Genomic DNA, 135,508 nt, shown 5'->3' with positions numbered 1-135,508 from the left:
TGCAACTGGCAAAGGTGAAGAAATGGGAGGCCTGGTGTGAGCTGAAGGGGCTCCGGGTGATTCCGTCTGGCCGAGTGGAGCAGATGGAGAAATGTGAGGCTGAGGAGAGAGACAGAGGCCATGCCACGTGGGGTCTCAATGCCCGGCTGAGGGGCCTGAGCTGTGTCCCAAGGGCTCTAGGAGCCACAGGAGGGCCGCGTGCAAGAGAGGGGCAGGGGCAGCTTGGGGTGGAAAAAGACCCTCTGGGACATGATTGCAGGCAAGCGGGGTAGACTGGAAGCCTGGGGGCTGGGGAGGAGAGGCTGGGGAAGAGGATGAGGCCTCGGGCAGGGCCGTGGGGATGAAGGGGTCCGTGGGCGTCAGAACTCTCAGCGGGGTTGCTCACCCTTCCACTCCAGGTTGCCTCGGCCCCTCTCCAGATGCCCCAGCAGCCGGTGGGGGCAGGAATAGAGCAGGAAGTTCTTCTCCTTGTTGACCGCCTCGGGCTCCTGCATCCACTTGATACTGATCGTCTGGGACTCAGGCCAGTCCCCATCCCAGGTGCCCATCTTGGGGTCAAACATCATGAACTCCTCCCCGTTCAGGGCAAACTTGGCCACAGGCACCGAGACATTGTCAGGGCCCAACTCGCAGCCCAACAGGCCCTGCAGGGTGTAGGGACCTGGGATGCCCAAACACAGATGAGCAGGGCCCAGGAGCAGGGGCCTTGGTCCCCTCCTCCCTCAGACCCAGGATCCAGGCCCCAGCACCGTCCATCCTCACACTCAGGAGTTCCAGTCTCACCTCCTTCCCCTAAAACTTGGAGAGCTTCGAGGAAGAGCTTCTCCTTGTACCTCAGGTCTGTGGTCTCTTTCTCCCAATACCAGGACACCTGGCTTTCCCAGACCCAAGCGCCGTAGGGCTCAGCCTCAGCCCGCAGGTTATTGTAGCTCAGGTACTGCTGTGGCCCCAGCCAGCCCGACACCCAGAAGGCAGGAGTCCCCGAGGCGGGGGCGGACACGGCCGTGAAGTGGTACAGGAGGGAGCGGTGGCTCTCTGCCGGAGACACAGGAGAACAGAGCAGATGGGCCGGGGTACCTAGATGGGAGCAGCAGACACCCCGCGAGAGAAAAGACCCCACCGCAGATAGAGGGGCCGGAACCTGAGAGGAGGGCCAGACCCAGAGAGAGGGACAGAGACCCAGTAAGGGGACAGGTGTTTCCCAGACACACCGCCAGAGGGAGGAGATCGTGAGATACGAAGTCAAATGAGGCAAAGAAGGAAGTGCCCGGCTCGAGTGGGACCTCGGATTTCGCTTCCTTTGCTCTTTTCCCGGTGGGCGGCACCTCCCCCGTCCGCGGCAGCCCCGGCGCCCCCCGGAGCCCCCTCACCTGCACTCAACGTCCCAGGCAGGAGGACGAGCAGCAGACCGAGCCCCCAGGGCTGAGGCCGGCGGACCCGCATCCTGAATGGGAGACCTGGGGCGGGAGGGGGCGCGTGACTCCTCCGGACCCCCACCCCGCCCCTCCCTCCCTCCCCCAGCTCCCGCTCGGCTCCCCGCGGCCACCCCGCGCGCCTGCGACTGCGGGCGGAGGGGTTCGATCCCGGAGGATGACAACAAGGTCCTCCTCCTCGATGAACTTTCACCCCTTAATTGGATCCGAGCTGGTTAATTAGTTACAGAGCCTGGATAGGCTGAGATTCCTTGCTCGGAGTTCGGCCCCGCCTCCTTCTCCTCCCTGAGACCCGCGGGTCCCGACCGCCCCCCTCCGCGCCCCTCCTCCCTCAAACCCCAAAGTCCAGATCCCCGGCTCCCTCCTCCCTGAGACCCTGGAGTCCGGGCGCCCGGCCCTCTCCACCCTCGGTCTTGGGCCCCAGCTCTGCTCACGGCAGCCACGATCCCTTCCCTCCTGCGGCCCCAGCTGGCTCCCGTGACTAGAGACCCCAGTTCCTCTCTCACATCCTGTCCGGAGACGGCTCCTCGACTCCAGGAATATCCAACCCCGCCCCCCAGCTGCAGGGCACACCCCGGGCCCTGGGCCCAGCCTGTCTGAGTATTGGTCTCGGCCTCTCTCTAGAAACTTTTGTCATTTTTTTTTTTCTCTCTCTCTGTTGCTCCCTTATTTTCTTATCTTGAGGGCGTCAGCCACCCAGCAAATTCATGACGACGTTGGGAATCAACGTTATCAGAGTCCCAAACTGGGAGGTCTGTGTGTGTCCCCTTCTTACGTTGCTGTCTGTCCCCACCACCCCCAACGCCCGTCACTAGCTCCTGCTGTGATAAAAGCCCTCCAGATACTTCCACACTTCCTCCTTCCAACCCCTCCCCCAAGGGGCCCCTTAAAGTGCGCCTGCAGTTCTTTAATATCTTCTGATATGGCCTTAATAACGCACAGACCCAGTATACTATATCATGCTTCGGGGCACCCTCCAACCGCCCACCGGCAGCCCACACTCCTGCTATAATGCTCCCATTCATTTGTTTTACTGTGGTAAAGTGCACAAAACAAAGGAGTTACTATTGGTTACATTTAGTGTATTCACAATGTTGTGCAACCATCACCACTATCTAGTTCCAGAACTTTTTCATCACCCCAGAGGGGACCCCAGAGACGTTAAGGGGCCCCTGCTCCCCCCAGCCCCTGGCAACAACAAATTTACGTTCTCTATGGATTTTGCCTATTCAGGACGTTTCAGATTAATGGAATCCTACAATATTGTGGCATTTTGTGTCTGGCTTCTTTCATTTAGCATACTGTTTTTGTTTGTTTGTTTGTTTTTAGTCGCGCTGCACGGCTTGTGGAAGATCTCAGTGAAAGCACGGAGCCCTAACCACTGGACAGCCAGGGAATTCCCCAGCATATTGTTTTCAAGATTTATCCACATGGTAGCCTGTATTAGGACTTCGTTCCTTCTTATGGGCGGATAGTATTTTTTTAATTTTACTTTATTATTATTTTTTTAATATTTATTTATTTATTTATTTATTTATTTATTGGCTGTGTTGGGTCTTCATTTCTGTGCGAGGGCTTTCTCCAGTTGCGGTGAGCAGGGCCCACTCTTCATCGCGGTGCGCGGGCCTCTCACTGTTGCGCCCTCTCCCGTTGCGGAGCACAGGCTCCAGACGCGCAGGCTCAGTAGTTGTGGCTCACGGGCTTAGCCGCTCCGCGGCATGTGGGATTTTCCCAGACCAGGGCTCGAACCCGTGTCCCCTGCATTGGCAGGCAGATTCTCAACCACTGCGCCACCAGGGAAGCCCCCTTTATTTTTTATACAGCAGGTTCTTATTAGTTATCTATTTTATATATATTAGTGTATATATGTCAATCCCAATCTCCCAATTCATCAGGTGGATAGTATTTATTCTATTGTAGGGACTGACCACATTTCATTTATTCATTCATCAACTGACGGGCATTTAGGTTGTTTCCACTTTTTGGCTATTGTGAATAATGCTGCTGTGAACATTTGTGTACAAGTTTTTTGTTTTGTTTTGTTTTTGCATAGCTGTATTCAATTCTTTTGGGTATATACCCAGGAGTAGTGGACTTGCTAGGTCATATGATGTATTAGTCAGGGTTTTCTGGAGGAAGAGAATCAACAGGAGATATATATATATATATATATATATATATATATATATAGAGAGAGAGAGAGAGAGAGAGAGAGAGAGAGAGAGAGGGAGAGAGAGAGAGAGAGAGAGAGAGACTTGGTATAAGGAATTGGCGCACGTGATTGTGGAGACATGATGAGTTCAAAATCTGATAGGGATGGCCGGGAGGCTGGGGACTCTGGAAAGAGTTACATTTCAAGTCTAAAGGCAGGCAGTCTGGAAAACCAAGAAGAGTTCATCTTGCAGATGAAATCCAGAGGCAGTCTGCTCTCAGAGTTCCCCTTTGCTTGTGGGGGGGGGAGGTGAGTTTACCACCTTCAACTGATTGGATGAGGCCCACCCACATTTTGAAGGGTAGTTGGCTTTACTCAGAGTCCGCTGATTTCTGTGTAAATCTCATCCCAAACACCCTCACAGAAACATCCAGAGTAATGTTGGGCCAAACATCCGGGCACTGTGGCCCAGCCAAGTTGACACGTGTTTAATAATGACAGATGGTAAATCTATATTCAACTGAGTGAGGGACCTCTATTCATTTCATTACTCTCCCTGGGTCCTGCTAGAATATCCACTGAGATCCACCCTGATGCTGAAGGATCCCGCTTTCATGTTCCATGAGTCCTAAAATACCTTGGGGGATTTGCCATGCCCAGCCTTCCCCTCTATGTCCCTTGGGATCCAGCTATGTCTCCGGAACACCATTCCAGCCCCTGGGCTCTCATTTTAAAGGCTCTCAGGACCCTACTCTGATGTTCCTTGGACCCTGATAAAAAGTGGTCAATGTCTGTGACAATGTCTCCCAAGACCTTGGTATACTTTTCCTTGAAGCTTAAAAACCATCACACTTGGGCCTCCCTGGTGGCGCAGTGGTTGAGAGTCCGCCTGCCGATGCAGGGGATACGGGTTCGTGCCCCGGTCTGGGAGGATCCCATATGCCGCGGAGCGGCTGGGCCCGTGAGCCATGGCTGCTGAGCCTGCGCATCCGGAGCCTGTGCTCCGCAACGGGAGAGGCCACAACAGTGAGAGGCCCGCGTACCACAAAAAAAAAAAAAAAAAAAAAAAACAAAAAACCATCACACTAGGGTCCCACTTACGTCCTACCTTAAGATGCCCCAGGGACTTCCCTGGCGTTCCAGTGGTTAAGACTCTGCGCTTCCAATGCAGGGGGCGCGGGTTTGATCCCTGTTCGGGGAACTAGGATCCCACATGCTGTGGGGCATGGTCCTCAGAAAAACAAAACCCAAAACAAACAAAACAAAGATGCCCCAGAACTCATCTAAATGCTCTCTGAGCCCAAATGTGATGTTCCTCTAGTCCCACTCTGAGGCCTGTTGGCCCACTAATGGCCTCAAGATCCCACAGCGGGCTTCCCTGGTGGCGCAGTGGTTGAGAGTCCGCCTGCCGATGCAGGGGACACGGACTCGTGCCCCGGTCCAGTAAGATCCCACGTGCCGCGGAGCAGCTGGGCCCGTGAGACATGGCCACTGAGCCTGCATGTCCGGAGCCTGTGCTCTGCAACGGGAGAGGCCACAACAGTGAGAGGCCCGCGTACTGCAAAAACAACAACAAAAAGATCCCACAGCCATGCCAGCACCCTGCTCCACTGCCCATCACACCCTGCACAGCTCTGCTGTAATAACTAGTTTTTTTGTTTTGTTTTGTTTAGCTTTGTGATTTAATTTTTAACTTTTACTTTATTTAGGCTGCACCAGGTCTTGGTTGAGGCATGTGGGATCTAGTTCCCCGACCAGGGATCGAACCCTGGCCCCCTACATTGGGAGCACCGAGTCTTACCCACTGGACCACCAGGGAAGTCCCTAGCTTTTTATTTTATATTGAAGTATAGTTGATTAACAATGTTGTGGTAGTTTCAGGTGTACAGCAAAATGATTCAGTTATACATATACGTGTCTATTCTTTTTCAAATTATTTTCCCATTTAGGTTGTTACATAATATTGAGCAGAGTTCCCTGTGTTATACAGTAGGTCCTTGTTGGTTATCCATTTTATTTATTTATTTATTTATTCATGGCTGCTTTGGTTCTTTGTTGCTGTGTGCAGGCTTTCTCTAGTTGCTTCGAGTGGGAGCTACTCTTACCTGTGGTGCGCTGGCTTCTCACTTCAGTGGCTTCTCTTGTTATGGAGCATGGGCTCTAGGTGCGCGGGCTTTAGTAGTTGTGGCACATGGGCTTAGTTGCTCCGCGGCATGTGGGATCTTCCTGGACCAGAGCACAGGGATTGAACCCGTGTCCCCTGCATTGGCAGGCAGATTCTTAACCACTTCGCCACCAGGGAAGTCCCTGGTTATCCATTTTAAATAAAGCAGTGTGTACATTTCAATCCCACACTCCCTAACTGTCACTTCCCCCCACGCTTCCCCCCTGGTAACCTAAGTCTGTGAGTCTGTTTCTGTTTTGTAAATAAGTTCACTTGTATCATTTATCTTTAGATTCTGCCTGTAAGAGATATCATACCATATTTCTCTTTCTCTTTCTCTGTCTGACTTACTTCACTCATTATGACAATCTCTAGGTCCATCCATGTTGCATTATTTCATTCTTTTTAATGGCTGTGTAATATTCCATTGTATATATGTACCACATCTTCTTTAACCATTCCTCTGTTGATGGACATAACTAATTTTAACACTGGTGTCCCTGGAGTTCTCCTGGACCATCACCAGAGGCCACTACCATGCCCCTGGGTCTCTGGAAATCTCAGCCTCCCACCCCCAAGCTCCTTGGGTCCCAGATAGTATCCTGAGACCCAGTGATAGAGTCTTCAGGAGGCTACACCAACATCCCATGGAGTTGGCCACGCTATCCCTGAATCCTGCTAAATCAGTCCTGAGCCCTCTCAGAACAATTGCTGTGACCCACTCTAGAACTGTCACAAAGTGCCCTCGGCCCCAGGCTCGCTCCCCACTGCCGAGCCTGAGCGAATCCTTCAGGTTCTGTCAGAAAGCTGAGCGGGGCTCCCCAGGCCCACTCCTGGGTTCTCTCTATTACTGTCTCCCCATGAAAGACAGATAGACAGACAGACACAGAGAGATGGAAAGACAGGTAGGTAGGTAAGTAGGGAGATAGATGATAGATAGAAAAATAGGCAGATAGGTTGGTAGGCAGGCAGTCAGGCAGACAGACCGACCGACAGACAGATGGATGATAGAAAAATAGAGACAGACGGACAAAACAGATGGACAAACAGGGAGGTAGGCAGGTAGACAGATAGACAGACAGAAGAATAGAAACAGGGACTTCCCTGTTGGCGCAGTGGTTAAGAATCCGCCTGCCAATGCCGGGGATATGGGTTCCATCCCTGGTCCGGGAAGATCCCACATGCTGTGGAGCAACTAAGCCCATGGGCCACAACTACTGAACCCACGTGCCACAACTACTGAAGACCACACACATACAGCCCCTGCTCCGCAACAAGAGAAGCCACTGCAATGAGAAGCCTGTGCACCTCAACGAAGAGTAGCCCCCCTCTCTGCAACTAGAGTAAGTCCACACACAGCAACAAAGACCCAATGCAGCCAAAAAAAAAAAAAAAAAAAGAAAAGAAAAATAGAAACAATTAGACAGACTCTCTAGGACATTCTATAACATCCCTATCAGGCAAGAAACTTTCCGCATTTCCCAGGAACTTGCTGTCGTGGCCCCTCATCCAGCTAGATTGCTGCTCCCTCATCCTGAGACCCCACTAAAAAAGGACCCTCAGGGAATTCCCTGGTGGTCCAGTGGTTAGGACTCTGTGCTTTCACTGCCGTGGGCCCGGGGTGGATCCCTGGTTGAGGAATCCCGCAAGCTGCCTGGTGCGACCTAAAAATTAAAAAATAGGACTTCCCTGGTGGCGCAGTGGTTAAGAATCCGCCTGTCAATGCAGGCGACACGGGTTCGAGCCCTGGTGCGGGCAGATCCTACATGCCGCGGAGCAACTAAGCCCGTGCGCCACAGCTACTGAGCCCTCCTCTCCCCTCCTCTCTGCACCTGCACTGTAGTGCCCCCTACTGACCCCAGAAAGCAATCACACCTGAGTTCAAAACCAAATCCTGCCTCTTCTAGGTGGGCTTCTCTGAGCCTCGGTTTCTTTATCTGTGAAATGGGATAATAATCGTACCTACTTCGGTAGAGAGCCTTTAATGACTCAAAGGTTTGGCACAAGGCAGGTAGTAGAGCATAGTAATAACCTGTTCCCCATACTGCCCCCCCACCTCAGGATGCTGTTAAGGTCCCCAGGGGTGCACTTGATGGTAGGCTCGTAGACACCAGGCCCTGGATCTGTCTTGCTCACTCTTACATCCCCAGGGGCCAGCACAGGAAACATTAGCAGAATGAATGAAGCCAATAATGAATGACCCTGGGCTGGTTTAATATGTCCCTAAAACTTTTCTAGAATGGCCTTGGTATCCTGTTAGAATGTTCTCGCAGAATCTATATTCACCCCTGAAACAATCCGTGGGTCTGGGATCTGGGACTTCCTGTAATGTGAGACCCCAGGGTTTTCCCTTGATGGGCTCAAGGCAGTGTTAAAATATAGCAGCAGGGCTGCTCAAACATACGAACCTGCTCCGATCCCCCTTCCCTAGACTCCACTCATAGACCTCAGGGCCAGTTAAATGAATCCTGGTGCCCGCTCCACACATAATACCCATGCGCCGGCTCTCATACAACCTGGGTATCGCAACCACCAACAGAACCTGCTACAAGACCCTGAGGTCCCACTATAATCCATTATTACTACGTCCTGCTGTAATACCACAGGGGGCTGCAATGACGCTCGCCAGTCTGACTACAGTAGAACATTCCTGTGGTCTGCTGTGACAGATGTGAGGCCATGATACATTATGATATAACCAATATCTGCCCTGTTTTCATGTAACAGGCCTGACACCCGCTGTCATCATACGCCAGGACCCTGCTATGAAACTGCGCTTGGAGTTAATTTCCCTGCAAAATGGCCACTGGGGCCTCCTATAAGAGGCATGCAATAGAATATTCCAGAAGCATGCTAAAATAGTCTCAAGATCCCATGACAAACCACTAGGATTTGCTATAGTAGACCCAGGGTTGCACAACCATTTAATACCTCTGGGGCCACCTGCCAAAGACTCTTGTCCTTGGGCCTGTCCAAGGGGACTCAGGGCCTGCTACACCAAGACATCACTGGGCTTGGTTCTAACAACAGGCTCAGGAATGCGACATAATCACTTCCCTAAGAAGTATCACTTACTGGAACTAGTTCTACCGCAAACAACACAGGTGAGCATATTTCATCCTCCCAATGGGGCAGGGAGGCAAGATTTTACAGATTAGGAAACTGAAGCTCTGTGGTTCTCGGGGGAGTCAAGCCCAAGGTCCCAAGGTCACGCAGCTAATGACAGCAGGGCTAGAATCTGGAATAGAGCCTGCAGGCTTAATGCTTACATTTGGAGGTTTCTGAGCATGTTCACTGCTTCCGGTTACTCCATGCCTTGAGACCTAGTGTAAACAGATAGGTTAGTGGGTCCCCGGAAAAAAAGAACCAGGAATGGCTCTCTTGACATAAGAGAAGCCATTTTGGCTTAAGCCGTTTTGTGATCTAAGCCTGGCTGCAATGCTTGCCCTTGAACAGGTCTCGGTAATCCTTGATCTTAAGGGAAGTTAGGGAACAAAGGGAAAAGGAAAAGCAGTCAAGAAACAATAGTTCAACAATAAAGCAGAGTCCTAATTCCTCCTCAAGGGATGTACAGAACAGTCTGATACAGTTTTTGAGCTCTTCGGGAACTAAGGCCCCCAGCCAGGTGAAGGACAGAAAAACGTTGACCCTCCTGACTTCAATCAACTAAAGCTTGGACTCTGGCGACCTTTGCCCCAATTCTGTGCTGGATTCTCTGCTCCAGCCCCCTCCTGAATATGCATGTGCCCTTAGCTTAAAACTTCCCCAATTTTGCTGTTGCGGAGACACTGCTTTGGGAAAGATCCCCGGTGTTCTCCCTACTTGCTGCAGGTAATAAATCCTTTGTTCTCCTGGTGTTTGGCTCGGTTGTGTCTTTTGGCTTGACACCCACCAAGAGGTGAACCCAGTTTTCGGGTAACACTAGGGGTCAAGCCTGGCCTGGGAGAATGTGAGGATTTAACTTTAAATGGACTCACTCCGGGAATTCCCTGGCGGTCCAGTGGCTAGGACTCGGCGCTCTGTCAAGGGCCTGGGTTAGATCCCTGGTCAGGGAATTGTGCAACCAAAAATAAACAAACAAATAAATAAATAAATTCACTCAACTAAACATGTTTGGAGCACCCACAATTTGTTCCAGGCGCTGGGGCTGCAGAGATTCCGTGTCTTCTTGGAGTTTGTATTCCAGGGGTCAACAGGTAAACAAATAAACGTGCAATATCATACAGGATTTGTACAACAAATATGCCATAAACGGGTTTTCCTGTCTATGTAAGACACTCAAGCAGGAAAGGGAGATTGGGAGGGTTGGAGGTTCTCCAAGTGGAAAGAGGTCGGTGAGAATTAGAGATTAAGGGATGAGGGAGGGAGCCAGGTGGAAGCCTGGGGTTAGAGGCTCCTCGGGGCAGAGGGCACAGCCAGTGCAAAGGCTCAGAGGAGGGAGCAAGTCAGGGGTGCAGGCAGTGAGGGTGGGGGCGGGCAGGTAGGCAGAGGGGAAGCTCCGAGGCTGTGACCTGGGACTAGGAGTCGAATCTCTAGCTGTCACAGTTCTCTTAAGAAAGGCAGGTGACGTCCTCTCCCACTCATCAGGCCAGAGAACGGGTACAGCCCTGGGAGCCTTCTCCTTGGAGTCTGTGAGCTGACCCACCAGGCACACGGGCTGCACCCAACACTAGGTAGCCTGATGATGGGGTGCCGAGGAGACGCCCAGGAACCCGCCGCGCGGGGAGGAAGCAGGGGAGCCGGGCTGTTGTTTTTGTAAACACGGCGGCCCCACCCCAAACGGAAACACCTGTGGGTGTGGGCGCCTGGAGTGGCCTCAGATCCCCCGCTGGGTCTCTGTTCCCTCTCCGCAGCTCTGTCCTCCCGCCCCTGGGTCCCAGTCCCCCTCCTCAGGGTCTCTATCCCTCCAGCACTGGGTGGAGCAGGCGTGCAGGCTGAACCTCAGGGCGGTTCCCCCCTCTGACCCGTCCCTGCCCCTTCCTGCCCTCTTTGACGCGGCCCCGCTTCCTCTGGCAGGAACCCCCGCCCTCGCCGCCCTCGCCGGGCCTGGGTAAAAAGGAGCCCCCGGGCCGGCCCAGAGGCCAAGTCCTGGGAGGCAGCAGCGGCAGCTCCTCTCTCCTCACGGCCCTGTCTCCCAACCCTTGTACCAGTGCGTGCCTCAGTCCCTGGTACAGGCATGGGGGTCAGGGACCTGGGGACCCCAGCAGCGCCAGGCCCCCAGGGGTGAAGGCAGCGGGGCGACTCCGGCACCTCCCTTCTGCCTGTGCCTCCATCTCTGCCCGGCTGTGGCTCTGGTGAGGATTTCTGCTTCAGATCCCGAAGGCCCTGGGTCCCTCTCTGTGGTGTTTCTCATTGCATCCGCACCTGTCACCCACCCCACGCGTGCCTCTTTGTCTTGTTCTCCAGGCCCATCTCTGCCTCTGGAATCTGAGTCTGTCCCTGGGCTGTGGTCTCCGTCCCTGTTCAGTGTTCAGCTGAGGTCTCTGACCCACATCTCTCTCCTGATCTCTGTATCTGACACTCAAGTTCCCTCTTCCTTTCCCCATTTTCCTCTGCTTCTAACAGAAAGCCTTCCTGTCATCACCAACTGTTAAGCTCTCTCCATCTCCCAGGTTTTTCCCGACAGTCAAGGTCACCACGTCCGGCGCTGTCAGAAATCTCTTCCCCTTCATTTGCCTGGCTCTGCCCTCTTTCTCCCCATCTCCAGTTTCTCTCCTCACCCAAGGCCACCCCACTTGGTCTGTCCCAGATCAGTCCCACCTCCACGGACTTCCTATCCATTTCTGAGCAGCCTGCAGCCACGCACTGCTGGCTGGCCTTACTAAGCGAGTTATCTTAAAGGCTAATTTCCTTACTCGCATCCTTAGGCAAAGAAAGTGTCCATAATCCGACACGTGGAGCTCAGGTACTCCTTGGGGGACCCCAGGCAGAGAACTTGCCCCCTCAGATGAGTTTGCTTATCTGCAAATGGGCATGGTGTCCACTTGGGAGGGGACGGTGGAGCACGCAGCGGGGGAAGGCGAGTGCCTTGCTTCCCCGCCCCACTCCTTCCCTGGCAGGGTACAGTCCCAGGTTCAAGTCAAGGCCCTCATAGCTGCGAACCGCGCAGCTGTGCACTCCTCAAGCGCACCCAACACGTGCCGACCCCCAGCAAAGCCCAGAGGGCCACTACTTCTTCCTTACCCTCCCCTCGGAGGCTAGAAAGGGCCCAGCGTCTAGAGAACCCAGGAACCTCCACCCTCACTCACTTCCTCCCCAGAGACTTGCAGGGGGAGCTCAACACCAAGTAGAAGGCATTAGGTACTCCGACACCAAAAGCTGACAAGGACCAAAAGACCAGAGAGGGGCAGCATCTTGGTACAGGTTGTCTTCCCCCAGAGACGAGAGGGCAGGAAGCAGGATTTGGTCCCCATCCTTACGCCCCCAGAGGATGAAAAACAGCCCCATCTTTCACATCAACCCCACTTAATTCCCAGGGACACCCCCTCCCTCTGATAAGGGCATGGATACGGAACCTGGCCCGTGACTGGGAAAATAACTTTTATTTTGTTTGGGGCAGTGGGCAGGGGTCTGGTCTTAGAACTTCTGGAACTGCTTCTTTGTGCCGGCAGCCTTGGTGACCTTGAGCACGTTGAAGCGCACCGTCTTGCTCAGGGGCCGGCACTCACCCACTGTGACAATGTCACCAATCTGGACGTCCCTGTGGGGGTGAGCAGCGCCACGTCAGAGGGACTCTGCCCCAAGCAGGCCCTAAAGGCGCCTTTCTCACTGTCTCCAGGCGGAGGCCTGTCACCTTTAGCTCCTCCAAACCCCAACCAAGCTGCTATTTCCAGTGCCATCTGCACTGCACGCCGCCCTGTCGTTATTTATTGAGCGATAACTATGAAAGGCGCCAAGCTCAATCCCATGCAGAGAATGCTCCAACCCTTCCAGGACAGAAGACCTCCAACTAGCACCTCCATTTTGCAGAGAACGGGAGGCTCCCAAAGATGGTAATACAGGGTCCCCTCACTAACCGCCCCCGCCCCCCACAGCTGACTACCTTCACACGGCAGCCAGGGCGTCCTGTAACAGCCAAGGCACATCCCAAGTCACTCAGAGTCTTGTGCAGCCCACCCCGTCCTCTGTGCCTGGGAGGGCGGCTCACCGCGCTCACCTGAAGCAGGGGGACAGGTGCACAGACATGTTCTTGTGGCGCTTCTCGAAGCGGTTGTACTTCCGGATGTAGTGCAGGTAGTCTCGGCGGATGACGATGGTCCGCTGCATCTTCATTTTGGTCACCACACCTGGGGGGACGGGGCAGACCCCGGGTCAAGCCCCACAGGGAAGGGAGCCGTGGGCAGCCCAGGGCATGCTGGGAATCGGGGGCCGCTGAGCAGGGTTCCCAAGAAGCCCTGCTCCTGGCATCAGCTGTGCCAACTGCTTTCTCAGCAGTGCCCGGGGTGGGCATCTGAAGACCATCGTGAAAATAACAGACATCATCTGCCAGTGCCCCCCACAACCAGGAGTCTGCCAACCCCTAACTCACCCAGGACCCCGGAGTCTCAGGGTCCCCAGGCCCTCCTCCCTCAGACCCGAGAATTTGAACGCAAGCCCCCAGAGGTCCTCACTTACCAGACAGGATTCGCCCTCGGATGGAGACGTTACCAGTAAAAGGGCATTTCTTGTCAATGTAGGTGCCCTCGATGGCCTGAAGGGATAAGGAGGATTAGCGGGCCCTGAATGGTAGTTCCTGAAAAGAACAAGGGGTGTGGCCTCCCTGTAGACACAAAAACTTCGATTCCCAGCAGCCCCTGCAAACAGCCACTCAGATGTGGGTAGGGCAACTCAAGTTTGGGCACACGTGCAGGGAAACAGGGATCTTCTTCTTTCTTCTGAGGGTCCCCATACCTCCTTCGGTGTCTTGAAGCCCAGACCAATGTTCTTGTAGTATCGCGGGAGCTTCTCCTTGCCAGTTTCTCCAAGCAGGACCCTCTTCTTATTTTGAAAGATGGTCGGTTGCTTTTGGTACGCACGCTCAGTCTACAAGGATGAGGTGGAAGCTGGTAAGCTTGCAGCAGGCAGCAACCTGGTCTGGAAAGCTTCACAAACCCCCCAGATCTCATCCTCCGCAGTATTTAACTCCCCAAACGCTGCACTCACCCAAATTTACCCCTAACCCAGACTCAACTCTAAACCCGGGGTTACGTCGGTATTTACGGTGTAAAGCACCTTCCACCGCCTGCAGAATTCACCCCTTAAAACCCAGAGATACAGAATCATCCCTCTAATACTCTGGACACCCTTCAGCAAGAATTGTTCTCCAAGACACAAAGATACCCACCCAGGAGTCACTCCTTATTAATTATATATATGGCTCCAAAATTAAATAGCAAAACGATGGGCTCCCTGGAGTAGCCCTTAGGACTCAGTTCTCACAGGGCTAACCCTACAGCCTAAGGCCTCCAGAAAAACACTCCGTAAGCGTTGGGTTTTAAAAAAGATAACGCCTAAAACGCTTGAGCCTTAATTACACCCTGAATGCGGAGCTCCTAAGATTTAGGAGGCGCCAATCGATATTAACGCCAAGACACGCGCCCTCTGCCCAAATTTCTCTGGGAAATCGAGGACGCCCAGAATTAACCCCCAAACTGGGGCGCGGACTCCCGGTCTCCAGGACACGCCCCTGAAGCCCGGGCCCCGCTAGGCCTGCGTCAGCCCCGAGCCCGAACCTGAATGTCCGCCATCTTCCCGGCCGCCTGAAAAAAGGAAAGCCGCAGCGGACTCCGGGTTTCCTTATCGATTGCACAGAAGCTAGAGAGGAAGTGACGAAAGAGGGGCAGGGTAACACGGTTTGAGGCGGAGCCTTGGCGAGACTCTGATTGACGGACTGCCCTACCAAAGCACGCGATTCGGAGACCGCACGGACGCTACCATGACGTTTACAGCAGAGGGGCGGGAAGCGACAGACACTGTCTCGCGAGACTCTTAGGCCATCATTGCGCGCCAGCGCGCTAGGTCACGTTGGGAAACAGTGGCCAGCCTTGTTATCGCGAGAGTTGTCGGGAGGCGGTCTTGTTTCTGCGGGGAGTGGGACCACGTGGGGTTTGGAGACAGCGTGGCTGTGTCCGCTCAGGGTTTAAATGGGTTGTGGCGGCGGCCATCTTTTTGCAGGACTGGAGACCGGAAAGTCTTAGGAGCATGCATGCTCTGCGGCGCCGCCATCTTTGTGAGGGGCGGGCACTACCCACGAGTTTTGTGCTGTTTAATGAACGTTGTTTTCTTCTATGGGCCATTTCATCCCCAGACAATGGTTTCGTGAAAAATTAAATTAAATTAAATTAAAAAAATAAAAAGGCCTTCTAACTGATTGTCTGTAACAGCGCTGTCCAATAGTAGTTTCCGCTGTGATGAAATGTTCTGTATCTGCGCTGTCCAACACAGTAGCCACTGGCACTGGAAGTGGGGTGCGTGCGACTGAGGACCTGAATTTTTAACTTTTTTTTTTTTTAGGTAAGAAGTGGATTTATTTAGAGAGAAACATACTCCACAGACAGAGTGTGGGCCATCCCAGAAGGTGAGAAAGGCCCTAACTTTAATTTTATTCGATTTAAATATAAATAGCCACATGGGGCTAGTATCTACTGCGTTGGTCAGTGCACGTCTATAACTGAATACTAATTTACTGTTTTATAAATTCTTGTAAAGCAAAATCTAACAGAACAATTGCCATGTGCCTGGCATTGTGCTAACACTCTTAAGGATGGTTCGGTTACTATTCCCATTTTGCAGATGGGGAAACTGAGGCATTAGTTGCTCCAGGTTTTGCAGAAAATGAGAGGCAGAGGTGGGAATTGAACCTGGGCAGTCTGGCTCCAGCGTTCTTAATCTGTAACCTTTTGAAGAAGGAAGATTTGAGTCCTTTTTACAGTCACTTCACACTTAATGAGCACCTATTTGGTACCCGGCCCCCTTCTGGGCAGTGGTGGCAAGAACCCGGTGTCTCAAGCCAACCCTGACAGCTGTCCACACTCTAACTGACTTGCACCTTGTTGGGAGATTTCAAACTTCAGACCTTGGCAAGGATAGGTGTCTAATGCCTCTTTCCTTAGTTAAGTCTTGGTCTAAAATTTCCCAGTGCTCTAACTCCACAGAGTGTGGTTCTCTCTAAATAAATCCACTTCTTACCTATCACAATAAATAAATAAATAAATAAATAAATAAATAATAAAACCCACGGGGAATATACAGAATATTCAGTGATTTCGTGTTAGGACAAGTGTGCAACCATCTGAAAAAAAAATAAAGTTGGATTTCTACTACCTACTGTATGCCAAAGTAAATTTCTGATGTGTAAAGATAAAATTTAGGTGGGTTTGGGGAATTAAACCACAAATGTACTAGAAGAAAACATGAGTTTTGTTTTCTTCACTTATGAGTCTAGTAAAGACTTTTTTTTTTTTTTTTTGGCCACACAGTGCAGCTTGTGTCATCTTAGTTCCCATGGCAGTGGAAGCGCAGAGTCCTAACCACTGGACAACCAGGGAATTCCCTAGTAAAAACTTTTTTAAGCATTGCATTTAGAACATAAAATCTGTGCTCCCAACAAACTTATACACAGGTCACAAAATATTATTCTTTTGATTTTTTTTCAATTTTTTAAAAAATTGAAGTATAGTTGATTTACAATGTTGTGTTAGCTTCAGGTGTACAGCAAAGTGATTCAGTTATACATATATATGTATATATATTCTTTTTCAGATTCTTTTCTATTATGTTATTACAATATATTGAGTTTAGTTGCCTGTGCTATACTGCAGGACCTTGTCATTTACCTATTTTATGTAGTGTGAATATGTTAATTCCAAACTCCCCCTGCCCCCTCGCCTTTCATGCTTTCTTATTTATCCTTTGTTTCCTCTTCCCCACTAAAATGAGGGCAGGAATTTTCGTTGCCTTTGTTCTCCAGGGCTTCTGGTGACTGTCACATAGTAGGTGCTCAGTTTGTCCTTGTTGAATAACTGACCAAATGAATGAATGGAGTATTAGATACACCAAAATGTCCACTTACAGGCAGATGGGTAAATCCTGGCATAGCTTGATCGTGGACCACTCTGCAAGCACGTAATAAACATGAGGTAAGTCAACCAATCCGGAAATGAAAACACTGCCAGACACGTTTCATTTTTTAATCTTTAAATTTGCGATGACTTCTGAATAGGGATTTCATGCACATGGTACAAAATTCTAAAAGTACAAAGTAAATTGTGAAAGATGACTCTTTCCCTCACTGTTCTCCCTGGATACGCGCACCCAGTTTCCCTCTGCAGAAGCAATCGCTGTCACCCTGTTATCATCTGCCAATGTGTCTTCCAAACTATTCTACCCTCTGTTGAATTTGTATGTGGACAAAACAAAGTGCAGAACAAGAGGCACAGCATGACCCATTTATTCAAATGTTTATGGACAATCTATAGGACGACTGCATTTTTTTTACATATATATTTCTTTTTCATATTCTTTTCCATTATGGTTTATCACAGGATATTGAATACAGTTCCCTGTGCTATACAGTAGGTCCTTGTTGTTTAATGCATTTTTTTAAAGCTTATTACATGATATAGTTGTGGCTTATCTTTTTAGGTATTACAGACTACATTGTCCAATAACAGCCATTAGTTACATGTGGTTATTTAAATTGAATAACATTTAAAATTCAATTTTTCACTCATTCTATTCATATTGCAAATGCTCAGTAATCACATGTGGCTAGTGGCTTGCATATTGAACAGTGAAGATTTAGAATATTTTTTATCAACATAAAAAATGCTCTTATAGACAGCGAAGGCTGGTTGCATATATATGTATATATAATATATATGATGTCTTTTAAGTTGTAATAACTTCAGAAATATAAATGCTACAAAAAATCATTTGAAGTTTAATTATTTAAATTTCTTTTACACTTAATAGCTTTGTGAATTTTGAACGATACATTTTTAAAAATTTATTTTATGAAAGTATAGTTGATATACAATGTTGTTAATTTCTGCTGTACAGCAAAGTGATTCAGTTATACATATATATACATTTTCATATTCTTTTCCATTATGGTTTATCACAGGATATTGAATATAGTTTCCTGTGCTACACAGTAGGACCTTGTTTTCCCAACCTATATATAATAGTTGGCATCTGCTAATCCCAAACTCCCAATCTATCCCTCCCCCCAGCCCCGCATAGCAACCACGTTTGTTCTCTATGTCTGTGAGTCTGTTTCTGTTTCATAAGTTCATCTGTGTCATATTTTAGATTCCACATATAGGTGATGAATGATACATTTTTAATTATCATTGTTTCAGTCCCTCTGGGGTAGCATTGAGGGACTTTTCATTTTAGAACCTGCTATGTCTTCCCCCCAGTGACCTTGTAGTAGTAGCTTTATAATTTATTTTTTGAAGAAAAAGTAAGTTCTGGAGTTTTTGAATGACCTAGAAAGGATTTATGATCTTTAGTTAAAAAAAAAAAAAAAAAAAAAGCAGGACCCGGAGTTGCTGTCTACAATGTGTGCTAAACTATGTACAAAAGTTACATATAAAAGTCTGCATAAAAGTTTCTAACTTAGAAAAAAGCCTGGAAGGAAATGCATTGATATTGCCCTGGGGGTTTACATCTCCAGGTGGTGAGATTAGGTATGATTTACTGTCTGGTGTCTTAAATGCTCAATATTTTGCAAATTGCTCAGAGCAGCTGGTGAGATTTTGATAAGGGAAAAGTAAAGAAAAGAAATACTGCTTCACTCTGAAGGGGTGAGGGCAAATCGGAGATGTTTAGGTCCTTAGTTTCTAGACATTTTTGATCACAACCCACAGTAGGAAATGCATTTTGCATTGTGACCAAACACACACACCTCTCTCTCACCCTCCTCTGCCTTCCTCTCTGCCTCTTTTCTAATTTTTAAGTCTTTTAACTCTCTCCTTTCCTTTCTGTAGTACACTGATTTTTTTCCTTTTCATTTCTATTCAATTTCATTATCATCCCTATTATTTAATTTATTTATTTATTTATTTGGCTCCACCAGGTCTTAGTTGTGACATGCAGGATCTTTCTTTTTTTAGTTGCGGCATGCGCAATCTAGTTCCCCCTGCATTGGGAGCGTGGAGTCTTAACCGCTGGACCACCAGGGAAGCCCCTCAATTTCATTATTATTTTAAGGCTGCTTACAACCCACCACATCGATTTTTTTGAACTGCAGTGTGAACAGCTTTGGTGCGCGATAATAAACTTCAGCCAACTCTAGTTACCACTTGAGGGCGTATTTCCCTGTCTCTGCCAGATTTCAGACATTTACTAGCATTTCACAACAGAAACCCAAAAGCTAGGAGACCTGGAGACCCTTGCCCTCCCCAGTGACCACAGAAATGTCTGTTAAAACAAGACGTTATCCCTACACCCCACCCACAGACCAGGGTCTCCAGGGTTGCTATAGCCCAGAAGAGACTGACCTGGGACTGGCGCGTCACGTTCTGTTGGAGGGTGCTTTGGTTGTGGGCAGTTGGGCAAGATGGAACTGGAGCTTTGCAAACGTTCATTCTGTTAGCCCAGAGGTTCTGATTCCCTGTACTTGTCCCACAGGAATGATTAAGGTTATGCCTGGAGATTTCATTTGCATTCTGAGGAATGATGAGCATCTTCTCATGTATTTATTGGCATTTGTGTATCTTCTTTGGTGAAACGTGTTTTCAAGTTTTGGCCTAAGTTTTATTTGGTTATCTCTGTTACTGAATTTTAAAGAGTTTTTCTATATATTTGGCATTCAAGTCCTGCAAGAGATGATATGCAAATAACTTCTCCCAGTCTGACCCGTCTTCATCTTTTTAATGGTGGGCGTCTTTAGAAGTGGCAAGTTTTACATTTTTAAGCCAAATATAAGGGATTGTGGTTTCCAGGGAATTATATTGTGCTGCTTTTACATGCAGTCCTGTTAAACTTAAGACAAACTCTGGTTTTCAGTTGCTTCTGTAGGCAGCTCTGCTGGTGAGCGGGAGCCCCAGGAGGGGTAAGGAACCACCCACTTGCAAAATGATTCTTAAGAGAAAATTTAAGCCACTGTGGTGTCTTAGACATTTTGGAGATTAAGCAAGAGAGAATGGCACAGTGCACCAAGTTATGATCTGCCCCGTGAACCAACTAGCCAGTACTGCCCACCAGTCCCAAGGGCAGCATGAATCTAGCTTTCTTCCCAGCACAGATCCCTCTGGGTGTCATCCTGGCTGACACCGCTGACTACACACAACCCTCCTCAGGAAGATAGGGATGCGGGCCCACCTGGGTCAAGTATTGAGAGGTGACCAGGGGTGACTGTCCAGGGCTGGGTACCCTAATGTTTACCCTTTCAGTGACTTACGCTGGCAGATCTAACTAGCCTAGTTTTAATCTTACAAAGAACCAAGAGCTTCCAAATCCCACTTTCTCTAATGCCTAACCATTTACAAAATGTTCTCTCGTCCATTTCTTCACATTAAGCGTGGCCTGGTGTGGCAGACTGGGAGACCACATGCCCCACAGTGAGGAACCGGTTTTAGAGAATGGTGGCAATTCCATACTTTGCAGCTGAATTAGGGAAGACAACTTTATGCAAACTGGGCAACACCAGGCTCTACAGGTCGTAAATACCAATCCCATAGGCATCTCAAATTCCTTGGCATGTCAATCTCTACAAAGGTCAACTCCTCCACGAAAGGCAGTTTCTAATCCATCATCTGCAGAAAGAGCACAGCCAGTTTTATTCTTCAAAGCCTCCCAGCAGCCGAGGGCCTTGCTCCCCTGGGCCTGCCTCTATGGCAGACACACACTGCAAAGACGCCAAATTTCTTTAAAAATAATTTATTAGTTTTGGAGCACAAAATACAGGGAAGACACAAGGGCAATGCCTGTGACGCCTTGGGCCATACTTCCCTTCCATGAAGGCCTTTTAGAACCCCAACTCGTGCTGCCCACGCATTCTCTCACATCCTAACAGCTGCAGAGTATAGTACCTGACCATGCGGGAAGCTTAGACTCCCTGTAAGTGACGTGAATGACCCTTCCAATTAGGTCTTCCAGCTCACTTTTGCCAGTATGGCAACAGCACTGGTTGTTCGAACTGTTCATGTCCTAAAACTCTCATGAATGAATACGTCACAGGCAAATTCTGCCTGCACAGCCCTTACGACTGTCTATGCTTTTAAAAAGGCCTTTCTCAAACAGCAGTGGCTAAGGCGCCTTCGCTATACCCAGTCTTCTAAGCCCCAGGCTGCCTGTGGCACCTGGATGGCACCCCTGGGGGTCCCCCACATCCTAGGGTGGCGATGGAGGAAGGGCAGGCCAGGCCAAGCATGAAGAGGAAACAGTCAATTTTATTGGGCTCAGACTAAGAATCCATGGGTCTTGAGGACCTCTGTGAATCGGTCGATTTTCTTCTCTATGTTCTTTTCGGCCTGCTTCCGTAGCCTCTGTGGGGTCAAGGTGACAGGTGGTGGTTAGTGGCTGCTCCCTAGGACTGCCCTTATCCCAGGGGGCCACCCACACCGGGCCTTAGGCAGAGCCTTCCAAGGGCATAACAAAGACCCAAGTCAAGAGTAATCAGCTCCCAGACCCTGCCCCAGAAAATGTGGTGCCCCTCCAGCCACAGCCCCACCCTCACCATGAGCTGCTTCTTTTTCCGGTAGTGGATCTTGGCCTTCTCCTTTCTCTTCTCCTCCAGTGTAGCCGTTACTGCCTGGTACTTCCAGCCAACCTCATGAGCCAGGCGCCCTAGGTAGGCAAACTGGGGGGAAGAGAGAGAAACGAAGCTGTAAGAAAACGAGGCCAGGGTGACGAGGGGAAGGGCGCTGACATCCTGTCCTAGAGGATCCCAGGCCAGCCATACAACTTTTCAGCAAGCCTACACTCAAAGAGACACAGCTACCCCTGGCACGCTCTCTGCTCCTCCTGGCATCAGCTGAGCCATTGGCATTATCGGCACTGCCCACAGTGGCATCCGCAGACCATCGTGAGAAAAAGCCATCATCTGCCAGTCTTAGGGCCCTAGGTGCACCCCCCAGGAAGCCTGGGACCCCAAAACTCACCTTCCGTGTAGGCTTCAGACGCACAACCTTGAGGGCGGCAGGAACCACCATCCGCTTTTTCTGTTAGAGAAGGAGAGGGACTTAGAGACCTGGAGTGAGGGACAGACAGGGAAGAAGGCTGGCTGGGGCAGGCGTCTCAGCCAGTGCTGTTTTCACGAGGATCAAACAATGTAGGTAACTTCAGAACATCACGGACGCCAGACACAAGGATGCCGCTGAGGGAGGTGGGTCGTGCTCACCTTGTCGTAGGGTGGCGGGATCCCATCAAACACCTTGAGGCGGTCCAGAGCGGCCTGGCCTCGCTTGGTCTTGTGGGGCAGCATGCCTGTGGGCAGAGGACAACAGGCCTGCTGAGCGGGGCGTGCGAGGACCCCACTGTCCTACCTGGGCGGGCCGGCAGGCAGGCGGCCTCAGATGGTAGTGCATGTGGAGTCATCTCATGGCTGGGAAACTCGAACACGAGTGGGAAAGTCTTCATCACCGGCCACCCGCGCCATCAGCCCCTGCGGTCCTCAGGCCCAGCTCACCTCGCACTGTCCGCCAGAAGATGCGGCTGGGGGCTCGGAAGTGGTAGGGGCCACGGGAGGGGTTGGTGTTCATCCGCTTGCGGAGGAATGCCAGGTACTTCACTGGGAAGAGGGGAGAGTGTGTGAGGCCTCAAGAGTCCGCAGGCAGATGGTAACTCCTTCCAAGGCAGCACACCACCTTACTTCCGGGGGCGTGTTCGGGAACTCAGACTAGGACCTCCCCCCCCCACCGTGGGACTGCTTACAAGCCCGTGAAGCGTGAGCCCCACAGAGGTCCACCCTCTCCAGCCCTCCTCCCAGGCCCTCACTCACACTTGTTTCTATAGAAATTGCCAGAAATGTTGATGCCCTCACAGCGCACAACCACAACCTTTCGACCTAGAGGGAATGGAAAATGAGACAATCAAGGTCAAAGGTTAGGAAACAGGCCCAATTACTGCTAAGGACCCAGAAAGGAGGCTCCTTCCTTCCAGTCTCAAGCTGGCCACAATGCACAAGGCAGGAACGGAGTCTCCTGCCCCGTGTCACAGAGCAGCAATCGGCGGAGCTGGACTCATGCTTAAGTTCAATTTGTTAGTCTGACAGAGCCCAGAGCCCCCAGCCTAGGAGGGGAGGAAGCTGGCAGGTCTCAGAGCGGTGCATGGGGTTGATCTCATGGTCGTTAGACTCAAACGAAAGATGGTGATTTTTGCTCATCACTGACCTTGAAGCTCATGTCTGGGGGAGCTATGGGCAGGGGGCAGACTTACCCAGAAGCACCTGCTTAGCCACGATGGCCGCCAGGCGGCCCAGGAGATGGCCTCGGCCATCGAGAACCAGGACCTGTTGGAGATAGGTTGAGAGGGCTCAGAGGACCCACAGCTTTGACTCCCCACCTCAAACAATCATTCCTCCCTACTTGTTCATTTCATCTACCTCCCAGGGTCCCTGCTAATCAAGTAGGAGACCCAGGAACTAGGAACTAAGCCTCACTTTACAGAGAAGGCCAAGAGAGCAAATGACTGACTCAGGATTTCAGTGAGTGGGAGAAGATACCAAAGGACTCCCCTCACATCTCAGCCGCTTGAAGGGCAAGAATCTTTATGCCCAGATTATGCTTGACAGTCAGCGAATGAGCTACAATCTGAATCCAGACTGGCAATACTGATCCTCCAGGCAGAAGAACCTGTGATCTGGATACAAGCCGTAGAATCTCGATAGAATCTGATTCTGTCCTGGTCTCAAAGATACTTTTCTAGCGTGAAGGTTCAGAGCGGATGAAGCCAGGAAGGGTAGTCAAAAGCCCTGGCTGGCTCTGGTATTGACTAGATTTGCATCCTCCCGAACTGCTCAAACGCCAATTCTCAACTTCTTGTCAAGAGTAAAAGTCCCAACTCTTTACCAAGGGCTTCCTATACATGTTATGATTGTTGGAAGCCAGTGTAAAAGGCGACAGAACCTAAAACCAGACTTCCTGACAATGTGACTTTGGTCAAAACCCCCCAAATCTCCAATATCTGCCTCAGGAACACTATGATAAATGAACTGAATTACACAAAATACAAGACAAACTATACCAGGCGCCGGAAATACAGGGACACAGGTTCGGAGAACTCTACCACTTGCCTGGTCCCAAACGTGGTTTTCCTTCCGGAACCACAGACCCATCACAGGTACACCCCTTCCAGAGCCATCCCCTCCTTTAATATCTAATAGGTTACACAAGAAGCCTGGGCAAAGTCAGAGTTAAGTTTCTGCTGCCGTCCTTGAGGGCCTCCAGGTCGTTAAGGACAAAGGATATCCCAGTGCTGTGAACATTTCATTACAATCCTGTTTCCAGCACCAGCAGACCTTTGAAGAGTTCCTCGACCCCCAAGAGAAAGGAAAAGAGCAACTCGTGCCTGCATGCCCTGTAGGCAGGAGCTCTCTCGACCCACTGCAAAGATTTCGCGCTAAAATACCCACAGCTGCAGGAGAACCCTGATGCGCACTCCCACGAGGCCGAAACCACCCGCGCCTTGGGTTGGGCGGAAGTACCCTCCATTTTGGCCAATCCTCGGCTTCTCTTCGTCCCCTGGCCGCACAGCTGCCTTCCGCGTGCTTCCCCACCGCTGCGGACCCACGGGCCCAATTCGGCCAAGACCCGGCCAAGATCAAGGTAAATTAGGCCTAGTTTTAAAATAACTTTTCTTGTGCTGGAAGCCCCGATCACTGCCCCCTGGGGGAAAAATGATGCCGCATTCTAGCCAGCCCAGAGCGTAAAAACCGCTTTATATTCCCGTTTTGGGTTCCTCTTACCCCGAAAGCTTTCTGTTTTGCTGTTATCGATCTTAAGTTCCACAGTACACTTACGAGAGGAAAGAGGTCCAACCCCGGTCCGGTCTCGACCCCACCCGGCCCCACACCGCCCCGGCCCGCGCAGAGCCTGTACCTGCCCCTCCGCCATCTTCGGCAGCTGCCTGGGAAAGAAGGAACTTCACCCGCAGGGTTTCTTATCCCTTGAAACAGGGGCGGAGGAAGTGACGCAACACGGCCGCTTTCCATCTTTTCACTGACCAAGAGTGCCGTGCGCGTGCGCAGAAAGGCCCACTGGAAGGCGGGTCGTCTTTCGACTGTCCAATCAGTATCGTTTCTATCGAACCTAGGCGGCCATGGCTGTGCCGGGCGAGATCACGTGGGGTAGGAGGGGACTCTTCGGGGGCGGGGCTGCTCAGGCTCTGTTGCCGTATTTAGGAGGGGCTGGTAATCCTCGCGCGAGTTGTCCGCTGTGTTTGCGGTGGGGCGGGGGCGAGAAGGGTGGAGGAAAAGCGCTCTTACCCACTAAAGCGATAATACGTGTAGACCCACAGTGGGCAACGAGGCTTGCCCTTTAGCGCTCAGTCTAGGCTTAGAGATCTGGATTCCGGTGCCTGTCCGGCTTCCTTGTGATCAGGCTAAATCCCTGGCCGTGTATGGGCCTGTGTCCTCACCTGTCAAAAAGGTGGAGATAGTCTTCCCCATGAGATCTAACGTATGAAGGAATGACTTCTAGTTGCCTGAGAGCTCCCCAAAGGAGCTTCTCACTTTCTGGACTTTATGGACAAAGCCTTTGCTTTGGCGGTGCCCCTTGACTGGGATGCCCTCCCCTCCACCCCCGCCTTCTAAAATCTGGCTTGAGTCCTTCTCTCTAGAGAGCTTCCCTGTTGTCTCAGCCTGGCTCAGGTACATCCTCGGGGCTCCCACAGTGCCTATGCTACCTCCATTAGAGCGTGTGTCATCCTGTACTGGGGCTCTCTGGGGCCCCTGTCTTCTCCCCCATGGACCAGGAACCCTGAGAGGGTGGGGCTGGTTCTCATTCACGTCTGGGTCCCAGCCCTGCCCTGCACTGGCCCTGGGGCCCAGGAGGCCTCAGAAAATAGGTATTGAATGAAACACTGCATTAACTGAAAAACCAAGACCCAAACCCAAACTGCCCCATCCACTCACCCTGTCCCATCCACAGACAGGCCTGGCCAGAGCTGGTAGAAAAGGATGATTTATATACAATTTGCTGGGGACAAGGGCTTTGTACAGAGGGGGGAGGGTGAGGCCGGGGCTGCTGCTGGGTGCTGGCGTTGCCTCCATCCTGGGGAGACAGTGACAGGAGCAATGTGGCCAAGGAAAGGACCAGTTTCTAGCTGACTTCCTCCAAGTTCCGACTCTGTGTCCTCGGGCAGGTGACTCCTCTCTCTGGGCCTCAGTGTCCTCCTCTGTAAAATGGGATGATAGATGACTCAGTGGGCTGTTTGAGGCTCCGTGGATAGAGGAGAGGAAAGCACCAAGCTCAGGGCTTGGCACAGTCTTAATGCCAAAAACAACTCCATTCACCCTGAATGCTCACTATGTGTTTGGGCATCACTGGCCAAGAGAACTAACTCTCTGCAACCATGAGAGATCTGCGCTCTCCAGGACAGCTGTGATACCAGCCACGTGTGAATACTGGGGATTCTAAATGTGGCCAGCAAAACTGAGACACTGAGTTTTTCATTTTACCTAATTTAAACTTAAACTAATAGTGTGGTTATTGGGAGAGTGGGAAAACAGTGTGTGAACAGGGACAAGGGTAGGAGGAAAACTTCTCAATTGAAAATTGTATCTCGGGGACTTCCCTGGTGGTCCAGTGATTAAGACTTCGCCTTCCAATGCAGGGCGTGCGGGTTCAATCCCTGGTCCTTGGTCCCTGGTCGGGGAGCTAAGATCCCACATGCCTTGCGGCCAAAAAACCAAAACATAAAACAGAAGCAATATTGTAACAAATTCAATAAAGACTTAAAAAAAAAAAAAGATAGAAAATGTGTTTAAAAAAAAAAAAGTTGTATCTCAGACTTCCCAGGCGGTCCAGTGGTTAAGACTCTGCGCTTCCACTGCAGGGGGCACAGGTTCAATCCCCGGTCAGGGAAGCTCCCGCGTGCAGCGAGGCGTGGCCAAAAAAAAAAAAATTGTATCTCAAAAAAAAACCAAAATCTCAAAAAAAATTGTAATAAAAAGTACTGCCCAGGACTTCCCCGCTGGCGCAGTGGTTAGGAGTCCACCTGCCAATGCAGGGGACAAGGGTTCGAGCCCTGGTCTGGGAAGATCCCATATGCCGCAGAGCTATTAAGCTCATGCACTACAAGTACTGAGCCTGCACTCTAGAGCCTGTGCTCTGCAATGAGAAGCCCTAGCACCACAACAAGGAGTAGCCCCCGCTCACCACAACTAGAGAAAGCCCGTGCATAGCAACGAAGACCAAATGCAGCCAAAAAAAAAAAAAAAGTACTCCCCAAAACAAATGCTGACATGAAAGATCATTTAATTTAGAAATTTTTCCGTGAACCAGTTATTGGAAAACTTCTGTAGGTTTCAAAGAACTTGAGTATACGAATCTACTTATGCAACTGTAAATTTCATGGAATCTAAATACTGATCAAATATTTCTGATAAAAATTTCGCATATGCATTGAGATGTGCTGTGAGTGTAGCATACACACTACATTCTGAAGACCTGGTATGAAAAAAAGAATGTAAAAATATCTCATTGATAATTTTTTAAAGTATTGATTACATGTTGAGACATTTTGGATACACAGGATGAAATAAAATATATTCTTTTTTTTTGACCATGCCACTGGGCTTACGGGATATTAGTTCCCCAACCAAGAATCAAACCCGTGCCCCCTGCAGTGGAAGTAGAGTTCTAACCACTGGACCACCAGGGGATTCCCTAAAATACATTCTTTGTACTAACCTGCTTATTTTTACTTTAAAAAAAGATTCAGCTACTAGAAAATTTAAAATCACATGTGTGGCTTATATTCTATTTCCTTGGACAGCATTGCTCAAAGGGTTTTTTGTGGTCCCTTCCCTTAACCTCTCAACAACTCTATGGTAGAAGGATTTTATTAGAGTCTTTTGTACAGATAAGGAAACTGAGGCAAAAGAGTGAAAGGCACAGAAGCTGGAATCAGAAGGCCCAGAGTCAAATCTTGGCTCTGTCACTCACGAGCTGTGTGACTTTTGGCAAATGATTTACCTCTCTGGGCCTTGGTTTCCGCCTCTGTGAAATGGGGATAATAATGGCACCAGCCTCTCAATTAAGTGAGTTAATTTGTAGAAAGCTCCAGCACAAGACCTGAGACACTGAGGCACTCTACGTGTGAGCCACTGATGCCAGATGTCTTTTGTTCGATCCCTCTGAGCACGTGGGGAAGCTGGGTCCTCCACTCCCTCCTCCCTTGGGGCACCACCCACCTTCTGCCCCCCGACTGGTCCCCAGGTTTGCCTCTGGGGCTTCCTCTTCCTGCTGCCTTAGGTGAGAAGTCCCAGCTCCCTTACCTTGCCTTTGAGGCCTAGATGTTGCTGTGCCATTTTCAACCCCCCACCCACCCACCCCAGGCTGGGCGAAGTTGCTAGAACACCCTGACCTTTTTCACACCAGGAGGGCTTTGCAGAGGCGGTCCCCTTTGCCTGCTCCAGGAGGCCGCTCTCTCCTGGCTTGCAGACTCCTGTATCCAAATATCTCCCCGGAGGAGGTTGGGGTGGGCGGTGTCCTCATGCCTGCAGGTCCCCACTGAGCTCACTGTCTTTCCTGAATCTCCCTCCTCCCCCCAGGTGCCCCACTGGGCCAGACGCAGCGTCCTCTGCTTGCGCCACCTCCCCTTCCCCCTTCCTCCCACCCCCGACCAAGCCTGTCAGTCTCCAGCCCCATCCCTCCCGATGATCCCTGACCGTCCCCGTGGTCCGGCCCTGGCTCAGGCCTTGTCCTCTCTCCCTAAACCCTCGCCCAGCAGCCTCCTCTTTGGCCTCCAGTCTGCTGTCTGTTCCAGTCTGTCCCAGTCTGTCCCCCTCCATGGCCCCAGAAGGGTCTTCTTGCATCTGGACTGACCCACCCCTTCCCTACTCAAGGCCCCCCCACCGCCCCCGCCACACATGCCACCCATGCCAACACCAAGTCCAGGGTCCTCAGCTTGATGAGGAGTCAGTGCTCCAGGCGGGGCACCAATGGCCCCCAAAGGATCAGCTGACTCCGGCCACGCCCTCTGCCCACCCCACTGGCTCACCCGCTCCCCAGGGTAAGGCATCCTCTGTCTCTTCCTTCGCCAGTGCAGGCACCAGGCAGCGGCCAGCAGCAGGAGGGCCACGGGCAGCAGCAGCAAGAGAAGCAGAAGAGGGGCCTGCGGGGCCGGCAGGGATGTGGCCCCCAAGGCCCCGGGACTCCTTGGGGGCAGCAGGGTGGAGGAGTCTGCCAGGAGAGAGGAGGCTGGGTGACTGAGAAGAAGGGCCAGGCCAGGGAAGGAAAAGCAGGCCTGCCTGGTCCTGCTGTGTGACCTCAGGTGGGCTGCTCACTTCTCTGGGCCTCAGTCGCCTCATCCATAAAATGGGGATAATTATTGTATCGACTTCATAAGGTTGTCACAAAGATTAAATGCATGAATATACCAAAAGTCCTTAGAACAGTGTCTAGCACATAGTAAGGTTGAATTTTATTTATTGTTTAAAGCCATTAATAACTTTTTATTTCAAATATATCATTTTACTTTTTTTTTCTTTTTGCCCACACGGCATGTGGGATCTTAGTTCCCCGACCAGGGATCGAACCCAGGCCCCTGCCAGTGGAAGTGTGGAAGTCCTAACCAGTGGACCTCCAGGGAATTCCCTACATTTTATTTTATAAAGGGACAAATGTGTGTCTAGTGCTTATGTATCGATTTGCTTATTTGTCTTCTTCCCCCAATAGTCTATGAGCTACACGAGGGTGACAGGAGCCTTATTGCCAGAACCTACTACTTAGTGCTTACTAAATAATAGTTTAATTTACATAAAGTAAGTATCTGAGTGGATGAATGGACAGATAATAGAACAATGAAAGATACAACGTGTGAAGCTATGATGTCTCACAAGCCCCACTTGATCTGGACCCCTTTGTTCCTTCTGTACCCTCACCCCCCACCTTCTCCCCTTTGCTTACTTGGCCTCAGCCACTGGGACCTCCTCATGATTCCTTAAACAGGTAGGCAGGGCCTTTGCACTGGCTGCTCCCTTTTTCATAATTTTCAGTGACTTTCCAGCTAACCACCTCAGCCCATGATTCCATCACCCTGTTTTAATTTGCCTGCATGGGGCTCGTTACACTCACTTTCCTGATTAATTATATGTTTACATGTTTATCGTCTGTCTCCTTGATTAGCAGGTCAGCCTCCCATGGACATGGACTTGATCTTGTTCTGTGCTGTGTCTCCAATGCCAGGCGCCAGGGAGATGGTTAATAAAGGTTGGTTGAATGAATGATTAGTGATACATGTAAATACAAATGACAACGTTAAGTATAAATGACTAGGACTTCTCGGGTGGCACAGTGGTTAAGAATCTGCCTGCCAATGCAGGGGACATGGCTTCAATCCCTGGTCCGGGAAGATCCCACATGCCGCGGAGCAACTAAGCCCATGCACCACAACTACTGAGCCCGCTCACCACAGCTACTGAAGCCCACGCGCCTAGAGCCCGTGCTCTGCAACAGGAGAAGCCACCGCAATGAGAAGCCCGCTCATCGCAACAAAGAGTAGCCCCCGCTTGCCGCAACTAGAGAAAGCCCGCGCGCAGCAATGAAGACCCAACACAGCCATAAATAAATAAATAAATAAAAATATATAAATGACTAAATGATTGGAAATGCAGGAAGAAACTGAGAAGAATATAATTAGAGTGGGAGGTTTTCTTATGTCCCCCCACCCCCACCCCCTGCACGGCTTGCGGGATCTGACCAGGAATGGAACCTGTGCCCCCTGCAGTGGAAGCATGGAGTTCTAACCACTGGACTGCCAGGCAAGTCCCTAGAGCGGGAGGTTTTTAACCATCCCTCTCAGAACTTGACAAATTTTGTAGACAAATATAACAAAGACAGAAAGTCTCTGAATAATACCAAGATAAGGTTGATAGAATATATACACACTGATTCAACCCTGATCGTACCAAAAAAACCCCCAAAATCTATTATTTTCCTAAGACGTTGTTCAGTTACAAAACTGATTATATACTTGGTTGTAAAGGAAACCTTAATAAACTGAACAAGTTAAGTTTTCACAGGGCGTGGTCTCTCGTCATATTCCAATAAAGTTATTTCACTTTGAAACTTATTTTTTTTTGGCCGCACCGCGTGGCTTGCAGGATCTTAGTTCCCTGACCAGGGACTGAACCTGTGCCCTTGGCGGCAAAAGCTCAGAGTCCTAACCACTGGACCACTAGGGAATTCCCCACTTTGAAACTTTAGGGCTGGCCCATCCAATATGGCGGCCACTTGCCTCATGTGGCGATTAAATGCATGACTTGCAGCCAGTCTGAACTGAGATGTGCTGTCCATCTAAAATACACACCAATTCTTAAAGACTTAGTAGGGAAAAAAGGATGTGAAATACCTCATTAAGTAATTTTTAAAAATATTGATTATGTGTTGAAATGATATTATTTTGGGTTAAAATATATTGGGTTAAATAAAAAATATTGAGTTAGTAAAATTTCTGGTTTAGGAACTTCCCTGGCGGTCCAGTGGTTAGGACTCTGAGCTCTCACTGCTGAGGGCCCTGCTTCGATCCCTGATCAGGAAACTAAAATCCCACAAGTTGCAGGGCATGCCCCCCCCAAAATTTGTGATTTAAATATTATTTTAAAAATTGTAAAATTATGAGAATTCAAGGGACTTCTCTGGTGGTCCAGTGGTTAAGGCTCCACTAAATAAATAAATAAATTCAATAACATCACAGAATTCCCGGGTGGTCCAGTGGTTAGGACTACGTGCTTCCACTGCAGGTGGCACGGGTTTGATCCCTGGTTGGGGAACAAAGATCCCACAAGCCATGCAGCACAGCCAAAAAATAATAATAATAATAGTAATAATAAATTCAATATCATAGAGAACAGATTACTGGCTGACAAGGGTTAGGAAGGGAGTTTTAGGACGAGATCTAGTTGCACAAACTCACATGTGGTTACACAAAGCTACATGTGTGATAAAATTACATAGACACACATACATACACACACACACTCTCTCTTTTAGGGGTTGAATGTGTCCCTCAAAATTCATACGATGAAATCCTAACCCACGGTACCTCAGAATGTGCCCTTATTTGGAGATCAGGTCTGCAAAGAGGGGATTAGGTTAAAATGAGGTTGTTAATGGTGGGCCCTAATACAATATGACGGGTATCCTTATAAGAAGGGGAAATCTAGACACAGAGATATGCATAGGGGGAGAGTGCCATGTGAACATGAAAATGGCCATCTATAAGCCAAGGACAGAGACCTGAAACAGATCCTTCCCTCACAGCCCTCAGAAGAAGCTGGTCCTGCTGACACCTCAATTTCCCAACTGTAAGAAGATAAACTTCTGCTGCTTCAATCACCTGGTTGGTGGTACTTTGTTACAGCAGCTGTAACAAACTAATACACATACACATGCATGCACGCATATATAACTGGTAAACTCTGAATAAACTCTGTGGATTGCACCCATGTCAACTTCTTGGTTTTGACATTGTGCTATAATTAATGTTACCAAGCAAAAGGTACCACTGGGGAGGCTGGGTGAAGGGTGTGCAGGACCTCCCTCTACAGTTTCTATGCCCCTTTCCTTTGAATCTGTAATTATCCCAACATAAAAAAGTTTAAAAAATAAATCCACCAATAATATGCTAAAAAATAACAAACATTAAGAATCCTGGGGGCTTCCCTGGTGGCGCAGTGGTTGAGAGTCCGCCTGCCGATGCAGGGGACACGGGTTCGTGCCCTGGTCTGGGAAGATCCCACATGCCGCGGAGCGGCTGGGCCCGTGAGCCATGGCCACTGAGCCTGTGCTCCGGAGCCTGTGCTCCGCAAGGGGAGAGGCCACAACAGTGAGAGGCCCGCCTACCGCAAAAAAAAAAAAAAAAAAAAAAAAAGAATCCTGGGTTTCCCTGGTGGCGCAGTGGTTGAGAGTCCGCCTGCCGATGCAGGGGACACGGGTTCGTGCCCCAGTCCGGGAAGATCCCACATGCCGTGGAGCAGCTGGGCCCGTGAGCCATGGCCGCTGAGGCTGTGCGTCCGGAGCCTGTGCTCCGCAACGGGAGAGGCCACAACAGTGAGAGGCCCACGTACCGCAAAAAAAAAAAAAAAAAAAAGAATCCTGAAAAATAAGTGAATTAACCTTTTTTCTTTTTAACTTTTTTTAAACATGGCTACAAGAAAATTTACACTTAAACGTGTGACTCTCATTCTATTTCTATGGCATAGAGCTACCTCAGAGAAACAGGCAGGATTGGTTAATCCCTTCTCAGAGATGGGTAAACTGAGGCCCAGAGGGGGATGACAGGCCCAAAGTCACACAGCCCATAGGAACATGGTGGGGTCTGGGGAGCCCTGAGTGGAAGGGGTGAGGGCCTAGTGAAGGTGGGAGAGGAGGGGGTGGGGCGGTGGGCTATGGGGCGCTGGGCACCTTTACCTGGCTGACACTGCAGCTCCAGGCACCTGGAGAAATTCCGGCGGGTGATCCAGGGCTTCAAGGCCACCAGCTGCTGGGAAGTGTCCTGCAGGAGGTGGGAGATGTTGGCCTGGACGAAGCGAAGACAGCTGGGGAGGGGCTGGGGGCAGGGGAGGGAGACGTCACTACGGCATCACCCCCAGTGTCACCTCAGGTCAAGGGCAAGCCCTGGGTCTCACAGAGAGTTTAGAGCCTTGCTCCCCCAGGTTGCTAGGGGGAAGCCTCCTTAGCAATGTCTAGCAATGCGGTCCAGTCAGACCTGGATCAGGAGGGAGTTTAAATCCCCTCCCTCTCCAGGTTGCTAGGGGTGAGAATCCCTTAGCAACATCCTTCAACAGGGCCTGAGAAACAAACTTAGAATTGGTGCATTGGGCTCAGACCCCTGGCCATCCTCCAGTACTTAGAGAATTGTCACTTCCCAGCACTGAGGGCCCCCAGCAGGACTGGGCTTCCAGCTCCACCTCCCTCAGGCTGCTCAGGTCAAAGGAAATCTCCAGGAAGGCCTAGCAGACCTTTGCTTCCAATCCCTAGGAAAGCATCACGCTCCCCTCACTTGTTCCCCAAGTTCCGGGCTGACCTGGAAGGCACATGAGGTGACGAAGTGTATCTCGGTGTTGACAGCCTCCAGCAGTTTCCCCAGCTGGGACCCAGCCACAGTCTTGAGCCGTCCCATCCAGCGCTGGGCCAGGACCAGACGCCAGAAAGCCCCACAGAGCTCGTCCTGGGGAGAGACCACCCAGGCTCTGGGTCCCGTGGGCGGAGGGGGCAGGGGGCTTAGACTGGTGGGGCTAGGGGCCGGGACTCCAGGGTCCCGGGGGAGGAGGGGGCCGGGTCAGCACACTAGCCTGGCTCCCTGAGGGGTGGTGAATCTTGAATCCCTCCTTCCCACCTCCATCCCGGGCCCCTCCCATCTGTGACTCACGTCCTGCAGGTTGGAGGCAACAGTGACTGGGTAGTCTTGAAGCAGGTAGTCAGACTGCGGGAGAAAACAGGGTCAGGCCTGGCTGCAGACTGGAGGAAAGAGAGCTATGGGGACCTGGGGGCGGGGGGACAGCGGCCCAGAGAGAGGGGGGTGGGACCCAGGGTGGGGAGATGGGGACCCAGAGAGAGGGGTACAGAGACCTGGGGGGGCGGGGACCCAAAGAGAAGGGGACAGGGACCCAGAGAGATGGGGGCGGGGACCTAGGGTGGGGAGATGGGGACCCAGAGAGAGGGGGACAGGGACCCAGAGAGAAGGGGGCGGGGACCTAGGGTGGGGAGATGGGGACCCAGAGAGAGGGGGACAGGGACCCAGAGAGAAGGGGGCGGGGACCCAGAGAGAAGGGGGCGGGGACCTAGGGTGGGGAGATGGGGACCCAGAGAGAGGGGGACAGGGACCCAGAGAGAAGGGGGCGGGGACCCAGAGAGAAGGGGGCGGGGACCTAGGGTGGGGAGATGGGGACCCAGAGAGAGGGGTACAGAGACCCGGAGGGGGCAGGGACCCAGAGAGATGGGGACAGGGACCCAGAGAGAAGGAAGCAGGGACTTGGGGGAGGGGAGCCGGGGACCCAGAGTGGGGAGACAGGGAGCCCCTAGACAGGGGGAACTCAGACCCAGAGACAGAACCTGCGCCTCAGATTTGGAGCAGGGACGCTCACCAGCTTGCTGATGGTGCTGGTGAAGGTGGAGGAGATGGGGCTGTGGGGGAAGGAGCAGTCCGGGGCCCCACGGAGGCCGGGGCTGAGCAACAGCAGCAGCAGCAGCAGCAGCAGGGAGGTCTGCGGACGGCGCGGGGTGAGGGCTCCACTGGCTCCGCCCCGCCCCCTCCCTAGCCGAGGCTGCCCCCTCCATCCCCCTTTTCTCTCTTCCCTCTTTCTCCTTTCCAGCTCTTCCACTTCTCAGCTCCTCCTCCTCTTGGCTCCTGGGTGCCCACCTCTGACCATCTTTCCTGTGTCTCTTTCTGCCTCTGGTCGGGTGCTGACCAGTTTTCACCCTCCTCTGCCCCGTCTGTTTCGCCCCCCACCTCCCCACCTCGAGCCATCTCTCTCCACTTCTGCTCACTTCTGCCCAGGATTTTCTCATCTCTGTCCGTCCCTCTGCCCCTCCATGCTCACCTCTCCTGTTTCTCCCTAGATCTGGGTCCCATCTTTCCCATTTGTACCCACCTCGCTGTTTCTTCCCCCGACCCTTCCCCATCTCTCCCCACCCCCGTCCATCTCCCCGCAACTCTGTCCATCTCCTCCCAGCTCTGTCCCTTTTCCCCACACCCTATCCACCCCAACTCTGTCCATCTCCCCTCTCAGCTCTGCCCATCTTGACACCGCTCTTCCTTTCCCCCACCTTAACCCCCAGGGATACTCACAGTTGGGCTCCAGGCTGGCGCCAGCACTATCATTTCGGCCCGGGGCCCCTCATGCCTGTGGCCGGATCTTGGAAGGGACAGAAGAGCGAGTCTCGGACCCCCGCACCCCAGCCCCTTCCTTGCCCGCCCCTCCCGCCCCTCCCGCCCCTCCCCCTCCCCGCCCCTCCCTCGGTCCTTTGATGTGGCTAAGTTTCCACCTCCTACTCTCAAGAGCTTCCTGCGTGAAGCAAGGTTGTGGTGAAAACTCCTCATCTCCCCTTCTAAGAACCCCGACGTCCGGTGTCCGCAACCCTCCCCAGGCCAGGGACCCAGGAACCCGACCCCCACCCCTCTCCGCTCAGCCCCAAGAGGGGGATCCCGGCCCCGCCCTTCGGGGGCCAGGAACCCCTTTCTCCTCACGCACCAGGCTTGCCCCAGCTGGGTGTGGAAGGGGCCACGCCGGGTGACAGCCAGAGATCGAAAGTGAAAGGAAATAGTGGGGGGAGATAGTGAGCTGGGCGGGGGGGGGGGATCGGGCTGGTGCAAGTGGCGCCATCTGGTGGTGGCAGTGGCAGCTCACGCCGCAAAGGGCGCCTCAGTGGGACTCCCGCTCAAGCGGGCTGAGGTTGGGTTGTTCCCTGGGTGGGGGTGGGGGGTACACAGTGAATGGTGAGCTGCGGTTCCAACATGGATCTGCCTCTAGCTAGAGCTAATCACACAGGGCCAGGAGGAGGTCACCCTGAGCCCTTCATCTTTGCCTTGAAACCTCAGCCTCAGTCCCCAACCCCGTCACCTTCCACATCGAGGTAAGTGACAGCTCCATCCTTCCAGGTGTTCAGGCCCAAAGGCATGGAGGGGACTTGTGACTCTGTTTGCCTCTCACTGTCGGCTGACAGTCCAGTCCGTCAGCAAAGTTGTTGGCTGACCATCAAAATGTATCCAGAATCTGACCACCTCTCATCACCCCCACTGCCACCACCATCACCCACCTGAATATCACTGTTCCCTACTCACCTCATCAGCTTCCCTGCCTCAGCCCTCACCTGCCACAGCCTGTTCTCCATATGCAGCCTGTGAAGACCTAAGTCCCGTCACCGCCCACCCCCGTACCTGCCACAAAAGTCCAAGTCCTCACTGTGGCCTAGACAGACCTGCAGGATCTGGCCCTGTCCCTTGTCTCCTCTCTCCTCCCTCCTCGCTCAAATCCAGCCAAGCTGGCCTAAGGCAGGCACGCTCCTGGCCCAGGGCCTTTGCACTGGCTGTTCTCTCAGCCTGGAATGCCCTTCCCCCAGATACCCACGTGGCTCAACCTGATCTCATTCAGGTCTTTGCTCAACTACACAAGGCAAAGCCTTCCCCAACCACCCTTCTTCAAGTTGCACCCCCTCCCAGCACCCCCACTCATTCCTGCTTTGCTTTCTCCCTCGTCACTCATGACCTTCTGACACACCATTGCCGTTTACTTTTCTTCCTTATTGTCAGTTGTCCCTATGAGGACGTCAGCTCTGGGAGGACCACGGTGAGTGTCCGCTTACCCTGCTGGATCTCCAGCACCAAGAACTGTGTGTGGCTCACGGCAAGTGCTCGATCAACATTTGTTAAATGAATGAACAAGTGGATCCTAGCCCCTTCAGCATTGTTGTGGTATATTGGAGAATGCATCTGGTCTCCTGCTGTTTCCTGGGAGACAAGCTCTAAGTCCTAGGAACTTCCAGGTAAGTGATAGGCTTGTCTTTGTTATTCATGCATGGGGGGCGCTCCCTGACCACACCGGAGTTTACACTAATGAGGGACTCAGGATGGGGGCTTGTCAGGACCAGAAAAACCAGTCATGTGATGAGAGGGTTGCGGCTTGGAGGCACAGGAAGAAGTCTAACTTACCGACCTCTCACCTCCAACCTCGAGGGAAGGCGAGGGAGGCTAGAAATTGAGTTCAATTTCTGTCTCCAACTTCACACGGCTTCTTCCTCTTCAGGCTTCTCCTCTTTTGTCTCTTATAAGGGAACTTGTATTTAGATGTAGGGTCTACTTGGATAACCCAGATATCTCGAGATCCTTGACTTAATTACGTCTGCAAAGACTTTTTCCAAATAAGGTCACATGCGTAGGTTCCGGGGTTAGGACATTATCTTTTGGGGACCACCACTGAAACCACTAGTTCCCTCAAAGCTGTTTCTCACCTCTGGAAACAGCATGTGCAAAGGCCGCGCTGGCTGTTTCCTCTGCCGGGGCTGCTCTCCCCCCACCACTTTTCTAACCTAATTAGATCCTCATTGTCCTTCAAGACCCAATGCAATCACTAATCACCAGGGAAATGCAAATCAGAACCACAGTGAGGTGTCACCTCACACACCTGTTAGGTTGGCTATTATCAAAAAGACAGAGATAAGTGTTGGAGAGGGTGAGGAGGAATGTAAACTGGTAGAGCCACCGTGGAAAAAGGTGAAGATCCCTAACAAAATAACAAATAGAGGGAATTCCCTGGTGGTCCAGTGGTTAGGACTCCACGCTTTCACTGCCTTCACTGCCGAGGGCGTGGGTTCAATCCCTGGTCTGGGAACTAAGAACCCACAAGCTACGCAGTGCGGCCAAAAACAAAAGAACGACAAAAAAAGTGTCCATTGGCTAATGGATAAAGAAGATGTGTGTATATACACACAATGGAATATTATTTGGCCACAAAAAGAAGGAAAACCTGCCATTAACCTGGAGGACATTATGCTAAGTGAAATTAGTCAAAGACTAATATATGTGACTCTATGGCGTCACATATGGGGAATCTAAAAAAGTCAAATTAATAGACCCAGAGAGTAAAATGGTGGCTGCCAGCAGCTGGGAGGTCAGGGAAACAGAGTTGTTGGTCAGAAAAGACAAACTTTTAGTTATGAGTAAGTTCTGAGGATCTAATGCACGGCATGGTGACTGCATTTAACAAGACTGTATGGTATACTTGGAAGTGGCTGAGTGGATTTTTTTTTTTTAAGTAATTTATTTATTTATTTATTTTTGGCTGTGTTGGGTCTTCGTTGCTGCATGCAGACTTTCTCTAGGTGTGGCGAGTGAGCTACTCTTTGTTGCGGTGTGTGGGCTTCTCACTGCTGTGGCTTCTCTTGTTGTGGAACACGGGCTCTAGGCACGTGGGCTTAGTAGTTGTGGCACGTGGGCTCGGTAGTTGTGACGCACGGGCTTAGTTGCTCCACGGCATGTGGGATCTTCCCAGACCAGGGCTGGAACCCATGTCTCCTACAATGGTAGGCGGAGTCTTAACCACTGCGCCACCAGGGAAGTCCCGTGAGAGTGGATCTCCACTGTTCTCACCACAAATAAAAAAGGTAAGTATGTGAGGTGATGGATGTGTTAATTAACTTGATTGTGGTAATCATTTCACAGTGCATATGTATGTTAAATTATCATGTTGCACACCTTAAGAAATAACATTGTAGAACTGAAATATATACAATTTTGAACTGTCAATTATACCGCAGTAAGGCTGTGGAAAAAAAAAATCAGTGAAGTGGCACCTGCCTTGGGAAGATTCCTGCCATCTCTCTTGCCTTCACCTCATACACAGACACACTCAAGTTGGGAAAGGTGTCTTCTTCAGGCCCCCAGAGTGCCCTGAGCTTCTACCACTGCTACAGTACTGTACCTGTCACCTTAGGTTACATCAGTGTCTTTCAGCCAGAGCTGAGCCTACCTCTCCTCTGTTCCCTAGTGCCCTTGGGACAAATTCCCAACCCCTGCTGACACCTTAATTTTAGCTCAGTGAGACCCATTGCAGACTTCTGACCTCCAGAGTTGTAAGATAATATGTTTGCATTGTTGTATTTAAGCCACTAACTTTGTGACCATTGTCACAGCACTGACAAGAAATGAATATACCTCTCATCCACTGCATGAGCTCACAAGGCTAAGTTCTGTCTTGTTCATGGCCATCCCCAGCACCTACAACAGTGCCCCACTCACAGCAGGCACTCAACTGATTGGCTGCCTTAACTAGGAGCTCCTGCCCCTAAGCCAGAGAAGATTGGACGAGAAGTGGACATCTACCCCAGTCTGGCTGATCAGATTTCTTCTCCTGTGGATGTGGCACTAAGTGTCCTCTGTGGTCTGGGCTGGGGGTATAGAGACCTCCTGTAGTTGGCTTTGGCTGGTTAAAGCAAGAGGACTAATAGGAAGGTCACTTGAGGCAGCCCATGGAATCTGGGGGGAAGTTACCAAACCCCAGAGGAAGTAGAGCCTTCCAGGGACTTTCCTCCAAGACGTTCCAGTGTCTTTCCTGTCCAAACATCCAGATACTGGGAGAGGTTATCTATTCTGCCCAGCTTTAGTCAAATGCTGACAGGAGGCTGTCTGCTCTCATTTGCCCCAGGACAAAATCAAACTCTAATTAACAGCATGTTTTGTGTAACCATCACAGAATCTACCCAATGAGGTTGGAACTATTAGCCCCAATTTATAGATGAGGAAACTGAGGCTGAAGAGTGGTGAAGAAGCTTTCCTAGTGGCACATGGCTAGAAGGATCTGGAATGAAGCAGACAGGCAGATACAAGACCCAAGAGATCATGTGACCCACTGAGATGGGACCTGAATACAGCTCCTGTTTGCATTCGGGTTCTCAGGACCTGGGGTTCCCGGCTGTGTATCTTGCCCATTTTCAATATCTCTGTAGCTTTCCAGAAAATGTCTTTTTATCCTAAGCTAGTGTGTGTGGGTTCCTTGCATCAAAAAGAATTCTCAAACAGTGGTATGCTGGGGTGGCTCGTGGGAACTGTTAAAAATTCAGGAATTGTCAGCCGGTTGTTCAATCATCTGGAGCTTGAAATTGACACGGTAGGAGCACCATGGAACTGGCTAAAGTTACTTACCATGGATTTTATTTTATTCCAGAGAGCTACTGTATTTTATTTTCACCAGCACACCACAGATCCTGAGGCAATGCAGAGGCAGAGAAAACCAGGGAGCAGGAGCCATTGAATGGAAAAGACCAGAAGAGACAGGAGTCACTGCGGCCCTGTGCAAATGTTCTTAGAGTCCCTTGTATCTATTTCACAGACACTGTGTTGTCCTGGCGCCAGCCCATGCGGCTGCTGAGTCTCAGAACTGAAATGGCCTCAACAGCCCAGAAGTTGCTATTTCCTCCCTTCCTCCCCTCAGAAGCACAGCCAAGATTGGTCAGAGTTTATTGGAATCATAATAAGAGGAAAGTTCCAGATGTCTGGCATCGGTTGGGGTCCATCTGTCCTCTGTCCAAGATGGAGTGGGTGGCACTTGGGCAATCAGTCCCCCATGGGCAGCCACAGGGCCTTGGTCCGTGCTGCCCGCAGCCCCAGCTCTGGGCCTGCCCCCTCGGCGTCCCGATCCCAGGCCCGTGGGCAGCCTCTGTTCACCCACACTGGCTTGAGGTTTCCTGCTGAGGCCCATTCCACAAACTGGGAGCCCTGGCGTGGGGAGATGGGGGGGTGGGGGGGTGGTCAGCATTTCCATTGGCTTGGTTGCTAAGCAGCTGCTTCCTTGGCAACAAGGACTATTATTGAGGAGGGGCCTAAAGGCTTGCCTAGGCTCTGTGGCTAGAATGTTCAGCTCCTAAAAAGCAAACCTTCCAGATGCTGAGGGAAACAAGGTTGACCTTTACGGCCATGGAACTTCTTCCCCTTTAACAGCCCACACTCAAAGGAATGGGGCCCGAAGTTATTGTTGACAAGGAGTTCCCATCTGTTACCATCAGGAGGTTTAAGAGGGTGGACTGTAGGCTTCTGACACTGTTGCTAGGGTGTGGTCCTTAGCAATGGGTTGTCCAATGAGATTAGGTCTTTGGGCTAGGCAGGATCTCAGGCCCTTGTTGCTAAGGAGATCCTCTTCCTTAGCAACCAGGCCTGTAAAGGGGCAGGATCTCAGAACGTGGTTGCCAAGGAGTTTCTCCCCCTTAGCAATGGGTGTTCTAAGGGGGTGCAGCCATGTCCCCGGAAAAGGAAGAGTTTGTTGGTGAAGTTTAAGACACTGGAGATGGCAAAACAAAAGGTACCTGGGCAGATCCGAAATACCACAGGGCCTGGATGTCCTGGTGCAAGGCCAGGCAGCGGGTCAGGTGGTCCCGGTCTCCTGTCACCACGTTCACCAGGCCCCCTGGCAACAAGGTGGCCATATCCTAGGGGATGGGACAGTGGGTCATCCAGGGTTGGGAGGGAGTCAGAGACCCCCAGGGCTGTCGGGGAGGGTGAGGAATGGGCAAATGGGAGTGGCCATGGGGTCCTGGAAGGAATGGGAGTGGGGTCATGACTGGTGAAGGCTCACAGTCTGGAGAGAACCATCACTGGGTCTATGAGGAGTGAAGCTTTTGTGCCAGGATGCAGGTTACCATGGTTACCAAGGGGGTGGGGTGAGAGCTGAGCTCCTGCAGGTCTTGGGGCATCTTTCATCCATCTGCTGCTCCACAGGCTGCTGGGAGCAGCAGCAGGCAGGCAGGGGACTGTACCTGGCAGACCTCCAAGGCAGGGATGGGACAGGCCCCGCTGGGCACCAAGACCACAGTGTTGCCGTGGGCCAGAGCAGGGGCCAGCAGAGACACGAAGGCAAGCAGGGGCCACTCTTCCGGGCACACAATAGCCAGCACGCCCACAGGTTCCTGCAGCCGAAGCACGGGGCCTTTCAGCCCTGCTACCTGCAGGGACAGGCAGGAGGTCAAGGGCCGGGCAGGGGAGCCTGACTGCCCTCCTTTGGTCTCCCCTATCACCCACCCTTTTTCTCCTCTCATCCCCAACTTCGCTTCTTCATAACAACTCCAATCATAATAAAAACCAGGTGATATTTCAGAGCATAGACTCTGGGGCAAGGTGCTGGGTTCACATCAGCTGTGTGACCTTGGGTGAGTCACTTAACCTCTCTGGGCCTCAGTTTCCCATCTTTAAAATGAGGATAGTAATAGTGCCTACCTCAGAGATTTGCTGTTAAGATAGAATGAGTTAATACGTGTAGAGGTCTCGAAATCTAGCCTACAGGTTTGTGTGTGTGTGTGTGTGTTTAATTAATTAATTAATTAATTTTTGGCCGCACTGGGTCTTTGTTGTTGTGCGCGGGCCTTCTCTAGTTGTAGAGAGTGGGGGCTACTCTTCGCTGTGGTGCACGGGTTTCTTCCTGCGGTGGCTTCTCTTGTTGTGGAGCATGGGCTCTAGGCACGCGGGCTTCAGTAGTTGTGGCACACGGGCTTAGTTGCTCCTCGGCATGTGGGATCTTCCTGGACCAGGGCTCGAACTTGTGTCCCCTGCATTGGCAGGTGGATTCCTAACCACTGCGCCACTAGGGAAGTCCCTCATGGTGGTTTGGCTTGCATTTCTCCAATGACTAATGATGCGGAGCATTCTTCCATGTGCTTATTGGCCATCCATAAGCAAACATTTTCTGAGCCCTTGGCTACACGTCAGACATTAAATGCTCGGCTCACTTAGTTTTCATAACAGCTCCTCAAGGTTGGTACCACTGTATAATTGTATATCATTTATGGAGGAAGCCCAGGTCAAATGACTAGCTATCTTTCCATTATCTTTCTATTATCTCTATCCCTGAGTGTGCCCATGCCATTGCTTGAGTCACTGAATCCTCACGCTTTCTTCACTGGACCCACCATATGTTTCAGACCAATCTAGTATCTATATTTAGCTGCATATTAGATATATAATCAAAACAAAAATCACACCAAACAATACTCTGTGCAATGCACTCTGTATCTTCTATCCTGTTCTCTTTTGTTAAAAAAGAAACAAGAACAAAAATACCAAAGCAGGGCTATGACCCACTAAATTGGTTTTATGGCCCAGTAATAGGTCACTAACAACAATCTGAAACACGACTCTATGAGGTGGGCTGCATACCCATTATACAGAGGATGAAATCAAGGTGTAGAGAGGTGAGGCCACTGGGGCCTGGACCCCCAGTCTGGCTCATTCCGGAGCCCCTCCTCTGACGCCACTCCAGACTGCCTGCCCTGTCTGCCGGCCCACAGACCCCTCTCACCTGCAGGGTGCAGCCTTGGGTCTGGACGCGGGCCCCCCATGCCCGAAGCCGCCTCACGCTCAGCTCCACCTCTGCCTTGGCGAGCTTGAGCTCCACTCCATGCCTCTCCAGCCTCGAGACCAGGGTGGACTCTCGGCGTTGCAGCGCGGCCGCCAGGGCCCACAGTAGGGCTGCTCGGGCCCCTGGCGACTGGCCCACCCAGCTGTGGGTGGACAGGGCACATTGGGGGTTGGTTTCCTCATCCTGGCTCTTTCCAGGTGCCCCACCTCTGTCCACAGCTCCTACTCTGGGGGGTCCAGGCCCCATAGCCCATCTGCCCAGGGAGGAGAGTGAGGGGCCAGGCCCACATCCCGTCAGCCCTGGGAGCTCAGACTCCACAGCCCACAGTCCTCGGGGTCCAGACCCCATGTCCCATCAGCATCAGTCTAGTCCTGGGGTTTCAGACTCCCCTCTCTGACACCCCACGACCCCTGGGCTATCTCATATGACGCCTCCATTCCTTACCCAGGGGCAGCCTGGTGAGCAGCCTCCACGGCACCTCGGATATCCTTGGCTCCACCCTCAGCCACGTAGCCATGGAGATTGCCCTGCGAATCCCGGATGGGCCTGGAGCTCCGGGCCCCAGGAGCCTGGAAACGGCCTCCCACAAAGAGCCCATAGGGGGGTGCTGGGCTGGAGTAGGGTGAGGTGTGAGGGTGGGTGCTGGGGCAGGGACTGCTCAGACCCCATCCCCACCCCACTGGATGGACCACTCGAGCTCCCATGAGCCTCTGCGGGACCCCACATTCCTGGCCCCGAGTCTCTGGGAGAGCACAGACCTTCATTTAGCAGAACTGAGACTCTCATCAGGCCTGGCGGGTGGCGGTGAGCCGTGAGACCCAGAATGAAATTCTCAGCAGGACTCAGGGACCCCCTGATGGTTCTCAAGAACCTCCCTCCAGTCCATGGAGGAGCCTGCCACAATTTCCCTTCTCCCCTTCCACACTCCAGGAATTCTGAGAGTTGTGGTCCCTAGAAGAGCTCACCTAAGCCCTGTTTCAGGCCCAGCTGGTAGGGTGGAGGGAACAGCAAGGCCAAAGGTGTCATAGTTCAGATTCTCCGACAGGTAGGGCAGGCGGGTAGGGGTCCCTGAGGGCCGCAGATACTCATACAGACCCTGAGAGAGGGACAGTGTCAAGAGAACGTGAGAAGGGCACAAGGTGGATGAAGGGGTGGTGATGGGCAGGGAGGGGTGCACTCACATCTGGCCCCCCGTGCCAGGAAGACCCACTCTCCTTGCAGCCACCTGTTGGCACTGCAGGGTCTCTGAGGCCGTGGGCATTGATCCAGACTGTGCCCATCTGGAGCCTGTGGGGAGGAGGGGACATCAGAGAGAAATGCACAAACTTGAGGTGGGGAGGGCTAGTCAGAGAGGCGGGGAGAGACCCAGAGAGAGGGGAAGACATCGGGACCGAAGCTGGGGCCATCCCAGCAGAGCCCCCTGTGTGCCCAGTGGGTGTGAACTGACCCGTAGGCCAGCTCCAGGGCCTGCCCCAGTCTCTCGCTCCATACGCTGGCACTGCCACCTCGGGGCGTCCAGTTGGCCAAGGCCAGCGCCTCCTTAGCAGTACGGAAAGGGGAGGCCACGACCAGAGGCCACGGCACCTGGAAGGGGTGACAAGGGAGCTCAGGCGGCCTGGCCAGCCCCTCCCTCCAACACCCCACCCACAAGGAGTCCAGCCTACAGCAGTCAGCAGCCCCCAGACCCAGTCCAAATGGTCACTCCGGTGGCCTCTGTGCTGTGCCGCCCATGTCCGGCTGAGGATGGGTGGATGGCCTAGGGTCTCTGAGACCCTGAGGGGCTTACCTCTGCCTGCGTACATGGAGAGGCTGGAGGGAGGTCAGAGATCAAGGATGGGGGAAAGAATGGGCTTTCTGGAGGCATACTGCCAGCCTGGAAGACCTAGGGAGACAGGGAAGTAGATCTGCAAGTTCACTCCAGTCCTCTCCTCCCCTGGGATCCAGGAGTCTGGACCCCAGACCCCTCCTCCCTCAGACCCAGGAGTCCAGCCTGCAGACCCTCCTTGCTCACACCCCAGAGTCCAGGCCCCCAGACCCATCCCTCCCCAGACCCAGGAGTCAGATCTTGAGGTCCCTCCTCCCCCGGCACCCCAGAGTCTGCGCCCAGGCTCACCTGTGCACCCTGGCTCTGGGCCTCGTGCACATAGCGCTGTGCCAGGTCACGTGCAGCAGCTCCCCGGGCCCCCATGTCCACGGCTCCGTCTAGCCCTCGGCCACCGCGAAGCCGCCCCATCCGCGCTTGGAGCCGCCTCATTGTCTCATCCCACACAGACTCCTGGATGAGCAGTCTGAGTCCCCCCTGTTAGGAAAAGGGGGGGATAGGGTGGGCAAACTTGGAGCCTAGGTGGGTGGGTCACATCCCCACAGAGGGCCAAGCCTGGGGGACATATGTGCACAGATCAGAGGAGGGTCAGGGAGAAGTGGCCAAGGACCAGGAGACTCCCTGAGGCCCTAAACCTCAGGGAGGATGTGGAGTTACAGAAAGCTAGTGCCGCAGAGTGAAGAGAGACGCTGGAAAACTAGGACATGGACACTCAGAAAAATGAAGAGCCCCCGAGCCTGGAAGCCCAGGAGAGCCGGGAACGTGGAGATTCAGAAACTCGAGAGGATGAGGACCTTTACACACGATGGTCTACAGATAAGAGTTTGGAGACACAAAGAACTGAAAATTAAAACGAATGAAGGGACTTCCCTTGTGGTCCAGTGGTTAAGACTCTGCGCTACCCACGCATGGGGCCCGGGTTCCATCCCTGGTCAGGGATCTAGATCCCACATGCGTGCTGCAACTAAGAGTTCACATGCCACAACTAAAAGATCCTGCATGCCACAACGAAGATCCCACACGTGGCAACTAAGACCCAGCACAGCCAAATAAATTAATTTAAAAAATAAATAAATAAAATGAATGAAGTCATGGGGCCCCAGGGTCTGGAGACAGACACGCCCAGCCCCCAGGTCTCACCGGGCTGCGGTCAGACCAGGCTGCATCCACGACGCCCTCCACGGCCGAATCCACATCTGCCATCTCCATCAGTAGCAGCAGCGACTCAGCCCCCAGTGCCAGGCCCAGCTCGGGACCCTGGCCCGCCAGGGCCCGCCGTAGGGCACGGCCATCCTATGGGATCCACGCAGGGGTCAGCAGCGGGGAGGGGCATTCCAGCCCCCCAGCTGTGTCCAGACACCCTCCCACCCCTGAAGATACCTCGATGGCTCCACAGAAGGCCACCTTCTGGACTCCAGGCTGTGAGGCCAGGACAGGCCCCAGGGAGGCAGGGCCACTGATCACACTGAGGATTCCTGGGAACTGGCCTAGCTCCCCTGCCAGCTGGGCCACAAGGAGGGGCGTCGGAGAGGCTGGGGGCACGAGGACCACCACAGTGCAGCCTGGGGAAGGCAGGCAGCTCAAGGACCCTGGAGTCCAGACCCCCGGCCCCCTTCTCCCTCAGACCCCGGAGTCCCAACCCCCAGCCAATCATTTACCCACAGCCAGGGCAGGGCAAATCCTCCACATCATCTCAAGGAAGCAGAATGTGGGTGGCAAGATGAGACCAATCACTCCTGCAAGAACAAATGAGACTGGCGCAGGCACTGCTGGATGGTGGGGGGGGGAGGCTGGGGGCTGGGACTCCTGCTTCTCACCCAGGGGCTCCCAGCCTGCCAGCGCCTCCTCCTGGGTGTGTGCCTGGACTGCATGGTGCTGGAGCAGCTGCTGGGCCAGAGGGACATCCCTGTCTCGAACTTCTCGAATGGCCCGTCCAGTAACCAGGGACTCCAGGGTCCACAGCAGCCGCTGGTGCTTCTGGATCATCTTGGCCAGCCTGTGGAGCAAGCAGGGGGGATGGTCATTTTTTTCTTTTTTCCTTTTCCTTGGCCGCCCGCATGGCTTGAGGGATCTTAGTTCCCCGACCAGGGATCGAACCCGTGCCCCATGCAGTGGAAGTGCAGAGTCCTAGCCACTGGACCGCCAGGGAAGTCCTGGGATGGTCATTTCCCACTGCCCCTTGGCCTGATAGAGTCCTGGAACACGCCCTGTGTACACCTGAAGTACAATCCCCAGGAACCCCTGGGGCATCTGCACTATTTACCAGTGGTGGAGGGCACCAAAGATGTATGGGAAATGTAGTCTGGTAAACACTCAAAACCTCAGGGTGCTGTGTAAGGATCTTGGCCACCTGTAACCCCCAAATGTGCTAGGAAATGAAAGCTTAGCCTTTAAGTTCAATTGTTCTTTGGGAAATGGAATCTTTGTCTCTAACTTCCCCAAGAATGTGCTGGAAAACAGTTTCAGGAGCTTCACCAGCCCCAGTGAGCTGTTGAGAAATGGCGCCCGGGTGAGTCCCAAAGGGTATGCTGGGAAACAGGCTTTGTCATTTCTAGTCCCAGCGAACAGTGAGAGATGGATGTTTTAGCTGCTAAAGGCTCAAAGGCATGCTGGGAATATGAGTCTTAGCAGCCAGTGAATTCAGTGGGATATTGGGAAACACAGAGTCTTTATTCTCAAATCCTTCTCCGTCTCCTGGGGTCCACACCTCAAGTGCATCACCTGGTCAGATGCTGGGCCCGAACGGCTCCAGGTTGTGTGCTCCAGTTCTCCAGCGAGGTCCTGGCAGCCTCCACGGCTTCTGCCACATCCTCCGTCTGTGCCTGGAGGCAACTGGCCAAGTGCTCTCCTGGGGAGATGAATGGGGGGAACCCAGTTGGGAGGTGGGGGGAACCCGTGTCAGAACTGGAGGGGGCTGACATTTCTGGAGCCCAGGAGCGCCCCAAAGCAGTAAAGCTGGTCCCCCTACCCGACACAGGGTCTCAGTTTTATCATCTGACAAATGGGGATAAATCTACATAGGTCTTTGCTCTGACTGCCTCCCACAGGCAAGGAAGGGATTTTAGGAGACAGTGACTTCAAAAGTGTTCACAGCGGGCTTCCCTGGTGGCGCAGTGGTTGAGGGTCCGCCTGCCGATGCAGGGGACACGGGTTCGTGCCCCGGTCTGGGAAGATCCCACATGCCGCGGAGCAGCTGGGCCCGTGAGCCATGGCCGCTGGGCCTGCGCGTCCGGAGCCTGTGCTCCACAACGGGAGAGGCCACGACACTGAGAGGCCCGCGTACCGCAAAAAAAAAAAAAAAAAAAAAAAAAGTGTTCACAGGGACCTGGAACCATAATTAGGAGGACTGTTATCAAGAGGAGCCAGAAATCTCAGGCTTCTTCTCCCACCAGCTGCTCCCTGTTCTCAGGGCCCTGAGCAGAGAGAATGGTATATTGTTGGTGGGTACACCTGGGGCCATAGACACCTCTTTCTCACGACTGGGGGACACCGCATACCTGTGATGGGATCCCGGCAAGGCACCGAACTCCTGTGTTCAGGCTTCAACCACCGTCCGTTAACATAGTGACCCAAGTGCCGGTCCTGGGTGTCCAGCCAGGCCTGGGGGAGGTGGAGAGAGTTCAGAAAGGGGTCTGAGAGGCAGCTGGAGGAGCTCTATCCCTACCCAGAGTCCTCTGGGAAGAGAATACCCGCCCCCTTTGCCCCATCAGTTATTTTCCCGTGTAGGAGGAAAATACACATAAACATAAAAAATACATAACATGAAATTCACCATTTTAAAGTGTAAATTCAGGGCATTTTCTAACAATACATTCACAGTGTTGTGCAACCATCTCCATTATGTAGTTCCCTCCCACCTCAGCTGTCATCACTCGGGAAGGATGTGACCCCTACTGAAGACACAGGCCTGATGCTGCCTTGCCAGGTGCAGTTTATTTGGTTGTGAAGTGCCTAACTGAGCCCAAGGTAGGGAGTCCCTGGAGCCTGGGGCCACATGGCCTGGGTTTGAATCATGGCTCTGAAACTTCCTTGTTGTGCAGCCTTAGCCTGGGTCTTAAAATACCCTGGTCTCAGCTAACCCATCTGGAAAATGGAGATAATCACAGTCTCTCCCTATTTCACAGGACAGTGATGAGAATTAAATGGATCTATATGTGTCATAGGCTCAGAACAGCACTTACTTAAGACTTCCTATTAATTTTATTGCATTTCATTCTCCCTGCCTGTTTCCAGTTTCTTTCTCTCTCTGTCTTCCCTAAATCCTTTCTAAATCCAAGACATCCTTTCCACTTTTTCCTTCTGCAAACTGGCTTTTGTTGTTGTTGGTTTTGGCCGTTGGCTTGTGGGATCTTAGTTCGCCGATCAGGGATTGAACCCGGGCCACCTGCAGTGAAAGCGAGGAGTCCTAACCACTGGACCGCCAGGGAATTCCCCAAACTGTTTTCTCTTAGCATCCCCGATGCCTTAGTCTCCTGATTTTTCTCTTACCCTACCAACTGGGCCTCCTCATTTTTCTTTAAAGTAAAAAAAAACTTTTTTTTTTGGCTGTGCTGGGTCTTCACCGGGGCGTGTGGGCTTCTTCGCTGTGGGCTTCTCTCTAGTTGCGGCGCACGAGTGCAGTTGCCTCGCGGCATGTGGCATCCTAGTTCCCCGACCAGGGTTGAACTTGCGTCCCCTGCATTGGCAGGTGGATTCTTAACCACTGGATCACCAGGGAAGCCCCCCCAATTTTTTTTTTTTTTTAATGCGGTACATGGGCCTCTCACTGTTGTGGCCTCTCCCGTTGCGGAGCACAGGCTCCGGAGGCACAGGCTCAGCGGCCATGGCTCACGGGCCCAGCCGCTCCGCAGCATGTGGGATCCTCCCGGACCGGGGCACGAACCCGTGTCCCCTGCATCGGCAGGCGGACTCTCCACCACTGCGCCACCAGGGAAGCCCCCCCCCCCCCAAAATTTTAAGTACAAATTCGTAAGTTTCAAATTCAAAGATGCTCCCCTCCGCCGGAAAGACACATTTTTGAAATAGCTGGGCATATATGAACATGGGCTGGGCACTAGATAATATTAAAGAATGACTGTTAATGTTAAAACGGCCTGGTGGTTATGTTACAAAATGAGTCCTTACCTGTTAGAAATGAAGATTCAAATACTTATGGGAAAATAACATGACATCTGGGTTTTAAATCACTCCAGGAAAAAAAAGAGAAAACAAAGAGATACAACATTGGATGAAATGTTGATGATTGTTGACACTGAGGGATGGGTGAATGGGAGTTCATAATTTAAGTGCTCTGGGTAACTTTGCAAAATTTCCCCCCCAAAGAAAAAGAGAACCCAGAAAGAATGTTCCACAGGGTCCTGGCAGGCCACCCTGGTGTGAGAAGAGGGCCCTGGTGGAGACTGGGAACTCATGACTTGTCTAAAAAGACAGTTAGCTATTGGATCCAGATAGTCTTTGTGAGGGAATGTAAGCCAAAGGTTGCCAAACTTTGGAATTTTATTTTCAAGAGAAGCTGGAATCCCGGATGTTTACATGAAATTAGTTGTCCACTAATTCACATTTTTAAAAATAAAGTTCAGGCCAAAGAAAACATGTTTGTTGGTTGAGTCTGGCCCACAGATTGTAAGACTGAGCTGGGGGGCGGGGGGGTGGGGATGGGGGGCATGGGCTCTGGAATCCCAGGGCTCAGGTTCAAATCTCATTTTCACATTTTTTAAGATGTGTTGACTGTTGGCTAATTACTTACCTCTTTAAGCTTCTGTCTGCTATTACTAAAGTAATGACAGTAATTCCCTCTCACAGCTGTTTTGGGGATTAAATGAGATCACGCTGAACACAGAGGCTGGCACATAGAAAGCACCCAATAAATATAAGCTATTATCACATTATTGCTATTTCAGGATAGTCCATCTCTAACCAGCCTCCAAGTGTGGGAATTCTCTGTACTCCATCCCAGATCCTCTTATCTGAGTCTACACTATAGTTCTAGATAATCTCATCATTCCCACCATTCAATTATCTTTTTACTGTGAGGCCCCTGTCTCTAGGCCTGAGGCTCAGGCACAAGTAGTATTTGACTCCTGCACAAGGCCCAAGGCTTTCCCTCTCATGATCACCATGTGATAACCAAGCCCATAGTCTTTCCCAACCTTTCTGCCACCCTACTCCTCTTGGGTTCACCATGGGGGTGGGGGTGGGACAGAGACAGCCAGACCCAGACCCAAGGCATTGTCCTTGCCCTCTCAAGACCCCAAACCCTGTTCCTCCTGCATCTCTGCCTCACCTCTTCTCCATCTCTACAGTCAGCACCAGGCTCTGGTCTCATCTTCTTCCACGTGGACCACTGTTCTAACCTCCCCTTTCCCTCCAGAGAAGCCCAAGCTTCTCACACCTAGGTGCTAGAGGGCCCTGTGAGATCAGGATGGCTCCATGGGGGAATTCTGAGGGGGCTGGGCAACTATACAAAATCCGAGGCACCGAAGTTATACGTGGGAACCCCAAGATCGTTCTGGGGGACCCTGAGGGATTACGGGAGTCTTAGGGAAGTTCTGAAGTACACGGAGGGATCACGGGAGCCCCACGGGGTTATTCTGCGGGGTTGAAGGTAATTACAGGAAGTTCTGATGTATTCTGGGATTCCGAGAGTTCCCGAGATTATAGGAATCCCACAAGTATTGACGTGACCCTGAGGACTCACGGGGGCTCCGTGGAGGTCTCCGGACGACCAAGGGAGCCCCCCCAGGAATTCCGAGGGACCCCGGGAGCCATAGGATATTCTGAGGAATCACGGGAAGTCTACGCGGGTTCTGAGGGTCCTCAGAAGATCACGAGTGCCCCACAGGAATTCTGAGTCCCAGGGGATCACAGGAAGCTCTGAGGCGGCCCTGAAGAATCACAGAAGCCCCTCGGGGGATTCTGCAGAATAGGAGAAGCTCCACCGTGACTTTTGGACCGTGGAACACGACAGCCACTAGGGCTCGCTTGAACAGACTAAAGGGCTAACAGGCAGCAACCGTAAGGGCTCTAGGGAACGTCCTCCGGGGTGGATCCTAAGGAGTGGCGGGAATCAAGGGAGCTGAGAGGGGCGGAGCTGCTGAGCTGCCGCGGTGGATCACGGGAGTCCGCGCTCAAAACGGGGCCCGGAGGCCTAGGAAGGGGGATGGGCAGCGCCGGCCGGGCAAGCCCTCACCAATGCGCATGCGTGGCTCTCCGGCACCGGTCCGTATTCCAGCGTGGTGAAGATCTCGCAGGCGCGGGATCCTGCGCGCGTCGCAGCCATCACGCTCCCAGGCCGCGCTTTCCACGGACTGCGGGACTCTCTCCCCAAGGGAATCTCGAGGTCTGAAGGGCGGCACCGCCCCCTCCAGCCCAAAGGGCGGGGCTACAGGAGATAGAGCGTAACCCCGCCTTAGGACCCGGTGACTCCGCTTATAGGTCTGCGCCGGGAAGTGTAGTTTGGAGCATGCGCATTCCTCAAAGCTGGGGGAGTGGGGAACGAAAATATGGATACCTTCAAATAGGTACGAGGCCTCCAGATTTAGAAGAGTGGCCGTATTGGCGTCCTCCCACCACCCTGTTCATATTGGAGACCGAAAGTGCAGCTTTTAGCCCGAAATATCTTTACTCGAGAATCTGATCTACCTCTGGGGACGAGGTGATTGTTCAGAGATCAGAAGGGAGTCCTTTAGGATGGACACTGAAGTTAAGGTTTTAAAAGTGTGCCAGCTTTGCCCAGTAACCTGGCCAGATACGGTCGTAGGGAAGGAGCGGAAGTGTGGCTTTTATCCACATCGGAAGTGTGGCGTTTAGTGGCTCTCTAGATTAGTTTTGATTGGTTGAGGTGAAGGGCGTGGTTTCAGATTTAGACTAGATTGTTCTGTGATTGGTACCGAATGCGGTTGCAGGATAGTTGAAGGAGCGTTGGGGTAGTCGGAAGTGTGGCCTACCCAAGTTCCTGGTTACGCAGAGACCAGAAGAGTGGCTCTCATTTAAACACTTGGCACATAGGGCTTAGAGGGCATCTAGAGACATTTTCTCCCAAGAGATTTGATGCAGTATCTGACCTGAGTGAAACTGTAGTCTCAGGCCAGATTCTTAGATTTTCGTACAGAATTGTGGGTGTCGGGAGTCGGTTGAGGGCCCGGGAGCAGGCCTCAGAGTTCGGATCCAACCGAAGGTCGTTGCTGAGGACGCCTAGGTCTCTTCCCCAGGGCCATGGCCGACTTGAAGCTGCTGGTACCGGAGCTAAACGAGGCAGAGACGATGAGCGCTGAGACGGCGCGTTTCGAGGAGCTGCTGATGCAGGTGCGGACTGAACGGATTCCTGGGTCCCTGAGGATTTGGGAGATTTTTTGTGTGCGTGTGTGTGTGTGTGTGTACTCAGAAACGGGACTATAGTTCCCAGAATGCACTGGCGGCGGGGGGGTGAGCAACAGGGCCTACGGGAGTTGTAGTTGCTTAACTACTACTGCTAGCTGTTCGCTAGTCTCTGGAAGAAATGGGAGTGGGATCAGGGTTGTCCTTCGGGTTCCTCAGAGTAGGAAGGGGACATAGTATGTCTCATGCCCTGCCTAGCTCATATACGTAAAAATTGCTCACTAAACATTTGAGGAACAAATGAGGGGGTTCTGACAGCACAAACGCCAAGCCTGGATGTTGTTTTCTTTCACACAGGCCTCCAAGGAGCTCCAGCAAGCCCAAACAAGCAGACCAGAATCTACACAGATACAACCTCAACCTGGTGAGAAAGACAGAAACCCAAAGAGAGAGGGATAGAGTCCCAGAGAGAGGTGGTCACAGACTGGGGGCAGGGGACATAGGGAAAGGAGAGAGGGAGGAGACACAGTAGTGGTGTATAGAGGCCTTGGGTGATGGGAGTGAACGGAAACCCAGAGAGAGCAAGGAAGGGACTGAGATCCAAAGAGAGGAGGGGTAAGGGGGAGGGATGAATTGGAAGATTGGGATTGACATATACACACTAACATATATAAAATAGATAACTAATAAGAACCTACTGTATAGCACAGGGAACTCTACTCAGTACTCTGTAATGACCTATATGGGAAAAGAATCTAAAAAAGAGTTATACATATGTGTGTATATATATATATATATATATACACATATGTATAACTGATTCACTTTGCTGTTCAGCAGAAAGTAACAACATTGTAAATCAACTATACTACAATAAAAATTTAAAAAAAAAGAGAGATGTGGGGTGACTAGGGGGACAGAGACTCAAAGACAGAGAGTCAGAAATCCCAGGGGCAGGAAGGGGAGCAGACCCAGAAAGTGGAGGACTAATACTCTAGGAGGGGGACAGATCAAAAGAAGGATGGACACTGAGACCCATGCGGAGACAGATGGTCAAGGACAAACCCATTCCCACCAGGTTTCTGCATAAAGACCAACTCATCTGAAGGGAAGGTTTTCATCAACATTTGTCACTCTCCCTCCATCCCTCCTCCTGCTGACTTGACCGAGGATGAGCTGCTTCAAATGCTGGAGGAGGACCAAGCCGGGTTTCGCATCCCCATGAGTCTGGGAGAGCCGCATGCCGAACTGGATGCAAGTCAGTGCCTTGAGAGGACCCAGGAATCTAGCCCCCTCGGTCCTTTCTTCCCTAGAATCCAGGGCCCAGGACCCTCCTCCCTCGGGACCTAGAAACCTGGCACCCCTGTACTGATCCTTTTCCCCATGGCATATCCCTAGCCTCCTGGGCATCCAGAACTCTCACTGGACAGTCCTGGTTCTGCTCACCTGGCCAAGCTGGCACTTCTCCCTGCCCCACCCCAGGGCAAAGGAGGGCTGGGCAGGGGCTCATTAGCTGATTTCCTGGCTCTAGTCCTCGGCCAGCCCTAACTCATCCCTGTTTTCTCCTCCACCCTCTCCCCTGTCTGTGTCTCTGCCTTGTCTCACCTCTGTCTCTGTGGAGTTTCTGTCTCTATATCCTTGTTTTTCAATTCACATATGTCCCCTGAAGCCTCCTGGGATGAAGCTTTGGCCAGTGCCCTGGGGAGTAGAGACTTACCAAAACCCAGAACCTGCCCTTGAGAAACTCTCAGTCTTGGGTGAGGATGAAGGAGGCAGATGTGGTTTCAATGTGGTGTGACTCTGTGCTGTGCTCAGGGTGGGGTGGGGGGCCTCCTCACTCCCACTGAGGGATCAGGGAAGGCTTCCTGGAGGAGGAGATGTCGAATATAAGATTTCAAGGAACCAGAGCAGTTCATCAGGCCAAGACAGAGAAGAGGGTTCTAGGCAGAGAGGACAGAGGGGTCCAGAGGCCGGAGAGAAATGATTGAATTGAATTGGTCAGTAATCAAGAGTGATTGGAAGAAATGTAAAGGGATGAGGTTGCTGGAGAAGTGAACTCTCTCCAGGTGGGAGGGGCAGACCCCACAGGGGCTCCAGTGCCAGGCTGAAGGACTCAGTCCTCCCCCTGCGGGTGCTGGGGAGCCTTGGGAGGACTATGAACTGGGGAGGGTCAGGGTCAGCTCTGGGACATGGTGGGGAAGGACCAGAGGGGAAGAGACTGGAGCTGGGAGATGAGGCTGGTATGAATCCAGACTGGCAGGTGCGTGTCTTGACTTCCTAATGTCTCTGGGTCTGTGGCTGCTGTTCTTCATTGTGTTTTCCTTGGCTGTGCCTGGGCCGTGGGGTTCCCACCGAGGGCTGGGGTCTCATCCCCTTTCTCTCCCGGCAGAAGGCCAGGGTTGTACCGCCTACGACGTAGCTGTCAACAGCGACTTCTACCGGAGGATGCAGGTTGGGGGCGGGGCTGCAGGGAGGCCTGGGCCGGGGCCTCTCCCTCCATCCCCCAGCCCTCCCACATCTCTTCTCCCTCTTTCACTCCTAGAACAGCGATTTCTTGCGGGAGCTCGTGATCACCATTGCCAGGGAGGGCCTTGAGGACAAATACAGCCTGCCACTAAATCCAGGTGAGGGGCGGGGCCTGGGCCACAGGGAGGAGCCAAACCCGGAGGAGCTTGGGGGCGGCCCCTGGGAGAAGTGGGACTAGTGTGGGCAGGGATTATATTGGCCCCTGGGCTGTGGAGTTCAGGGAGAGGGCTGTGTGAGTCTTGGGAAGGGGGAGAGGGAGGAGGCGGGGGATTCCAGATAAGCGGCGGGGTCTTGAGAGCCTCGAGGGGCGGGGCTAAGGCAGGCACGCTTCCTAAAGTCAAGCTTGGGGGTGCGGTCAGATCCCTGGTATCCTCGGCAGAGGGCGGAGCCTCTCCCATGAGGCTCTGGCAGTGCAAGACCCCCTTCTTCCTCTAGGGGAGGGAGCAAAGGACACCCTGAGCCATGTGACCTTTGATCCTGTGCTCCTTCCCCTCAGAGTGGCGTATATTGAAGAACAGACCTTTCCTGGGCTGTATCTCCCAGCAGAATATCCGCTCCCAGCAGCGTCCTCGGATCCAGGAGCTGGGGAACCTGTACATGCCTGACTCCCCGAGACCTGAGAAAGGGTGGGCATTCAGTGGGCTCCCTATCTCCTGTCTCCCCGACATTCTTTGGAATCTCCCGCCATCCTTTAGGTGTCGGTGTCCTGGGGCTCTGGGAACCCCGAGGGAGGAGAAGCAGAACTCCCTCTGGGAAGGTGTCCTGAGGCTGCAGGGCTGGGAGGGAGAAAGAGAGGGAACAGCCCTGGTAAAGACCTGGCAGCTCTTCTGAGTTCTGGGTCTTGTTCCTCCCCAGCCCTGAGAAGCCTCACCTGAACCTCTGGCTGGAGGCCCCTGACCTCCTCTTGGCCGAAATTGACCTCCCCAAACTGGTGAGTGCACCCTCCACCAGAGTAGGAGAATGAGGTCTGGAAGGGTGGGGTCTTGGAGGGGAAGTGATGTGGGCTTGTTGTCAGACCTGTGTGAGCCTGGCTAGTGCTGCCCTCTGAGTAGGTTGCCTCCTCTGTCCCATGGGGGCCTCAGGCCCACTTCTGGTGCTGTCCTGAGGATGCCCAGTGCATCGTAAGTGCTCAGTCATAAACCTGTAATTACTGTGTCCCACCTTTTTCTTGGGAGATGAGACTCTTTAAATATGGTATCCCGACACACGAGAGTTCTCTCACTGGTCTGTGTTCTTATCGTCCTGTTGCTGGGAAGGGAAGGGTGGGCTGATTCCACTGCATCCCCAGGAAGGCGCTCTGGGACTGTCGCTGGAGATCGGGGAGAATCGCCTGGTGATGGGGGGGCCCCAGCAGCTGTACCATCTGGATGCCTACATCCCCCTGCGAATCAGCTGTGATGAGAGCAAGGCAGCCTTCCATCAGAAGAGAAAGGTACCTGGGGGGCTGGGGGTTGTGGGGAACTAGGGACACTCGGGGGCCTGGATCCTGGGTCTGAGGGGGGAGGGGCCGGGGGTCTGGACTCCTGGGTCTGAGGGGGGAGGGGGCTGGGGGTCTGGACTCCTGGGTGTGAGGGAGGAGGGACTGGGGCCTGGATCCTGGGTGTGAGGGGGGAGGGGCTGGGGGTCTGGATCCTGGGTCTGAGGGAGGAGGGGGCTGGGGGTCTGGATCCTGGGTCTGAGGGGGGAGGGGCCGGGGGTCTGGATCCTGGGTCTGAGGGGGGAGGGGCCGGGGGCCTGGATCCTGGGTGTGAGGGGGGAGGGGCTGGGGGTCTGGATCCTGGGTCTGAGGGGGGAGGGGCTGGGGGTCTGGACCCCTGGGTGTGAGGGGGGAGGGGCTGGGGGGCTGGATCCTGGGTCTGAGGGAGGAGGGGCCGGGGGTCTGGATCCTGGGTCTGAGGGAGGAGGGGCCGGGGGCCTGGATCCTGGGTCTGAGGGGGGAGGGGTTGGGGGCTGGATCCTCAGGTCCTGAACCTCTTCCTCCTTCCTCTCTCTCCTCAGCAATTGATGGTGGCGATGCCCCTTCTGTCCATGCCTTCTTGACTGGGTGTCTCCCTGTGCTTCTACATGGAGGGAAGAGGATGGTGGCTTCCCTAAAATTGAAATAAAAGATTTTTGCCTTTGTTCTGTGTCTGGCTAGGAGTAAATGGGGAGTGGGAGGGAAGAGGGACATTGGACTGGAGTCCCATGGAGGTCAGTCCCCCAGCTCAGGCCTCATCCTCTCCCCCGATCCTCTAGCTGGCCTCCTGGCCTCTAGTCTCTCCCCTTGTTAGTCTCTCTCAAGGCCCCAGAGCTGCCCTTGCCCCACTCCTGTTCACAGCCCCTCTTTGGCTCCCCAGCGCCCCTAGGAGAAAGTCCAAGCCTCTCAGCTAGCACTCAATGTTCTGTGCTGTATGGTCGCCTTCATGTTCCCTTTTTATTTTTGCCCACTGCAGGGCACATGGGATCTTAGCTCCCGACCAGGGATCAAACCCATGTCTCCTGCAGTGGAAGTGTGGAGTACTAACCACTGGACCGCCAGGGAAGTCCCCCTTCGTGTTCCCTTGTGGCCTCTTCCTCCCAGTCACTCAGGCTAGTCATACTGAGCGGTGTCCTGACCACAGCAGTTTTTTACACCTTTTCTTAGTTTCTGCTGTTCCCCTATTTAGTATCCTCTTCAGTACACCTACCCAGGTCTACTCCAGTACCTCTGGTTGTTTGCCCTCACAGGGCACATCTCCTTACTCTACACCCACGCCCTGCCCCGACCCTCCCAGTCATCCCTTTTAGTGAGCTTTTCCTGGAAAGCTTTTCAAACTTAAGACTTTCTTTGATCTTCCCTGGCTGAGTTAGAATCCTCCTCTGGTGGTCCCCAATACCCAGTGATACTCTCATTAGAGCTATGTCCCCTATGGTGTGACAATGCCTGACGCCTAGTAGGAACTCAATAAATATTTGTTGAGTTCATGTATGATTACCAACACACCTTCCACAGTGAATCCTAGGAGGATAGGTAAATGCAGGAGCCTGGAAGAACAGCGAGGAGACCAGTGTGGCTGGAACTGAGTGAACTGGGTGGGGAAAGAGGGGTTAGATGGTGAGAAGGTGAAAAGTTTTGGGGATGACGTTGGGTAGGATCCCTTGGGCCTCGGAAATAGCGAACTTGGGCGCTGTGTCCACCAGAGGGCGCAGCGCAACTTCAGCCCGTTGTTTCAGAGAACTACAACTCCCAGCGGCCCTCGGAGTAAGCGGCCCTTCAGAAGCAAATGGTGAAGTCCAGCGGCCGCTGGGACTTGTAGTTTGCACGGGAACCCTCCGTGGGAGGAAGAAGAACTCATTCCCGGGTCCCGAAAGTGTAGGGCTGGGTCCTCTGCCTTCCTCGGTCTCCATGGTGATGGTTCCGGCGAAGGCCCGGGATTTGGCAGCTGCTGGGCCCCCTTCCCACTCCTTCCTCCTCACCATCTGCTCCACCTTCACACCTGGCCCGGAGCCGCGACCGCCGCCTCCGCACCCAGACCGGGGATTCTGTCACCACAGGGTGGCGCGTGTGGACGAATCCGCGGGCTACTCCTCCCTCAGACTCTGGAGTCCGAGCCCCAGGCTCCCTCCTCCCTCTGACCCAGGAGTCCCAGCCTCCAGCCTCTCCTTCCTGGCAATCCGGGGTTTTCTCAAACATAGGTAAAATTGTGACACTCAGAGGCCCAGCGAGACAAAGCCAGAGGCTGCGGCGGGAGCGGCTGCCGGGCCACCCCTTCCGTGGCGCCCGCCCGCCGCGCCGGCTGCTCCCTCCCACTCCCTCGCGGACCTGTGTCACATCATGAAAATTTAATCCCAAATGTATTTTTGGCCAGACCCAGGGAAGCAGTGAGGAAAGGAGCACCCTCCTGGGGCCTGGATCTGGCGTCGGAGAGAGGGGCTGGCGGCGAAAGGAGAGGGGCAGGACCTGCCAGCGGGCTGGAGACAGGTCGAGGTTCAACCCCAGAGGGGCGGGGCTGGAATTCAGGGGTGGAGTAAGAAATCAGGGGGCGGGGACAGATCCCGGGCGGGGCGGGAACAGATCCCAAAGGGTGGGGCAGAACTCAGGTGCGGGGAGAGGACTCAGTAGCTGGGGACAGAACTCACGGACGTATTCATGGTGCCGATTCCAGGGGGTGTGGGCAAAAATCAAAGCAGGGACAGATCCCAGGGGAGGGGACAGAACTCAGGGGTACAGAAATATCCAAGGGGACACAGTTCAAGGGATGGGGACAGAACTCAGGGTGGGGAGAGAATCAAAGGACGGAGATAGATCCGAGGCTAGGGAGGGAATAATGACCAGCAACTGGGGGTGGGGGGAGTATAACTATAAGGGATGAACTCAGATGGGAAGGAAATCGGAAATGAAGGAATTGGAAGGGGGGATGCGCCTAGAGGGGAAATAGAATTGGAGGGACATGAAATTCAAAAGGGGAAAATGGAAACAGGTGGATGGGAGTCAAGGGCGAAGAAACTGGATGGGGAAGAACTAGAAGGGACAATGGGTGTATCGAAATGGGGGTTGGAATCTAGGGAGGGAGAAGGAATTCCCTGAATGAGAAAAGAACCCTCTGAATGAGAAAGTTGGAATTGAGGATATGGCGGCCTGGGGATGGAGGGCGCTGGGCAGGATGTGGAACTGGAGGGCACAGAAATTCGGAGGGATAGGGCTGGGAGGATGAAACGCAAAGGAAATTCAGAGGAAGATGAAACTGTAGGGGATGAAAATGCGAGGACGAAATTAGGGGGAACTGAATTGGGGGGAGCCAATCTCAGATGGGAAAGAACTCGGGAGGAGAGAAAATCTTGGGTAGAAGGAGCTGGTGGGGGATGGATGAGGGGGGAGTAACTCCGGGAAGGAACAGAACTGGGGGCGATGCAACCCAGACAAGTGAATTCAGAACCCAGAGGCGTGGTCTTGGAGTGGAAGGGTGGGGCAAGAACCGGCATGGGGGGGGCTGCGAAAGGTGGGCGGGACTAGAATACAAGGGGCGGGGTCTAGCATGGATGGGCGGGGCCTCTCCTTGCCCCACCCCACCCCCGACGCTGAGTCCAGTGACAGCCCCCAGACAGCCCGCACTCGCAGCCTCCTTCCCCCCGAGCGGAGCTGCGGGGCCGGCCGGGCCGGGGCGGACCCCGGGTACCCGGACGCGGCCGCCCGGGCCCGCGGGCGGGGGGATCGGCGGGGGGGGGAGGGACCAGCAGCAGGGGCAGCCACCATGGAGTTCCGCCAGGAGGAGTTTCGGAAGCTGGCGGGTCGTGCCCTCGGGAGGCTGCACCGGTGAGCACGGTGGGGGTCCTGGGCGGGGAAGAGCGCTAGGGTCCGAGGAGGACGCTCATTCCCACCTGGGCGCAGACGGACAGCTAGACAGGCGATACCCATGGGTGGGGGGGCACCCATCTGTCCAGCTTTCTCCCTCAGTCTCCGACGGCGCCGGTCTCCCTAGTCTTGTCTCATCCATCATTCTTCTGCGCCCCACCCCATCCCAGGCTCTGCTCTTTTCTCTGGGATTATATATCCCCCTCGTTTGGGTCTCTGACTCCCTCCCCCGCTTCTGGGTCTCCGTTCACCTATCTTCTCTCTGCCTCCTCTCTTGAGATCTCTGTTCCTTCTCTCGAGGTCTCTGTTTCCTTTTATCTCTGAGTCTGTCCCGCTCTCTGGCCATTGCTCTCACTAGTTCTCTACAATCCCTCTGTCTAGGTCTTTGTCGCTCTCTCTCTGAATCTCTGTCCCCCAACTCCCTGCCCTAGGGTCTCTGACCCTCTCCTTTGGGTCTCTGACCCTCTCTCTGGGTTTTTATTCCTCCACCCCGGGTCTCTCCATCTCTGTGTGTTTGTCAGTTTCCATCTCTCAGAGAGTTTAATCTGAAGCTAAATCGGATTGGGGCCCATTGGTCCTTGTCCTTGAGGAGAGTTAAGCTGGGAGGAAGAAGCCAGGGTATCCTGGGTCTCTAGTGGAGAAGGGAGTTGCCGGCCAAAAATTAGGCTCCTGCGGTAGGACAGACTTCCCAAAGGGTACAGGCTAGAGCTCAGAGGGACCTCCTTCCAGCCAAGGAGATGACCCCAATGACCTGGGTGTCCCCAGAGCAGTCTGGACACCTCTCTCGAGTCTCTCACCCCCAACCCCAGCCCTGGCTCCAAGTCAGAGAAATTACTCAGCTGCGGAGAAGCCTAAAAATATCTGGCCACAGTGCGGGGAGGAGACGGCCTCATCAGCACCATGCCCCTGCCGCCATTCCCTCAGACCCTTGGGTCCCCTTGGCCCACAGCTCTGATCCCATCTTTGACTGACCAGCTCGCTAGACCATGCGAGTCCTTCTCTAAGGTTAACACTAGTCCTGCTTGCTGCAGATCACCTCCTAGCGCCAAAGTTACCCCACCCTCCAGTAACGTGAGAGATGGGAAAAAACCTGGACAGAAGGGAGGGGGCAGGAGGATGGCACAGTGATGGGAGGGGGGTGGGGAGATGAGATAACCTCACCCCTTCTTTTCCTAATCTTCCAGCCCCTCCCCACCCTTTTTCTCACCTCCTTTCACGAGTTTCTCAAAATACACCAGTGTGAAGTCAGGAGAGGGAGAGACACGTGCTGGTGGAGGGGCTGGGAAGGGGGACGGCAGCGGGAGGGATGTGTTTCTCAGGCCCTCTCCCTCAGTCTCCGTTTCTCAGCTTCTCTGTGTTTGGGTTTCTCTCCATCTGTCTCTGCCTTACCGTCACCTCTCTGAGCTGCCTTCTGAGCCCCTAGAGACCCCAGAGTTCAGGGCTCCCACCAGGACAGTCATCAAGGAGTTTGAGCCCAGAAGAGCATCTGAATCCTGGGGTTCACTTTGATGGTTGGCGGGGGGGGGAATGCCCTGTATTGGACACAACACCCTGATTCCTTTTAATCCTCTAGACAAAGCTGGGGAAACTGAGGCACAGTTGGAAAAGGGGGGGAAAACAATGGCTGAGTAAATATGGCATCATTCGAACCCAGGTCAGTCTCCCTACCAAGTCTGGGATGGAGGCTGCAGAACTTCCTCGAGATGAGTGATGCTGGAGTGGGTGGAAAACTCCCTCAGACCAGAAAACACACGGTAACCCAGATGACTTGAGACAAGGACAAGGGGGGTGGGGAAGGGGAATACAGGAGAGACAGGAGCCAAAATACCTCCTTTCTGAGAGCCAGGCCTTGGGAGGGGTGAGGCTGAGGGCCAGGAAGTGATCCGGCCCCATTGCTACTCTTGTGTGTGACCTTGGACATGGTACTTCCGCTTCCTGAGCCTCAGTTTCCTCAGTTGTACAATAGGAAGATAAGGGAGAATCAAAGGGATATAAGAGGACAGAGACCTGGGAGCGGGGAGAGGGGAGTGGACTGAGAATCTGCAAGAAGCAGAGGCAGAGACCCAGAGAGGGAGGTTGAGACACCGTTTTCATTTTGGTTACCTGCCTCCTAAGTGCTGCTTTTCCTCACCACCAAGTCCCTAGACCTGAGTTCCAGGCATCCAGAGAGGGAAAGGGACCCCATCCAGGGTCTCCCCTCTCTGTTCTTGTCCTCTGTGAAGTATTGGGGCCACCTTCATCTCTACATCCCTGGCTCTCTTCTTCTGAAATGATGATAATATCACCTTGAAGTTCCCTCTTTGTAACCTCACATTCTACTCTTGCCCCCATTTTATAGGTATGGAATACTGAGACTGCCTCCCTCGGTTTAGAAAGCCTTGATCTAAGATCTATGTCCTAGTATTGACATTGAATATCACATTTCAGGGGCTGCAATCATATCTTGAGTTTCAGGGTCAAATAGCATGTGAGAGCAACCTGGGTCAAATTCTAATCTCATTGGCTGACCTGTTCTGATGGGGGGCAGTCCCTACCACCCTGTGCTATTTGTTCTTGGGGCTTCCATTCCCCTCTCTCTGGCTCTCTGCCCAGGGTCTCATTCCGCATCCCCCCAGGTTCTGTCAGCTCCCCCGTCCTTTTCTCCACCCACCCCCTGTTTCTTAACCCCCTCCTCCACTTCCTTAAGTTCTAGGATGGGGAGGGCTGCTTTTCTCATCTCTTCCACCCGCCTCCTCCCAGACCGTCTGGCTGTTCTTTCCTCCCCCGTCCCAGTCTCCCTCGCCTCCATCTGTTCTAGCCCTTTCCTGGGATCCAGCCCGATCCCCTGGCTGCCTACCCGCCTCGGAGAGGGGCCGCACCTCACAAGTCATATCCCTAGTCTGTCTCTCCTCACGCTCCTATAGTCTCTTTATCTTTCTCTCAGCTTTCTGGATCTCTGACTCTATGTTCTCTCTCCTGGGTTTCTGTCCCTACCTGACTTTGGGTCCCTCTCTAGGTTTCTGTCCCTTTCCTTCTCAGGGTCTTTGTGCTGTCCCCCACCTTCTCTCAGGGTCTCTGCCCCTGTCTTATTCTCTTCTTGACTGGATGTCTGCCTCTCTCTCTCTGGATATCTGTCCCCTTCTCTCTGGGTCTCTCTCCTTCCTCTGTGTCTCTGGCCCTCTTTCTCTCAGCCTCTGCACTCCCCACCCTGTCTCTATAGCCCTCCTTTTGAATCTTTCCACATCTGTCTCAGGGCACCTCTTTCTCCCTGCAGCCTCTCTCTGGATTTGAGGTGGCCCTCCAAGTACCCTATACATCATCACAGACTCAATCCCGGATCCAGAACAGGCGGGGGCGAGAGCCTCGCTGGGGACTGAGCCAATCCCCCTACCAGGGCCATCTGTCCCTTGCCAGGACACCTCCCATCACTCCTCCTCCCTACCCCCTAGGCTGACAGCCTGAACTCAAGGTTCTCCAGGGATATCCAGCTGGGCTGCTGGATTCCAGTGCCCTGGACGTCTCCGCACCCCCAATCCCTGGGAATGGGCTTCCAGTGGCTGATGGAGTCAGCTGGATGTCAGGCCCACAACTGGTGCCTGGAAGCAGGGAAGGGCGTGCCACAGGGGGCAGGGGAGGAGGGGGGACAGTATATATAGCAGACGTGGCTGAGAAGCATCTGTTCTTTTGACACCTTTGCTGAAGCATCTCCTTAGCGCCTTTTGCTTCCTCAAATAGGCTCATATCTGGAAGAGGGGGCTGGAGAGTGTCTCTGGACCTTGGTGGGGAGGGCTGGGGTCACAGGGTTTTGGATCGCAAAGGGTAGCCTGGGTCTAAAACAACTGAGTCAAGAGGTGACAGGGCTGGGGGAGAAAGAAACTGAGGGGTTCCCCACTCGAGTCTGAGGGAGGAAGGGCCTGGGGGTGCGAATTCCTCATCTGAGGGAGATTGAGACTGGGGTCCAGATTCCTGGATCCAGAGGGGGAGAAGGGAGTCAGGGGCTGGACTCCTGGGGAAAGAGGGAGTGCGGGCTTAGAATCCCTGGTCTTGAAAAGCAGATTTTGCCCTGGACTGTTGTGTCATGGGAGGAGGGGGCTGGGGACTGGACGTCCGTGTCTCACCTTTGCTGCCTCTCAGTCTTCTGGAGAAGCGGCAGGAAGGTGCAGAGACGCTGGAGCTGAGTGCTGATGGGCGCCCGGTGACGACGCAGACCCGGGACCCGCCGGTCGTGGATTGCACCTGCTTTGGTCTCCCTCGCCGCTACATTATCGCCATCATGAGCGGCCTGGGCTTCTGCATCAGCTTCGGCATCCGCTGCAACCTGGGCGTGGCCATTGTCTCCATGGTCAACAACAGCACGACGCACCGCGGGGGCCACGTGGTGGTGCAGGTAGCTCAGGGCGGGGCGCTACCTCAGGCTGCTGATAACACTGCCCACGCCCTCTGATGACGTCACACCCGCCCACACCACGCCCCTTCCACACCACAGCCTGAGTAGCCCCGCCCATTCGTGCTGCCCCCTCAGCTCCATCTCATCTCGGGGGTCGTCCCTTCCTAAGCCCCGCCCCTATCTAGATAAAGCCCCGCCCCTATTTGTTTCAGGTCTCTGATTTCAAAATGCAGACTGCCCATCATTAGGTTCCCTATGTGTTGCCCCTGCTCCATTTTGGGCCTCCTAGCGACTTTACTACACCTGCGTCCCACAACTGTTCCAGTGTTGCATCTTAATCCCAGGCGCAACTCAGGCTCCACCGTGAATTTTGATTCTGGATTTTCTGAAGTTCCACTGTTGCTTAAATCCCTCCCCCATCTGCCCGGTCGTTACCTAAAGCCCCGCCTCATTTCAGACTTTCTCCCTATTTTAATTTCGGTATAGGTCATGACCCTGCCTCAGAAAAAAATTCCTGATTTGGGCTGTGGCCTACCCGCCCCTTGTTCCCTTCCAATCAGGCCCGAGCCTTTGGCTACTTCTTGTCCCTGCCTAGACCCCATCCTGGTCAATCAGCAAACGGTTTGCACATTGGTTAAAAGTGGAGAAAGAATCCCCACCCCCGTATATGGGCCCCTAGACATTCAGAGAAGGGACCCTGAGACAGGGAAGCAGGCAGAGCTAGGCTTCTAGGCAGCAACAGGCCCCACTGCTAAGGTAGTGCGGTCCTAGCAACATGGACGAGCAGAGTTGGGGTAGGTGGCACGAGCTCTGATTAGCAGGTGTTTTGAAGGCGAGAGGGGATCCTTGTTGCTGATTGGATGAGGGATTGTCTGTGGGTGCTGATTGGTGGAGGAGCAGAACCTGGGGCAGAGATGCTGGTTTGATGTGACTTTTGGCCCACAGAAAGCTCAGTTCACCTGGGATCCAGAGACTGTTGGCCTCATACACGGCTCCTTTTTCTGGGGCTACATTGTCACCCAGATTCCTGGAGGATTTATTTGCCAAAAATTCGCAGCCAACAGGTATGGGGTGGGGTCTCAAAGTGGGCGGCAGAGTGTGGGTGGAGTTAGAGGGTTTGGCCTTGCATTTGGGGTCTGACTCCGGGAAAATGGGAGGAGCCTGGGTTCTGGGCCGGGGTCCTAGAGAAAGGCGGGGCTTGTGATTGTGGAAGGTGGGGGTCACAGAGAAGGTGGGGCCTGGGGTTCTGGGGGCGCAAGGCCTCGCCTGCTGTGGGAGGAAAGGGCAGAATCCTAGGTCTGGTGGGATAGCTGGACTCTTTTCTCGGACCACGAACTCTTCCTATCAGGGTTTTTGGCTTTGCTATTGTGGCTACCTCCACTCTAAACATGTTGATCCCCTCGGCTGCCCGTGTCCACTATGGCTGTGTCATCTTCGTGAGGATCCTGCAGGGGTTGGTAGAGGTAAAGCTCCGCCCCCTATGACCCCCGCCGCCGTTCTAGCTCCGCCTCTTCTCATTGACTCTGGCTTTCTCCTCCCTAGGGGGTCACGTACCCCGCCTGCCACGGGATCTGGAGCAAATGGGCCCCGCCCTTAGAGCGGAGTCGCCTGGCAACAACAGCCTTTTGCGGTGAGAGGAAGGGGCTGGGATCCAGCCTTGTGGGTCTGAGGATGTAGGGGGCTGGAGTATGGACCCTTAGGTCTGAGGAAGGAGGGGAGTGAGGGCTTGGACTCCCGGGTCTGAGAGAGGAGGGGGCTGGTGACCCAGACTGAAGTATCTGAGGGAGGAGGGGCTGTGGCCTGTGCATGTGTGTCCCAGAAAGGTGGGGGCTGGGAATCCGCTCTATTGCATTTGAGGGAGAATGGGACTCTTCTCCATCCTGTATCATCCCCCATAGGTTCCTATGCTGGGGCAGTGGTCGCGATGCCTCTCGCCGGGGTCCTGGTGCAGTACTCAGGATGGAGCTCTGTGTTCTACGTCTACGGTGAGGGGCCCGGACGCCTGGGTCCGGGTGGCGCTGGGGCAGAGCGAGGCCGGTCGTCACCTCGCTTCCATCCCCCTCCTGACCCCCCCCAGGCAGCTTCGGGATATTCTGGTACCTGTTCTGGCTGCTCGTCTCCTACGAGTCCCCGGCGCTGCACCCTAGCATTTCCGAGGAGGAGCGCAAGTACATCGAGGACGCCATCGGCGAGAGCGTCAAACTCATGAACCCCGTCACGGTCCGGGCCCAAACCTGCGGGGCGGGGGTGTGGTGGGGAGAGGAGAGATATCGAGGCAGGGACGCAGGAGAAAAATGGGCTTTGAACCCGCACTGCATGTAGATCTTGGTGGGTTTCCATAGACATTTAGAGGAGACTTGATGGGAACGCAAGGTGGATGGAGCTAGAACCTAGGAGGCGGGGTTAAAGCCCGGAGAGAACGGCAATAGCAGGTGCTGAGAGCAGGGCTCGTTGGCGAGGTGGGCGGAACCACTGATGGGCGTGGTTAAACCTGCAGAGGCGGATTAGAAGGTGACGTTTTGCTTAGACCTTGGGGTGGGTGAGACTAGAATTAGGGGTCGTAATTGGATGGAAAGAGACTCTTGGGTCCACATTTGTGAGTCTCTGAAGGTCATCGTGTCATCTCCGGACACCTGCCAACCTGAGGGCCACTGTAGAGTCGGGACCCCTGCATCCCTGAAGTGTTACTGTGAGGCTAGGATGCCAACGTTCCCATGGGGATGTGGTCAGGCTGGCGACCCTGCGTCCTTGGAGGTTTTAGTGAGATCGGGAAACCTGGGTTTCTGCGGGACTATAGTGGGATCCCTATAGGGACACGGAGAGCGCCCAGCCCTGCTCTCTGTCTTAGCCGTCCCTCCTCTCACCCACCACAGAAGTTTAACACACCCTGGCGGCGCTTCTTCACGTCCATGCCAGTTTACGCCATTATCGTGGCCAACTTCTGCCGGAGTTGGACGTTCTACTTGCTTCTTATCTCCCAGCCCGCCTACTTCGAAGAAGTGTTCGGCTTTGAGATCAGCAAGGTTGGGCCCAGAAGGGAGGGTGCTGAGGGAGCGGCGGGGGTTGAGGGGGGAAGGAGAGGGACCTGGATCCCAAGGGCTTGTGGAGACCCCGGGCACGCGGCCCCTGAGCCCCCTCCCTGTACGCCCGCTGGCGCAGGTGGGCCTGGTGTCAGCGCTGCCTCACCTGGTCATGACTATCATCGTGCCCATTGGAGGCCAGATCGCTGACTTCCTCAGGAGCCGCCGTATCATGTCCACCACCAACGTGCGCAAGTTGATGAACTGTGGGGGTGAGTGGGGCGGGGCCTGGATCTGGTCTGGGACAGCCTGGGAGGGGCAGAGCGCCGTGGGGCAGATCTAGGGGGCCGGACTCTGGGGAAGGGGCAGAGGTCAGAGGGCGTGCCCAGGGGCGCGCCCAAAAAGGCTGAGCCAGGGTGAGACCAGACTTGGCTGGAACAGAATGGCAGGTGGCAGCCTCAAGGGCCGAGGGGTAGAAGGGCAAGGCGGGTATGGCTGTCCAGGTGGAGCAAAGGCGAGACCACTTTGGGTCTGGAAGGACGGGGTCCATACGAGGCTGGCCAGAGTAGGATGGGAACTGGGTGATGAAGAGGGGGGACCCGGAGAGACAAAGGTCTGAGTGTAATGAATAGGGACAGAGAGGGAAGGTGCGAAGGTGCCGGGGTGGGGCCTGGACCCTGCGTCTTCAGGGCGTGGCCTAGTCAGTGGGTGGTGCCACGGAGGGCCAGGTCGGGGCGGCGAGCCTGTGCGCGTGGTCAAGGGCCAGGCATTGGGGAGGTGAGGGCTTGGTTAGGGCGGGCGCGGACAGAATGGGGAACAAAGCCAGGGACAGGCGTGGAAGTGCCCAGACTGGGGCGAAGAGGGGTCGGGAACTGCGGCGGGAACGGGTCTGGAGAGGCGTGGGGCGGCCTGCGCTCAGATAAGCGGCTCCCCGTAGGCTTTGGCATGGAAGCCACGCTGCTGCTGGTGGTCGGCTACTCGCACTCCAAGGGCGTGGCCATCTCCTTCTTGGTCCTCGCAGTGGGCTTCAGCGGCTTCGCCATCTCTGGTGAGAACCGCCGATCCGCCCCTTGGGGGAACTCAGGTCACCTCTGTGGGGAACTTCCTGGCTCAGGAAGGGGACCTCCCAGCCTCGCAAAAGGTGGACTAGAAAGAGCAAAACGGCGGCGAGGGGCGAGGTAGGGGCGGGGGAGGAGTCACTCGAGCGGGAATCGGCTGTGACGGCTCCTGGCTCGCCTTGCCAGGGTTCAACGTGAACCACCTGGACATCGCCCCGCGCTACGCCAGCATCCTCATGGGCATCTCCAACGGCGTGGGCACGTTGTCCGGCATGGTGTGCCCCATCATCGTGGGTGCCATGACTAAGCACAAGGTCCGTGCGCGGGCCCTGACCCACTTGCCCTCCAAGTTTGTGTATATTACCTTCCTGACGTGCGTCACCCTCCCTGGGCTCCATCCCTGCCCTCTCTGGGTCTCTTTCAGCCTCTTTCTGGATCTCGGTCTCCCTTTCTCTGGGCCTCCCTCCCCCACCCCCACTCAGGTTCCCGCTCCACCTCCTGTTTCTCTGTCCTCTGACTTCACCTCACCATTGTCCCCTCCCCAGACTCGGGAGGAGTGGCAGTATGTGTTCCTCATTGCCTCCCTGGTGCACTATGGAGGAGTTATCTTCTACGGGGTCTTCGCTTCCGGGGAGAAGCAGCCGTGGGCGGAGCCTGAGGAGATGAGCGAAGAGAAATGTGGCTTTGTTGGCCACGACCAGCTGGCTGGCAGTGACGAAAGCGAAATGGAGGATGAGGCTGAGCCCCCCGGGGCACCCCCTGCTCCCCCTCCCTCCTATGGAGCTACACACAGCACAGTTCAACCCCCAAGACCCCCACCCCCTGTCCGGGACTACTGACCATGTGCCTCCCACTGGATGGCAGTTTCCAGGACCTCCATTCCACACACCTCTGGCCTGAGTGACAGTGTCAAGGAACCCCAGTTCTCTCTGTCCTGCCTCAGGCCTAAGAAGCACTCTCCCTTGTTCCCAGTGCTGTCAAATCCTCTTCCCCTCCCAATTGCCTCTCAGGGGTAGTGAAGTTGCAGACTGGCAGTTTCAAGGATACCCAAATTCCCCTAAAGGTTCCCTTCTCCACTTTTTCTGCCTCAGTGGTTTCAAATCTCTCCTTTCAGGGCTTTATTTGAATGGACAGTTCAATCTCTCACTCTCTCTTGTGGTTTTGGGCACCTCCCCCTTTCCTTGAACCCCAGGGACTCTCAGGCTAAGCCCTGAGATTACTCAGCCCCTCCTCCCCTTTCAGAAAAATTCAAGGTCTTCCTCTAGAAGTTTCAAATCTCTCCCAACTCTATTTTGCATTTTCCAAGTTGGTTTACCTAATCACCCATCCCTGCCATACTAGGGATTGATTCTCACCAGCGTTTCTGAGGGGAAATGGCAGTTTCAAGCACCCCCCCCACCTCTTCACCCCTCCCTCCACCAGCATATTCTGCTGAAGCACCAAATTCCCCAAGACCCTCTCCCTAGCTTAGCACAATACCTAGGGAAACAACCAAAATGGCAGTTTTAACAATATGCCTCTCTTCACTCCCATGCACTTTTTCTGACACGGTTTTCAGGTCTAAATAGTGGCTGCTCAAGTCCATCAACTCAATGGTTTGAAGCCACCGGCATTGAACTTTCCCATGGTGGTTTCAAGACGCTCCTCTTCCCCCCAATTCCTTGCACTTTATTCTTCTGGGTGGTTTCGAACTGCCCTCATTTTCTCAGTGGCCATTTGTTGCCTCCCTCAGGGGCTAAATGACTCCAAATCTGGGATCCTTCCCCTCTCAGATTCCCCTATTTCGGCTCAGAATTTGGGGAACATATATAGGAGAAGTCACAGAATCCCAGGAAAGGGAATGGGGCTGGGGAAAAGGGGTGCTTTTCCCCGGGGCAGGGTTGTGTCTTCGTGTCTCTGTCTCTGTGATTGTAAATTCTGCCCTGCCCGTCTCCCAGTAAAATGCTTTGGTGTACACACCCCGTCGTCATTGGCCTTGGGGGTCCCCAACACGCTTCTCCCTGAGACCCAGAAGTCCAGGCCCCCAGCCTCCTCCCTCCTCACATCCGGGATTCTAGGACCCCAGCCACTCTCCTCCCCCAGGACTTAGGCCAGAGGAGTTGTCTAGCTGTGGGAACACGTGATTTATTCGTCCTCAGAATATGTTCTCCACTGACATCTAAAGCATCTCTGCGTGTAGGACCCTCTATCCGATAGGACCCCTATGTAGCAAAGCAGGCCAGGAGGACAGGACCTCTGGGTCCTTCCTCCGCCTGGGGAAGGTGCAGGTCTTGAGGGGCTCACACGAAGTTGTTGGGGAGCGTGGAGGGGGAGAGAGGTTCCAGGCGCTGGGGGCGGCCCCCGCGGGGCGGCGGAGGCAGCTTGGGTGGCAGTGGGGGGGTGGGCAGTGGCTGCTTGGCAGCGATGTGTGAAGGGACCCAGGCGTCCGGAGCATAAGAGTAGAGGTTGTAGGGGTCCTTCGGGGCGTCCAAATGCATAACTGTGGGGACAAAGGAACGAAGTCATCCATAGGCTGACAGGGGGCCTGTCCCCTCTCCTGAGCCGCTGGCCAATGAGGAGACAGGGAAGAGGATTCCGACCTTCCATTGGAGCGGGGTTTTCGAATGAAAGGACCCCTGAATAGACGAGGGGGCGTGGCGTCCACGCAGCAGGGGCGGGGCCTGCCGCGCTCCTGGAGGGGGAAGGGGCGGGGCTTGTAGGGACCTGCGGCTCCGAGCGTGCGGCAACTCCCGGCTGGGCTGGGGGCGGAACTGGACACGTGTGTGTGAAATTTCAGAAGACTGGGGGGCAGAACCTGGCCCTGGAGGGTTCAGGGCTTCTACTGACCTTGGATGGGGACCTGTACTTTTAGGTAGGGCGCCCTGAAGTGCCAGGAGAAACCAGGTTAAGGAAACGTGCAGGCATTCAAGGAACGGGACGCTACAGGGGTTGCTCACCCGGTTCATCTCCGTCGTTCGGGAGCCGGTGGTGTGCGAAGGGCCGGTGTCGAGCCGTCCGGCGGTAGAGACACCACAGGAGCAGGAAAATGCCAATAAGCAGCCCGGTCCCGGCGAGGAATAGGCACAGGGCCCCGCCTGCCTCGCCCCGGGGACGCCCCACCAGGGTCACGCCTGAAGGAAGGAGGCCCAGGAACAGCAGTCTAAACTCCTAGCCCCCTCCACCCTCAGACCCAGGAATCCAGATCCCACCCTCCTCCTCCCTCGGACCCGGGAGCCCCGGCCCCCAGTCTCTCCTCCCTCAGACCCTGCAGTACCAGCCCTCAGCCTCCTCCCCCCTTCAGACTCCGAAGAGGGGCTTACAGCCTTCTCCTCCTTTCGACCCAGGAGTCCAGCTCCCAGGGCCCTCCTCCCTCAGACCCCGGAGTCCGGGTCCTGGCCCCTCACCAGTCTCCTTCACTCGCTCCACCACGAAGATAGTGTTGACTCTCTCACCTCGGCTGCGCCGCTGGGGAGCCCGCGGAGCGACAGGGGCCGGCTGACTGGGGGGCCCTGGAGGAGCAGGGGACCTCACAATCCGGGCTGGGGGAGGAAGGGCGTCGGGCCCTTTAGGGCTAGAGTTCTGGGGGACTTTCAGATCAACGGCCCCAGGAGATTCTGAGGTGGGCAATTTAAGGGCGTCGGGCTGGGTGGCTGCAAGGGTTTTTGATCTGGGATTCAGGGGCAGCTCATTTAGGGCAGTAACTTCTTCCTTGAAGGGTGCAGGCGTTTCTGGGGGAAGACTAGTGGAGATCTCAGGATCAGAGGCTGGGTGAATCTCTGTTGCATCTTGGTAGGGGGGAGTGGGGAATTCTGTTTGGGGAATTTCAGTGGGGTTGGGATTGTGGCCTACATGAGATGCTGGGTGGGGCGTTTCGGTAGGGTCAGGATGGAGTGTCTGGAGGAATTCAGAATTTGGGGTCTCAGTGGTGTCAGGGCCATGGGTCTCTGGAGATTTGGGGTCAAAGGTCTTGGTGGGTCAGGGCTTGGGGTCTCAGGGGCTTCTGCATGTGAGATTTCAGTGGAGCTATGTTTGGAAATCTCTGGGGATTCTTGGTGTGGAGTTTGTGTAGGGGCAGGGTTTGGGGTTTCAGGAAATTCTGGGTGTGAAGTTTTGGAGGAATTAGGTTTGGGGGTCTCATGGGATTCTGTGGGTGAGATTTCAGTGGAGTTAAGTTTGGGAATCTCTGGGAATTCTTGGTGTGGAGTATGGGTAGGGTCAGTGTTTGGGGTTTCAGGAAATGTTGGGTGTGAAGTTTTGGAAGAATTAGGTTTGGGGGTCTCAGGGAATTCTGTGTGTGGAATTTCAGTTGGGTCAGGTTTGGGGGTCTCAGAAGGTTCTGGATATGTCATTTTGGAGGGTTTAATTTGGAGGGTGTCCAGGGATTCTGATATTGAGGTGTTGAGTGAGTTAGGTTTGGGGGCCTCAGGAGACTCTGGGTGTGGGCTTTCTCGGAGGTCAGTGTTGGAGGTCTCAGTGAATTCAAGGGGGGAGGGCTCAGGGGAAACCACATGAGGTGTCTTGCAGGGCTCAGGATAAGCGGTCCTGGGGGATTCTGGGTTAGGCCCATTGAGAGTGGAATTTTCAGATGCAGGAGGGGAGGGCTGAGAGGGGTGGTCTATCCACGAGAAGTCGGAACCCTCAGGCGGTGAGGCCCAAGGGGCAGCCTTGGAACCCAGCCAGGCGAAGAGAAAGACGAGAAGCAAGAGGATCGGACTGAAGGATTTCATAGCTCTGGGATTTACCTGTAGCAATGGGGGAGCGGGAAGGAAGGGGTTAAAGCCAGAAGTCGCCAGGGAGGCGACTCCGGAGGCCACGCCCACTGGTCTCGGGGTAGACCGCGTCTCCGCCCAGCTCGGGGCGCCTGGTAAAGGAGAAGCCACCTGCAACTCCCTGAAGGCTGTGAGGCGGTAGCCGCCGTAGCTAAGGGAGACTGAGGCGCAGGGCTTCTTGGGAGTCGTAGTAAATTTCCTTATCTGTTTCCCTAAGGGGTCCCAGGAAGATTGGGAAAGAAACACACCTTTCCAAGCCCCCAGACCTCCTTGGCTTCGGCTTCGAAGGGTGTAGACCTCTGAGGGGAACATGGGATTTCTTCCTCTCCAAGGGCCCTGGGGACACCTTGACTCAACAGTTGTTTACATTAGAGGAGGCTCAGAAGGAACGCCTGGGGGCTGGGGGCCTGAACGCCTGGATCTGAGGGAGGAGGGGGCCTAAATGCCTGTAACTGGGGGAGGAGGGAGACTCCTGGATCCTGGTCAAGAAGGCTGCTGGGGGTTCAGACTCCTGGCTCCCAGAGGATGGAGGGCCCTAAATGTCGGTCTAAATTCCTAATTCTTTAGAAAAGAGAGGCTTGAAGGTTCAGATGCCTAGAATTTTGAGGGAGCAAGGCTTGGAGGGGGGCTAGATTACAGGGGAGAAAGGAAATGGGTGTCTGGAACTCTTGGGTCCTGAGTTAGAATGAAATTGGGACTCTGAGCCTTTGTCCTCCAGAGATAGGTGTATAAGGGTCTGGATTCTTCAGCCTTCAGGAGGAGAGAGCTGTGGGGCAGGACTCAGGTCTCTGTTTATTGAGGATGGAGCTGGGATCGCAAGGTCTCAGGGGCTGGTCTGGGGCAGAGATGCCTAGGTCTGTGGTCAGGTGGAGGTGGGGTGGGCGTACACCCAAATGAGACAGCATCACTTGGGGTTTGGGGTTTCTTACCTGCTCAGTGGGGTCCAAGATAACAACAGGTGAGCAGAGCTGAATGCAGAGATCAGTGAATGCTGCAGGATGGCTCTGGGTAGGGCGGCAGGAGGTAGGGTCCCAGGGGTGCACATGACGCACCTGACCCCCACCCTGGGGATCCTGGGAGCCTAGCGACAGGCTTGAACTTTTAAAGGGACAGAGATAAGGGACATTGTCTCTGGAGCGGGGAAGGGAGTTAGGGACTGGATCGTTTGGTGGAGGTATGTGGCCCAACCAAGCTCTCCTGCCTGTGAAGCCAGGGGTCCCAGCCTTCTGCCCTCTCCTATACCCAAACCCAAGAATCCAGGTCTCGGGTAGCCTCCCACTTCAAGAGCCAGGAGTCGGGGGCCCTCAGACCTCTCCCCTCAGATCCAGGAATCCAGTTTCCCGGAGCCAGGCTCTGTTCCCCTCCTCTCTGGGGAACTAGGAGTCTAGGTTCCCATGTCCTGTCAATCAAGATTCAGATTGCTGCTGCCCTTTGGGACTTCCCAACCTTTGCCTACCATTCCATTGTGTAGACAGCACCCTCTTAAGAGTCAGTGTTAGGGGGATTGGGCCTTATCTTCACAACACCCCCAAGTTCCTCCCCGGGAAGGGCTTGGACACAGCCTCAGGGTAGTCAGGGTCCTTGTCTGTCTCTTTCCCCTCTTTGCAGTGTCTCTAAGACTTTCCTGATTTTGCCTGTCACTATACCTGCCTTCACCGTCCCTCCCCCGACACATACCCTTTGCTTTCTCCTACCAACCCTCTCCCCCCATTTCTCACTCTTCCTGGTTTTCTCACTGTCTGGATGCATCTCTGGACCGCTCTGTCCACGCTGGCTGTCCTTCCATTTCCTGTCTTTGGAGTGCTCTTTCCCTCATTCCTCCATCTCTAGCTGGCTCTCTTGGTCCCTTTCCCTCTCTTTTCTCTCTTCCTTCCTTTTCCCTTCTTTCTTCCTCTGTTGCTCCCTTTCTTCCTCTCTTTCCTTTTCTCTGTCATTCTGTCTTTGTCCTTCTCTGTCATGGTTACTCCATCTCTTTGTCTCTGCTTCTCCCCATCAGTCCCTCTTCTGCTGCTTCCCCGTCTCTCTTTCTCTCTCTGTGTCTCTGGCTTCTGCTCTGATGGTCCTTCCGCCGGTCTCTATTTTTATCCCTCTGACACACCCCCTGTGTCCACTTCTCTGTCTGTCTGTCTCTCCCCCTCCCAATTCTCTTCAGGTCCCAGCTCCTGGTCCCAATTAGTGGGTGGCCGCTAAGGCAGCGGCGGGGCCCCCACCCCCGGCTCCTCATTATCGCTGGCGGCTCCTAATGAGCCGGTGGCGGGGGGTGACCTGGCGCCCCCAGCCCCCTGGTCTGCGTCACTGCCCGCCGCGGGGGTTGTGGAGGCGATATAAGGGGGCTGCCAGCCTCGCTGCCGGAACCCACTGCGCGGTAGGGGGCCCCGCAAACGGGCTGCAGGGGGTGGGTGGATGGTGGGGTCGGGGTTCTGGGCCAGGACGCGGGCCTCACTGAGCTCGCTCTTGTCTCTCCACAGGTGATGGAGACCCGCCAGGTACCCAGGAGCCCCCGAGCACGGCTGCTGCTGCTGCTGCTACTTGTGTCCTGGGGCCACCGCACCGCCTCAGGAGCCGCCCTGCCTCCCGCGGGGGTCTTCAGGTACGTAGGGCATCCAGGTCTCCCAGGAAGGGTGGGGACTCAGAGAGGTGGGGAGAGACCCAAAGAGAATGGGGAACAGAGACTCAGAAAGGGGGAACAGAGACCCAGAGAGAAGACAGAGATGGGGGGTGGACAGGGAATCAGCAAGACAAAGAGATACACAAGGATTCTGAGAGAGGCTTTGAGAGACTTGAAAGGAGCCGAAGCAGGAACGGGTTTGTTCCTTGAGCAACGTTTATTGGGTCTTGGTGTGTGCCAGGCGTGCGCAGGGCGCTGGGGCCGGACGGGTGCATCAGACTCCGTCTCTGTACTCAGGAGGCTCCGAACCTGGTGAACACAGAGACGGAGACCCACACAGAGAAAGAGAGAGACAGGGGACAGAGACTGAGCCACTCCACAGACGGTGCAGTAACAGGGCTTCGAGTTAGACTGCGGGGAGGACAGGTGGCGGGCGGCGGGCCCGGACACATGGAAACCGCCTCTTTCCGTATCCCGGCAGACTCCACACCCCCAGCCGGGCTTGGGCGGGTCCGGCCACCCCCCAGTCGCGTCGGAACCTGGCGCTGGCGGACGATGCGGCCTTCCGGGAGCGCGCGCGGCTTCTGGCCGCCCTAGAGCGCCGCCACTGGCTGAACTCGTACATGCACAAGCTGCTGGTGCTGGACGCGCCCTGAACGCCCCGCCCGCCCCACCTTAATAAAGACCCTGCCGTGCGTCGGGACTGCGCCTCCTTCCTGCGCTGTGTGTGTGTGTGTGTGTGTGTGTGTGTGTGTGCGCACGGGGGCGGGCCCTGCGTCCGCTACGCTGGCGTCTACCTCCAGTTCCCTCTCTCTTTTCTCATCTCTCCCTCTACTCATCCTGTCTTTCTCTGCACTACCGCCTCAGCTCTGTCCTTTCCTCTCACTCTGTGCCTTTGTCCCTCTCCAGTCGCATATCTGCTCCCACCCCATCCCCGATTCTGTCCCCTTCTCCTCTTGTTCTTTGTAACCTCCCAGGTCTCTGTCCGCCTCTGAGTCACTGCCACTTTCTCTGGGTCTCTGTTGCTCTCTGGGTATTTTGTCCTTCTCTCTCTGAGTCTCTATACTTCTTTTTCACCCTCATGGCCTCCCGGCCTTCTGGGGAATCTCTGTCTCCTCTCTCGACTCTTCTTTCTGCATAAAACTCTTCCTTCCATTCTTTTTTTTTTTTTTTTTTTTTCGGTATGCGGGCCTCTCACAGTTGTGGCCTCTCCCGTTGCGGAGCACAGGCTCCGGACGCGCAGGCTCAGCAGCCATGGCTCACGGGCCCAGCCGCTCCGCGGCATGTGGGATCTTCCGGGACCGGGGCACGAACCCGTGTCCCCTGCATCGGCAGGCGGACCCCCAACCACTGCGCCACCAGGGAAGCCCTTCCTTCCATTTTTTTTTTTTTTTTTTTTTTTTTGTGGTATGTGGGCCTCTCACTGTTGTGGCCTCTCCCGTTGCGGAGCACAGGCTCCGGACGCACAGGCCCAGCGGCCATGGCTCACGGGCCCAGCCGCTCCGCGGCATGTGGGATCTTCCCAGACCGGGGCACGAACCCGTTTCCCCTGCATCGGCAGGCGGACTCTCAACCACTGCGCCACCAGGGAAGCCCCCTTCCATTTTTAATCACTTTCTTTTTTCTCTGCCTGACTCCTTCGTGTCTTTTTTTTTTTTTTCCTTTCTTTCTTCTTTTAGGTCTTCGTCTGTCTCGCGGCTCTCATTTTCTCTGAATTTCTTTTTCCGCTCTCGCATCACTTTCCGACTTCTCCTTGGGCGCAGTGGAAAGTTGGGGGGGGCGGCGATGGGGGGACTCTGGAGATGCATCTGCCATTCAAAACCGGGTTCCCCTAAACCTACTTGTGTGGTATTGGGAACGGCTTCTAACCTCCCAGCCTCCTTTTCCTCATCTATTTTGAGGATTAAACCAGATACACCATTAGAAGACTTAAGTACGCCCTTCTGGAAGCAAAACACATTATTAGAAAAGGGTTTCCAGGAATTCCCTGGTGATGCAGTGATTAGGACTTGGCGCTTTCACTGCTGGGGCGAGTTCAATCCCTGGTCAGGGAACTAAGATCCCGAAAGCCACGGGGCCGCAGCCCCCCAAAATAAAATAAAAAATAGAGAAGGGTTTCTGCCTCTCTTGCAGCAGCCTGCAGCAGCTTCTTCAGGGTTTTCTAACTGCGCGCCTCCCGGGAGACCATTGGGGCGCCTGGTCGGGGCGGGAGGAGAGGAGAAAGGAGAAAGGCATTAGGCTCCTGGAGGCACGGGACGGAGGCGGGGAAACACCTGGCCCCCCGGTGAAGGAAGTAAGGAAGCAGCCAATCAGAATCTGCCTCCCTCCTCTCCTCCTCTTCTCTTTTCTCTCTTCTCTTTTTTCTCTCTCTTTCTCTCTCTCTCTCTGGAGGCTCGGCCAGCCCTTCCGCCCCGCCCCTCAGTGGTGACCATGGCAACTCACTCCCTTAACTGGACTGCGAGGTTTCTGAACCTAGCTCCCGTGGCGCAGCTCGCACGGACTGCGCTCTGATTGGTCTAGAGAAGAGAGTGGAGCCGGGCGAGTCGATGTGGGGAAAGGGGGCGGGGCTGGCGCTTGGTGATTGGCAAGCTCTCCCGTAATTTGCATTTCCGAGAGGCGGACCGCGCCCTAATTGGCCCTTAGGCTGTGGGGTGTGGCCTGTTTCCCTGTTATTCAGAAATACTGAACAATGAATAACTGTATTTATTCCTTACAACTATCTGGAGTTGGCCAAATTTTACAAAGAAACATGGCTCTGAAAGTCAGGAATCATTTCCCCAAGTTGTCAGCGCTAGTGAAGGATAATTGGAACCCAAATCTGTGCAACTCCAGAAGTCTAGACCATTCCACTACTCTCATGGAGACACAGAATTAAAATGTTATGAGCAGTTACTATATGCTGGGCACTCTTCCACAGACCATTGTACTGGCTCTTTCAGCCTCACAACAACCCTGTGAGAAGCCTCGTCCTCTGTTTGCTGAAGGGCCTGGTAACTCCGTCTTGGCCTGTGCTCTTCCTGAACTTCCTCCCCACGTCTTTTTTAAAAAAATTAATTAATTAGGCTGCACAGGGTCTTATCTTCGTTGCAGCATGTGGGATCTAGCTTCCTGACCTGGGATCGAACCTGGTTCTCCTGCGTTGGGAGCGGGGACCACCAGGGAGGTTCCTCCTCCCAGATCGCTTGTCTAGCGTTTGAGGCTTTTCACAAAATGGTGCCCCAAACCCCTTCCCTTCTCACTCTACACCCCTCTCCTCGGGAAATCTCAGCAATCTCCACACTTCAGTCACCGTCACAGCTAATAACATCCAGACCCCCATTTCCAGACTGAAAGCTCAATGCTCAGGGCTCCAGCCACTTCCTGGAACCCAGACACTCACTCCTCCCCACATGAGCTCAGAGTGTCCCCCCCAAGCCCACCCCTTCTCCTGGGTTCCCTATGTTGGGAATGGCTCCACTGTCTACCAGTCACTGGGTCAGATGCAGGTGCAGTCTTGCCCCTTCGCTCTTCATCCTCCTTCATCGCCTGTCGGTCCTGGCTCTGTCCTTCCTACTCTGCCTCTTTCTGCCCTGCCCTTTTTTCCATCCATGCACCCAGCCCAGCTCAGGCCTCATGCTCCCTCACCTAGACCATGGCCCCAGCCTTCTCCCCACCTCCTGCCTCCAGCCTCACTCCATTATTATTCATCCTCTACAGGCACAGAAGGTCTCTTTCCCACCCAGAGTTGATTCTGTCCCTTCCCTGATCACAGCACTTTCTTGGGCACTTGGCAGTAGACTTCAAGCTGGTGTTCAAAACCCTTAATGGGCTCTTGTCTACCTATCTTTTTTCTCACAACTCTAAAGCCTCAAATCCTTCCCTGGCTTCTTCTTTTTTTTTAATCCAAGCAACATGGTGCTACCTATGGCTTTCTACACACAGAGGTGCTTTCCAACCACCTGGTCTTCACACACTTTTTCCCCTCTGCCTGGGACACCCTCCCCCGCCTCTGTTTACTATAACGAAACTTACCCATCTTCCAAGACTAAACGCAGATGTCACCTATTTGGGAAGAAATCTCTAACCTCCCAGGCTGCGTTAGGTGCTTTTCCTGAGCTCTCTCAGAGCCTGTAGCTACCTCTATCACTGTCCTGCCTGGCTCAAAGCTCTCCCAAGGAAGCCTCTACAGTGCTGAAACTGTTCTATATCTTGACCTGGGTTTTGGTTTCATGGATGTTTACATGTGCAATAATTTATCCAGCTGATACTTGATTTGTCCATTTATCATTGTATGTAAGTTATACCTCAATTACAAAGTAAATAACCAAAAACAAGTAATTAAATGTCCCCCAAACTCCCATCATCCTCAGGAGAAAAATCAATGCTCCTCAGCCTGGCATTGGAGGGTCTATTTTTCTGTCTTCTAAGGTCTAGCCATGGCAAATAGATGATCACTAAGTGTTTGCTGAATGAACAAATGGCACACCCTTTCCTGCTGGCCGTTGGTGACATCTATGTGTGTGCCTGGCCCACATCTTGTTCTCCCTCTTTCTGCCAGGAGAGATGCTTGCTCTCCGAGTTGCCCTTGCAGCTAGGGGTGATCATGCCAAACAGTTCTGGCCGATGAGACAGAGTCTGCTGCTGGCTCTGGGAAGGTTATTGCTTTTCTTTATAAAAAGGAAGAGAGGGCTTCCCTGGTGGCGCAGTGGTTGAGAGTCCGCCTTCCCGGTCTGGGAAGATCCCACATGCCGTGGAGCGGCTGGGCCCGTAAGCCATGGCCGCTGAGCCTGCACGTCCGGAGCCTGTGCTCCACAACGGGAGAGGCCACAACAGTGAGAGGCCCGCATACCGCAAAAAAAAAAAAAGGAAGAGATGTGTCCCTTTCTCCCTGCAGATATGATGTATGAAGCTACAACACCTGCCACCTCCTGAGCACAGGGGAAGGGCCAAGAGAGTCACAGAGAATCACAGCATGCTGGTCCCGGTGCTATGGAGACTGAGCTGTGGGTCCACAACTGCTCTCCTCCAGACTTGTTTTGTGAGGGAAATATAACCCCTAGTGCTTAATCCATTATTGGCTGTGTTTTGCTATTGTTAAGAAATGTAATTGCCAACATTAAAAACCCAAGAGACTTCACACAAAAACCCAATACAGGGCTGTGAACCCTAGAGCACTGTATCTGGGGTCCTGGCAGTGGGATAATCCCAAATCACAGTGGCACACCCACAGGATTAACAGTAAAAAGAGCCCCAGTTAAGTCACTGAACTAGACGCCGCTCTGAGGCGGCGGGATGCGTACCTCACACTGGAGGCGGCTGGAGGTAGCAGAGATGGAGGTGGGGCCAGGTGGTGGGCGGGGACTGGCCCAGCAGCCGGACCGAGAGCAGCAGCAGCAGCAGCAGCAGCAGTAGCAGCAGCAGGCCCAGTACTGGCGCCAGGATCAGCGGGTGCCGAGTGACTCTGTGGGGAGGCAGCACAGTGCTTGGGGGGTCCAGGGGAGCCCATGGTATCCCGGCAGTGCCCTGTCTGACCATCACCCTCCTTCTGGAGATGCCTTGGGGTGCACCTGAGCTGCTGGAGGTGCAGGGGGCACAGGCAGAGGTGGCCCCAGACTGGCCTCTTGACTGGGACCAGCTTCTTCACCACCGGCACCAGGGCTTGCTGCAGCTCCGGCTCTGAGGGCCTGCTGGGGGGAAAGGAAGGCAGGGGATGGTGCTGGACTTTTTCTCTGCCCCCAAGTCCGCCCCCAGGCCCTCCTGCTACCTCTCAGGAGGGCTTCCTGGGATGTATCCAGGGTGTGAGTCTCCCAGAGGGATGGGGAGATCCACCTGGAAGGACAAAGGATACAAACTTGAGACACCGGGTCCTGGATTGGGAGCGGTGCTAGGTTCAGCCCGCTGGACAGAAGCGACCACATGGAAGGGGATGCGACACAGTGGTTCAGTGCATGAGCCTCCCGGAGACACACTGCTGCTTTGGGCTCCCAGCTCTGCCAGTTTCCTGCTATGTGTCCCTTGGCACATCACCCCATCTCTCCAGGCCCCACTTTCTCCATGTGCTGGACAGGGATGATGACGGCACCCACCTCACAGGGCTGAAGTGGAGAATGAATGAGTGAATGTGGGCAAAAACCAAAAAATCAGGAGGTGGGCTCAGAACAGTGCCTGGCAGACAGTGAGCACACAATAACTGTGTGAGCTACTCAACATTATTATTTCCATCTTCCGTCTGATTCTGGAAGTATCCAGGCTCCCTGAGGGCAGAGACCCCATCTTCTTGAGGAGCCCAGCCCTGGGCTGGGCCTAGTCCACCGTGGATACTCTTTGGGTCCATCTTCCTGCCCTGTGCCAGGCCCAGCAGGCGCTTTAAGATTGAAGCCCCAAATACTCCTCCTGCCTCACTTTCCCACCTAATCCCCCATGTCTTTCTGAAAGGGCGTCCCCTCTGCGGATCTCAGGCTTTCCCACCCATGCCTTTGCTCTGTGGATGATGATATGGTAATAACAATACAATAAATAAAGAGTTCCAGGAACACCAACCCCAGCCACTATCTTCACCACTGTCGCCTCCTGTGTGTCTGCTCTGTGCCAGGCACTTTACGACCTGATCCTTAACACTTATCCTCACCCTGAGAGCTGGGTAAAGATCGCTGTCACACTAGCCGCGAGGAAACTGAGGTGAGGCCCCAGTCTCCACGGAAGGGAGCGTGGTGTGGTGGGAAAGAAGTGGGCTTGGGGTCAGGCTGCTCAGAGAGACCATGTTGGACGGTGTGGACCCTGAAGGGTCCCAGGTGCCTGGAACGGAGGCTGGCACACCTTCGGGGCTCACGGTTCTTATCTGAGGACTGCAGGCTTCTGACCTTGCCAAATTTCCTTCCCTCTCTTCCCTTGCCTAAGAATCAGGATTGTCACCTGCCACTTTGAGAAGCAAAGGAGCTGCTGTGGGTGGCACCGGGCAGGGCAGCTGTGACAGGTGCAGTGCCCCAAAGGAGTTCTAGGGCTGGCCGGGGAGGGTCCGGCCCTGAGTGTGGGCGCTTGTGCGTGTGCATTTTTGCAACCCGGGGGTGTAGCCACGTCTGTGGTGTAGCGGCTGCAGCCCTGTATGTGTGCTTGGGGGGTCCCCTGGGAACATTCTGGCCGCCCACTGGCCTGCAGCCTCCCTCTGCAGCACCGTCTCCTCTCATTAGCTGCAGCGAGGGCATCGTTATCTCTTGGCCAAACTATTTTTCTGTCTGCTTGGGGGTGTGGGCAGGGGCTGGGGAGGAGCTGTGACTACAGCAGCCTCATCTGAGGGCCTGCAGTGCATGGTGCTGGGGACTGCGTACCGTGACCGGGATCTCTGCTTCCTCTTCTTCCTCTCTTCTGGGCAACCTGGGGCGACAAGAAAGTCGCTGCAAGCATCTGTCTCCCCGGCCTGGCTCCCATTTGCCCGCTGTGTGGCGGAACCTTTAAAGGAGGGCTCATAACATGGATGGGCACCATGGAGAGACCTGGAGGATATCCTGGAGCCCCACAAGCGAACTGTTGCGAGTAGGTCTCAGCATCTGTATTTTTTCAGGGAAATTTTCACCAAATTCTCCACAGTATGTGACTCCTACAGGGTCAGGGGCCTCTCCACCTCATTGGCTTTCTCAGCCGATCAGAAGCTTCTGGTTCTCTCACACCCAAAACACCAGAGACTCAGATCTCTCCGGGACCCCACCCCCTGGCCCAGCTTCCTGCCTGGGGGGTTGGGCCATTTTCAGTCAGTCTCAGTCTTACTGGGTCTTCTTTGAGAACTGGGACTCCAGCTCAGACTTCCTTGACTCCAGAACCCAACTCTGTGGGCCCTGCCCCCATCCCAAATCATTTCTCTTAAGTGTGCAAGCTCCAGCCTCTGCGCCTCCTACGGTCACAGCTGTCTGAGCCCCTGAAATGTCTCTCTGGGGACTCGGGCCTCAAGCTGGCCAGCCCTGACGTCCCTTGGAGACCCAGATGTCCACACCACCTGCCAACCACCTTCGCTGGGGATCAGGGATCCAGACTTCCAGCCTTAGCTACCAGCTTCAGGCCCAACACCCTCAGGATACAGCTGTTTCCTCAACTCCCATCCAATCCAGGCTCGTGGGCCCCAGCCTCTGCCCCAGTCAGACACACAGCTGTCTGATCCTCTGGGACTTCTATTCGGGGACCCCCAGCCCCTCTCTCAAGGTCCAAGCTCTCACCCCTGGTCACGTCTAGGGGTCACAGGATTCACCCCTTCCCTCACTCCCAGCTTCCCAATCTGTGAATCATACTGCCCCTGCCCACCACACCCTGCTCGGATGTCCAGCCCCTACGCCAGCCCTTGTCTCCACTGCTGCTCAGCCCCCTCTTTCATTCCCTGGTGACGCAGGAGGAGGTCACAGCTCCAGGGCCCCCATCCTGCCCAATCTCAGCTTTCCCAAACAAGTCCAATTAGAGGCCGCGGCAGGCAGCCTCATTAGTTGCCGCAGCCGGGAGCCTGCAAGAGGGGAGCAGGGAGAGAGAGGCACCGCAGGAAGGCAGAGGCCCCATGGAGGAGGGTGGGCTCAGACATCTAGTGCTTTCTCTATCCTCGGAGGCTGCACATGAGCCTCGTAACAGTCGGTAACAATCACAGGGCAGGGGCTCACTCCACCTCATCACAAAGTAACCGAGCTGGGATTTGAACACAGGCTGTCTGATTCCAGAGCCCCTGATGATCTCCCAACTGTCTGGCTGCTCTCCTGGGGCACAGTCTTGGTCTCATTCATCCCAGGGCTCCCTGGAGGCCTTGGGAGAGGTGTGTTCAGTGACAGTGACTTAGTGACTGAGCTGTCCCATCTGCCTGATGACTGTCTTCTTGTCTAAGGGCCTCCTATACGAATACCACTCCTAACCCCAAGCAGGGCCTCCTCCAAAAGTATTTCCCCCCAAGTGGGGTTGGGTGCTGGATGTCCTTCTGGAACGATCAGGGTCTGAGGGCAGGGCTGGGTCTCACTCATCCTGGTCCGCAGGCCCAGGGTGGCCTCAGCATGAATGAACGAGGGAATGAGTGATGCACTCCCTCAGGGCTCTTCCAGGCCTTGTACTCTAGCCATCTGAGAGTTAGCATCACCTCGAGGCAGAGGGATGGCTCAGGGAGGACCAATCTTCTTACCACATTGATCGCTCCTTCCTTCCTTCATGAGGGTACGCAGGCTCTCCCTGGAAGTTTCTCTGTGGGAAAGAAAAGCTTAGGTCTCCCAGGCTGCAACACCTGCCAAGAATTCACCACCTGCTTCTAAGACCTGCCCTCCTCTTGGGCCCCCCTTGAGGATGGCTCTATCATCCCTCCAGGAGCAGAAGCCAGAAACAGGACAGTTGTTCCACCAAGCCCCTTTCTCCTTCAGGACCCAGGAGTTCAGGACCCCTGCACCTCTCACACTCCTACAAGCCTCTCACACTCATCTGGGCCCCAAAGAGGCTCAGCGTTTCCCTTCCAACACTCTTCTCCTCCCAAGTTCCCAGTCTTGGGGACCCAGGTCCCCCTCCATTTTCTCTGGAGACATCCATCCTTGCCTGTGGTCTCAACCACCAACTCAGCACTTCTCTAAATACATCCCTGAGCTCCAGCCTTGTGCACCCACTGCCCCTGAGAAGCACCCCCCTATCCCTCAGGGTGCTTACCTCAGAGGGTTGCAAGCTAAGTTCAGCGTCTTTCTGTCTACTCCCTTCCCGGAATCCAGAGCCCTCAACCCCGCTGTCAGCGGGTCGGCAGCTCTGTCTCCCTGCCCCAGTTCTCTCTGCCTGTCCCTTTTTCTCTATCCCAAGGCCCTGGTCTGGCTCAACCTTCACCCTCTACCTCTGGACCACTGCCCCAGCCTCCTCCCTGGCCTCCCAGGCTCTCAGCCTCCAGTCAGTCCCCATGTGGCCCCAGAGGGGTCTTTCTACATCCAGAGCTGACCTGCCCCTCCCTACCCTCAGCCTTCCTGTGGCTTGATGGAGAAAAGCACAACCTCTCAGCTTCACCGACAGGGAATTCCTTTCATTATCCAGCCAGACCTCACCTCTCATTAGTCACCCCCAACTGCCCTCTGCTCCACAAACACGTTATGTGGTTTCACGCTGCCACATCCTTGCATTTACTGTTCCCATTGCCTGGAAGACCTCTCCTTTCTCACACCACTTAACTTCTCTCTTTCTTTCTTCAAAATAAACTCGTGCCAGTTTCCCTGTGATATCTCCTTCAGTCGCCTACCCAACGTGGAAACTCTCTTCTCGAGGCTCCCACAGGGCCCGCCGCCCACCCCTAGCACATGGATCATCCTGCATTGGGATGGCCTGATTGCATGATCTCTACCAGGCCTTGAGCGCTAGAGGATCCAGGCCCTGAATGATTCCACTCTGTATCCCCAGGAGCCAGCGCAGGCAGCACCCGGAGGCCCGGGTCAGTCTTCCCCTCCAGGAGGCAACGGACCGCTCTCAGCAGAAGCTTGCTCTAATTTACACTTCCCCCGAGGAGCCTGGCTCTCCCCCCGACAAGCTGTGTGATCTCCCTCTGAGCCTCAGTTTCCCATGAGTAACAGGATGAGGGATGCGGGTGCCTCAACCTCGCAGAGGCAGTGGGAGAGGTCAGTGAGGAATCCAACAGGAGCGCTGGTGTCAAAGAGAAACAGAAGCTTCTCTCAACTCAGGGAAAAAGTGAACAGAGAAACGAGTTTGTCTTTTAAGGATGATGAACAGCTTTGAAGCCGTATAATTTTCAAGACAATACAGCGTTGTTTACAGAGCTGTTAGCAATATTTCCTTAAAAAAAAGGAATTCTTCTGGCACTAACAGCTTAAAATCTCACTTTTCAGCTGTGAACGCTGAAGATGAGTTGTCTTCGTTGTTTCAAACAACGTTTGAAATATTGTTCAGGTATTTACGGAAGTCATAAAACAATGGCTATTGTTGAATTCAAGATTACATAGAGGGCTTGTTAAGTTTTTCTCAAAGGTGACATATTCAAAAGGTAAATGCTTAATGTACCTTTATGGAGTCAAGAAGAACAATTCACTTACTCCCTTCCCACTGTAGTACCATTTTAAATAAGGTGATTCCTGACAGTGTATTTGAAATAAGGACAACAACCACTACCATGCAATTTGTGTGTTTGCTTTGTTCACTTTTGTCTTGCACACCAGCAGGCCAGTCCCTAGAGGGCAGGGGTGGTGTCCTGTCTGGCCGGGGGCTCCTTGGCCAGCACAGAGCAGGCCCTCAGTCAACATCCGTCTGTGAGATGGGGAACAGTGAAGGCCATGGTGTCCCAGGCCCTGGATCCCGTGGTCTCGGAGCCCCTCCTGTGCTCACCTGCCCCCCAGTCGGGGCTTCAGGTGGAAACTCAGCCTCCTCACTGGTCTCATTGATGACCTCCTCCCACTGCCACACGCCACACAAAGGGTCGGAGAGATCGGCGGCTGCCACTTCTTGTTTCTGGGAGAGAAGAAGTTGTTTCTGAGGCCAGGCAGAGTCAGATTAAGGCAGAAGACAGGTCAGAGGTGGGATGGAGATGGGCTGAGGCATGAGGATGGGAGGTGGAAGGAAGGTGGGGTGAGGCTGGGCTGGGGAGTCGGTGGGAGCAGCACCCGGGAGGGGTTTGGTGCCCAGACCAAGGACTGGGTTAGGGAGGAAGTTAAGGACTGAGATGGTCTTGGGGGAACTGGGGTGGGGTGGGAGGGCTGGGTCAGAGTTGCCGCTGGCGGTGGGTTAGGGTGTTCTAGGGGTGTCAGGCCCACCTGCTGAATGGCCTGGATCTCCACACCCAGCGATGGTGGTGACAGCTTGGTCCAGTCCACTCTCCTCACCTGAGCCCCTTCGGGTAGCCTGGGCACACAGTCAGGACGGGGAAGGCTGCCTCCATGCCTGCCCACCACCTGTCAGTCAGCCTATGCTGGGGTTGCTGCCCTGCCCACCTTGGGGCTGGAGGCCAGGGGTCCCTGTCCTGGGGCTGCCCTCCTGCCTCCTCCACCCCCGCCATTCCACTCACTCATCCAGCCCCTCACGGGTCTGACTCAGCTGCTCCTCCAGGTGTGAGATTTCCAGCCTCAGTTCCTGCAAAGGAAGGAGTGGGGGACCCCTGGGTCTCCATTTTTCCCCACCCCCATGCCTGGGCTCCTCTTCCAAGGTCAGTTCCACTCCTGTGGCTTGTTTGGGCTCCTCCAGACACATATTGCCAAGGGAGAAGGGGAAGAAACAGTGACAGAAACTTAGGAAGCCAAAGAGAGGCAAAGAGCAACAGGAACCCAGAAGGTAACCTATCAGTCAGGAAAATTAAGAAGAGGAAGGCAGAGATAGAAACACAGGGAAAAACAAGAGACACAGAAACAGATTCCCAGAGAGGCAAGAGACACACGGGGTGCAACAGAGTCTGAAGACAAGGTACAGAGAGAGGAGGCGCCTCAGGAGACAGAGGGACTAGACCCAGAGTGAGGCCGAGACAAGAATCTAAACAAGCCCGGCAGAGATACAGAAATAGGAGGAGGGGAGATGTGGTGAGAAGTCACCCACAGAGAATGAAAGTGGATGGGAGGGATTTCCCTGGTGGTACAGTGGTTAAGAATCTGCCTTCCAATGCAGGGGATGTGGGTTCGATCCCTCGGTGGGGAACTAAGATCCCACCTGCCGCGGGGCAACTAAGTCCGCGCGCCACAGCTACTGAGTCTGCGCGCTCTGGAGCCCTCGCGCTGCAACTAGAGAAGCCCGTGCGCTGCAACAAAGAGCCCGTGTGCTGCAGCTAAGACCCGACATAGCCAAATAAATAAATAAGTAAATATTTTAAAAAATAGGAATGTGGATAGGAGATAGAGATGGAGATACAGAGAGAGAGAAAGAGAGAAAGGAAGGAACAGAGGAAAAGTGAAAAGGCACAGAGAGACAGAGAGGGAGAGAGACACACAGTCAAACAGTAGCGATGGGAGAAACAAGACGTGGAGACTTGGAAAAAGATCAGCAGAGACAGAAGGAGGCAGCAAATCCCAGAGATGGCAAAAGAGAAGTGGGGAGAGTGGGGCCAGGCTAGTGGGTTACCTGGGTTGTGGTTCTGTACTCCTCCAAGGTCTTGGCCAGACTCTCTGCATGGCGAGTGTGCTGGGAAAGCCCAAAGCTGACTGAGACTGGGCCCAGCCCCCCAAAGACGCTGAGGCTGGGTGTTGGGGGGACAGGCGGGGTGGGGTTGGGGGAAGAGCTAGGGCCTGAGGGAGAGCACCAGTTTCCCGGGAACCACTCTGATCTCTCCTGGCTAATTATCCAAGGATTAGAGCCAAGCAGGACTTCCCTTTGCAGACTCGGGGCAGGAGACACACAGAGGGCAAATGTTTCCCCCCAGCCCCCTCACCTCGGAGAGGATGGCATCTCGCTGGCAAATGAGGCGTTCACACTCGTAGAGCTGCCGCTGCCAAGGAAGGCACCCGTCCATCTGTCTGGCCTGCCCTCCCTGGCCCGCCCACTCTCCCGAGCCCCTCTCCTCAACCTCCCTCCATGTCTCTGGACATCAGCTACACCGAGGGGGGTTTCAGCTGAGTTGCCCACTGGCCCTGGGAACCTGACGGCTTGATTGAAGTCCCTGATCTCACCAGACCACAGGGGCTGAAACTGGTGATTGTAAAAATGGCCTCGGGGTGGTAGGAAGTTGTCAAGGTGCAAGGGAGGGGTGGCACCTTCAAAGCATCTTTCTCCGTGGCCAGCTCCTCACTTCTCCTCTTCACTCCATCCCGCTCGGCCAGCAGCTTCCCGTTCTGAAAGAAGGGACCCTGGTCACATTCACTTCAGTAAATGGCCATGTTAATATTCATAGCTGACATTTGCTGAGCACTTGACGTGCCTCGGGCCTCATGCTCAGCACTGTCTATCTTTTAGCTCATTTAATCCTTCCAACCATCCTATGGGATCTCAGCTTTGATTTGCAGATGAAAAATCAAAATAGAGCTGCAAAAATGGAGATAAGATAGGATGCATGGGGTGGCTGTGAGGATTAAATGAGCTAATTATTATTGCTAATAGTTACCGAGCACCTTGCCAGTGTTAGCTTATTTCTTATGCCCTATTTTAAAGATAAAGATGGGAATTCGCTGGCAGTCCACGGTGAAGACTCCACACTTTCACTGCTGAGGGCCTGGGTTCTATCCCTGGTTGGGGAACTAAGATTCCACAAGCTGCGGGGCACAACCCCCCCAAAAAAAAACCAGTATGATGAACCCCCATTATCCATCACCCAATTTCAATAATTATATACATTCTCCCCGTTTATTTCTTCTATATTTTTCAAATTTTTTGTTTTGTTTTGTTTAACCAGAGTATTTTAAAGTAAACCCCAGGCATCATATTATTTCACCTGTAACTACTCCAGCATTTGTATTTCCTACTTGAGGACTTTTCCTGTAGTAAAACCACAATACAATGATCACTCTTAACAAAATTAATAATAATTCCTTAATATCATCACACACCCAGTGCTCTTTTTTGGTTTCGGTTGTCTCACAAATGTCTTTTCACGTTTAGCTTCTTTGAATGAGGATCCAAACAAGGTCCACCACGGCTTTTGGTTGAAACGTCCCATTTCTTTTCATCTGACAGTGATCCCCAACCTCCCCAGTCCTGGCACTTTTTCAGGTCCTTCATTTGTAGAAGAAACCAGGTCATTTGTCCTGTAGAATTGGTGCGTTTGGATTTGGTTTACTGTGTTCTTGTTCCCTGTGCAGGACGTTTACCATGCTCCTCCCCCCTCATCATTTCCTATAAACTGATGGGTAGATCCAGAGCCTTGTCCAGACTCCTGTTTAATTTTTGGAAGGAAGATTTCATGGATACTGCTATATGCGTTACACTGTGCCATTCAGGAAGAATGTAAAGTCTGGCTGTCCCAGTTATTAATTTTTACACTGTCATCATCCCCAGTTTTACAGAAGAAATTAAGGATTGGCGTGGCTAAGAAACTTGGCCAAGGTCACGTGGAGAGTAAGTGGACTCAAACCCAAATCTGATTCTGAATCCTGCACTTTTAACTCCCAGACTCCTCTGAGCCAGACGCAGCCCTGGATGAGAATGGGGAACGAGCTTCGTCCCTCATCTCAAGTTGCTCATCACTGGAGGTGGAGACTGACACAGAAGCAGATGATAACACATGAGGTGGGCCTAGGGCCCTGGGCCCTGAGGGAGCCCAGGCTTTACAAGGAGGCTGTACTGGGTCTGAGTCCTCAAGGGTAAAGAGAGTTATCTGCGAAAACAAGGGGGCTGGGAGAGGGCAGCCCACGCCAGCCACAAAATGGGACTTGAGAATAAAACAGACCAAATTCCAGTCTAGAGCTTCCAGGCACCAAAAACCTAGCAAGTCGCGCTGAGTTTTGACATGAGGCAGTCACTGGGGAAAGCATTTCGGAGCACGGAGGCAGTCGACTTCCCTTGGCCACACCCCTCCTCCCGGCGCCCCTGGGGATACCAAGGCCAGCTGCCCCCCTCACTCCAGCCTGGCTCAGCTCCAAGTCCTCCATCAGCCGCCTTCTCCCCCTCTCAGGCTCAGCAGGCCTGGGCTGCCAGGTGAAGGGCAGAGGAAGGACGGGCCAGGAATGCTGTGTCAACATCTGTCCACCTGGTCGGGATTTACAGGCTGGATCCTGGGCCACTCGGCAGGGAACCTGGTTACTCAGCCGCTCCTGCCTTCTTCTGCAGTAACCTGAGCCCTGCTCTGTACGTTCTCGTAGGAAAGCTGAGTGTCCCTTACTCCAGCATTATTCTACTGTAACTTGAGAACTTGATCTATAGATGGTCTGTAGGCAGCTGCTGAGAAGGGAAAGGTGGGGGAAGGGAACCAAGAATAGCTTGTTTATCAAGCACCTAGGATGTCCCAGGCACTGCTCAAGGCACTTGACCTGGCACAGGCCTTCTGGGCCAGGAGGAGGCAGAGACTGCCGGCTGCCATTCACCCTGCTTATTCCCTCTCCTACTTTCCTTGGGGGTCCACTCTCCACGCGGGCAGGTGGGTCCCAGCCGCAGCTCTGGAGGTGAATCAAGATGGAAATCTCAGCAGATTCAGGACAGATACCCGGCTGGTTAGCTAACCCAGCAGCCATTCTCACCCCCTCTCACTCGTTTGCCTCCCACTCCAGAGGCTGAGGAAGGTCAGATATTATCCCAGCCTCTCTTGTCATGTAATCCAGTGAGCTGTGAGAGGGGTCTGCTGGTGTGGGGGTGGAGTGGAGGTGCTCCTGGAAAAATGTTTCCTTCTTATGAAGAGAGAGAGCCGTGAGAGGAGCATTTGTCCCCCTTTGTCCTGCTTTGAGTGAGAATTCGGAGCTGAAAGTATCCCAGCCCTATCGGTGGCCGTGTTATCCATGCCAGGGAGTGGTTTGGCTATAATCATTTGAGTCACTTTAGCCAATGAGCTATGAGAGGGAGGTCCTGTCATGGGGCTTCAGGGAAAGTTTCTTCTTGTTCTTAAAAAGAGATGTTTTGGGGGAGGGGTGGGATGAATTGGGAGATTGGGATTGACATATATACACTAATATGTATAAAACAGATAACCAATGAGAACCTGCTGTATAGCACAGGGAACTCTACGGCACTTTGCTGTACAGTAGAAACCAGCGCAACGTTGTAAAAGAACTATACCCCAATAAAAGAGATGTTCTGGAAGAAACAGTCACATCCTGTCTGCACCCCATGCTTCACACCATGGCAGCCATCCTGCAGCGAGATTCCCATTGTCCCAACAGAGGGAATTTTCATGGAAGAGCCAGGGAATGATAGTGGAAAATTTTTTGGTTTACGTGTAAAAGCCATAATACAGACATAGGACAAAGAGATTTGGGAGGATCAGGCAGAATGAGTATTACTGCCTGGACTGGGCACAGATCCTCAGCGCTGGGGGAGGAGTTCAGGAAGAGTCAAAGGAGAGAACAACAGAGTGAAAATGGGCCCTGAGGCCAGTCCCAAGTCCCAGCTTAGACGGCTGGACAGGATGGATGCAGCTGAACCACAGAACCTCTGGAACGTCTGGGAATCTGAGAGAGGTGTTTCCCAGCTCAGTCTGTGAAGCAGCAAGGTGTGTGAAAAATAGAACAGAGATGGCTGTGTGAGGAGCTGAGGCACAGAAGGCCCAGTGAGGCCCCTATCGACACAAAGTCACAGGAAAGCAGCTAAACCTCCTCTGTGCCCCTAAAAGGGTATGGAGGAACCCCAGTGGCATTTGTGGGTTGTGGGGTTCTGACGAGGGCTACTACCAGCAGATGCAGTGAGGACAGTACATCCAGAGACCAGAAGGCAATGTCAGCCCCCCAGTGGATGCCAGCGTGTGGTGGTGACTAAGGCTAAGGACCAGATGGGACAATGAACGTCAGTCTTGTGACCAGCAGAGAGAACAGACACTGATTGAGGAGCACTGAGATGCTGCATGGATCTCCAGTAACTTAGATGCCACCTTCCGTGCGGGCTTTATTTCCACTTAAAAGGAGTAGGTGGACCCAGAATTAACTAAGACGATGTTTTCTGTCTCAGAATGGGGCTTGAATCGGCCCTGAGGTTGGACTGGGCCCCTCCATGCCATGTGCTGGGCTCTGGGCTAAAAGTGGCCATTTAATCCCCACAACAGTCCTGACGAACAGATAGATACCCTTCTCTCCTGTTCTTAGAGAATAAAACTATGGCTCAGAAAGGGCACGTCACATGCCTAAAGGTTGTCTGTTGTGTAAGTGGCAGAGATGGGATTTTTTTTTTTTTTTTTTTCCTGGTCGTGCTGTGCAGCATGCAGGATCTTAGTTCCCCAACCAGGGATCGAGCCCGTGCCCCCTGCAGTGGAAGCTCAGAGTCCTAACCACTGGACCGCCAGGGAAGTCCCAGAGACGGGATTTGAATCAGGGCTGACTTTAAGACCTGTGTTCTTTCCACCATAAAAAATACGAACACCACTAGCTCTTTTAGTGAAGCTCTTTCCGTGGGTCCTGCCATGTACCTAGCATCCTCTTGTTTAAATCTCACACAATCCAACCAGGGAGATTCCATTATTTTTCCCTTTCTCGCAGGTGAGGGCACTGAGGCACAGAGAAGGGCAGACTGGCCCATGCTTATGTAGGCAGCCTCAGCGGAACCAGGAGTCCGCCCCATGCCCCACCCTCTTACCGACTGTGGCAGTCCTCACATGCAGCCATGTGACCTTCAGGAACATTCACACGTTGGGCTTCTGAGGTCTCCCTCACCAGACTGAAGGGTGCTTGTTGCAGGCGGCTGGGGGTGTTTGGGGCAGCAGTGGGTAGGGCAGGAAGATCCTGAGGACTGGGGAAAGGGTGGGGGTGGGCACTGGGCCTCAGCTCACCTCCTCCTGCAGACTCTCCATCTCAGCCACCAGCTGCTGCTGCTCCTTTTCCTGACCGAGCCCAGAGACAGAACAAAGCCTTCTTTTCAGGCCTCCTTGCCCCCAGATTGCCCTTTCTCCACCCCTGGGCACGCAACTTGGGCCTGGGTCATTGAGGAGAAGGACCGGGGGAATGCGTCTGGGGAGCCCTGATGACTGCTGCTGTCCCCTTTGTCATGAGAGGGATGGCAAGGAGACCCGGACCCAAAGTCTGGGGAGCAGGGCCTGGACTGAGGGAGGAAGCCCAGGTGACTTCTGCCCTTTTCCACTCCATAGTCAGTCTCTGTTGCTCAGACGCCAAGAGAGTAGGAAGAACAGTGCACCTTTGTGCCCCTTGCCAGAAACCCACCGTCTGCCGGGCTTGGGCCAGAAGGCCGCGATTCTGTTCCTCCAGGCTCTTGGCCAGAGTCTTCAGGTCCTCCAGTTCCTCATCCACGGCCTTGGCAAACTGCAGAGCCTGTTGGGTACTGAGTGGGGGCGGGGGCAGGTGGGCCACATGGGAGAGAGGAAGACAGAGATCACAGATGTAGATCCACTCAGAGCAACAGAGAAATCCCAGACAGAGACCCAGAGAGAAAAGGAGGGAAAGAGACTGAGTGTGGGGGACAGAGACCCAGTTTCTACCTAAAATACTAAGAAAGTGGGAGTGAGCCTGCACCTGTGGGCAGGTGGGACACGGGGGTGTGCAGGAGGGTGGGCGGGGCCGGGCCCACCTGCGGAGCTGCTTGCGCAAAGCCAACATCTCCTCCCCGAGGCGCAGGGAACCCTCCTCGGCTGTCTCCACACTGCGCTGCAGTTTGGCGTTCTCCTCGGCCAGCCGGCGGTTGCTGAGCTCCAAGTCCTCCAGGCTGCTCAGCAGGTCAGCTGTGGCGGGCCTGGGGACAGGGAAGGTCCAGGGTCACTGCCCACAGCCCTGGCCTCCTTTCCCCGCGTTGGGGTAGGTGCTGGTGGCGGGGAGATGCGGCTCTTCTAGAGAAAGAGAAATAGGAGACTGCCCTGCTCCCCCTGAGCTATTAGCACAGCCTGTGTCCCTCACCCACTTCCCGAAGGACCCCAAGCCCTAGGCCAGGCCCTGGGCCCTAGGCAGGCTGGAGGGCATGGGCAGGGGGAGGGCAGGGAGGGGCTGAGGATAGGTACAACTCAGGTCTGGGGTCTTCGCCTCCGAAGCTCTCCAGGTTGGCTGGATCCTCAGCTTCTGAGCATCCTGGAGGGAGACAGACAGAGGGTGGTGGGTTCCCAGGTGGCCTGAGATGTTGGATTGCTCCAGGATTCCGGCCTTGGTCTTCCTTTGGTCTCTATCCTCAGATTCACTCTGGGTGATCCCATCTGCTCCTAGGGCTGCAATTATACACACCATCCAGAAAGCCTCTTGCTTGTGGGTACCTTGAGCTCAGACTGGATCTCCCCATAGCCCCCAACTGCCCCACATTCATCATGCCCAACACTGGGCAGCACCGCAACTGCCCCAAACTTGTCTGTCCTCCCAGTTCTCCCACTCGCCCACCCAGCCCCTGGGCTGTCCTGGCTCCCTCACTCCTCCTGCCTCAGGCCTCACCTTCTCCCCCTGGATCCTCACCACAGCTTCCTCCCTGGACTTCTGGCCTCCAGCCTCTCCTCCCTGGACTCCTGGCCTCCAGCCTCTCCTCCCCGGGAGCTGACCTGCCCCTTCCCTGCTCACAACCCGGTTGGAGGAGGTTCAAGAGAATATCAAGAAAGCTATATTTTTTGACTTTTGTTTTGTTTTTATAAGCCTGGAGAAATAGAACATGAACACTTTTTTATGGAGCACCTCCTATGTGTGAAGACTTTGGGGTAGAACGGTGAGCAAACCAGCCGACCAAACAGCAGGGCAGGTAATGAGTCAGATAATCAGATTTCTGCAGGGGAGGACTGCAGGTCTGTGCTGAGGGAGCTGGACAGAAAGGGACCTTAGCCTGCAGCATCCCAGGCCCTCCCCACCAGGGCTTCCCTATCAGGTGTGAAGGATGAGGGAAGACACGGAAAGTTTAGGCTGAGAAATAGCCTGAGCTGAGGCCAGGCCGGAGCGGGGCAGTGCCGGCAACAAGACCAGAGGGACCGTGAATGCAGGGACTAGCGTACAGGGAGGGGCCGGCTTGCTGATGGTGTTGGAGATGATGATGAGAGGTGGGAGGGGCCTCTGTAACAGGGCTGGTGTTAGGAGGGGTTGGAAAGAACCCGTGAGGGAAAAAACAAACAAACCCCAAAGCTCAGGGCAGCTGGGAGGCAGTCATGTCGTGGAGGCGCCTAGAAAGCCAAACTCGCAGCTCCAGGTTAGAGCAAAGGTCTCTGGAGTCCTGCCCCATCCCCTGCTCTGCCCCTGGGTGGGAAGTTCCCCACACTGTCTGACCCTGGGCCTGCCTGCTTCATTCTATATATAACAATCTCACCAGATGGCAGTTGCTGGGAGGTCAGGGTTCCCTCAAAGGCGGTCTCCTCTTCCAGCTCTAATCCCCTGTATCAAAGGGATGAGGCTTAGAGCTCCCTGCAACAACCCGCCCAATCCTGACCAGCCACTGGCAGTGGGATTGCGGGTGGTGGGTGGAGGGGACAGGTCAGGTGAGAGTGAGCACCGTGGGGAGGAAGGTGAGGCCAGATGGCAAGCGCTCGGGGCCAGATGGAAAAGCAGGAGGGGCAAGGACTGGGTTTGGAGGAGGGATGGGGACAGGCCTCTGTCAGCCCCTTAACATCGCCCTTCTCCTCCTTCCAGCCCATTTTATTTCTGCCCCCAGACTCCCTCTGCCTCCCCATCTCAGGCACTTTGTCCTCAGACCCCCCCTCCCCCAACCTCATCTCTACTTTTCTCTCCTCCTCAGCTTCCTTCCAACCACAGCAGGTACCTGTGCCCAAAGGGTGCTGGCTGCAGTAAGCAGGTATGAGGTTAGATCTTAGGAAGGGTTTCCTGGGGGAGGGTGGAGGTGCGGGGACCCACCCATCCAGCTGACAGGCAGCAATCCAGTCCCGCATGACGACCAGGAAGGTGTCCAAGTCCACAGTGGCCTGAGGGCCCTCCCCATTGGGGTCCAGTCTGCAGGCCAGTGTTTGGAGGCGTGCATCCTGGGGGCCCCGTCCCGTCACAGCCTCCAGGTAGGCTAGTACATGGGTCACAGCCACAGTGCCTGGGGATAAAGCAGGCTGTGAGGGAGCTGGGGCAGGTGAGGGGTGGGGGATGGGGACAGGCGATGGCTTTGAAGTGGGACCACTGGCTGGGCTGGTGGCACCCCAGCACCATGGCCCTTGGGCAATGGGGCCCAGTCAACCCCACCTCACAAGGTGGACCGAAGAGGACCAGCTGTGCCCCACCAGGCCCACAGTGGCTGCCCTGCCTCCCTCTCCCAGGGCCCAAAGACCCACCCTCCTCTGTTAACGTTCCCCAAGTTTCCTCCCCTCACCGTCCTTGTCCTGAAAGGCCTCCATCCCCTTATCCATTTCCTTCCTGAAACTTCCCACAGTCATCCACTTCACCCTAGCCCATCCCTCTCGCTATGGCTCCCCAGTTCCCAGCCCCCCATCTCCATCCGTCATAATCCCTTGATTCTCTGACCTGTCCTCTGGGGGTCACAAGCCTCAAACGTGGAGTTGAGTATTTGCTCCTCTAAGCTGAGCGGCGTCCCCAGGCTCCGCTCCTCTGGCTGGTCCCAGAGGTGCACTGAGGAGACAAGAGGGCCAGCCCACCTATGAGGAGGGGCGACGATGAAGAGCAGAGAGGGGTGACCCCAGGTCCTGGCTCCTGCAGAGGGGAAGGAATGCATTTCAAGCCGCCTAGAGTTTGGGCTGGTGGGGAACCGCAGGAAGCTTTGGGTGGGGGCCTCAGTGTGAGGGTCTTTGAGTCACCTCCCCCATCCCCCGACCTGGGAATGTGGGCCCCATCTTTCAGGCCAGGAAGTGCCCCTGCTGTTGAATCCTTTGTGTTCAGTCGGCTCAGGAGCCCAGATACTGAACAAATACTCTGAGTACAGCCTTTCCTCCTCTCTTCCCCTGCTCCTCAGGCTCGGCTCAGAGTGGGCTAAGGGTGGAGGAGGGCAAAGAAGAGAGGATTCTGGGAGAAGCCGAGGGTGAAGGTGGGCCCAGGAGCCAGGAACAATCCAATATCGCGCGGGCAGCCTGGATCGATCCCTCCCGGCAGGCAGCATCTCCGGTCTCCCAGCCCACCTCAGGGCTGGGTCTCTCTCCTTCCCACATCCCTGAGGCTGGCGTCATCAGTGCCCACGGCCTGGGGCCTGAAACGAAGGGGGATGGGGCAATCCAGGCAGGGTGGGTGGTGGGGGAGCAGTTAGGAGCTCAGAGTCCAGCTTCATGACTGTGGGGAAGTCTTTTCTCCTTTTGGAGCCTCAGTTTCCCCACCGGTAAAATGGGTGGATAGAGTGATCTCCCCTCCCCAGGGCTGGGAGGGCTAGGTCTGTGTATTTGAAGAGCACACCCTCTGCACAATGTGAATATTCTGGGGTCTGTTGGTCCACTGCTGTATCCACTGTGCCCACACATAACAGGCACTCAACAAATGCTCCAAGATATAGAAGGAGCCTATATATTCTCTACCCCAGGACCCACTGGGCCAGCCCAGCCTCTTTCCCAGGGCTGGAAGTGACCTATGAGGCTCCCTGCCCTGCCCCTGGACAGCTGGGTATAGCAGAGGGCCAAGCACAGGCTGCAAGGTCTGACAGACTCAGGGGGCAATCTGGGCAAGGGACTCAGGCTCTTGGAGCCTCAGTTTCTTCCTCCGGAAAATGGGTGGTGGGGGGTCGTTACTTCGCTCCTGGAGAAGAGATGAGATAAAATCTGGAAAGGCCCTGGCCGAGGGACTGGCACATGGTGGAAGCTCAATAATAAAACTGAACATTTATTCAGCCTTTAATAGGAGCCAGGCCCCTTCTGAGCATCTTACACGAACCATGGTGGCTGCTATTATTAGCCCCACTTTAAAGATAAGGATACTTGGAGACAGACAAGTTAGAAACTTGCGCAAGGTCACATGTTCAACATTTGAGTGCCCTTTCTCATCCCTCTGACTCTTCAAGGGTTCTTTGTAGTGAGCTAAAATTTGTCCCCTTGGGTTTGAACTCATGCTTCTAGGGAAGGGGAGCGGGAATGTATAGTTAGGGGAGACACCTCCTCTCACTGTGCCCCCATGTTATGGAGGAGGACCCTGAGGCCCAGTGAGGTCACCCAGGACTGGCTGCCTCCAGATGTCGTGGGATCTGAGGATCTGCATGTATCTACAGTGCAGATGTGACACTCTGCCTCCCGGGGCCCCTCAGGAAGATGTCACTCTGCTTCTCTCCCGTCTTCTTTCCCTCATTTCCTTCCTCAGTGTCTCTACCTCTCTCTGTCTCTGTCCTGTCCCTTTTCTAGTTTTTTCTCTCTGGCTCTTTCTCCCCCTCCTCCTCCCCATCTCTCTGTCCCCTGAGTCCCGCCTGCCTGTCTCCATGTCCACCGCTCCCATTTTCTTCCCTGTCTCTGTGCTTCTTTCCCCACAACTCAGCGACTCTCCGTTCCCTGAGCCTTCTCTCTCCCTCCTCCGCTGTCTCGTCTCTTTCCCTCCCCCCTGCCTTCCTCGGTCTCCATCCCTCCTGGGTGTGTTCCTCCCTTTCCTTCAGGAGCCTCCCAAAGCTGGCTCAGCCCTTGGCCATCGGTTCCTCAGTGGCCGCACGCCCTCTGCTGGTGCAGACAAAGTTTAGATGTTTAGATGGTCCCTCGGTCAGCCTGCCCTTGCTTCCCGAACCCCGGTGTCTGCTTCCTACCTTCCTATCTGGAGAGCCTCCTGAGGCCAGAGTCCAGGCCTGCTAGGAGCCTCTAAGAAAGGGGTCTTGCCTCTCCTCTAGGGTGGGAGTCTCCCTCGGGCTCTCTCACTTAATAGATGGGTTTCAGAAAGGGCAACCCAGCATCTTCCTCCTGAAGCCGCTTTCACACCCATTTGGTCTGCATCCATCCAATTATTCAAGGACTTAGCAATTGGGTTCCTATTACATGTCAGGCATTGCTCCAGTGCAGCGTGACCAACAGGGAAGCCACTGGCCACAGTGGTTCTTGAGACCTGAACTGTGGTGAGTGTAAATTGAGATGCTCTATTAGTGTAAAGTACACACCAGATTTTGAAGACTTAGTATGAAAAAAAGAGAATGACTCCAACACATTTTTATATTGTTGTATGCTGAAAGGATACTGTTTTGGATATATGGAGTTAAATAAAATCTATTATTGCCATTCATTTTGTCTGTTTCTGTTTTTCTTTTTCTTTCAATGTGGCTACTAACAAATTTTAAATTACATATATGGCTCGCACAATGACCAGCGCACCTCTAGGGACTGGGAATACCAGAGTGAATAAAACCGAGGCTGCCCTGTGGAGCTCATGTTCTAGTGGGGGAGACAGAGTCTAAACAGACAGACAAATAGATGTCAGTGCTGTGAAGAGAAGTAAAGCAGGAAAGGGGAGAGAGTGCGACGGGGCAGCTGCGTTACAGAAAGCAGAGATCTGAATGAAGGGAGGGTAGCCTGTGGGTCACCGGAGAGGGTGCTCCAGGCAGGGGGCACAGCGCATGCAGAGGCTTCTACTCTCGCAGTCTGGCCTCCCCAGAGCAAATGAGATAAGGTGTCCAGGCAGGTGGGCACACAGCAGGCACTTAATCAAGGATCCCTCCCTGCCGCCCACCCTGCCTTGAGGTGGAGGCTCAGCCACCCCAGGCCACCTCTCCCAAGTCCCCGAGTCACAGCCTGGCGCCCCATCCACCCACTCCTCCCTCTTCATCCTCCCACGGGACAAACAGGGACCCAGCCACTTACTTTCGGCAGCGGGGCCACCCGCCTGGCTCTCTGGCAGGTCCATGAGCCACCCCCGCTGCTCTGCAGCTGCTGGCGAAGCTAACAGCTCCCCCCCATCACTGGTAGGGACCGAAAAGGGACCAGCTTCTTCAAGAGATCCTGGAAGGACAAACAGGGGACTGGCCTCCTCAGACCAGCCACCCGTGGATGGAGACCTGCCCTGCCCCACCTGTGCCCCAGGCCGCTCTGGATTCTCAGAACCAGTTTGCCTACCCCTGCCTGGACCAGTGCAGCTCCCACTCAGACCTATTTTATGGACTGGAGGTGTGAGCTGGGAAAATGGGGGGCCCAAGGAGTGGGCGGCAGAGATCAAAGGGAGTAGGGTCACTCCTTCCTGCCATCCCTCCTCCCCGCAGCGTGTCCAGTTCCCCAGCCCTGTCCCTCCTGCCCAGTGACTTTCCCCTGACCCCTCCTCTCCTTCCCTATGGCCCCAGGTCAGGCCTCAGCCTCTCACCCTGGGCCCTTGACCCAGCCTCCGACCCAGCCTCCTGACGCCCGTCTCCCGCCCCAGTCCATCCTCACGGGGCCCCAGAGTTGACCTGCTCCCCTGCTCAGTGTTTCTCCACAGCCCCCAGGCACCCCGTGGACAAAGCCTAGACCTTGGGCTCGATATCGAAGGCCCTGCATGGCCTGATCCCACCTGTCTCCCCGACCCCAAATCTCACTTGCTGCTCCAGCAACTCTGGACTGTGTGCCGTTCCCCAAACTGAGCCAGTTCTTCCCACCTCCAGGTCTCTGCCCGGCACATCCTCTTCACTGGCCCTTCCTGTCTCAGCTCCCACGTCCCCTCCTCTAGAAAACGTTTCCGAAAGAGGGGCTGTGCCTGGGTTCCCACACCACCCTGGGCAACTGACACTCTTGCCCCATCAGCTTGTATTTGGAACTGCTGGCTTCGCCGGTGAGTTTGATCCCCACCTCTCTCCGGCTCCCAGCCCTCCCATGGCTCCCTAGTGCCCGCAGGACTAAGTCCCAGCCCCTCAGGCTGGTGCAGCACAGAGCGGTCCCTGAAACTCCTGGCTTCTTCTTGTCACTTTTCTCTCCACTGGCCGACCTCCGGGTCCCTCACGGCCCATGGGGACTCAGCATCTTCCCACGGTCCTCCCAGGCCCAGGCTCCCAGCTCCTCTGGGGAGCCTTCCTTGAGTCCCTAGAGCAGTTAGGGACTCCCTCCTTTGTGCCCTGACCGTGCCCTGTCCTGCCTCCATCATACCCAGGTTGACCATACGACTTACTGTCTCAACTCCAGGACACTTTCAAGAGTGAAAGGGGAGCTACGAATAATGACAACAGACAGTGGTGCCCATTTAAGGCGGAACTGGGCACTCTGGGGCACACGGTCAACATACGGTCACCTGGGGCCTGTCTGTCCTCAGCCCGCCCACTCAGCCCCCCCTTTCCTCACCAAATGCTCCCCACGCCCTGCTCTCCCTGGTGCCAGATGGGGTCCACAGCTGTGGAGTGCACACTTCCTGGTGGCTTTTAGAAGGTCCTAGAAAAAGGGGTCTTTCAAGAGAGACCCTTCCAGAGGGTGGACCAGGCTGGGGGGTGCAGAAGGGGGTGACAGCTGTGGGGCCTGAGTGGGGAAGGGTCCCTGCAAGCGAGGGGGCTGACAGGTCCTGGGAGCCTCTGACAGGATTTGGGGGACACACTCCTGGTGAGGGACCGAGGGAGGCTCTGGTGGACCTCAGGGGTCTTTGACGGGGAGATTCTAGCAGGAGGAGGACCCAAGCAGGCATTGTGGGGATTTCAAGGGGGTCTCTGACTGGATTTCTGGGGAGTCTCTGGATTTCGGGGGAGGGCGTCTCTAACAGGATTTTGGAGGGGAATCTGACAGGATTTTTGGTGGGTTTGACGGGATTTCCGGGGACCTCTGGCAGGACTTGGGGGGAGGGTTCTGATAGGAGTTAGGAGGGGCGAAACAGGGTTTAGGGGGGTGTCTCTGACAGGCTCTGAGGGAGAAGTCTGACAGAATTTCTAGAAGATTCTGACAGGATTTCAGGGGTCATCTACAAGATTTCCTGGGGGGTTCCTTTCAGTATTTCTGAGGGGGCCTGGTCAGGATTTCCTTGGAAGGCCCTGATACTGGGGACTCTCCCCTAGGATTTGGGGGCTCTGCCAGGATTTCAGGAGGGGCTCTGACTCGGCTGGTCCGGGGAACCTCGCCACGGCCAGGGCGCACCTGGGGCCACGTCCCAGTCTAGGGACACAGCTGAGGGCCACGAACGACAAACAAACGGCACCTGGGTCGTTGAGGAGATGCGCGTGCGCTGTCCCCGCCAGGTAGAGCAAAGGCGGCTGGGTGGGGCCGAGAGCGCGCGCGGCGTCTCAGAGCTCCTCCCCCGACGCAGGCGCACACGGGGGCCAGGCGTGCGCTGGTCTAGTCGGTTACCTGTAAGGCCGCGCATGCGTAGGGATGCCGGGGTGGGGGGGCGCGCCCAGTCGCGTGAAGCGGGCGCATGCGTATTGGCCGAGCGGGCGAAGGGTGAAGGGACTACAGCTGCCGGGAGAGGGCGGCGGGGGCTGCGTCCCCTGCGCTGGGATCTTCTCTACGCCCTCAAGCTTCGGTGAAATGGGCCCGAGCAAGGGAGCGTTGGCCTGAGGGACCCCTGGTACACCCCCCACTTCTTATCAGTCACCAAGCCGTCCCCCTTTTGCCCTCTGTTGCGTGCCAGGTTGCCGGTCACCGTCCCAATGATGCCCTGCCCTGTCCTGCCTCACCACTCCCGTGCCTTTTTGTGGCTCCAGTCACCATGTATTAATAGGTCCCCGAAGGATTCTTTCCCAAACCGTTTTATTCATTTCTTTTAGGAGAGAGTGGAGGAAAAATAGCCTCAGCTTTTCCGGCTAGAGCGAGGAAGAGAATTATATCCCAAATTGACTCCTAAGGAGGGGCATTAGGGGTAAAAGATGTCCCACGCAGTCGGCCTCTTTGCTAGACCAGACACAGAAAAGGAATCATTTTGCATTCTCCCGTTCATCCCATCATTATTCATTCAAGTGTTACTTCCTCAGAGAGGCTTTCCTCTGACACACTGCCTGTAATTCAGACCCCCATCTCTCTACTTACTCTTTTTTATTGGTCCTCGTGGCACGTCTCGCCACGTGACATATTCTATATTTGTGTACTGTCTTTGTCACCCCCCACTGGAATGTGAGCTCTGAGCAGTAGGAGGCTGTTTGGGGACTAGAACATGGCTGGCCCAGTGTGGGCGCTCAAAAAATTTTCGTTGAGTGAATGAATGAAGGGACAGAATCCGTGCCTGTAGAGTGATGATAAGGCTGGAGTCAGACATTCTTGGGTTTGAATTTTGGCTCCATCACTTCCTACCTGGAACCTTGGCACAATGGCTTACCCTCTCTGAGCCTCAGTTTTCCTCCCAGAAATGGAGATAATAATTGCTTCTTAGGTTACCTTGAGGACTTAAGGTGGTAATCCTTGTTAATTGATAGTTATTATTTTGGCTATTAGGTGGCAGCTTGTTATAAGACCTGGGAAAGAACCTGTTTGACAGGTGATGTGGTGAATGGTTAACAGTGTGAGATAGGGAATCAGACAAACCTAGTGCCATTGCTCTGTGACTTTGGCAAGTGATTTCACCTCTCTGAACCTCAGCTTCTTCCCTAAAATGGGAACAAGTAATATCCACCCTATGGGGTCTTATGAGACTTCAATAAGAATGTTTGCCTAGAGTTTTCTTAGCCCTGGCCGGTAAGTGTTGGACGTCGTTAACTTTATTAGTATAATTTCATTCTTTCATTTTATTCCTTCAGTATTTCTTGTTTTTTTCCTTTTTTTTGAGGAAAATAATTTTGTAAAACCTAAAATAATTAAAAACCCATTTTATAGTATAGTTAGTTATACATAAAGTGCTAAATCTTAAGTTATGCCTCAATTAAATTTTTATAGAGTAATACATTAATGAAACCATCCATATAAAAAAAGAGAGTATTGCCTGCAGCCCAGAAATCTTCACACTTCCTCTTAATCATTACCCTCCAAAGGTAACCGCCTTGAATTATGGCCTCTTTTGCTCAATGTTATGTTTATAGAATTCATCATGTAGCAGTAGGTCATTTATTTCACTGCTGTGTAATATTCCATTGTATGAATAAGCCACGACTGAATCATTTTACTCTCAATGGACATTGGGTTGTTTCTGCTTTTTGGCAATTATATATACTGTTACTATGAATTATTTATCCAGATTTTCTTCAATTATTCTCAGTAATGTCAGAGATCTAGCAAATCTTTTGTTAGGTTTATTCTTAGGTATTTTGTTTGTTTTGCTAATGCAAATCATATTTTTAAAAATTGCATTAAAAATCCTTTTGTTCCTAATGTTTAGGAATATAATTGATTAGGATATATTAATCTTATACACAGTGAAGGGTAGCAGAATATGCCACCTCAAAATATCCAACTATGGCATAAGGATCATTTTGAACTGAACACAATTGAGAAGAAGCAGATACAAGAAAAGCTCTCTGCCCTTCCCTATTTGCCTAAAAGCTGGATATAAATTTGTTTTGTTTGTTTGTTTGTTTTTTCACTGCACCACGTGGCTTGCGGGATCTTAGTTCCCTGACGAGGGATGGAACCCGTATGTCCTGCAGTGGAAGCTCGGAGTCCTAACCACTGGACTGCCAGGGAGTCCCCATGGATATAAATTTGTAAAGGTGTTCCCTCTTCCCTCTCTACCAGGAAGGACAAAAGTTAATAACTCTAGACCCTTGTCCACCCAGACACAGCACCAGCACTCTCCCCAAGGGTGCCCGCTACCCTTGTTGCTACCCTAACAGCATAGATAACTTTTGCTTGTTTTCATACTCCGTATAAGTGGAACCATATAGTATATACTCTTTTGTGATCTGGTTCTTTTGCTCAATTTTTGTGAAATTCAGCTATATGGTTGCATATAGTTGTAGGTCAGGAAATCTTTGCCTTTATTGGGAGTATTTAGTTCCAGTTACTTAAAAAAAACCTCAAATATACACAAGAAATAGTGTCAATGGTGGGAAAGTGAATGGGACTGGGGGGTGGGGAGAGAAGGTATGGAAAGGCCAGTCAAGTTCTGATTTTCTCCATGAGGACATACTGATGCTTATTTGGAATAATCAAAAACCTATTTTTTTTCAAAAGGAAATTCTCTTTTATTTATGCCCACACATTGCTAGTTTCCTGAATATACTGAGTCTCTCTGTGGGGTGATCCAACCCTGAACCTGGGCTTCGAGGGAGAAAGTGCATGTTGTGTCTGCACCCCTACAAGACGCAGCACCATAAAGACCCTGATGTGCCTTCTCAATTTTTTTTTTTTTTTTTTTTGCCCACACAGCATGGTGTACGGGATCCTAGTTTCCCAATGAGGGATCGAAACTGTGCCCCCTGCAGTGGAAGTGTGGAGTCCTAACCACTGGACCGCCAGGGAAGTCCCTCAATGGTGGGTCTTGAGAGAGGGGTCTTGGAGGGAATAGGGGGTGCTCTGAGGATGGGGGATGGGGGCACAGTGGCAGGGCACCCAAGACAGGGTCTCTGAGCTTCCAGGTTTGGCTGAGGCAGCAGGCCTGGCTTGCAGAGTTACAGTCTGAGGTGACGCTCATGGAGGGACAGACAGAGGGACAAAGGGAGAGAGACACAGAGCAATTCGAGATGGAGTCAGCGTGTAAATTGAGTGTCAGGGAATGAAAAGACAAAGATGAGAGAGTGGAGACAGATGGATGTAACAGAGATGGGGCTGGAGACACAGACTTGGGGGCTGGAGGTGACAGGGTCTGGACAGAATAATGGCCCCCCTCTAATTCATGGAACCTGTTTAATATGTTGTCCAGGTGGGCTGAATCCACTCCCATGAGCCCTTCAAGGCAGAGAACTCTCTCCTGCTGGAAGAGGAAGAGGAAAGCATAAGGGAGATGGGGCGGAAGGGAAATACAGAGAGATTCCACGTGTGAGATTTGAAGTATGGGATCCACATGCAAAAACCAGAGCGAGACCTCTAGGAACTAAGTGTGGGTGGCCCCGGTGACAGCCAGCAAGGAAGCAGGGACCTCAGTTCAACCCCAAGGGACTGGATTGTGCCAACAACCTGAATGATCTTCAAAGCAGAGCTGTCCCAGAGCCTCCAGGTAAGAATCCCGCTGGCTAACACCTTGATGTTGCCCTTGTGATACCTGCACAGAGGACCAGCCCAGCCATCCTGGATTTCTGACCTATAGACCCGTGAGAGGATACATTTGTGTTGTTTTAAGTTGCTACATTGGCGGTCACTTTTTGCAGCAGTAACAGGAAACTAATGCAAGGGCAGAGTGGACAGACAGGACTGGAGTGAAAGGGCTGGGAGCCGGAGGGCAGACGGAGCTGGAGGTGACAGGGATGGGGACTGAGGATACTGATGGGGCTGGAGGTCACAGAGTTGCTCAATCAGAAGACAGACGGCGTCCGAATCAGAAAACAACACAGAGACATTGGCAGGAACTAACAGCTCAGCCAGATGTCATGCTGAAGGTGAGGGCTGGGGGGACTTGCCATGGCCTGGCTGGCTGAGGCCTGAGGACAGATCTCCAAAGGAGACAGTGCTGCTGGATGTAAGAAAAAGTTTAATTTCCATATGGTGCCTGGGGCGGGGTCTGGTGGGGGGGTACATGCAGGTGTTCCCCGGTCCCTACCCCTATAACTGCTAGGCGGGCCTGAGGATATATAGGAAGTGGGTCTTGCGGGCAGGCAGCCTGGCATGAGAGGAGCTCTGGGTCCCCTCTTCGAGGACGTCCTTGCGGGTCCCCTCTCGGAGCCCATCCCGGATGGCATGCAGGCGGTGTTGCTTCTCACTGAGCCAGTGGCCGCTCTTCTGGGCATCCTGGTGGGACCTCTGCCGTGGCAGCTTCATGGTCCAGAAGACCATTCGAGGGTGGGGTTCCGGGTGGAACTTGTCCACGGCCTTTGGGACAGGCACCAGGGCCTCCTTCTCCCCTTTCTTGGTTACCTGGTGAAGAGGCACAAGGAGACCCTCTCAAACTCCAAGTGACAGCCTCAAGGTGCTCCCCTGGCATATTCAACCCACTTTGCCACCTATGGGATGCTTTGGGAATTAAAAGCTCACCCTGCAGTTTACAAAACACTCGGGTTTATAAGCACTTTAGAATTAAGAATACTCTGAGGTTTATAGAATACTCTGGGTTTGAAAACACATTTTGGAGATTTCAGAAGCACTTTAGGATTAAGCATTCCCTGAGGTTTAGAAAGCAGTTTGAAATGTACAAAGCACTTTGGGATTAAAGAATCATGACCACAGTTGCAACATGTGATCCTTGACTGAATCCTGGATCAAACATCAATCGCATCAGCTCTTGTGGACAGCTTTTGGTCCAGCAGGGACATTTCAATGTCTGTTCGGTCCTTGCTACTCAAAGTGAGGGTTGTGGACCAGCAGCATCAGCATCACTTGGGAACTTGTTAGACATGCAAATGAGCGGGCCCCACCCCATCCAGACCTACTGAATCAGAGTCTACATTTCAGTACGTTGAGGTTTGGGAAGCCCCATAGGAGATGGTTACAGGTTGAATTGTGTCTCCCCCACTCTCCAATTCATATGTTGAGGTCCATTAGGACCCTAGTAGCTCAGAATGTAATCTTGTTTGGAGATAGGGTCACTATGTAGTTTTCATTAGTTAAGATGAGGTCATTAGAGTGGGCTCTAATCTGACTGGTGTTCTTATGCAAAGGGGAAATCTGGACATAGAAATGCACATAGGGAGAACCCCATGCAAAGATGAAGGCAGAGATGGGGATGATGCATCTACATGCCAAGGAACGCTAAAGAATTGTCAGCAAACCACCAGAAGTTAGGGAAGAGGCACGGAACAGATTCTCCCCAACAGCCCTCTGAAGGAACCAACCCTGCTGACAGCTTGATCTTGGACATCTAGCCTCCAGAACCGTGAGACAATACATGTCTGTTGTTTAAGCCACCCAATCTGTGGGACTTTGTTACGGCAGCCCTAGCAAACTAATACAGAGATAATAGTCTGATATCAATGTTAAATTTCTTGGGTGTAAAAATGGGACTGTGGTAACACACAAGCGAATGCATTATTCTTAGGAGATATCTGCTGAAGGATTTAGGGGTCATGTGTCATGATGTCAATAATTTACTGTCATATGGTTCAAAAATAAAAAAGTAAAAAGAAAGTCAGTATGGCAAAATGTTAACAAGTGGTGAATCTAGGCCAGTGGTTGGTTTTCAACCCAAGTCTAGAGACATTTTTGGTTGTCACAACTGGAGGGGGTGTGGGTGCTACATCCATCTAGTGGGTAGAGGCAGGGATGCTGCTAAACATCGTATAGGACCCGGGACAGCCCCCTACAACAAAAAATTATCCAGCCCCAAATGCCAATGGTGCTGATGTTGAGAAACCCTGCTCTGTGGAAAAGTGGATACAGGTTTATGGTACTATTGTTTTTGCAACTTTTCTGTAGATTTGAAATCTTTAAAATAAAAAATTGGGAGTGTGTGTGGGAGAACCATGTGGGTTTGCCAAGCACTTGAGTGTTCTTACAACATTTTAGGATCAAAAAATAAGCACTTTGTGATTAGAATCGCTCTTAGAGGTTTACAAAGGTGAGATACACAAAGCATTTGGGGTTCATAAAGTACTTAGGAATTATTAAAAATCACATTTTGATGTTTACAAGGGAGAGATTTACCAAGCACTTTGGGATAGATTAAAAAATCCTTGGAGGTTTGCAGAGCGCTTTGAGATCAAAAGACACTTTGAGGTTTACGAGGGTGAATCTTACCAAACACTTGGAATGAAAAGCACTGTTTCTGGCTTACAAAACCCTCTGGGGTTTGAAGCAAGCAAGGATGTACTCTGAGGTTGTAAGCCTCATTTCTGAGAGCTGGTTAGTCCCTTTTGACAGATGACAAAACTGAGGCCCAGAGAGAGGGTGTCCAGCACAGAGGGAGTGGGAGAGTCAATTCATCTTTTCCTCCTAAACTACAGAAAGTGTTTGAGCTTGGACACTTTGCTGGGGGCGTGTCCTAACCTTCCAGTCACCCTGCAAGCTCCCCTCTCCTGGCTCGATGGATGCCACCACCTTCTCAGAGATCAGCACCTCTCCTGTCTCGTTGTCGGTCACCTGTGAGGACCCAAAGGAGAGTAAGAAAAAACTTCTTTCCTCCTATGCCCTCCTCCCCGACAGATACTGCAGCATGAGGGATCTTAGGGAGACTCCAGGAGGGACTTCCTGGCATAGGCACCTTGTCAATCTGGAGGTGGCTGGAGAGAGTTTTGTTTCCCAGCCTGTGCTTATGGTTCTCTTCGTGGTGGTACTTCCTAGGGAGGCCCCGGCAGTCCATAGGAGCAGAGAAGCAGCTGTCCATGCCCCGCAGCAGGTCATCCTGGGGCTGGGGGAGGAATCGGTGAGCTGCTGGACCTCCGGACTCCCCAGGACATCTGTAGCCTTGGCAGGATCCCCTTCTCTCTCCATCCTCTGACCCTTAGGGCCTAACCAGGTCACCTCCTTTCCCCATCTGTCCCATTGCTTTCCTATTCCTGCCCCCATCTGTCTTCTGTCTCTCTGTCCCCATCCCTCTCTCCTCCTGTCTGTCTGTCTCTCTGCCTGTCTCCCTCCCTCTCTTCCTGTCTCTCGGCCTCCCACTTGCACGCTCTCTCTGTCCCTTGACTCCTCTCTCTGTCTATCTTTCTATCTGGCCGCGACCCGTCTCCCACTCTGTCTCCCTGAACCCCTTCCATCCCTCAGTCACCATCTGCCCCTGTCCCTCTTCTCTGTACCTCTTCTTTTCCCCAACACACGGCAGCGCTTACTTTCAGGAAAAGCCGGATGAAGGCTTGGAGTAGACTCTGGAGACCTAGGAAACCCGAGGAGCTCTCCTGGGCGTCACCATCGCGGATCGGGGCTGCAGTGGAGGGGGGCACCGAGGCAGAGTGGAGCAGCAGCAACAGGACCAGCGGGTGCCACATTGCGGGAACGGCCGGGAGGCTACGGCAAGGGTAGGGGTCAGAGCCCCCCCATAAAGGCTCCGTCCCCTAAGTGCCCACACCCCCACCCTAGACAACAACTCCTTCCTATCCCTGGCCCAGGAACTCCGCACACCCCGCCCATTCCCCCCCGCTTATCTTCTGCTCCAACCCCCTCCATCGTGCGAGGCCCCTCCCCTCCCCTCCCCTCAGGCCCGGCTCTTCTGGGCTCTGCCTCACACAACAGATCTCGTTCCTCTCCTTCGCCCACATTAGTATCCAGATCTCGTTCCTCCTCACCTTCTCCCACGCCCCGCCCCTTCTTCTGGGACCCGCCTTTATACTAGACCACAGCCCGGTCACCGGACTCTCAAGACTCTGGCAGTCCACGGACTGTTAAATCCAAACAGTTCCGATCTCCAGCCCAGGCCGGATACCTGGAACGTTGGATGAGCTCCTCGAGGCGTAGACTCGCCTCTGTTGTCTGACCACGCCCCCGTTTGTTGACCTCACCCATGAGCCCAGCCCTCTATTGGACAGTCACGCCCTTAAGGGAAGGGCCACGCCCCTTGAGCCAGAGCCGGGCGTTGATTTTAAGTTCACACCCCCATAGTCAGACCACGCTCCTGTCGGTTGACCTCGGCCCTGGAGACCCAGTGTGGCCTCTGTTCTCTGATCGTGCCCATCGTGCCGGAGTCACTCTGCAATCGCAGGTGGCCCCGCCCCTGACTTAGAGCCACGCCCCCGCACCTAGGCCACGCCTCTGTGCCCCAGATCTTTCCCCTAGCGCCCTCAGTTCTATTCCTAGGCTCTCTCTGCTCATGAAATACCCGTGTCCGAGCAGTCCTTCTGAATACCCCACTGCTTAGTTTTGTATCTATCTCTGAGAGTTTCTCCGTGTCCTTTTTCGTCTTCTCCAGGTTTTGAAACGATTAATACGCTCAATAGAGTGCAATGTAGGGACGCTGAACCCCGAGCCCTCTTCGGTTCCACTAAAAAGCTCCGCCCTCTCAAGAAACCCTAAATCCAGTCCTATGTACCACCTTACAAGGAACCCGGAATCCGGGCTCCCTTTTTCCTCAGGACCCCAGGGTCTGGACCCCAGCCCCTCTTGTCTCTCTCTCTCTCTCTTTTTTTTTTGCGGTACGCGGACCTCTCACTGTTGTGGCCTCTCCCGCTGCGGAGCACAGGCTCCGGACGCGCAGGCTCAGCGGCCATGGCTCACAGGCCTTAGCCGCTCCGCGGCATGTGGGATCCTCCCGGACCGGGGCACGAACCCGTGTCCCCTGCATCGGCAGGCGGACTCTCAACCAGTGCGCCACCAGGGAAGCCCCCCCTCTTGTCTCTTGAGTTTGAACACTCAACTCCTCATTTTTAAGGGACCCTTCATCTTTAAGGGGTATAATTACGGGACCCTCATCTTTTTCCTCAGGCACCGAGGCTCTCCCCGGGTCCTGGGACAGCTGCCACCTCTAGTCCACTACTGCGTGTGGATGCGGGAGTCTCCACCTTGGTGAACCTCCAATAAACTCCCAGTCGTCTTGCCCACGACCCTTAACTCTGATGAGGTAACAAGGAAACCAATCAATCAAAAGAAATCAGTGGAAATCAATCAAAAACCCATCCCCATACCTCTAGTCTCAAAAATATACTTGACGCTGAACAGGATTCTTTTGTGTTCCTATCAATCACTTCCACATCTCCAACACACAAACTACACTAGAGGGTAGCCAGGAGTCCAGGCCCCCAGACCATTCCTCCTCCAGACTCAGGAATCTTGGCCCCCAGTTTCCTCCTCTTTCAGATACAGACAGGTTTCCTGGTCCCCATTATTCTTCCCTCAGACCCAGGTGTCCAGACCCCCAATTCTCCTCCTCTCTCAGGGATCCAAGCATCAGAATCCCGAAATTCTCACCAGGCCCCAGCTAGACTTCACCTGTCTTTTCCCAAAGCAAAAATCCTCTCCCAGACTGTCACCGTCGGATCCCCCTTCCCGCTGTCCGGCGCCCGGACCCGCCCCCCCTCCGGTCCCTCCCACTTTTCCCAAACAAAGCTCCCGGGCAACTTTCTCCCTCGCAGCGCCCCGCCCGCCCGCGGCTCCCCAGCCCCAGGCCGGGAGGTAGGTAGGAAGGCGCCGGCGGGAGTCGGGGATCCTGCTTTGGGGTGTGTGAGTTCGGGTGGGAAGTTATGCGTTATGAGTTGAGGTGTTTGTGGGACCGTCTCTGAATTGCTTGCAGCCCTCTTTTTGCCGGGGGGGGGGAGCGAATTTGCGCTCGTGACTGAGTCTAAGTGTGGAGTTGGAACTTTCGCCAGAGTTGGGGTGTGTCTGTTGATGGGTCTGAGTTTGGGAGTGTGCGCCTGGGAGTCGGTGAGGATGGGGGACTGTGGGGGGAATGTCTGTGGAGGTATCGGTTTCAAGTGAGAAAGGGCCCCATGCTTGTTTCTGATCGAACTGGTTTGTGTGTGTCATTTGTGGGCGCCTGGTCCTCCTCATGGAGAAAGGAGGCCTCCTGGGTGGCAGAAGGGGGGGCTACGGTGCTTTCTGGATCTTCAGTCTTGTCTCTTTGGAGGTTTGGGGCCTGGGGCAGGAAATTAGTGGGGACCTTTCTGACTCAGCTCCTCCGTCCCTTTGTCTGGCCACATGGGGGAGAGCTGGGCTGGGATTTTGGCCTACGGGGGTCCTGAATGCCTCAGCGCCACTGGGCTCGGCCAGGGGTCTTTGTCTGGGCCGGAGCTCCGGGGTCCGAGGAAGGAGGGGGTTGGGGGCCTGGACTCTGGGGTCCTGGGAAAGCTGTGGAAGACGTGGAGCCGCCAGGGAGGCGGGATCTGACTGTATTGGAAAAAGTTTTCCCCTGTTCCCGGCCTCCGGAAAGTCACTGGGAACTTGAGTTGGATCGGAGCCCATGCCGCGGGGCCGGGGGTGGGGGGGGGGAGGAAGGGGAGGGAAGGGGCGGGGCCGGGGGCCAGAGAGGAGGCGCCCTCACTGGCCAGCCCCTCCCCTAATGGGGGTTGTGGGAAACTGGGGGAGGGGACGCCTGGGCCCTTTGTTCTGACTCTCCTGATGGCAGGGAGCCCCTGCCCCCCAGTCTGTGGTTCTGTAGGTCTTTCCTGGTCTTGGCTTGAGTTTGTACCCTGAGTCTCTGTCCCCTTCCCTCTGGGTCTCTGTCCCCCGACACTGGGTCTCTGTTCCCTCTGTCTGGGACTCTGTCCTTCTCTCTCTCTAAGTCTCTGTCCCCCTCTCTCTGGATCTCCCCTCAGCCTTACTAGGGCCTGTGCCCCTCCTTCTTTTCTAGCAGCTGCTGCTCACATCCTGGCACCTGTTCTCGGGGTGGGACTGAGAAGATCTCACCCATGTCCCCCTTCCCTGCAACTAGGCTCTGACTCCTGTCTTCTTTAAACCAGTAATCCACACCCAAATTTTCAGCCCTCCTGGACCCTAGTCATTACTCTGGGGTCTTCCAGACTTCATCACAATCCAGGCTCCCCTGAGAACACAGAGGAGAACGCTCTCACCCTAAGCTTCCCCAGAAATCCAGCCCCTTTCTCCTCCAGGACCCAGGAGTCCAGGCCCCCAGTCTCCTGCTTCCCTCAGATCCAGGAGTTCGGCCTCCAGCCCCCTCCTTTCTCAGACCCAGGGGTCCAGATCCCCGAACCTCTTCTCCCTCAGATCCAAGGGTCTGGGTGCCCCCCCAGCCGTCTGGACTTCTAGCCCACCCTGCTCGGAGGTCCCTCTGGGTGGGTCAGGGGAACGTTGCTGAGCTCTGTGTTCCTCCAGGCCCAGATGGGGGAACCCCGGGCTGGGGCCCCCCTGGACGATGGCAGCGGCTGGACAGGAAGTGAGGAAGGAAGCGAGGAGGGCACTGGCGGCAGTGAGGGGGCGGGGGGAGACGGGGGCCCAGACGCAGAGGGTGTCTGGAGTCCAGACATCGAACAGAGCTTCCAGGAGGCCCTGGCCATCTACCCACCCTGTGGCCGGCGGAAAATCATCCTGTCCGATGAAGGCAAGATGTATGGTGAGTCCAGCCCGCTCTTTTGCCTTAGCCCCCACTGGTTAATAAAAATATTAAGCAACACTGATGGAGCTCTAAGCACAGTTCACATAAAAGCACATTGTATCCTCCGAATGACTCAGGTAGGAGTTAGCATCACCATTTGCACAAATGAGGAAACCAAGGCCCAGCAAGGCTAAATTATTTGTCTGAGGCCACAAAGAACCAGTGTGTGGAGGAACTGGGATTTGAACCCAGGCAGACTGGCTCCAAAGCCTGCAGTCATAACTCCTCTCCCTTATAGCCCCCGGCTTGCTGTGGACCTCTGGGAAATGTTGCTTCTCTCTCCTTCCCTGGTGTCCTCTCTGTTGGGAAGTTCTGCTGAAGGTCTAACTCTGTTCCATCTTTGACTTTTCAGGTCGGAATGAACTGATTGCCCGCTACATCAAGCTGAGAACAGGGAAGACTCGAACTCGCAAACAGGTCTCAGGACTGCCTTGTGGGCTTCTGTTTGGAGTGGGCTTGTCTTGTCAGGGTCAGCCTACCAGCAGATTCACATTAGGGGAGAAGCTTGTTCATGTGTTTTTGTCTTTCCTTTTGGCCCCTAATAGGCACTCTTAACTGTGCCTATTTTGGTGTAGTTCTCTTAGCAGCTGCATGAGAACTAGAGGGTAAGACGGACCAGAAGAGCCAAAGAGAAAAGGATGGGGAAGAGAAATAAGACCCGGATTTGCTGGCTCTCAGGATGATCAGTAGTGTTAGTGAGAAAAGAATAGCCTTTATGGACACATCTGTGTCCTTACGCTCCAAGACAGCTGGCACTTTCTATGTATTTGTCATCTTTCGTGTTTCAGCAGCTCCATGGGGCACCTGGAGGGAGGGAAGGGGTACGGGACGCAAGGGGTGAGTGGCTGTGGCCTGAATCTGCTTCTTTGTCACTCCCTTCAGGTATCTAGTCATATCCAGGTTTTGGCCCGAAGGAAATCGAGGGAAATCCAGTCCAAGCTCAAGGTAGAGGTCAAAGGACTGTGGCAGACACCCTGAGATAGAGGCAGAGACCTTGAGAGGGGGGATAGAGACCCAGAGAGAGGAGGACAGGGACCCAGAGAGAGGGGGACAGAGACCTGGGTGGAGGGGATAGAGACCCAGAGAGAGAGGGCAACAGAGGTCCAGAGAAAGAGGGAGAGACCCAGGGTGGGGGACAGAGACCCAGAGATGGGGACAGAGTCACACAGAGAGGTAGACAGATGGGGGGAGCAGAGACCCAAGGTGGGGGTTAGTGGCCCAGCAAGGGGGTGAATAGAGACCCTGGGTAGAAAGAGTGTCATAGAGAGAGGGGAACCGAGATTTAGCTTAGGACAGGCAAGAAGGATGGGGCGTTGGGCCTGTCCTCTGACTACCGCTGTCTTCACCCTCCCTCTCCTCTCCTCCCCTCCCCTCCCCTCCCCTCACTGCCTTCTCCCTCTTATGCTGTGAGGATCTCCTCTTTGTCTCCTTCTGGTTCATCTTTCCGTGTTGCCTGCCTGCATGTTCTGTGCCCAGAAATCTTCATTTCCTTTTGGAGATGTTCACATCCCTTTTCTTTTTTGCATCCTCTGGATTTCCTGTTCCGTCTTGGCCTGAGACCTTCATTTTCTACTCCTCTGAATATGGGGTCTTTTCTGCCTCTTCCTTAGGATTTGAGGACCACTACTTCCTGTTCTTTTTGTGCCCAGAAGCCTCCCCATCCTTTTTCTTTAAGTCTGAAAACCTTCACTCCCAATCTTTGGTCTTTTGTGGACCTCACTGTCCCCCTCCGTCCTGTCTGGGCTGGGAAACCTTCACCGTCTCTTCTCTCTGGGTCTAAAAGTCTCATTTCCTGTTGCCTGTGTATTCGGAAGCCTCCACTTCCGGCTCTTTCTGAACCTAGAAACCCTCATTGCTGTCTTTTATTCTGGGCATGGGAACCCCTTTCCTCCTCTAGGCCTGGCTTTCTCTACTTTCTGTTCTATATTCATCCCTTGCTCCCCCTTCCTTCCATCGCTCAGCTCAGGGTGGCTGGACTGTAGGGGTCGGGAGGGCAGGAAGGTGGAGTGGGGCAGTCCCGGCCTCATTTCCTAAGTCGTGTTTTCTTTCTTCCTTTGGCACCGTCCCCCGCCCCCATGGGCAGGCCCTGAATGTGGTAAGTCCCCTTGTCCATCCTCCCACCCTCTCCCTTTCCCAGACATTCCTGAGGAGGCCAGGAGGGGCAGGGGGCTGTAGTGAGAGGGATTTGGACCCTCACCCAACCCTTCGCCCTGGCTCCCCAACTCTGCATCTCCGCGGGCTTGCCCTGCCATTCCATTGTCCCACCCTTCCTGTGTCGACTGGGACTTCCCACTAACAGGGACCTCCAACTTTTCCTCCAGGACCAGGTTTCCAAGGACAAGGCTTTCCAGACAATGGCCACCATGTCCTCAGCCCAGCTCATCTCAGCACCTTCCCTGCAGGCCAAACTTGGTCCCGCCGGTCCACAGGTGGCCTGGGTTGGGGATTGTGGGGTTCAGGGCTGGAGCGGTGGGGTTGCAGTTTCAACAGGAAATTGATTGAGCCCCCTTCTTTGTCTCTTCAGACCCCAGAGCTTTTCCAGTTTTGGTCGGGGGGTTCTGGGCCCCCCTGGAATGTTCCAGAGTAAGTACTTCCTGTTCTGGCTCAGCACCTGCTCCCCTCCCCCCACCTCCAGCCCTTTCTCACCCCATCTTCCAGCTCCGAACTCTCTTGTGAACATAGATTCTGCAGTCAGGCTATCTGCATTTGAATCCCAGGGAGGACGCTGGGGCAGTGGTCTGGAGAAGAAGACTAGGTCTGAGCTGGGACAGTGAGGAGGGGATGGGGAAGAGAGTAGAAGGAGGGATGGGGAAGAGGAGAAGCTGGGATAGTGAGGAGGGGATGGGGAAGAGAGGAGAAGGGCCTGATGGACTGAGAAGGAGGGACGAGGCAAGGAGAGTGCTTGGGGTCTGGCTGGTGACTGGGGTTGGTGGGACCATCCAGAAATGTGCAACCTGGGGGAGGAGTGGGTTTGAGGAGGAAATAAGCTCAGCATGGGATTGATGTGATGAATGTGAGGGGCCTGTAGGATGCCCATGGGGATAATGACCTCCCAGTGAGATTGTCTGGGCCCCAGAGGCTCATGGGAAAGGCTTGTTCTCATCCCATAAAGGTGGTTCTTGGGCCTGAGGGTAGAGCAGGACTCTTTATCTTCTCGCAGAGTCGGAAGGAAGGAAGAAAATGGGCCCCTTTTCAGCTCTGAGAGAGCCCTGAGGGTGACAGGATATGTTTGAAGCCTAGAAGATAGAAAGGGCCCCAGAGGCTCATGGGAAATGGAGTTTTCAGCCCATGGAGGTGGAAGTGGATCCAGGCTGGGAGAGAAAAAAGTTTGCTGGGGAGGTGCTGCTGGATGGGGACACGGGAAAGGGTCAGAACAAGTCCCTGGGGGCTGAAGGAACTACAGGTTTGCAGGGGAGAGGGTTGGGCTGGAAGAAGGGGTGGTTCAGCAAGCATCGCACTGGGCATCGGGGTCCCACCTTTTATGGAGCTGATAGTCAAATGGGGCAACGAATGTTAATTAAATCATCACCTAAATAAACACAAAATTGAAGTGTGTGCCGTGGTGTGGAGAATCAAAACAGGTTCTTGGGTGACGGAGAGAGTTCTGGGGTTTTTTCTGAGGAGGTAGCACTGAAGGCCAAGTAGGACTTAGCAAGGTATATAACAGGGTTGGGAATATTTTAGGTAGAGAAAACAGCATGTGCCAAGGCCCTGAGGTGTGAAAGTTTGGGGAGTTCCAGAAACCGAGAGAAGTATTAAGCCATTGGCTGGTCAGTCAGATGTTTATTGAGCACCTACTAAGTGCCTGGTACTCTTTTTGTACTGGGGACCCAGCATTGAACAAATTAGAATTCCTGCTTTCGTGGAGCTTATATACTTGGAGAGGGGAGGAGACAGACAATAAACATATAGATAAATAAATAAGTATTAATAAGAAAAGAATAAATGTAGGAAATAAAGCAGGGTATATATCCTCTTTTTAGACAGGGGTCATGAGAGGCCTCTCTGAGGAGGTGGCATTTGAGCAGTGGCCCTAATGGGTAAGAGGGTAGGGTATTGGGGTTTAGATTTCAGAACTGGGATGGCAAGTACTAGGTTATGGTTTCTGCGGGTTCAGGTCTAAATGTCCATGGAGTTTGTGTCTTTCTGATCCTGATGTTTTGACACTTGGCCTCTGCCTGCCCTCTGACATCTCAGTCTCCTCACCACTATCTCCTGGGCTACGCATAGGTTACTGGCTTCTAGAGCCTTGTTGTCGGATACTGCAGTCACTAGCCACATGTGGTTATAGAAATTTAAGTTAATTAAAATTAAATAAGAATTCACTTCCTTGGGAATTCCCTAGCGGTAGAGTGGTTAGGACTCGGCGCTTTCACTGCTGTGGACCGGGTTCAACCCCTGGTTGGGAAGATCCCGCAAGCCACTCAGCATGGCCAAAAAAAAGAATTCAGTTCCTCAAATATCCTAGCCACATTCATACTCAGTAGTCACAGGTCATGTGCTCAGTAGCCACATGTGGCCGGTGGCTACTGTATTGGATGGCACAGATATAGAACATTTCCATCATCACAGAAAATTCTATTGGACAGCCCTGCTTTATTTTATTTTTTAAACATTTATTTTATTGAAGTATAGTTGATTTACAATGTGTTAATTTCCACTGTACAGCAAAGTGATTCAGTTATATATAAATACATTCTTCTTCATATTCTTCCCATCATGGTTTATCACAGGATATATTGAATATAGTTCCCTGAGCTATACAGTAGGACCTTGTTTATCCATCCTCTATATAATAGTTTGCATCTGCTAATCCCAAACTCCCAGTCCATCATCCCTCCCCCACCTCTCCCCTTGGCAACCACAAGTCAGTTCTCCATGTCTGTGAGTCTGTTTCTGTTTCGTAGACATGTTCATTTGTGTCATATTTTAGATTCCACACATAAGTGATAACATGCGGTATTTATCTTTCTCTTTCTGACTTACTTCACTTAGTATGATAATCTCTAGTTCCATCCATGTCGCTGCAAATGGCATTATTTCATTCTTTTTTATGGCTGAGTTGTATTCCACTGTGTACATGTACCACATCTTTATCCGTTCATCTGTTGATGGATGCTTAGGTTGCTTCTGTGTTTGGCTGTTGGGAATTGGACAACACTGCTTTAGATTCTGTTGTGCTTCACCCCCACCCTGAACTTTTGCCTGATGTCCCACTGGTCATTTTCTCCCTACCCTCTTTTTTTTTTTTTTTTTTTAACATCTTTATTGCAGTATAATTGCTTTACAATCTCCCTACCCTCTTGAGCCTTCAGCCTCCTCTTTCTCCAAGTTTCCTATTTGTTCTGTTTTCTCCCCACCTCTTGAGACCCCATTTGTGTTCTCTTTCTGCCATTTTGTGAGAGGCACCAAAATATCCTCAAGACCACAGGCTTTGTGGCTGGGACTGATCTGGGTTTGAGCCCAGGCTACGCCATGCCAGCTGTGTGACTTTGGGCGGGTCAGTTGACCCCTGTTTGTCTCAGTTTCCTCCTATGCAAAATGAGAAGAGCAGTAATCACACCTACCTCATATAGGCTGTGAGGCTTCAATGAAATGGTGCCCATAATGTGCTTGCACAGGGTCTGGCTTGTCATGGCCCCTCAGTAAATGTTAGCTGGTACGATTAGCATCTTTCCTTCTTACTGACCCCCAGTTTCCTTTCTCCCTTAGTGTGAAGCCATTCTCGCAGACACCGTTCTCCTTGTCACTGACTCCTCCATCTACTGACCTCCCAGGTAAGAGCCTGTTCTCCACTCTCTCTTGTTTTCCCCTCTCTCTTCTCAGCCCTGACTGCCTTTCCTTCAACCTTCCATTGATCAGGGGATACATTTTTACTGAGATCCAGCTCTCAGGCAGGGCCTGTGGGGGTATGGAAAGATGAGTCACAGAATTTATAGTGGTTAAGAGCCTGGCTTCTGTAGCCAGATCTACTGGGTTTATGGTCTGTCACTTGCTAACCCAAAGGACATCAGGGACATTGATATATTAATCAAGATTCTTTAGCTGCACATGACAGAAACCCAAATCAAGCTAGATGACCAAAAAAAAAGGGGGGGGCGGAATTTATTGGTTCAGGTAACTGTTATTTCAGGAGTTATGCCTTCAGACATGGCTGGATCCAGGGGCTCAAATGGTAGCAATCAGGACTTGCTTGGGTCTGCTTTCCTCTGTGGTGGCTTCATTCCCAGGCAGGCTCTGCCCACCTGGTAGCAAAGATGGCTTCTGGAAGTCCATGCTGATGTGGTCCTAAGAACTCACATTGGTGAAAGAGAGCTCTCAGTTTCCACAGATTCATCAATAGGGAATGCTTTTGGCTGCAAGTTACAGAATATCCAAATTAACAGTGCCTTAAATAGTAAAGGCTTTAATGATTCCAAATAACAAAAAATCTGGAGGTGGGCTGCTCCTGTGCTGGTTCAGCACCTCAGCAATACCAGGACTGGCATCTCTATAGGTCTCTTGGCCTCTGTTTTATTATCCCAAGATGGCTGTTGTGACTCCAGGCAACACATCCCAAGCAGGACTTGGCCAGAGCCAAAAGCTTTCTCCTCCCAAAGTTCTGTCTTTTTCATTCAGGAAGAAACTCCTTCCCAGAAGCCCCCCAGCAGATTTCCCCTAACGTCTCATTGGCCAGGACTGTGTCACATGGCCACCTCTAGCTGCAAGGGAGGCTGGGAAAGTGAGTATTTAGCTTTTTCAGCTTCTAAGTGGAGGCAGGCAAGAGAGAACAGTGCTTGATATATTCAATAAATGTTAGCAATTATTATTGTTTGTTCTTCTCTCTCTAGGGTACGAGCCCCCCCAAGCCCTCTCACCTCCTGCTTTGCCCCCACCTGCCCCATCACCCCCAGCCTGGCAGGCTCGGGCTCTGGGCACTACTCGGTTGCAGCTGGTGGAGTTCTCGGCCTTTGTGGAACCTCCAGATGCAGCTGATTCTGTGAGTGAAATTTTGGGATAGTCACTGGGGGGTTTTGGAATGAAGGGGGTTATAGGAAGGGAAAGCATAAAGCAGGGGTTCTCAAATTTTAGCATGTGTCAGAATAACATGGAGAGCTTGTTAAAACACAGATTGCTAGGCCCACCCTTGGAATTTCTGATTCAGTTGTTCTGGTGTAGGATCTGAGAATTTGCATTTCTAACAAGCTCGCAGGTGATGTTGATGGTGCTGGTCCAGGGACCACACTTTGAGAACTACTAGAATAAAGGAAGTGGAATAAAGTAGAATAAAGGAAGTGGAAGGTCATAGGGTCATAGATTGGAAAGGCCAGAGAAATCATCCAGGACATCGTTCGTTCATTCAGTAAAAATTTTTAAGTGCCTACTGTGTGCCAGGCTTTGGGGTGGATACTGGGAGCCTGGAGAAGAAAATCTGTTTCTAGGTGCCAGCTTTCCTGGCCTAGGATGGAGACAGATGCCATATTAGTCAGAGTGGACTGACTGTTAGAAGAAATAACTCCCAACCCTCAGGGACTGAACAACATAGAAGTTTCTCACTCAGTAACATTTCAGTGTGGCTGGTTGGTAGGAGCCTTCCACACAGTGATTTGGGGAATCCAGGCTTCTTCCATTTTGCGGCTCTGCCATTTTCTAGGGCTTCAGAAGATGCTGCTGAATGCTCTGCATCTGGCTGGCAGGTGGTGGAAGGCAGAGAGTCAAGACTTATGCAGGTTTTATGAATCTGGCTTGGAAGTGGCAACTATCAGGTCTGCTCACATCCCATTAGCCAGAACTTAGTCATGTGGTCACACCTAACTGCAAAGGAGCCTGGGAAATGTAGTTTAGCTGTGTGAAAAGGAACTGGGATTTGTGAACTGCAGCAGTCTCTGCCGTAGTGACCTAAACGCCAGTTGCTGTATATCATGGTCCTGGTAAAACCCAAGTCAGATGAGGTTAAAACCCTCCCATCTCACTTGGAACAAAAGCTAAAGTCCTTTTAGTTGCCTACAAAGCTCTGGTTGATCTGACCCTCATTCCTGTTCTGATCTTACCTCCTGCCCTCTCACCCTTGTTTACTCTGCTCTGCCACACTGACCTCCATGCCCTTTCTCAAACATGCCAGCCCCACTCTTGGTTCAGGGCCGTTGCATCTGGATGTCCTTTCCCCAGATATCCCCATTCTCTCCCTCCATTCATTCAGGCCTTTGCTTGATTGTCTTCTCAGATTGGCTTTCCCAAGTCACTTTATGGAAAATGACAGTCTTGCCCACATTACTATGCTTTATTTTTTCATAGCATATGTCAGTCTCTGAAGGTTATATTATCCATGGAATGATTTTTAAAAATTTCTGTCTCTGCCGGTAGCTCCATGAGGTAAGGGATTTTGCCCTTGTAGCCCTGGGACCCAGAATAGTGCCTGCACACAGTAGGTCTCTCGACAGATGTCTGTTGAATAGTAAGTATGTGCTGTGATAGGGGAAGCTCACATTTCTGTGGGTGTACAGAGGAGTAATTATACCTGGGGAGTGAGTGAAGACTTCCCTGAGATGAATTTTCCATGTGCAGAACTGGATGTTTCAGACACACAGAGAGAAACAGCATGAAGTTTTCAGGGAAACAAATAATTGAATATGGTGGGAGCTGGGGAGGCTGCAGATAGGTGGGTGGGTGCTGGTTCTGGAGGAACTGACATTGCCAAGCTGAGTGAGGGACCCAGACTTTGTTTAGAGGGTAATGGGGAACCATGGAAAAGGTAGGGTATAGAGATGCCATCTGATTGCGATCAAGGGAGGCTTTCAGGAAGAGGCAGATTTGGACGGACTTGGGCCTGGAAAGACAGAAGGAGGAGTTGTATTGGAAGAGAAGAAGGGGCATATTTTCAGGGTCTGGACAGAAGTGATAAGAATAAGAACAGATAGGAAGTCCTGATGTGGGCTCTGTGGATTTCCACCCATCCATCCATCCATCCATGAACACCTATTCAATACAGGGTCAGGTGGAGGGGGTGTGGGCTTTGTCCTAGGGGTACTGGGGAGCCATGGGAGGATTATGAGCAGGGGAGGGCCAGGGTTAGCTCTGTAGCCATGTGAGTGAAGAACTGAAGAGGAGATTGGAGGCTGGGAGGCCAGGGAGAAGGCTGGGGTGAGGGTGGGAGAGGACAGGGCTGTGGGGATGGAGAGCAGGGGACAGGGCAGGGAACTGGACAGTAAGGACAGGGCTTGGGGCCTGAGATACTGTGGGAGTAAAGGGGCAGCAGGGAGTGGGGACAGTGCCTGAGAGCTGGGCCCAGTGGAACAGCAAGCAGGAGCTGTGGCGATGGTGACGGGGTGTGGGATGGGCTTGGGCAGTGAGGGCTGGGGGTCCAGCCCATCTCCCACTCCTCACCCGTGGCTATCCCTCCTCAGTACCAGAGGCACCTGTTTGTACACATCAGCCAGCACTGCCCCAGCCCCGGAGCGCCCCCCCTTGAGAGTGTGGACGTTCGGCAGATCTATGACAAATTCCCTGAGAAAAAGGGTGGTCTGCGGGAGCTGTATGATCGTGGGCCCCCCCACGCCTTCTTCCTGGTCAAGTTCTGGGTGAGTTCCACCACCAAAAACAAAAGTGCTCACAAGTCACGTGGCCTCCTAGCTAAGGCCACTGGCTCTAACGGAGAGTCTCAGGACTTACCAGGTCAGCCTGGGCCTTACCAGTCCTCATGGCTCAGAGTGTCAGCCCCCTCAGCAGCAAGGAACACCAAGGAGTTTTGGATGGGACCAGTGCAGGTATGGAAACCTCCAGCCTCCCCAGGTCCCACTAGACTTTGCCACACCCAGTCACGCAACTGATATGGCCCTGGGGATTTGCTTGTGACATTTCAGACTTCCCTATGTCCCACCTGACCACACCAAACCTTGTTGCTAAGGAATGGCTCCTTCCCCTTAGCAAATGAATCCTGGAGTGTTTGGTCTCTAAAGAGGGGACGAGGCTTTACTGGGTTTCACCAGACCCTGTTGCTAAGAATGTCTGGCCTTGAGGAAGGGACTGAAGGAGCTGGGGAGTGGCTTTGTAAAGTCCTGTACTTATTTAGCAATCATTTATTGAGCACTTAATGTATATAAGCCCTAAGCCAGGTATGTAATTGTGAATAAGAGGGTTTCTTAGGCTTATTTGGTGTGGTGTCCAGTACAATGACTGACGCTATAGGGGTTCAATCAATATTGTGAATGTTTAGGTGGTGCTAACTCTTGTGGTAACCAGGGCTGTGGAGGGATATACATAGTCTCCGAGAAGGAAAGCCCGTAGCTTCCATGGTTATGAAGCATTCTGGTGTGTGATGTGGAGGCCTGAGACGGCTCTGAGAATGTGCTGCTGAAGTTTTAGGCATTGTTAGGGCTTAAGACAGGCCTCACAAGGTCCCAGGTCTGGAGAGCAACCCTTCAGAAGCCCAGTATGTGAAGGGCTGCAGGGGAGTGGCCGGGAAGGCCTTCTGTTTTCTTTGGCTTCACAAGGCCCTGTTGCCAGGGTGATGGATGGAGTCAGGCCTCTGAGGAGAGGACTAAACCACCCTGGAGAATGACCTGACCAAGTTAGCAACTACAGTTAGGAAAAGGAAGAGAGGTGCCTCCTGGGAAGGTGACCAAGGGGCTCAGACCAAAGGTGTGATGGGGTCTTAGGCTTCATTAGGCTCCACTTGGCCTAATGGAGTGTCTGCCAATTGGCCACTGGGGTCATGAAGGGATCTGACACCTGAGAATTGGCTGAAAGGGCCTGGGAGAGTTTTCTAGAGAGGAGTCAGGCTTCCCCAGACCTCACCATGCCCCGTTGCTAGGGAATAGCCACTTGTCTTAGCAACCAGGGTCAGGAAGGGCCCTGAGGGAGAGCCTCTGGTTGCTAGGGAATAGCTGCCTCCTTAGTAACCAGGCCCTTGTAAGGGGCTGAACTCCTGAGTTGGGGGTTTCAGGAGAAAAAGTTGAGAAGGGCCTCCTTGGTGGGGAAATTACTGAGGAGAGAGGGCCAGGACCATGGGGGACCCAGACATCTTTAACACTGATGGAAGGAATGGTGGGTCTTCTCCAGAAACTGGCCCATGGAGAGGTGGGGACTTTAAATGTTGAGGAAGAGAGATGGGCAACTGCAGGGCAATGGGTGACACCAGGCCATGGAGCAGAGTTCCCACTTTAGAAGAGTCCACACTGTTTATAAAGGACACCCCCTCCAACTTACCTGTGCCTCCCCATCCCCAGGCGGACCTGAACTGGGGCCCGAGTGGCGAGGAGGTGGGGGCCGGCGGTAGCAGTGGTGGCTTCTATGGCGTGAGCAGCCAGTACGAGAGCCTGGAGCACATGACCCTCACCTGTTCCTCCAAGGTCTGCTCCTTTGGCAAGCAGGTGGTGGAGAAGGTGGAGGTGAGGCTGGAGGGGTGGAGCTCTGGGCGGGTGAGCGCCCAGCCACCTGCCACTTTGGGGGTGCAGACTAAATGGACTGGGAGCCACGACAGCTCAGGCCTTTGGGGGTCTGCATGGTGGGTGGGGGGTGCACGGGCTTAGAGCTAATCTGGAGTTCCAAAGTGATGTGTAGGGGTCACTTTGAGGGTTTAAAGATACTGTGTGGTACAGAGATTTACAGTCACTAAGATTCACAAGGTTCTTGTGGATTTGGAGGAGTCCGCAGGGCAAGGAGGTTCAAGGGTCCCACTTAGGGGTTGCGGAGGGCTTGAGGGGGTTCTCAAGTTCAGAGGTCAAATAGACTTTGGAGATCTCATGGAGGGTCTTTGGAGGGTTTGAGGGTATCTGAGGGCCTGGAGGGTTTTGAGGGTTCAGAGCACAGCTTTGAGGGGCTGGAGGGGTCCCTAGTTCCAGGCTCAGTGATCCTGAGCTGGGTACCCAAGGGTTCAGGGTCCCATCTTTGGTCACTGTGGATGGGGCAATGGAGGGAAGATGGCATTGGGGAGTGGGTGTGGCATCTGAGAGGTGGCGTGGAGTGGGGTTCAATTCCTGGGGTGACCCCTGTGTCTCTGAGTCACTGTCCTCTCCACTCCCTGTCCCCTGGTTCAGACGGAGCGTGCCCAGCTGGAGGACGGGAGGTTCGTGTACCGCCTGCTGCGCTCACCCATGTGTGAGTACCTGGTGAATTTTCTACACAAGCTGCGGCAGCTGCCCGAGCGCTATATGATGAACAGTGTCCTGGAGAACTTCACCATCCTCCAGGTGATGTGCTGGTGCTGGGCCTGAGCAGGGACCCTGATATGGAGGGGAGTGCCTGCAACAGACCCTCAGCCTAGGGACCCTTTACCTGGGAAACTGACACAGTGGGGACCTCACACTTGACCCTTAGCTTAGGGGACCCGTTTACCCAGGGAACTGTTATGGTGGGGATTCCACAGCATTCTCATAAAAGGGAAATTGACCTGGAGGACACCCCACAGTGGATCTTCAGCCTAGGGGACCCCCTTCACAGGGAACCTAACCTTAGCCCAGGGAACATGATATGGTAGAATATCCTTTAACTTTGGGAAGTATGATGTGGTGGGGACCCCCATGACCCTGTAATGTGATATAGCATCTGATGTGAGGCCCCTCCCTACTGACCCTGAGACCTAGAACCTGGCATGTTGGCGTCCCATCTATCTGGGGGAACATGACATGGTGGGGATCCCTTTCTTGGGTATCCCATGATTCCTCGGGGAGGGCACAGTGTTCCCTGCCCTCCCTTCTAAGCATAAACCCCTTCTCCTGGCCTCCTTGGCAGGTGGTGACAAACAGAGACACCCAGGAACTGCTGCTCTGCACCGCCTATGTCTTCGAGGTCTCCACCAGTGAGCGGGGGGCCCAGCACCACATTTACCGCCTGGTCAGGGACTGAAGGGGGACCCCAGAAGCGGCTCACCCCCGGAATACCCTCCTCCCAGGAAGGACCTCCAGCTTTCCTCACGCTTCTTACTTGCGGGGGTGGGGGTGGGCTGCTCCCTCTTAGGACCTTAAAAGCTCAGTGGTGAGTTGAATGGGCTGGGACTGAGAGGAAAGGATGGATCCTGATATTGGGACCTCACAGGGGTGTCTGAAAGGACAGATCACTCCAGAGCATTTGACACTGGGGACAGGAGTGAGACAACCCCTGGGACAGCACTGGTTTCTGTCTCTGACAGGCATCCTCCCCCTTCTCTGTTTTGGAGGGCCCCAGTTACACATTGGCTTGTCCCTCTGTTTTTCAGCACCCCCCTTCCTCCCAATCTGCCTCTCCTTACCAGCCCCATCCCAGGACCCTGATATTGAATTTTGAAGGTTAACCCTTTCTGTGCAGGAAGAGAGCCAGGTGGGCCCTGGAAATATATTTTTTTTTTTAATATAACAAGAGATATTTATAAGTGGGTGTTAGGGTCGTGACTTTTTCTCAGCTGGGCAAGCAGTGGGGTGAGGCTTTTAAATCTCAATCTCATGTCCTCTTCTAAATGAGCCGTGGGGCTAGACTGTGTTGCCTCCTTCTCCTCCCCTCCCCCCAAAGTGTGTTGGTTTGTGTTTTGACAGAGGATAAAGCTATTTTACCAAAACGCAGGGGATTTATTTGGCGTTTGGGCTAAAAATAATCTAGTGGAAGGTGGTAGGCCGACAGATGAGGCAAAGAAATGAGGTATCTTTAGGGGCAGGAAGCTGGTGGCCGGAAACCCCAGGTCCCACGGGAGAGGTGACAACAGCGGGTCAGGCAGACATCTGGGTTCCCGAGGGGAATGAGGGCTCAATGGCTGGGACCGGCTGGGGATTAAACAAATATTTACAGGCGACAGGGAACTAAATGCCCAGGGCACTTGAGGGGGGCGGGGCGGGGCTTCGGGAAGGTCGGGGCCTAGCGGTACCGAGCGAGCCGATCGTAGACGTGGTCCAGGTTTCTGCACAGGAATATGGAGAGCGTCATGAAGCTGAGCTATAGAGAAAGGAGACGCGGTCAGAGAGGTCGAGGGGGTGCCGGGGAGAGTCGGGGGTCCCCAGGGAAAAAACCTAGGGGGTGGTGGGACCAGGGGAAGAAAATAAGGGCCCGCGAGTTGGGCGGGGCTGCGTCATGGGAGGTGTGGAGAGGGAGTAGGTAGGAGATGGGCGGGACTAGAGGGAGAACTTGTTAAAGACTCAGGGACGGGAGTTTGGAGAATATGGTGGAATTAAGGGTAAAAGGGCTAGAGGTCATTGGGTAGGACACCAAAGGACGGGCCGGGGAGGGGTGGGAGCAGAGTTGAAGCAGGAAGGAATAGGGTGGGGTAGAGGGAGTCCAGCTGCGTCTAGCATAGGTCTAGAGTCTGAGAAGCCGCGTGATCCGGAGAAAGCCCAAAGTCCTTTATTCCGGAGACTCATCTATCTCGCCCTCCGACTCGGCCTCTAATTCCATCTCGGCCTCCATCTCCGCACCTGCACTCCCGGTCTCAGGTTGTTCCTCGTCTTGATCCCAAATAGGCCAGGGCCCCAGAGCCATGGGCAGTTTACCCTGCGGGGCCTTGTCCCCCCAGTTAGGGCAGGCACCCGCCATGCCCCAGCCAACCCACAGATTGCCGCTACGCCCGCTGCTGGTCAGCACACCATAGCGCCCGCCGCTGCCATCGGTGCTCGGGCCGGGCCCGGGGTTCGAACAGTAGGCATCCGGCACCTGCGGCTGGCGTTCCTGGTGGAGCATGCTGCGTGGTAGTAGTAGGCTCAGCCCCACCACACTCACCTGAGGCGAAAGGGGAGGGATATTGCGGCCAATAGCAGGAGGCTGATATGCCAAGGAGGACCAATGGGAGCCTCGCGAGGAAGGGCGGGAACGCCTGCTCCCTCCGCGCAACCAATCAGAGCTCAAGAGGCTAGGTCTCCTCCCTCGTCCCAGGTGGAGCCTCAGGAGGGCCTGGATTAGCTGACGCTGTACCACGCATGAGCCTTTCCCTGAGAGAATGGTTGGACGCGCAATTTGGGGCGGGGCCATCTAGACCAATGGTGAGTGGGGGCGGGACCAGATTACCTCAAGTAGACCCACGCCGAGACAAATGCCCACTATGGAGATGAGATTGTTGTGCAACCACTTCTGGAGGCTCCGTGCGCAGCCCTGGGGATATAGGGGAGAGGCTACAGGTAGGGTTCTTTTGGGGATTCACCCTCAAGCCCGGGCCCACTGTTCTCCTCCGCCCAGCCCTAACCCTTCTTTCAGGTACCGCCCCCCTTCCCTAGTTACCAGGGTTCTCTAGTCTCTCCGCTTCGGCCGGTCCAAGCCTTCCCCCTCCCCAGGCATCAGCGTTCCAGATCCTGCCCTTTCGCCTAGGCCTTTTCTTTAGGCCCCGCCCTTCAAAAGACCCCGCCCCTTGTAGGAGCTCTGCTCCTCTTGTAGTACCTCCCTCTCTCGTAGCTCCACCCTGTCAGGCCCCTCCTACGTCCTGCGCTCCAAATCCTCCCCACCTCGCGGTAGATGTAGCTGTTCGCGGGGACCAAGCAAATGTCTGCATAGTGTCGGGGCCGCGCCACTTGTCCGAGCCGGCTGAACTGAGGGAAGGAGATCTTATCGAAGATTGCGGAGTCGTTGGTCGCCGATGAGTTATAGCAGGAGCAGGGCACGCGGTGCCCTCTCGATTCGTTGCTCCTCAGGCTGGGGGTATGGAACCAGTCCTGAGGAGAGTTCCAGCCACAGCAGCGCAGCTAGGAGAGGGACAAGAGTCAGAGGAACAGGGGCTGGAGGGATGCAAGATGCTTTGGGGGATCAAGGGACTGGGTGATGGGTATGAGGTCATACTGGGGAGTAGAGGGCTAAGTGGTGGGTGCAGGGTGGGGGGCTGTGAGCTGTGGGGTCATGGCAGGGCCAAGGGACATTAGGGGAACATGAGGTTGGGAGAGACAAGTCACGGGGTTAGGGGTCATGGGGCTGGGGGGAGAAGCTGCAGAATCGTGCTGCGGACTGAAGAGTGGATAGGCAGTACAATTCAGCCTCTGGGAGGGGACAAATGGATGGGAGGGCGGGGTCATGTGAGTGATCAGGGAATGGAGTCTCACTTGGGCCGGGTCCCTTGGGAACCAGAGTCACTACTGGGCAGGGAGTGGGGTCACGCTAGGGCCTTGGGGCTGAGGGTGGAGTCTTGTCGAGGCGGGCGGCGGGGCCACTGCAGGAGCTGGGAGCTGGGGGACTGGGCCACGTCGCCACGGCTGGAGGTGGAGTAGGTGAGTAGGGTTACATTAGGGTCCTAGAGCTGGGGGCTCGGGCCGCGTCGGGGCCGTCCCTTCCAGGCAGTGGGCGGAGCCACGTCAGAGTCCCAGAGCTAGAGGGAGGGATCCTGGTGGGTGGGGGCCTCACGCACCTGAAACTGCACGTAGTCCCAGCTCTCCTCCGCAGCCGTCTCCTCCGGGTGGGCGCGGTAGGTTTGGATCGTCTTCAGCACGACGTCCTCCACTTTCCGCTCCAGCTGATAGGCCGAGAGTGAGGATGAACCACCACCTGCCTCCCCACCGCCATCTGCCCCAACCCACTCCAGCCACTTCGTGGCTGTCTCAGCCTCAGGTAGTCCCTGAGCATCTTCAGGTCGGCCTCGGTTTTTCGCTGAATGGCTAGCTATGTCTCCATCCCTCAAAATCTCTCTCTCTCTGCCTGTTTCAATCGTCTGTCTTTCCGTTTCTCCACTATCTCCCATGATCTCATTCGGTTTCTGTCTCTTTCTGGGAGCCTTCTGTTTCTCCGAGGTTTGTTTGTTTGTTTGTTTTCCTACTTCCCTTTGGATTTCTGTCTCTCTTCCTCTGTCCCTGTCGGTGAGTCTTTCTCTGGCCCTCCCTATCTCTAGCTCCTTCTCTGTGTCTCTCTGCCAGTCTCTGCATCTGTCTCTGTCTTTCCGTGTCTCTGTTTCTTTCTGTCTTCTCTATCTCTGTTATTTCTCTTTGTCTATGTCAGCCCCTGTCTGCCTTTGTTTCCGTCTCTTTCCACCACCCACTAGCTGGGGTTGGGGGGAGGAGAAGGGGAACTCACCTGGACCTTCTGAGTGGAGATGAGGATTCCCAGGGTGATCTGTGTGGCAAACAGGAGCAGCAGTGTCCCAAAATACTGGGGAGGGGCAGAGTGGAGAGGTCAGGCTGAATCCCTCCGCGGGATGAAGGAGCTGCCAGGGCTCTATTTGAGGGCAAGATGTGAATGAGCCTAGGGATGGAGCGGGGAGGGGCACTCACCAGGCCCAGGAGGCAGCGGAACTCCTTCAGGGCCCCCACACAGCCCAGGAGGGCAAGGCCCATGGTGAGGATTCCTGAGATGGCCAGGGCCTTGGACCAGATCTGCAAGGGCATGAAGGACAAGCCTGGGGGAGGTGAGAGGCAGTGATGTTTGGTTCCGTGTGCACAGCTCCAGGCAGCCCCATTCCACACCCACACGCCACCCAAGCGGGGAACAGTAACCTGGGGGACCTCTTCCTGGGCCCCTGGCATCCTTTTCTCTGGGTCTCTGTCCCTGTCCCACCCTGAATCTCTCTATTTCCTTCTGGGATTCTCTCCACCTCTCTCTGTGGGTCTCTGTCCCTCTCTCTCTTTGGATCTCTGTTCCCTTCTTTCTAGATCTCTGTCCCTCTTTCTTCCCGGTCTCTGTCTTTCCCTCTTGTTCTCAGTCTCTCTTTCCTCTGTCAGCTCCTACCCACCCCCAATAGTTTCAGCCCCATCACTTGTTCTGTGACATTGGATCAGCCATCTAGACCTCCCTGAGACCTAGGGAATAATGCTATCTAGTTCCTAGAGTTGTTTTGAGCAACACATGGGAGGCATGTGTTCAACTGGTCCTCTACACAGGGCAAACATTTATTATATATGAGCCATTAGGATTTTGACTATTACCCCATTGTTATTGTCCTACAATTATTATTAGTGTTCATCTGTTCTCCTACTTCCTTGCTGTGTGACATCCAGTAAGTGACTTCCCCTCTCTGAGCCTCAAGAGAGGGAAGATTTATGGGAAAATCTGATGAGCCTCTGCCCAAGATCTGACACCTAGGAAGTGCCTGAGAAATGGCCATTATTATTACTGGTATGCACAACTCATTTGCCAGAGGAAGAAGCTGAGGCTCGGAGAGTTATGGCAGTAGCAAGTGGTGGAGCGGAGCCTGAGATCAGAACAGGGAGTTGGGCACCATGGGCCTCCCTGGGACGAGGGAGACCACAGGAGGTCCTTGGAAGGGAGCCCAGTTCACGCCTGCTCCAGGAAGGCCCACCCGGACTGGCCCAGCTCCCTTACCCACAAAGGACATGAAGCTGGTCTTGTCGATGAGTATCCAGATGCCAAAGCAGAAAATAAGGCTGCCTAGGACCTGGGGAGAGGAGAGGAGAGCATGGCCGGTGGGCAAAGGGGGATTTGAGATTGGGCAGCTGCGGCAGCGGCTGGGGCCTGGGCTGGGGAGCCGGGAGGCAACTCACGAAGAAGAAGAGGTTGAAAACGAAGAGGAGGTACTTGATGAGGCTGAGGCAGCTGTCCTGGGCTGACATCTTCTCCTAGAGGTGTGAGAGAACAGTGGGAGGGACAGGACAGAAGGGGTGGTGGAAGTAGGGGGACGCAGGCAGAAAGAAAGACCATGAGAGAGAGATAGGAAGAGGCCGAGAGAGAAGAGAAAGGAAGAACTCAGAGAAAGAGGAAGTTCCAGGGGCAGAGCCCCACCCTCTCCCTGTACATGCGAGGTGACTTTCTTCTGTGTCTCTGTCCGCATCTCCCTCACCTGCCCTACTGGGATGCACACACCAGTACCTGAGGGGCCTTGGAATTGGTGGACACCCAAGGACACACCAGGCTGTTCTTCCCAGGTCTCCATGGCTCAGGCTGGGGGACGCACAGGGAATCCTGATCTACTTGCACCCACCTACTCTGGGCACCAGGAC

At 53.7% G+C, this 135,508-nt stretch overlaps 13 protein-coding genes across 18 annotated transcripts in view; 4 read left to right on the top strand and 9 right to left on the bottom strand.

Annotated features, from left to right (window-relative positions):
* The window catches only part of FCGRT (Fc gamma receptor and transporter), an 8,607-nt gene extending 7,146 nt beyond the window's left edge, over positions 1-1,461 (bottom strand). Inside the window, exons 1-3 of one of the 2 annotated variants that reach the window (XM_079723549.1) lie at positions 1,371-1,461; positions 784-1,035; positions 386-661 (exon numbers count right to left, since the gene is read on the bottom strand). In XM_079723549.1, coding sequence (XP_079579675.1) covers positions 386-661; positions 784-1,035; positions 1,371-1,443 — 601 coding nt within the window. In that variant the 5' untranslated portion in view covers positions 1,444-1,461. The remainder of the gene's footprint in view (positions 1-385; positions 662-783; positions 1,036-1,370) is intronic. The other variant, XM_079723550.1, reaches the window with a different exon arrangement.
* Positions 1,462-12,276: 10,815 nt separating this feature from the next.
* RPS11 (ribosomal protein S11) lies at positions 12,277-14,531 on the bottom strand. Its single transcript, XM_079722942.1, has 5 exons — positions 14,461-14,531; positions 13,640-13,771; positions 13,364-13,439; positions 12,906-13,035; positions 12,277-12,449 (listed from the first exon to the last, which is right to left on the bottom strand). The coding sequence occupies exons 1-5, from the start codon at positions 14,473-14,475 to the stop codon at positions 12,326-12,328; spliced, it is 477 nt and encodes a 158-aa protein (XP_079579068.1). The 5' UTR covers positions 14,476-14,531; the 3' UTR covers positions 12,277-12,325.
* Positions 14,532-21,106: 6,575 nt separating this feature from the next.
* RPL13A (ribosomal protein L13a) lies at positions 21,107-24,849 on the bottom strand. The gene is made up of 8 exons (XM_079724005.1): positions 24,775-24,849; positions 23,114-23,186; positions 22,677-22,742; positions 22,365-22,466; positions 22,077-22,162; positions 21,838-21,897; positions 21,414-21,536; positions 21,107-21,222 (listed from the first exon to the last, which is right to left on the bottom strand). The coding sequence occupies exons 1-8, from the start codon at positions 24,787-24,789 to the stop codon at positions 21,136-21,138; spliced, it is 612 nt and encodes a 203-aa protein (XP_079580131.1). The 5' UTR covers positions 24,790-24,849; the 3' UTR covers positions 21,107-21,135.
* Positions 24,850-25,857: 1,008 nt separating this feature from the next.
* On the bottom strand, positions 25,858-35,754 carry FLT3LG (fms related receptor tyrosine kinase 3 ligand). Its single transcript, XM_079723760.1, has 7 exons — positions 35,693-35,754; positions 34,989-35,108; positions 34,274-34,327; positions 33,929-34,072; positions 33,313-33,451; positions 28,901-29,082; positions 25,858-26,071 (listed from the first exon to the last, which is right to left on the bottom strand). The coding sequence occupies exons 1-7, from the start codon at positions 35,723-35,725 to the stop codon at positions 25,859-25,861; spliced, it is 885 nt and encodes a 294-aa protein (XP_079579886.1). The 5' UTR covers positions 35,726-35,754; the 3' UTR covers position 25,858.
* A 5,084-nt stretch (positions 35,755-40,838) lies between these two features.
* ALDH16A1 (aldehyde dehydrogenase 16 family member A1) lies at positions 40,839-52,843 on the bottom strand (the record flags this gene model as incomplete). Of its 2 annotated transcripts, XM_079723466.1 has the most annotated exons (17): positions 40,839-41,113; positions 41,698-41,820; positions 42,148-42,333; positions 43,683-43,884; positions 44,187-44,354; positions 44,708-44,838; positions 44,924-45,029; positions 45,190-45,326; positions 45,529-45,624; positions 45,856-46,041; positions 46,705-46,857; positions 46,945-47,126; positions 47,223-47,300; positions 47,382-47,560; positions 48,286-48,412; positions 49,062-49,164; positions 52,754-52,843. In XM_079723466.1, 17 exons carry the CDS (start codon positions 52,841-52,843, stop codon positions 40,952-40,954), a joined length of 2,409 nt encoding a protein of 802 aa, XP_079579592.1. In that variant the 3' UTR covers positions 40,839-40,951. The 2 variants fall into 2 exon arrangements, with proteins under 2 accessions (XP_079579592.1, XP_079579593.1); XM_079723467.1 differs by lacking the exon at positions 46,705-46,857.
* An 891-nt stretch (positions 52,844-53,734) lies between these two features.
* PIH1D1 (PIH1 domain containing 1) lies at positions 53,735-58,527 on the top strand. Its single transcript, XM_079723295.1, has 9 exons — positions 53,735-53,868; positions 54,238-54,304; positions 54,959-55,138; positions 56,270-56,331; positions 56,423-56,504; positions 56,903-57,032; positions 57,262-57,337; positions 57,695-57,838; positions 58,405-58,527. Exons 1-9 carry the CDS (start codon positions 53,779-53,781, stop codon positions 58,444-58,446), a joined length of 873 nt encoding a protein of 290 aa, XP_079579421.1. The 5' UTR covers positions 53,735-53,778; the 3' UTR covers positions 58,447-58,527.
* A 3,089-nt stretch (positions 58,528-61,616) lies between these two features.
* On the top strand, positions 61,617-71,000 carry SLC17A7 (solute carrier family 17 member 7; the record flags this gene model as incomplete). Its single annotated transcript, XM_079723217.1, has 12 exons — positions 61,617-61,678; positions 65,831-66,083; positions 67,029-67,147; positions 67,432-67,546; positions 67,626-67,713; positions 67,982-68,068; positions 68,161-68,303; positions 68,957-69,106; positions 69,243-69,375; positions 70,041-70,151; positions 70,348-70,475; positions 70,707-71,000. 12 exons carry the CDS (start codon positions 61,617-61,619, stop codon positions 70,998-71,000), a joined length of 1,683 nt encoding a protein of 560 aa, XP_079579343.1.
* A 1,440-nt stretch (positions 71,001-72,440) lies between these two features.
* GFY (golgi associated olfactory signaling regulator) lies at positions 72,441-74,867 on the bottom strand (the record flags this gene model as incomplete). Its single annotated transcript, XM_079724125.1, is given in 4 exon segments — positions 72,441-72,640; positions 73,098-73,271; positions 73,545-74,111; positions 74,114-74,867. Coding segments are annotated over 4 exon segments (1,695 nt in total).
* Positions 74,868-77,380: 2,513 nt separating this feature from the next.
* Positions 77,381-78,173, top strand: PTH2 (parathyroid hormone 2; the record flags this gene model as incomplete). Its single annotated transcript, XM_079724444.1, has 2 exons — positions 77,381-77,499; positions 77,999-78,173. 2 exons carry the CDS (start codon positions 77,381-77,383, stop codon positions 78,171-78,173), a joined length of 294 nt encoding a protein of 97 aa, XP_079580570.1.
* Positions 78,174-82,797: 4,624 nt separating this feature from the next.
* Positions 82,798-102,683, bottom strand: KASH5 (KASH domain containing 5; the record flags this gene model as incomplete). The annotated part of the gene is made up of 19 exons (XM_079724243.1): positions 82,798-82,957; positions 83,064-83,180; positions 83,261-83,325; positions 84,822-84,867; positions 86,636-86,694; positions 88,810-88,932; positions 89,235-89,322; positions 89,486-89,550; positions 90,526-90,585; positions 90,833-90,889; positions 91,155-91,232; positions 95,801-95,851; positions 96,189-96,306; positions 96,553-96,714; positions 96,977-97,043; positions 98,248-98,312; positions 98,790-98,976; positions 99,402-99,506; positions 102,641-102,683. 19 exons carry the CDS (start codon positions 102,681-102,683, stop codon positions 82,798-82,800), a joined length of 1,716 nt encoding a protein of 571 aa, XP_079580369.1.
* A 6,605-nt stretch (positions 102,684-109,288) lies between these two features.
* On the bottom strand, positions 109,289-113,064 carry DKKL1 (dickkopf like acrosomal protein 1). Its single transcript, XM_079723854.1, has 5 exons — positions 112,954-113,064; positions 112,501-112,675; positions 111,933-112,079; positions 111,719-111,811; positions 109,289-109,654 (listed from the first exon to the last, which is right to left on the bottom strand). Exons 2-5 carry the CDS (start codon positions 112,654-112,656, stop codon positions 109,352-109,354), a joined length of 699 nt encoding a protein of 232 aa, XP_079579980.1. The 5' UTR covers positions 112,657-112,675; positions 112,954-113,064; the 3' UTR covers positions 109,289-109,351.
* A 3,370-nt stretch (positions 113,065-116,434) lies between these two features.
* TEAD2 (TEA domain transcription factor 2) lies at positions 116,435-129,530 on the top strand (the record flags this gene model as incomplete). Of its 4 annotated transcripts, XM_079723756.1 has the most annotated exons (12): positions 116,435-116,666; positions 117,061-117,125; positions 117,591-117,653; positions 118,792-118,803; positions 119,030-119,137; positions 119,233-119,291; positions 122,421-122,485; positions 123,539-123,687; positions 126,092-126,265; positions 127,913-128,074; positions 128,723-128,875; positions 129,417-129,530. In XM_079723756.1, the coding sequence occupies 12 exons, from the start codon at positions 116,435-116,437 to the stop codon at positions 129,528-129,530; spliced, it is 1,356 nt and encodes a 451-aa protein (XP_079579882.1). The 4 variants fall into 4 exon arrangements, with proteins under 4 accessions (XP_079579882.1, XP_079579885.1, XP_079579884.1 ...); XM_079723759.1 differs by lacking the exon at positions 118,792-118,803 and having other exon boundaries at positions 116,435-116,561; XM_079723758.1 differs by lacking the exon at positions 118,792-118,803.
* A 978-nt stretch (positions 129,531-130,508) lies between these two features.
* Positions 130,509-135,127, bottom strand: CD37 (CD37 molecule; the record flags this gene model as incomplete). Its single annotated transcript, XM_079723689.1, has 8 exons — positions 135,053-135,127; positions 134,874-134,946; positions 133,826-133,950; positions 133,629-133,703; positions 132,970-133,074; positions 132,080-132,316; positions 131,649-131,732; positions 130,509-130,586 (listed from the first exon to the last, which is right to left on the bottom strand). The coding sequence occupies exons 1-8, from the start codon at positions 135,119-135,121 to the stop codon at positions 130,509-130,511; spliced, it is 846 nt and encodes a 281-aa protein (XP_079579815.1). The 5' UTR covers positions 135,122-135,127.
* Positions 135,128-135,508: the final 381 nt, after the last annotated feature.

The sequence above is a fragment of the Hyperoodon ampullatus genome (assembly GCF_949752795.1).
Source record: "Hyperoodon ampullatus genome assembly, chromosome: 18".
In the NCBI taxonomy this organism is placed as follows: Eukaryota; Metazoa; Chordata; class Mammalia; order Artiodactyla; family Ziphiidae; genus Hyperoodon; species Hyperoodon ampullatus.
The sequence above is the reverse complement of the archived record's forward strand: the minus strand, read 5'-3'. Positions and strand labels throughout refer to the sequence as shown.

Excerpts from the sequence above, each read along its gene's own strand:
- RPS11 (XM_079722942.1), bottom strand. Across the intron at positions 13,440-13,639 it reads GCTTCAAGACACCGAAGGAG|GCCATCGAGGGCACCTACAT; the intron begins GTATGGGGACCC and ends TTATCCCTTCAG. Across the intron at positions 13,036-13,363 it reads CCGAGGGCGAATCCTGTCTG|GTGTGGTGACCAAAATGAAG; the intron begins GTAAGTGAGGAC and ends CCGTCCCCCCAG.
- RPL13A (XM_079724005.1), bottom strand. Across the intron at positions 22,467-22,676 it reads CAATTTCTATAGAAACAAGT|TGAAGTACCTGGCATTCCTC; the intron begins GTGAGTGAGGGC and ends CCCTCTTCCCAG. Across the intron at positions 21,537-21,837 it reads GTCTGAAGCCTACACGGAAG|TTTGCCTACCTAGGGCGCCT; the intron begins GTGAGTTTTGGG and ends TCTTCCCCCCAG.
- FLT3LG (XM_079723760.1), bottom strand. The coding sequence starts at position 35,725 with ATGATAGTGCTGGCGCCAGCCTGGAGCCCAACT. Across the intron at positions 34,328-34,988 it reads CCAGCACCATCAGCAAGCTG|TCTGACTACCTGCTTCAAGA; the intron begins GTGAGCGTCCCT and ends TTTCTCCCGCAG. Across the intron at positions 29,083-33,312 it reads GGAGCTGCAGTGTCAGCCAG|ACTCCTCCACCCTGCTGCCC; the intron begins GTAAAGGTGCCC and ends CTCTCCTGGCAG.
- PIH1D1 (XM_079723295.1), top strand. The coding sequence starts at position 53,779 with ATGGCCGACTTGAAGCTGCTGGTACCGGAGCTAAACGAGGCAGAGACG. Across the intron at positions 56,332-56,422 it reads ACTTCTACCGGAGGATGCAG|AACAGCGATTTCTTGCGGGA; the intron begins GTTGGGGGCGGG and ends TTTCACTCCTAG. Across the intron at positions 57,338-57,694 it reads AAATTGACCTCCCCAAACTG|GAAGGCGCTCTGGGACTGTC; the intron begins GTGAGTGCACCC and ends CTGCATCCCCAG.
- DKKL1 (XM_079723854.1), bottom strand. The coding sequence starts at position 112,656 with ATGTGGCACCCGCTGGTCCTGTTGCTGCTGCTCCACTCTGCCTCGGTG. Across the intron at positions 112,080-112,500 it reads TCATCCGGCTTTTCCTGAAA|CCCCAGGATGACCTGCTGCG; the intron begins GTAAGCGCTGCC and ends TTCCTCCCCCAG. Across the intron at positions 109,655-111,718 it reads GCTTGCAGGGTGACTGGAAG|GTAACCAAGAAAGGGGAGAA; the intron begins GTTAGGACACGC and ends CCTCTTCACCAG.